Genomic DNA, 144179 nt, shown 5'->3' with positions numbered 1-144179 from the left:
AGTGCTATGATGTGGTCGCGTTGACTGTGTTACAGCCTGATTTTTTACATATGCTAGACATCTCACACATACACTTTCACTATGTTGCAAAGGTGAGCGTGTGGCACTAGGCAGCCTAATTATGTGCTAGCACTAGGACAAGAGCGGAAGAGTGCTTTATCTTAGTAGAAAAGGCACTTTTGTTCCCTCTCCCTCTCATGCAATGCAGCGCAGCAAGTTTTGTTGCTAGCCTGAGTTGCATGAGTTTTTAGTTAATGTATACCTCACTTTTTAAGTCTTACCACCCTTGGTACAGGTGGCATGTTTGAGTCCTCATTTGCCTCTGGATGATCCTGCTTATCTCCTGTGGGGGCCGTAGCGACCAGTAAGTCCTCTGGGCTGCAGAAGAAGCTGCACACGGCCCATGTCAGTCAACCCATCACCTGCTGAGCCTTTATGCCTTATTAGGAGTTTGGTGGTCCGACCACCGTAGGACTGCGTCTGCCCCCGCCAGCAGCCCAAGGGCACTGGCGTTCCATAGACCGTCATATCACGAGTTCACAACTGTTAATGTTCACAAATATATCAATGCCTGTGTGTGCATTTCGTCTGCAGATGTGTCAGATGCACACATATGCATGATATATGTGGAAAAGTACCATATACCCATTACCGGGTTTCAGCCCATATGTGGGCAGTCCTGGCAATGGGTATATGGTACGAAAAGCACTCACGTGTAGATCGCCACACACTAGGTTGTAATCCTTGGCGTGTTAAGGAAGGCCTGGAGAAAGGGACCCAGGTCGTAATCTGCCTGGAAGAAGAAGAACGGGATGAGTAAGCACCCCAAATCCTTTGTCACAGCCCCCTTGAAGCAGGTGGTCGAAATATCGTGGTCCGCTGGTGGAACTGGCAACTTGTATTATGGATGGTGGTGCAGCTCCTCTGTACTGCCCTATGGCGGCTGCTTTTCACCGACTGTGAACCCAGCAGTTGCCAATCTACTGGCAGTCTCAGCGGTCCAGCAGCGGTCTTTGCAAAGCCGATCTACACGACTCGTAATACGGTGGTCGGACAGCCAAGCTCACCATGCTAGGACCACCACTGCCAATACAGGGATCCATGGGACCACCAAACTCGTAATAAGGCCCTTAGAGTGTGGAGCTCATGGTGCAAGCTTTCCTTCTTTAAAATCTTTATTTTGGCATTTTTTGCCATAAAAGAGTACAGATAAAACATATATTTCCGCAACACATATAAAATAGAATAGTTCATACAGTCATAAAAGAGAATTAAATCACCCCTTGCATTCATTAGCAATTAAAAATCATCGCTTGGACCACATAGCTGACAAGTACTTTGAAAGTGCAAATACAATATGTCCAGACGTATCTGTCTTAAGGATTCTCAAAGCATGCAAACATTGGACGAAACCCATGTTTTTACATAACGGTAATAGCCAATACTTCCTGGCTTTGCTGTACGCGGTGTACAGACAAAATATCGACTCCAACATATCGACTGGACATAATATCGAGTTTTAAATATAGACTGGACAAAATATCGACTGGACATAATATCGACTACAAAAATATCGTTTTTCAGGTAAGTGAAGTAATATCGACTGTATAAAATATAGATAGAAAAAATATCGAATTTTTAATAATATATAATATTTTATAGTGTATTTTTATGTAATAATATGTGTGAAAAGTGTGTCTTAATGTTATAAAATATTTTATTAAATGAATTTTGTTTTTATAATAATTGCGTAATGTAATTCTGTAGCGGGTTGTGGGTTTATAGGGGAATAGGGTGGGAAGTAATTTGATAATAATTAATTAATAATATATGTTTGTTAATATTTTTAATTAATAATTAATTGATAATTAATTAATATTAATTAGTTAATTAATTAATATAATTGTGAACATATTTTGTATTAGTAATTAATTGGTAATTAATTAATTGTAATTAGTTAATTACATTAATTAGAGTAAATTTTTAATATATCTAATTTTGTGTTATTTTTAAGTAATTAATTGGGGAAAAATAATATTAATTATTAAAATAATTACAGCTAATGTGCTAATATATTTACTTTATAGTTATTGTTAATTAATAATTAATTGGTAATTAAATAATATTGATACATTTTGGGTAAAGGAGCATTTTTAGGGTTCAGGGTCAGTTTTCAGTTTTAGGGTAAGAGGTATTTTTGGGGTTCAGGGTCAGTTTTCAGTTTTTGGGTAAAGGGGCATTTTTAGGGTTCAGGGTCAGTTTTCAGTTTTAGGGTAAAGGGGTATTTTTAGGGTTCAGGGTCAGTTTTCAGTTCATGGGTAAAGGGGTATTTTTAGGGTTCAGGGTCAGTTTTCAGTTCATGGGTAAAGGGCTATTTTTAGGGTTCAGGGTCAGTTTTCAGTTCTTGGGTAAAGGGGTATTTTTAGGGTTCAGGGTCAGTTTTCAGTTTTTGGGTAAAGGGGCATTTTTAGGGTTCAGGGTCAGTTTTCAGTTTTTGGGTAAAGGGGTATTTTTAGGGTTCAGGGTCAGTTTGGGTTTTTGGGTAAAGGGGTATTTTTAGGGTTCAGGGTCAACAAATAAGATTGTAAATTTTTTTTTTTATTATTTTCATTTATTATTTAATTATTATAATTTAATTTAAGTATTTTTAAGTATATTTTAGTAATTAAAATTTAATATTAATTTAATTTAACACTGTTTTTAATAAAGTCGATATTTTTTACATCTATATTATTGTTAACGATATTTTGTACTCGATATTTTTGTACTTACCTGTTTGTAGATACAAACTCGATATTTTGACTGTCGATATTTTGTCCACGATATTTTGGCAAGTCGATATTTTGTCCCTCGATATTATTTCAGTGATCCGCTGTACGCTGGGCAGAAAAAAAGTATGTGCAGTTCATCTTCTAAGCTACAGCTACACCCAGGACAGGATTTGTTCGTGGAGGCAGACCATTTACTCGTAAAAGCCCTTAAAAGTAATGTACCATAGCTCCATTGTATATAAAGTTTCCTTGATCCAATGGGATAGATATTGTCCATGAAATCCTCAAAGCAGTATGATATTTTAATGTTAAAAACAGTTTAGTCAGAGTGCCAGCTTGGGAATCATACAGTATTGTATTAAGTTTGTTATCCATAAAAGACCTCGTAAGGGTCTTGCCTGAAACCTCACGGCACGCCCTTTCAGGATCATGCCACAGGGCGGGCAGACCCATTTTACCAAATTCCTGTTTAACAAAAACAAGCCAGGAAATTTTTGCTGCACTATTACAATTTAATATTTCCTTCAGTAGTTCAACAGTTCTGGCGTTATCCAGAGCCTGTGGCAGAACCTAAGGGGTTTTGTGCTAGCTCGTCCTGGATAAAACTGAATCCCAGATCTAACCTTAGCGGAAGAAGCGGTGTGCTTTGGAGAAGCGCCAATAACTGGTGCATTAATTTATTTTCCGTATTGGGAATTTCGGGCCTGCAGGAGTGCCCCCAGAGCTCCCCACCATAGAGAGCTGCTGCCCTTCCCTGAGTTTTATAAATCTCCAGAGCAGGACTCACTGGTTTGAATGACGATGTATTAGACATTTTGAGAATTCCCCCCGCCAATTGAGACAAATTCAGTTTAGATTTAACCTGTTGGGGGCCCCAAGACAGGTTTTCATTTATCATGACCCCTAGGTACTGAAAAGTCTGTACCCTCTCCAGTCTAACTGATCCCAGAATAGGCGTCGGGCGGGTGGATGCCGAAGGATTAAAAATCATAAATTGTGTTTTGTCCGCGTTAATCTCCAGTCCGTGGCAATAACAGAAATCCGCAAAGCCGTCCAAAACACGTTGGATCCCTATGGGAGACTTGGAAAGTAGGAGGGTGTCGTCAGCGAACATGATCGCTGTCACCCTCCTGCCAACCAGCCTCGGTGCATCATTATTGGGGACCGCATCCAGATGCGATATTACACCATTCACATAGAGGCAAAACAGGGTTGGTGCCAAAACGCACCCCTGCCTCACCCCCATGTCAACTGGGAATCTGGATGACAGCACCCCGTTCCTCCCACATCTGACCTGTGTGAAGTTCCCTGTGTGCAGCCTCATCAGAACCCTCAATATTTCATACGGAACGCCCAGCTCCAGAAGCACCGCCCAAAATATTTCATACGGAACGCCCAGCTAGGTGCAAGTAGGTGCAGCCCGAAAAGGCATATGATGATTTGGCAGGCCCCCTGCATGACTCCTTCAGGGTCTGCAGCAAGTTATAAGTCTGCTGGGCCACGGAAGAAGTTAAGCACCATTTGTGGTAGTAAGCGCTCCCATCCGGCCTCAGTCTGTGGAGCCCAACACACTGGCACTGGGAATGTCTGACAAAATATCGAATACAAAAATATCGAGGTACAAAAATATCGGAGCAAAAATATCGACAGCAAAAATATCGGAATCCTATCTTCATTAAGGTAAGTACAAAAATATTGAAAAAATAATATCGAAGTACAAAAATATCGGAATCAAAAATATCGTTTTTTTAAATTTATTAATAATAATGTAAAAATAATATTTAAATACATATAATTTTACAAGTATTAAATAAAAATATTAAAACAAAATTAAAACTAATACATATACATTTAAAATAAATAAAATACTTAAAAAATTAAAGGAAATTTAATTTTTTTCATCTAATTTATTTGATGTAAAGTAATATTTTTTTGTTTTTACCCTGTACGCCTGTACCCCAAAAACCCAAAACTGACCCTAAACCCTAAAAATATTCCTGTACCCCAAAAACCCAAAACTGACCCTAAACCCTAAAAATACCCCTTTACCCAAAAACTTAAAACTGACCCTGAACCCTAAAAATACCCCTTTACCCATGAACTGAAAACTGACCCTGAACCCTAAAAATACCCCTTTACCCAAAAACTGAAAACTGACCCTGAACCCTAAAAATACCCCTGTACCCATGAACTGAAAACTGACCCTGAACCCTAAAAATACCCCTTTACCCAAAAACTGAAAACTGACCCTGAACCCTAAAAATACCCCTTTACCCATGAACTGAAAACTGACCCTGAACCCTAAAAATACCCCTTTACCCAAAAACTGACAACTGACCCTGAACCCTAAAAATACCCCTTTACCCATGAACTGAAAACTGACCCTGAACCCTAAAAATACCCCTTTACCCAAAAACTGAAAACTGACCCTGAACCCTAAAAATACCCCTGTACCCATGAACTGAAAACTGACCCTGAACCCTAAAAATACCCCTGTACCCAAAATTAATTAATATAATAAAATTACCAATTAATTATTAATTAACAATAACAATAAAGTCAATATATTAGCACATTTGCTGTAATTAATTTAATTTAATAATTAATATTATTGTGCCCAATTAATTAATTGAGAATAACAATAAATTATATATTAAAAAAATTACTATAATTAATGTAATAACATAATTAATAATAATTAATTACCAACTAATTATTAATTAAAAATATGTAAAAAATTATAATAATTAATTAACTAATTAATAGAAAGTAATTACCAATTAATTATTAATTATAATATGTACAAACATATATCACTTAATTAATTATTATTAAATTACTTCCCACCCTATTCCCCTATAAACCCATAACCCGCTACAGAACATATTTATCAATTAATCAATTAATAAAAAATAATTAAAAATTAATTCTCAATTAATTAATTAATAATTCCTACTAATTAATAATTAATTTAACATAATTAAATTACTTCCCACCCTATTCCCCTATAAACCCACAACCCGCTACAGTAGTAAAAGACAATATTTAATTAAATTACATTAAAAATAAATAATAAAACATAATAAATACAATATAATATACACTAAATGTATTTAAAAATTGATATTAGTAACATCAAAGTTATTAATTTCGATATTGTTAACATCGATATTTACAACTTCGATATTACTGATAACATACCAATATCGATATTTAGACTGTCGATATTACTTACCTTCGATATTTTTGTATATCGATATTTAAAACTCGATATTTTGGTATATCGATATTTAAAACTCGATATTTTGTCTGTGTACCGGCACTGGTGAGGAAACGGTTGTAGGGGTCTCAAAGGTTTCTGGTAATCTTCCCCAGTCAGGCCAATGGTAGTCACAGCAGTGTGGTTTCGGTCAGAATAGCTGGATGTGCAGTCCCCATAGGGCCACGATGATCACAATAGTTGCAACCCCCGTTCGGGCCTATGATGGTCATGGTACCTGTAGCCTCTGTCCGGGCCTATAATGAGCACAGGAGTTGCAGACCCTGTCCAGCCCACAATGGCCACACCATTTGCAGTCCTCAACAGAACCTATGATAATCATAGCAGTTGCACCCCAGACCAGGCTGATGAAGATCACAACTGCTGCAGTTCCCGCAAGAATATGTGCATCTTTGGTAAAAAATAGGTACAAAATTCGTTTGGGAAAGCATATCAGGTTTGGTTTGTGTCTCTTCTTCTTCAGTAGTTACAGCTCCAGATGACGGCTGTTTATACATAGAGGTCTGAGGTAGTATGGATGTTAGAATTTCAATTACATAGTACAATTGCCTTTAACATCCTTGCATTCATATGTCAACATCTCGATAACTTCTGTGATGATCTCTGCATAAGCTTTCAAAATTGTAGGTCCTCAGTCCTAGAGTTACCTGGCGGTATAAGGTGCTACTGGATGACAAGTTTCCACCTTATTTTAAGGGTTGACCCACAGCTGACTGTCCAACTACCCCAGGAGTCACTTCACAGCACCAGCAAATCCTAACCAAAGACAGACAAAATGAGTGTGATTTCACCAAAATACAAATTACCCTTTATTTTCCAAGTAGCAATTTGTTCGCCCATTAGTGAATTTTAGTAGTTTTCTAATCTGTTACTTAAGTCTAAGTACATAGGTTTCAAAGGTAATTGGATAGTGAATCGGTAAAAATTTCCTATTTTGGCATATTCGTAAAGCTATGGGTTCATCAGGCCCACCATCTTCAGCTATATGACATTGATGTCCTTGAGCCAAGAAAACACAGTTCCACTTGAAAGAATCAGGCTTTCTGCCTCCCATGCTTGTCAAAAGATGAAGCAACAATCACTAGGTGTCGGCTAATTGTTGCCCTCTGGGCAATTTCTTGCATACTGTAAGTAGCGGATGTATGACGGTGCAATGCGTGCTTTTACAACGCGTACCGTTATGACGCAGGTTTTACAACGCAAGTCGTTACAACGACTTGCATTGGGGGCGCTGGATAGTGAATAGTTTAATTTACTATTCCAACTCCAGTCCCCGTGGATAGTAGTGAAGGTGTTGGATAGTAAATTAAACTATTCCCTATCCTAGAGCGCTGTCCAGCAAAAGTCGTTGTAACGACTTTCGTTGTAAAACCTGCGTGGTAATGGTACCGCGTTGTAAAAGTTTCATGGTAAAGGATGTTCCCGTAAGTAGCGAGGTAAGTGTTCCCAGGGATATTAACTGTGACCTGAGTGTCACATGATGGAGTCCTAAGACAATCCACTCACCCTTCGGAGATGGCTAATTACCATATCACACACCTATTAATTAGAAAGTCTAGAAAAATATATTTGCCTGTAGTGATATAAAAACAAACATTTAATTTGTATAAAGAGGCTCTATGAAATAAGTTCTCAATATGGACATGTATTAATAGAAGCTCTATGTTTCTTCTTAGGCTTTGTTATTGCTATCTCTATTACAAACACCTTAGATTTACTTCTAACTTCAGAAACAAGGTGAGCATAAATGTAGATAAAATGTGCTGAAATTGATTCATGAACATTGCAGATTCATTCATTTGTAGTTATTTTTACGTTGTGAAAACTTATTTAGGAAGACATTTGTGGGAAGTGCATTTGTTAATGGAAAGTAGAAAAAGTGTACAGGCAGATATTGCAAACTGCTCGTCTGCATGCGTAATCCATAGAAAAGTAGAACATGTGTAGGTGTGGATCATGGTCCTCATTATGAGAAATTGGCGTAGGACAGCACTGCAAATCTTCTTGAAGCACTGCCACATGCCAATGTGAAAGGGCAGGAATGCACCGTATTTCTGAAATACAGTGTATTCCTGTCCCTTTCCCCTGTGCTGGTGTACAATTTGCTGCTTAGCGCCAATATAGGCATCCTTGCACCATGGTGCACGGGTGCCTCTGTTGAAAGCAGGATTGTTTTTGTATAGGAATGTGAAAAAATCCAGAGAGCCGTTTTCCTCTAAGTCTGCTGCAGAGTGCTGCACACAGGGAAAGAGGAAAAAACAATAGACATTTAAATATTTCTCCTCGTTATGCCTGCTCTGGGAAGGAGAGAGGTTTTGGCATTGCCCCTGGTTTACTTGACCAAGTGAATGTGGGGCAGCGTCAAAATCCATGGATGCTGAGTGGGAAAATCCACTGCAATGCCCAAGAAATGTCTCCTTGCCGCAGAGTAAGGCAAGGCAGCAGCTTGCGCTGCTTTGTCTCGGCTTTGCATGAGTTCATGCAAAGCCACGCAGAGTGGCTTTGTGTCGTCTCATACATATGACTGAGAGGCCTGCGCCGCTGAAGCATCAAAAAAAGTGACGCTCCAGCGGGGTAAACCTCTCATAAATAACCCACCATGTTTCTTTCCCAAAGAAGGGGAATCTTGCTCTACAGATGGGTATGCCCATGTGTGGGTCCCATGCTTAATGTGCCACTGGAATGAAGATATACCTTGCTAATGAGCCCATAATAAGGGAAAAACCAGCTCTGGATTGCTTGTATTCCAGTTCAGTAAGGACCCGGCTTTGCAGTTCAGGCTGGACTGTTCCCATGAGGAGCAGGGTCAAGGTTGATTTTCACATGGCTGTGTCCATACTGAGGTGACATGGTGGGCAAAAAACAAGGGATTGGGATGCAGCCTCAAGAAATCATCAGGGGCTGAGATTTATTCAAGCATTCCACCCTACTTTGGGGTTTTTGATGCATGTTGGATGGCTGCTTGTATATCGGTTTGATCTGTTATTCATGTTGCATGTTTGTGCATATGTTGATATGTGCTCACTTATTAAACAAGGGGCAGAGTTTTTAGATTTGCCAATGCTTATTGTTTGGGATTGAAAAGTGTCTTCAATGGTGATGGACGTGCACCCCTGCCCTGAGCACCCCAACTGAAATAATTTGTAGATCCCTGATGTTTATTTATTGTTGTCATGGATAATCACTGGCCATGCATTTGCGCCATATTTATCGGGCTGTCTCGCAAACTGTGGTCCTTTTTGAATGGGAAGGGTGCCTTAAGAGCTATCCTCATAGTGGTGAAATGCTACTGCCTTTACCAGTAGTTAAGAAGCACAAGCTCGGTGGTGGCATCATACTGTGTAGTGATCAGTAGAAGTAAACAGGGCCTTCTTACATGTGTCACTGGAGTAAAACCTACAGGCTGAATCAAATAATGTCCTGCTGCTGTGAGCTGCCCTGGAGTAGCCCTTTAGTACACATATCACTGTCTGACATCCAGATGTAAACCTCTAGTCACTTCCCAGCCCTGTGTTTTGGGCTGTACATAGGGATGAGGGGAGATCGCGGAGTTTCAATCCACGGTATTTCGCGGCGTTATCGATAAACTCCACGAGATTCCACAGACTTCTGCGAGAGAGCAGAGTATTTTTTCCACCACATGATACGTTTTGTCAATGATGAGGAGGCTGAGGGATCAGTTTTAGGATGCTTGTTTGGATACTTTGCTATGAATTTTGTAATGAATAGCAGTTTATTTTTAAAGACGTTCTTATATTTAATGTCACTTTCTTTTGATGAGTTGTGCAGATTTATCCATGCTCTCAACAGAATTTTGCGTTTCAAAAAAATTACAAAAAGTTAAGCAGTGAATAGACTTCCTAGCCTGATACTGTCTGTCAAAAGGGGGATTAAGCCACCCTAGCCATTTTCTCTTTGGAGCTACATAAATTTTTACCAGTCGCATGTATGGCTGTTTATATAACGCTTTCCTTATTTTATTTATGAGGCCAAAAGAGCACATTAAAAGCATGAATCTTTGTGTACGGGGGAAGTCCCTTCAGCCTGGAAACAGGCTCAGGTCAGACCTCTCCGTAAAAATAATTCAATCCCCTGGTCGGATTTGTCAAATCTGAGACCGATCTCTCTTCTCCCTTTTATAGGGAAGCTTGCTGAGAGATATGTGAATCAGTATTTGTCAAAATTTATTGAACAAACGGGTGGACTCGACCCCTCTCAGTCGGGTTTCAGGCCAAGGCACAGTACGGAGACCGCCTTGCTGTCCGTCGCTGACAATCTCCAGATGTTACAGGACAAGGGTTACTCCGTTGTCCTGGTGCTTCTGGATTTGTCAGCGGCGTTTGACACTGTGTCACATGAAACCATGACCTCCAGACTAGTGGACATCGGTCTGGAAGGCAAGGCTCTGGCCTGGCTAAGGAGTTTCTTCAGTGAACGCACCCAGAGAGTCATTTTGGGACCATACCAATCAGAGGAGGTGGTGATCTCAAAGGGGGTGCCACAGGGCTCGTGTTTGAGCCCTACGTTATTTAATATCTACGTGGCACCCCTAGCTAACATCATGAGATCCCACGGGTTCATTCCAGTATCATACGCAGATGATACACAACTCCTCTTCCCTTTTAAAATCATGACTCCCGAGGTGCGTGACTCCTTTGCCCGGGGGATGAAGGAGGTAGCACGCTGGATGGCAGCCAACTTTTTGCAGTGCAACGTCTCCAAGACCGAGGTGATGCTCTTCGGAGAGGCCAAACGTCTATGGACTCCTGACTGGTGGCCTCAAGATCTTGGCCCCGTCCCTGAGCCCAAAACGGTGGTTAAAGATCTAGGAGTGAAACTGGATCATGAGCTCACCCTAACACAACAAACCAATCAAGTAGTGGGTTCATGTTTTCATGTAATTGGTCTTCTCAGGAAAGTATTCCCTCTGCTACCAGATTTCACCAGGAGAACGTTGGTCCAGTCACTAGTGTTAAGTAGGCTGGACTACTGCAATGCTCTGTTGCTGGGTGCTAATGAGGGTATTTTGGATAGATTACAAGTTGTGCAAAACACTGCTGCACGACTAGTTTTAAACGCCCCGCCTCGTACTCCCTCAAAACCATTGTTGGCCAAACTGCATTGGCTTCCGGTAAGGCAGAGGGTGATGTTTAAGATCTGCTGTGTCATCCATAAATGCCTTATGGGTAATGGTCCTGGCTACCTCACTGAAAAATTCATCCCTTATGTTCCATCTAGATCTCTGAGACCAGGAGATCCGGAATTGTTATGTGTTCCTAGGGCCATGAAAGCTAGAAAGGGGGGTAGGGCCCTTTCTGTAGCCGGCCCGAAGTTGTGGAACCAACTCCCTAAGGAAATCAGGGTATGCAGGGAACATCTCCCTTTTAGGAAGAAACTCAAAACTTTCCTTTTTCAATCATTAGCTGGTTTAGGGCTCTGAATTGGATCATGACGAGTTGCTGCTCTTTAGTTGCTGCCAAAGGCGCGGAGATACTCCTCCGGGAGTCGATTCGCAGTGCCATAAAAACATGCAAATAAAATAAATAAATAAATAAAATAAATGAATCATACAGACCAACAGCAAGACCAATACCCATCTGTTCCTTTTCAGAATCAAGGTGTAAGGCAAGATTACACCACTAGGAGGCGCCATTCCATCATAAATGCAGGCTGGTCATTGTGAATAATATAAATGTTAAGGATTGATAACATTGCTTATCTGGAAAACTGCTTTCACAATTAACTTGAATGGCACAGAAAGAACACAGCCAAGCGCACTTCTTGCGTCTACATCGGGCGAACTTCCATTCAGCAGTGTCTGTCATGGCGATCACAAAAATAGCATTTATTCGTTTGAACCGAAATAAAATGACAAATAGCACAGTTATTGTAATTTGATTTATTTTGTCTGTGCCCCGCAATAGAATAACATATACTGTGGACCGGGCATGTCAGGGAGGAGGAGCAAAGTGCACTCATAAGTGAGCATGAGTGTTTGGCCGGCCATCCTATGCACCATCTGAGTGGCAAATTAGGACGCTTAGACCAATCCTGGCGCTGCTCTCATGTGAGACCAGTGTCCGGATTGGGTGTGGACCCTGTGCTCTGCGGGTTCATCTCTTTCCGACCGACGGCGACGAGCAGTGTTGCCTGATTGGGCTAGATCACACACAATTGGGCTATATTTTTCCAGTTGTGTGGTAAAATTTTGGTTTGTGCTAGTTGCCAGATTATAAAAAAACATACACAGTGCTCCAGCAAAGTAGTATGTCAAAGTGCTTTATTAGGCAAATATTTACTTGGCATACTGCTGCAACATCAATTCCAATGCATTCACGGCCTGCTTGACGCTGTCCCTGCCCCTCCTTCCCTAAACTAGGAACATTGAGCTAATTTGGGCTTCTTTTTGGTTGGCTTTGGGCTATGGAAATATTTAAAAATCTGACAGCACTGGCGACGAGTGGAGCAGGGAGGCAGCCGTCAGAAGGGAGTGGAGTGGTAGGTGAGTTTTCTTTTATTTTATATAATTTCAACCTTCACTCCCCCTGCGGCTACCCTACCACCCAAGATAGGCAGCAGACACTACTGGTTGTAACCAAAAGATAATGCTTTTGCACATCATAAATGCCTACTGTATGTTACTGATGCACAAGTATATGCCTACCCTCTTGGCGCATTCTATGCTCACCCTCACTGAGCCTCATATGCCCCCCCAATCGGTAAACAGACAAAATATCGACTACAAAATATCGAATGGACATAATATAGAGTACAAAATATAGGCTGGACAGAATATCGAATGGACAGAATATAGACATCAAAAATATCGTTTTGAAGGTAAGTAATGGAATATCGAATTTTAAAATATAGATAGTCAAAATATCGAAGTACATAATGTAGGTTAGTAAAAATATCGAACATTTAATAATATCGAATTTTTTATAGTGTATTTTATGTGTTAAAAGTGTTTATTTATGTTATAATGTTATTTAATTAATACATTTTATTTTATTTAAATTTTGCGTAATTTAATTCTGTAGCTGGTTGTGGGTTTATAGGGGAATAGGGTGGGAAGTAGTAATTTAATTATAATTAATTAAATATGTACATTTATTTATTGGTATTTGTTTATAATTAATTGTTAATTCATTTTTATTTTGTAATTAATTACATTTTAATTGCCAATGAATTTTATTTAATTGATTAATTGATAATTATGTTAATTTAACTAATCTAATTTCTGTAGCGGGTTGTGGGTTTATAGGGGAATAGGGTGGGAAGTAATTTAATTATAATTAATTAAATATGTTAATTTATGCAGTGTTATTTATTTATATTTAATTGTTAAATAATTGTTATTTGGTAATTAATTAAATTTTAATTGCCAATAAATGTTATTTAATTGATTAATTGATAATCATGTTAATTTAACTAATTTAATTTCTGTAGCTGGTTGTGGGTTCATAGGGGAATAGGGTGGGAAGTAATTTAATTATAATAAATAAATATGTTAATTTATGTAGTTTTATTTATTTATAATTAATTGTTAAATAATTGTTATTTGGTAATTAATTACATTTTAATTGAGAATTAATTTTATTAAATTGATTAATTGATAAATATGTTAATTTTACTAACTTATTTTCTGTAGTGGGTTGTGGGTTTATAGGGGAATAGGGTGGGAAGTAATTTAATTATAACTAATTACATATGTTAATTTTTGGGGGGTATTTATTGGATTTTACTTGTTAAGTAAATTTGTAATTACTAATTAATTGTTAATTTGTGATTAATTAATATTAATAGATAACTAATTGTAATGATTAATTTAAATTAGTATTTGTAATTAATAAATTATTATTATATTACATTAAATTGGTAATTACTTTTAATTAATTTATTTATAGATATTAATATATATATATATATTTTAATAATATATGAAGTATCTACTTTCCCTACTGTTGCACTCACTGGAGTGGGAATAGTCATTTTTACCCCTATGCTATCCAACCCTTTCCCTACTGTTGCACTCTCTGGAGTGGGAATAGTAAGTTTTACCTCTACGCTATTCAACGCCTTACCCACTGTTGCACTTCCTGGAGTGGGAAAAGTAATTTTTACCCCTACGCTATCCAACGCTTTCCCTACTGTTGCACTCTTTGGAGTGGGAATAGTAATTTTTACCCCTACGCTATCCAACGCTTTCCCTACTGTTTCACTGTCTGGAGTGGGAATAGTAATTTTTACCCCTACGCTATCCAACGCTTTCCCTACTGTTGCACTCTCTGGAGTGGAAATAGTAATTTTTACCCCTACGCTATCCAACCCTTTCTCTACTGTTGCACTCTCTGGAGTGGGAATAGTGATTTTTACCCCTACGCTATCCAGCCCTTTCTCTACTGTTGCACTCTCTGGAGTGGGAATATTAATTTGTACCCCTACGCTATCCAATGCTTTCCCTACTATTGCACTCTCTGGAGTGGGAATAGTAATTTTTACACCCTACGCTATCCAACGCTTTCCCTTCTGTTGCACTCTTTGGAGTGGGAATAGTAATTTTTACCCCTACGCTATCCAAATCTTTCCCTACTGTTGCACTCTCTGGAGTGGGAATTATAATTTTTACCCCTACGCTATCCAACCCTTTCTCTACTGATGCACTCTCTGGAGTGTGAATTGTAATTTTCACCCCTACGCTATCCAACCCTTTCTCTACTGTTGCACTCTCTGGAGTGGGAATATTAATTTGTATCCATACGCTATCCAACGCTTTCCCTACTGTTGCACTCTCTGGAGTGTGAATAGTAATTTTTACCTCTACGCTATCCAACGCCTTATCTACTGTGTCACTCTCTGGAGTGGGAATAGTAATTTTTACACTTCCGCTATCCTACGGTAATAATATTGGATATTTTTTAATTATATTATGTTACTATATATATATGTTTTAACAAATATGATTCTAACATTTTTTTTTCATAACTTTCATTAATTATTTAATTATTATAAGGCCATTCAAGTATTTTAAAGTATATTTTAGTAATTAATTTTTAATATTAATTTAATTTAGCATTGTTTTTAATAAAGTCGATATTTTTACAAACTATATTGTTGTAAACGATATTTTTTACTCAATATTTTTGTACTTACCTGTTTGTAGATACAAAGTCGATATTCTGTCTGTCGATATTTTTTCGCCAATATTTTTGCTAGTCGATATTATGTCCCTCGATATTATGTCAGTGATCCGCCTCAATCATGGCACCCTGGGAGTGAGAGCAAGGCTTCCTCCTTTAATGGTGCAGTGTCCGCCTCAGTGGTTCTGCCCCATAATGCACCCTGCCCATTTCATGACTGATTATTTTTTAATGATGTGTGCACCTTGCACTGCCCGTCCTGTGAGACTTGAGCTTTCCAGTGTCCATTCTTTGCTTAAAAAAACACAAAAATCTCGAATTTAAAATGAAGCGCCTGTGTGTTTGTTTCAGTCTGAGTACAAACTTTCAGGTTTTCTAGGGGTCTGACTGACCCGACGCTTCCCGACTTTGTGGCTGCTGCGATGGCTGAAGACAGCCTAGCTGGAAGTGCCATGTTACCTCGTTTGTGTTTTATGTTTGCCATTTTATACATCCTTCTTCACAGGCGGACCCACCTGTTGGTCTCTTTTAAGGTGTGTGGTGCATTGTGTGCGCATATTTGTCCCTCCCGAGAGGAACTTTGGGCCTCATTTAGGAGAAATGACGCATCCCTGTTTTCATACGTCATTTCTCAGTGCGCAATCCTTGCGACATACCTGATGCATTATTTTAATGTATGACGCAATATGTCGCAAGGAGTTACAGATACGTCAGTATTTCTGACGTATCTGTAAGCGCAAAAGTGATGCATTGCTGGAGTGTTTCACAAAAGTGACGCAACTCCAGCAATGCGTCCTTTCACATGGGGCAAGCCCAATGTGAAAGGCCTGCGTCAGTCATACGCCTGCTGTGAGGCAGGCAAAAGATTTTTACTCACCAGCATCCTAGAAGTGACGCAGTGGAATCTCATAGATTTCACTGCGTCACTTCTACGAGGCTTTTTGCGGGGGAATGCCCCCCTGTATACACTATACTTGACGCAGGTATAATTTAGCACAGGGGTTTACAAAGTGACGCCTCTGCTTAGATGCCTCACTTTGTAAATAGTGCACAACAGGAGGCATGTTTTACGCAAAACCGATGCAATGCCTCATAAATGAGGCCCTTTATTTCTTATGTGGAGAACATGCTCTTCTTTCAGCATGTTGCCTATTACAAGAGGCAGTCAGTTGGAGTATTAAGAGGTGAGCACCGGTAAACTCCACCATGCAGTTTAGGTGGAGATTTTGCCAAACTCTGCGCTCCACACAGAGTGGCAAAAACTCTGTGAACTCCGCCCACAAAGCGGAGTCACCACCCAGGCCTAATTTGTAGCTGTCACACACTGCTTTCTGGAGGAAGGGCAGGGAAGAGAGCATTTCAAAGGGAAGCAGACCCCAATATAAACTTCAAAGACTCATCTGTCTACGGAGAGATTCCTAGAAGGGGGTAGGGTTCAGTCCCTTTGAGCTTCTGCATGAACACCCGGTGTGGCACCCACTCATAATCAGAGATGGGTGGGGAGAAACTCATAGTCCCCATTGAAGAATGTGGGGACTGTATGGTTGGCCTCAAGGATTTGTTGGCGCAAATCCTGAGCCACGTAGAGGAAAACCTTCAGGCCAGCTGCTGAAGGAGAGGTATGGCCAGAAAGTTAGGCTAACTGAGTATCAGTAAGATCAGGAGATATTAGTGGTAAGGATCATTAGTCCGAGGACTTTGGAGGACAAAGGTAGAGGGGGGCTGAATTTTTCATTCAACCAGCAGAAATGGCGTCATTTTGGTCACTCCGCCTTGTTCTTTAAAGCAGAGTTCCGGACCAAATCTGCCAATCACTGCATGGCAGAAATTCTCTCCAGAAATTGTGAAATTTGGCGATATCCTAGAGTGATTGTCTACCGCGTGCGGTTGCAAGAGGTTGCAGGCCAATGGCTGCCGCTCTAGTAGATTTGCTGCCTTGCGGGGTGGGGGGGATTTTAATCTGCCTTTTGATCCCCTAGATAGAGACGGCATCCACAAAGTTACTGAGGAAGATAAATTGTGGTTGGTTCCATCTCTTGACCTGCCTCCTCTTAAGAAATAGCCTTAACCAGCCATACAATTAAATGTATTGACTTTAACATACAGGTTGAAATATGCTTTTCAAATGTATGTGCAGTACTGGTTTCACCCAGAAATGCTTGTACAGGATTCATCTGCCCAGCCCTGTTCTCACTCAGCATGCTATCTTTCCCAGGCAGTGAACACAGCAACTGAAAACAATTTCAACTTGCCTCCCTCACCCAGCCAGCATGGACCACGAAAGCAGCAATAGTCAAATTAAACTAAAGTGCATCTGTTTATTTTTTCCCAGGCAGTGATGATTGGTGATGATTACAGCAAGGAAGTGATGACCAGATAGGCAGGGAAGCAGGAGGAGGAGATGGCAGAGAGAGAGAGGATGTAGGGATGATCAGAAAGCGTAGGAGCGGTTAATGAGCAACAGGGGAGGGAGAGCAGGAGAGGCATATAGAAAGAGGTAAGGTATGATGGCGGCCGAGTGAGTAAAGCATATAAAGGGCAAAAGAGGAGGGGGAAGTTCTTAATTGTTAAAAGACAAACACAAGAAAAAATGAAAAATAGCTCCCCGATACCTGATGTGGAAGGATACAGGTCAACCAATTTGACCATGGCAAGAATAAACTGCACCGGGCAGGGCAGACACAAGAATGCTCTGGAAAGGCTTTGAATCAGGAGCAGGATTGTGAGACAACCAAGCCATCCAATTTGGTAGAGAATGTGATTAAGGTACCAAAATAAATAATATTCAAGTGTGACTAATAGTGTGAAGAGTTAAAATACATCAACTACTCTATTTAAATGTGTTTAATTTTTTTTTTAATGTAATGTATACATCCTCGTTTCTAAACAATAATTTACAAATACCATTTTTATTTTTGTTGAATTTGCGTTAAGGTTGGTGAAAATTTAAGTATTTAATTAATTGAAATATGTGCCATGTTTTAAAACTAAGTTATACGTTTACTTTTCCTGAATAAATATCTTACATTTTAAAAAACAAAAATGATTAAAAAATATTAGTTTCATTCCATACCTCTACTGCTTTCTTTGCAAATGTGTTGCAGTACCAGTAGTTGGCCATGTCTGATTCTAGACCTACTTGGCTGGAGTACATTTAAGCTCGTTTTGACACTATTACAGCTGTTGTAAATTTAAAAGTGTTTTGTGAATTGTAATGTTCTCACTCTTGTGTGTATATGTTTTTAGCATGTCCCTAAATGAACCCCCTCCATAATTTCCTCTTAACCTCACCCATTTTGAAGTATTGCTACCCCATTTTCCCATCATTTCCACTGACACCCCCACATATACTACAAAATCTTATACCTATGTGTTTGGAGATCTCAGCCTCTAGGGTGGACATCACTGCACAGTAAAGCTCGGGGAGGCCGAGATTTCAGCCGTAGGTTAGTGAATTGCATTTGGAGTACAAAAAGTAGTAATACTGGAGTATACTTTACTCCAAAATGTAGTTATAGACTTTGATCCTAAGAGTGGAAGTGTGAGGTAGCACTAGAATTCAGAAGAAGTAAAGACTTTACCTGATGAATCCGATTACTGGTTTAAGGGTTTCCAAGACAGCTTTATCATCCCAGAGCTGTTTAATAAAAGCACAGAAAACATTCATGCATTTAGAGTTGTTGCATTATCTGTGCTGTGTTCAACTAGTATGCTTTGAAACCAACCACAACCATACATTATTTGCAAATAGAGTACACTATACACTAGAAAGTTCACACTCTAAATATTGTTTTACTTACCTAGTGCATTAATTATTAATTAACCATAGGAAGGTGATCATGATCTCTCTTACATCTAAACACCATATGATGTATTATTGATTCATAAGATTTTTATGAATTAATACCTACCCTAAATCCATTTGTATAATACTGTGTTTTGTAGAGTAATGAGTAACATGGACAAGTAGAAACTCAGGCATGGAACACCAAAGTGGAAACAAATATTTGTGTTCCTTAGGAAATGGGGACTTTTCTCAGGCAAGGCGAGCATCAGAACAACCTGAATACATACTTGTTCAGATGTACATCCCTTAAGAGATTCACCAAGTAGGAAGGTGTGATACTGTCACTGGGAGAGAAATTAAAATTAATGACTTACAGATAGGTTGTCAGTGTCAATTTTAATTACACCTAATTACCATGTACTTTTACACAGACCATGGGCCCTGGGTCTGGTTAGCAGAGGCTAGAGTAGAAGGCAGAAAACCACCATCTATCAGTCAAAATGAGGGCAATAAAATGGGGGACACTGAAAAAAGACCTGGTTTCTCACAGTGTTATTCCTGAAGGGAGGAGCAGAGCTCCATTGTACATTTAAAAGGCCACTGCCTCTAGCTGATGAAGGTTGCATATGATTTTCCAAACATGCCATTGTTGGCTCATCAATGGTTTTTAGGGTAAGAGTCACTGGTTTTTATTAATGCAGGATAGTGTTTGTATGTTCCATAGGATGTTGTTCTGTTTTACTATTGGATGTTTTGATGTATCATATTCTTCCACACCACAGTGACAGTATGATGTCTCTGTTTGGTTCATAATAGATCAACATTAGATACTCAGACATATATGTATTACCAGACAAAGAGGCATAAATCCGTATACAGAATCTCATCTACATACTATGATATACATGGTCTAATAGATTTTTGAAGGTATATGTATGTCTTCACACACCATATCATCCACTACTCAACAGACCGGAGGCAGCTCAATATTCTGGAGTTTACCAGGTCTTTGGACTTTCTAATTTAAGAAGTGTCTGCATGTCATCTGTGTAAGTACAGCAGGTCAACCCAAAAACATTATTCAGTTCTGGTAAGGATTTCATGTAGACATTGAAAAAGATGATAGAGCAATGAGGGATTCCTGTTTTTTTGCTGTAAGGTTTGGATAAGAGAGGAGAACATTTGTTCTATTAGATAGGAAGGACGAGATCCAAGTGGCAGTGATACACTCTAGGCCTGCTTTCTTGAGTCTTAGGATTCGTAAGTCACAATTGACGGTGTAGAAGCTAGCTGAAAGGTCCAGGTGAAGTAATGCAGCAACCCCATTCCATCAACTGTGTTTTTAAAGGTGTTCCAGATGGAGATTATAGTTTTGTTCAATAAATTGTGATACCTGGACAAATGCTGCTCTTCTATAACCTTGCCAAAAAATGACCCATTTGCAATAAGTCTGTAATTGCAGAGGTGTTGAGGGTCCAGGTCTGTTTTCTTTAATAATGAGCATTTGTATGCCTTTTTTAAGTCTTCTGAAAAACCTCTTGTAATGAAGGAGTTGTTGCTTAGTGTCCTGACTGAGATGGTTGCTGGAGTTGCTAGGATAATGGTTCTAAACATTTGTGATAGACAGGGGTAACAGGGGAAACCGGCTGGCCAGCTTGCTTTGACAATATCCATACTTTTAGTTAGAAATAATTCTTTGAAGGAGTGCAACAGCTGTGCGTGTCCCACCTAATGAGTACAAGGCAGCCACATGCTGACAGACTCGGTTCGCTCAGACTCCCATTGAACTCTATGGGAGTCTGAGTACTGAAGCGTACACAGGCTCCCATAGCAAGAAAGGGGTTGGGAAAAGCAAATGCACAGTTTTTTCAGTTTTTTGTGTATTGTTTTGGTGGGAGGCCCCTATTTCCAGTAGTGAGGTTCACAGATAACAAAAGAATAACAATCACTGTTTTTGTGACTCAGCACTATATGGTGATGTAGTGATATTAGTCAAAGAAATCTTCTTAAACATTAGATGCTTATAATAGAACTAGCAGCCCGTCCCGACGTTGTCCGGGGATGAAAAGTAAAGTGTGTAATGTTGTTACAGATGAAGTATGTCATTATTGTAAGATTTCGCGGTAAACTACATTTTTAGTTTCATTTGAATGAGGATGTAGAATAAATTGATTTTGCACATTCCCGGTGTGAGAGAGGACAACATATAACTGTCCATGAGTGAAGCACTCTTCTCGTAAGTCGATGCCTGTAACTTTATATGTTTGACCTTGCGATTTGTTAATGGTAGAAGCAAAGGCAATGTTAATAGGGAATTGCAAACGTTCAAATTGAAATTGGTAGATCTGTAGGTATCATGGGTATGCGTGGAATGTGAGCTAACTGGCCGGCAGCAGGGCCAGATAGAATAGTTGCTTTAATAACATAAGATAAAAGACTTTTAACTTGTAGTCGGGTTCCATTGCATAGATTTGGCGGATGTAGGTTTCGCAATAAGACGATTGGAATGACAACTTTTATTTGGAGTACATGAGGTGGAAGTCCCGAAGGGTTAAGTGAGTTTAGGAATTCTTGAGGATAATGTACTGTGTCTTCAATATCTAATAATGTGTCAATAGATTTATATACTTTTGTTTCCCCTGAGTTTTGAAGTAGTATGTGTTCATTGATGTGGTTGACACTTGTGTTTCTGGGTGCAACTATAGCTCTTTGACAAATCTATTGGTAGTCTTTGTTATTAATATTGTGAACATCTGGGTATACATGTGGTATGAGTTCCTGTAAGTTCGAGACAGCCGTCCCTAAATTTTCAATATTAATGGTATCATTTGTGTTGTGTAAATCTCCATTACCAACTTGTAGTCGAAGATCAGCAAAGAGATTATCTCCACCTCCTAAATGTGTGCTCATGTTAGTGCGTAAGGTAAGAGTTTGTACGGAGTCCCATAGGTGTGATGCTTTTAAGCATGCTTTTAGTATATCAGCACGTGTTCCTCTTGGGACAACAGGAAGAGTCTGATGGAAGTCACCTGCAAAGACAAAAGTGACCCCACCCATGATTGTAGGGCAATTTCAAATGTCTTGTAGGGTTCTGTGTACGGCGTCTATATGTGCGCGGTGTGTCATAGTACATTCGTCCCACATAATAAGAGACACTTTTTGAAGAAGGGTGCCTAAGGGTCCGTTTTTGCCTGCTGAGCTAGTGGATTCATTTTCAATGGAAACAGTTAAAGGTAGTTTAAACGTGGAGTGTGCTGTTTTACCTCCAGTTAGCAAAGTGGCAGCTATTCCAGAAGATGCAACTGCCAGAGCCAATAGTCCTAATGAGTGTATTTTTGCAAGTATTAGGTTGATTAAGTAAGTTTTCCCAGTCCCTCCTGGTGCGTCTAAGAAGAATATTTTCCATCTTTTGTTTGCACACTTTCAACAATGGTGTTGTATGCTATTGTTTGATCGGGCACTAAGTTTGGCAAATGTTGTGCAACATATTGCAGTAGGTTCTCTGTTGAGTTGTCAAAACCAGTATGGTTGTACGGTGTACGTATAGTTCTATTTGTTTGCGGCAGTTTGAAATCTTTTAACGTTTTTTCACTTAGTACATACAGCGAGTCTTCAATTAGTATGAGACCCTGGTTAAATATGTCATTACTCATTGGTATTGATTCATCATTTGTTTCTTGACGCCTATTGTGTAGTATATCTTCACACAAATCTTCTTTGTATTGGTCCCATAAAGTAAGAGGATCAGATGGGTTACAAAACAGCAGAATAGTAACAAATATTTCACGTAATTTAGATGGGGAATGTGAAAGTGCAGCTTCACCTAATTTATGTTTCCAATGTTGGGCATCTTCAATGAGTCATAGGGGCGGATTTATGTTAACTGGCGCATCCCAAGGGATGCGCCAGTTACCATGCGCCACAGCGCGCCACAGCTACGCCACCCATGGTGCGCCGCATTTATGATGCGGCGCACCATGGGGCAAAAACGGCACAGATGCGTCACGCATCTGTGCCGTAAAAGTGACGCATTGCTGGAGTTGCGTCGCAAGCGCGACGCAGCTCCAGCAATGCTCTGGGGGGGCCTATTCTTTCAATGCTGCCTCAAGCCTTACGCCTACTTCAAGCAGGCGCAGGGTTTTGACGCAGCATTGCCCTGAAAGTGACTGAGTGAAATCTCATAGATTTCACTCAGCCACTTTCAGGAGGCGTTCCTGCACAGGAACGCCCCCCCTGCGCAGGAACGCCTCCTCATGGCGCAGTGCTGTACAACGTGACGCATCTCCTAGATGCGTCACGTTGTAAATAGGGCGCAGGGATGCGCCACGTTTCCGCGCCGTTGCGTCACGCAACGGTGGCGTAAACGTGGCGCAAGCCCTTCATAAATCTGCCCCCAAGTTCTTTACACGCTGCTTGATAGGTAGGCATTAGTTGTCCGTTAACCATTAAAAGAGTGTCAAAGCCTGTGGGTCCGCGAACATGTTGTAAAAGAATGCGTAAGTGGAAACACTTTGATTGCTTTGGGTGAATAGTGTACATTCTACCAAGAGCTGAGACTTTTTTTAAACCAGGGTGTCCTAATACTTGCTGTCCACGTTTTCGCCATTTAAAACATGATTTTGACCATGTATAGTATTGTGGTACTTCTTGGTATAGCAATGTTTTTGCAAAATTGTCGGTGGCACACAATTGGAAGAAGGCAGTAAGCGTTGTGTGCGTTGGGTTCTGTGCTACATGTACAATGTTCTTGTCATTGAAATAGACTCTTTGACCATTTTCAAGATGCACAGCTAGATGTGTGACAGTGGGATGGCGTTCATGAATGTGAAACTCTAGAATGCGCCACACTGCTTCGGAAGTGCTAATATACCTTCCATTTAGATATGTGTCTATTTCATTGTGTTTGTTTTCAATAGTAGCAGTTGCTTGATTCGAGCCTTTGTTAATATATTTGCAAATATATTTGATAACTTTAACAGATTGGCAGTATTCAATATTAATGTGAGCATTGAAAGTGCGACAGAGTAGTGGGGAATATGGAACAACCCACTGATTATTGACATTGACTTCCTGTCCTCTAGCCGTCATTGTGACAGTATGTCCACCATGTTCGGTGTTCCTTCTATGATAAATAGGGTAGCCATTAACCCCAGTTTCGGTCTCATTAATGAGAGGGCGTGGGTATTTTTTGGTGCAAATCCCGTTTTTCATACATGGTGAAAGAATGTTGTGTTAACCACAAGGACCGTGTATCATGTTTTTCTTGACATTAAGAAATAGTTTTGGTTCGTTAATCGGATCAGGCAGCTCTGCGGAGATAATGAGATAAACGTCATCTGCATTATTTTTTGGTTCAATCCATAATAGTATGTGTACATGAGGTAGTCCTCTCTTTTGCCATTCAATAGTAAATACGTAAGCTTTAGCAGATCCAAAGATGCCCTGTTGTGTTAATAGTTTCATTAGTGTTTTAACTTTTAAATTGAAGACCCGTGCAACTATGTCATGTCTATCGCATGGTTTTTGTTTTGGGAAGGGTTGATCTTTAATTTCTTTCCAGTCTGTATTGCATGTGAAAGTAATGAATAAGTCTGGTCTGCCGTAGTGCCTGATGTATGTCATAGCATCTTGTGTTTTTTCGTGCATGTACCTTGGTGATCCAGTGAAGGTAGCTGGTAAAATAACGTGCTGTCCAATGTCTTGAGCTTGTATGTTGTGATTTTGATTGACAGCATCTTTTAAATTGATGTAGTTGTCTGCACGTAGTTGTTTTTGATTGTGCCTGATAAATTCTAGTCTTTCTGTGATCATTTTAGCCATCATATCTACAATGTATTGATTGAAGAGATTGCGGAGCCAATGCAAGGTATTCAAAGTTGTATTTCTAACCATAAGAGTATAGGCATAGTACTGCATGCATGTAACAGTTTTCTTTGTTGCAGAGTTTCTTTGTGGTATATAATAATAACCATATTCACCTTTTGGGAATAGGATGGGGTATTGTAAAGGATCATAGGATCTATGTAATTCAGATACTTTGTGTAATACTCCCTCGCGGGTATGTAATACAATGTTGCGTGGTCCCTTGTCCTCGTTGACTAAAAGAACTGCAACTTCATCGGTAGTTGGTGCATTATATCTTCCTGCACGTGTATTTGTTGGCCGTTTATCAGCATGTATAATAATGCACAAATCTTCCTCTTGTGAATTCATTTCATAGGTGTACTTTAGTGAACAAATGTATGTGTTATGATGGTGCAATGTGTCTTGTAGTAGTTGTATAAGGTCTGTGTTCAAATTTGGCACCATGTGTGAGCGTGTGTTTATTTGTTGCTTTTGAGATAGGAATATATATTTGTAGGAACTGTGGTGCTTTCCCTTCCATTGGCAGCACACTTCCAATCAAGTGGTATAACTGTCCCTGTATTTTAAATGTCGGCATGAAATTTCCTTCCCTAACTTCATTTGCACCAAAGGATAAGTATTATATAGAGTATTATAACGGCGTGTGTTTGTTAAGAAATGATTAGAAAGTGTGTGAGTGCCATCCAGTAGTTGCTAATGAGTGGCGGTGGATCTTCAATGTTGTTAAGAATTACTTTTCCTGATGAGCAGCAAAGGCCTTTAGGCTCTGCCTTCCATTTAAGTGCATTGCAGTGAGTACAGATATTGTTCATGAGTCCAATTTGTACATGTGGATTGTTGCTGTAGTCATGAAGTGGGTTATAGTTGAATGCTGATCTGAGAGTGTGTGGGTGTTGTACTGTATGTTCTTCTTGCTGTGATTGCATAGTTTGAGTTGTGAAACTTTGGTGTTTTTGTATGTTGTGTGTCTGCAGTGTTTGATTGCGAATGAATGTGTCAGTGTTGTCTTTGTTGGTGTTGTTATTATTGTTAGTGTGTGTGATCTTAGAGGTTGTTGGCTGTGGAGTACTGTTATGATGCTGTTGTGAATGTGTTGTATTTGTTGTTTGTGAAAGATAGGAGGTTGATGGTGCATCGATGTTATGTAATGTTTCCTCATTATTTGTTTGTGTAAGTCCTATGCGCTTGTTTGTGTTTGCACGTTTTTTGTATGTAGTCCGTGAAAGATGTGTTTTCCTCTTCACCATATTGAAATGTATGTGTTTTAAATATTTACAAAAGAGAGAGTAATGTAGTTACGTTGATGTTCACTGTAGCTTTCCCTAAATGTTTTGGCGTAGTAATGTCATAATTGTCATTTTTCCCTCATGTATCTTAACGTCTGCTGTTGTAATGTGTTCACGTCTAATGTGCTCCTTATGTTTCTTGTAACCTGCACAATTGTCACTTTTTCTTTCTGGCAGTTTATCCTACCTCATGTATTTTTTTGGTCACAATTGTCACTTTTCCCTCATGTATCTTAACGTGTTCTTTTGTAATCTGTTCACGTGTAATGTGCTCCTTATGTTTCTTGTAATCTGCACACTTGTTACTGTTTACTCCTGGCAGTTTTTGCTACCTCATGTATATTTTTTGTTCACAATTGTCACTTTTCCCTCATGTATCTTAACGTCTGCTTTTATAATTTGTTCACGTGTAATGTGCTCCTTATGTTTGTTGTAACCTGCACACTTGTCACTGTTTCCTCCTGGCACTTTTTGCTACCTCATGTATATTTTTTGTTCACATTTGTCACTTTTCCCTCTTGTATCTTAACGTCTGCTTTTGTAATCTGTTCACGTGTAATGTGCTCCTTATGTTTATTGTAACCTGCACACTTGTCACGGTTTACTCCTGGCAGTTTTTGCTACCTCATGTATTTTTTTTGGTCTCAATTTTCACTTTCCCCTCTTGTCTCGTAAGGTCTGCTTTTGTAATCTGTTCACATGTAATGTGGTCCTTATGTTTCTTGTAACCTGCACACTTGTCACTGTTTCTTCCTGGCAGTTTTTGCGACATCATGTATTTTTTTTGGTCACAGTTGTCACTTTTTCCTCATGTAGCTTAACGTCTTCCTTTGTAATCTGTTCATGTGTAATGTGCTCCTTATGTTTATTGTAACCTGCACACTTGTCACGGTTTACTCCTGGCAGTTTTTGCTACCTCATGTATTCTTTTGGGTCACAATTGTCACTTTTTCCTCATGTATCTTAACGTGTGCTTTTGTAATCTGTTCACGTGTAATGTGCTCCTTATGTTTTTTGTAACCTGCACACTTTTCACGGTTTACTCCTGGCAGTTTTTGCTACCTAATATATTTTTGGTGCTCACAATTGTCACTTTTGCCTCATGTATCGTAAGGTGTGCTTTTGTAATCTGTTCACATGTAATGTGCTTCTTATGTTTTAATTATCCTTGTACTTGTGTGTAGTACCTGTTTGTAATTTGCCCACACCACTTTTCCCTTGTAACAAACAGTATTGTTTTTTGTTGTTGTTGTGCCTGAGTGTGCCTTTTGAATTATCCACAACACTTTTCCCTTAGAATACATATTATGCTACCTCTCACATTTTGTTTGTTGTTGCTTCCACAAGTGCCACCATGCCCGAGTATCGTTTCTTGTTGTGCCTGAGTGTGCCTTTTGTGATGCGGTCTGACGGCCTCATGTAATGTCGGCGCTTTATAAAGACGCCTTTGGCTTTAATTGGCAGCTATTGAAGTACGGGTCTGTGCTACATAAACACTGATTACACAGCTTTTTTACATTGGCGCGCTATGTGAAAGACGCATATGGTGTTGAAATATGGTTCCGCGGCATGTTCAAACAAATGCTCTTTAAATACGGGTCCGCGCTATGTCAAAACGGCTTTGTGCAGTATCGACGCTCTGTAAACACGCATAAATCAGTGCTCGCGCTGAAGAAATGGAGCCTTGTTTACTTCCTGCCCCCTTTATGACGTGTTTGGCCAATGGTTTCAGAGAACGCATTTATTTTATCCTAAGTCGTGTGTGCAGTGCTGTGATTGGTGTACAATGTTATGAACCCTGCCCCCTGTGTGACGTAATTATGTAAGGCACTCCCGCTTTTGACTTCAAGTGTAATTCACTGGAATTAAAATATGGGTTCGCGCTACATGAAGACAGCAATTTAAATATGGGTCATCGGTACATGAAGACGTCTTTAGGTAATTTCTGCGCTACTTTCAAAATGCATAATTCAATCCTTAATGTGTTAGCAAATCCTTAAAGTGTTAGCAAATTTTTGTTTCAAATTGTATAAAATCCGGTGAAAGGGCATTTCCGATCTCGTTCTCAGTATTGTTTGTAAATTCAGTGAAAGCGCATTTGCGCTCTAAGGGTGCAATGTAAGGGGCGCTCTATGTGTGCAATGTAAGCTTGCCCTCTTTGCAGTCGCCATGTCCCTGTGAGCGGCCACATATTTTGTTTGAGACGGCCACGGCCACTTTCTTACACACGACCACGCCCCCAAGGGACTAGCTTTACACTTTTGGGTTTTTTGCTTTTTTAATATATATGGTGTACACATTTATAGCCTATGTCCTTCTGCTATGTCTCCCCTTTCAAATGGTGCATTGGGTGTAGTGATTGGTGCATTACTTTTGTAGTTTACCTGGCTCAAAGGTTTGTGTTCTCTCTTTATAATAGTAGTATAGATTAAGGAAAGTTTTCCAAAGCCAGACTCTAGACTAACCCGAATTATATTGGTGCAAAATAGTTATCAACTAGTGCAATTTAAGGAATCTGTCACATCACTTAAGTGGCTGCAAATTTCGCCTACTAATCACCAGCACTTCTGGTTGGAAAATCGTCAAGTATTGAAAGTTGTTTATCACAAGTAGAACAATAATCAACATTGAAGCAATCTTTCATTATTTACATTTTATTGTTTTCTGTGAAGAAAAGTAGAAAAAGCGACTTCAAAAATAAGCGTCAAGGTACATAAGCAAGTTAAGAATATTTACAGTGTTTCTCAAAATAAATTAATCTTGTATGGGTCCTTCTCTTGCATAAAAAGCTCAGTTTGACCAACTGTTTATTCCTACTCTTGCAGCTACTATGAAGTTTAAGTGCCTTTTTACACATTATTCACAGTGCAGAAATAATACAAGCCAACATTATAGAACAGAAAAATGGGAGATCCTAAAAACATTCAAGGGGACATATTATCCTGGTTGACTTCTATTGAAGCAGAGGCAAATTCAGCCAGGAGACAGTTAAAATAAAGTTTTTTTTGCTTAAAAAATCAGGAGTTTCCAACCTGAATCGAGTCTATTGGCATGTATGGAAATGTGTGTTTTTTTCTGGAAGGACCATTAGTAGAGAAAGTAACCACGAATTTGCTGCTACTTTGAATCCTGCGGCTGGCAGTGAAAGTTTAGGAGGAAAATTATTAATCTGATGGGATCATGCTTTTCAAATTTTTTGAAGCCTGTGATTCATCTCCCTTCCGCTTCCAGAACCGACCAGTGACCGCTGACAGCCAGGTCTGGTGGCTCAGTGGACTAATGCGCCTATTTCAGGGGCCTGTGCTCGACCTCATGGTCACAGGTTCAAAACCTGGTGGATCCACTCAGCCTTTTATCCATCTGAGGTCAATAAAATGAGTACCATTGAGTTGGGTAACAATAAGCATCTGTTATTCAGCGCCAAGATACCCTTCTGGGTGAACGTGCACTTTACAAATAAACATGTTATGTTATAAACGGACCAGGGCCTTCTGTTGGTCGTTTTCTTTTATCATTTCCAATGATCGCTACAAATAATAATAATAACAATTTGATTTGTAAAGCGCTTGGTGTCCCCATAATAAGATTGCCCTTCCAGCCTACACCCAAACGCAAGCCATGTAATTTTAGGGCAACTGAAATAAGCAGGATTTAAGCTTCTTGCGGAAGGTTACTTCAGAGGATTCCATCCTAAGGTGGAGAGGTAAGGTGTTCCAAGCTTTTGAAGCTCGAAACCCTAAGAACAGCCACCCATCCAGGTACTTTTCACAAGAGGGACTGTATGTTTCAATATGATTTTCTATTTTAGAAACTGGGGATGCTTTTTGAAAGCAGTCTGCCTTTCTTTTGTGATTGAATCACTTCAGTGGGCAAGAGCAGTGATTGAAGGCAATGTGTGTGTCTACAGAGTAATGGAACCTGTCTAAAGGTAGATCTAAGTTGTGTCAAAGTTTTGACAATATGCGGAGGCATTGAAGTTGGTAGCTATAGTTTCACATTTTTAGGTCTCGCTAGGGAATCGCATGCGCTGCCTCTCCGAGGCATCAAGTAATCTGTATGTTACCTCCACCTCTGCCTATTGACGGTAATTTCTCCTGCAGCTTGCCATTTGTTTAATATTGGCAGAGCTCCTGTTAGCTGGCTTTTTACTGGCTGTTGGTCGGATACGGACTTCCATTTAGTCCTGAAGCAGCGGCGTCTAAGTACTGTTTTGTCCGATTTTGTGTTGTGTGTGTGTTTGAGGGGAACTTTCTTTTACATGCATATTGAGCATGGAGCTCATCAGGAGGGCTGCGCTGTAAATTATACATATTCAGCATGACGCTCGTCATGAGCGCCACGCTGGTAATTGTTTCTTTGTTTTCTTAACCCCCTTCCCCGGGCTGAAAGAGGAGTGTTGATAATGTAGATTTCAACACTGGCACCGTCTCACGCTTGACACCCGGGCTACGACTACAAGCCTCACCCTCCTTGATTACTCACTCCAGAGCGTAAGCTCCTGAGCACTGTCAAGGCAATGTGGCGGCATGCCAGTCAAATATTCAGGCTTCCCGACCCCCTCCATATGAGCAGTGCGCAAACTAGCAGAGTCAGCTTACACAGTGTTACTTTCATTGCAACTCCAAGGTTTGGTTGGTAACAAAGCCATTTCAAATATTTTTTTAAAACTTGGTGGCAAAGTCCTGCTTTGCGGAGCACTAACATGGCGTGCACTCTTAAACCTCAACAATGCTTACTTCCCCTTTCATGATCTTTGCGAGGAGCGTTAATAAACTCGCCAGCGCCACTGCATGCTCCTGAGCAGTGTCAAGGCACTGCGGCGGCATGCCAGTCAAATGTGCATGCTCCAGACTCCCTCCAAATGAGCAGTGTGCAAACTAGCAAAGGCGAAGAGTCAGCTTTCACAGTGTTACTTTCATCTCAAATCCAGGGTCCGGTTGGTAACAAAGCCATTTCAAAAGTTTTTAAAAAATCCTGTGTCAAAGGCCTGCTTTGCCGAGCACTGACATGGCGTGCACCCAGAAGCCCCAGCAATGCTTACCTCCCCTTCTATGATCATTGTTTTTTGCGATAAATCCAAACGTACCTGTCTCCATCATACTACGCCTTAATCCAACACGTAAATGTCGGCCATTCACCCCCACCCGAGTGCATCACTCTTCTTTCTGTAGAAACGAAATGGCGTAATAGTGACTTGTTGCCAATACATCTGCGCACTATCTACCCTTAACGGATGGATCCGATGGGCAGTACATGTCAGGATCGGAAGCTGAAAGTCATTCCCAGTCCTCCTTCTCTTTCTTTTTCAACAAAGGAATTAATCATCCCACAGTTCTGGTAGTTTTGACTTTAGTGTGCCCTGGCTGGGCTGTGTCTTTTCTGGGTGCCTCCTCCTCCTTCAGACTATTTTAGACAACTTCGATTGAAAGCCAAGGGCACACTGGCTAGCTTCCAGTACAGGGCAGTTGCACCAATCAGGCAAGGCTAGCAAACACAACAAAGTAAATACCACCCTTTGATTTGCTCAAGAAAGATATCTAGAATGGGAAATCACTCCTTGTGGAATACATCACAGGGGGGCCGTTTTTGTTACAGGGCCGTTTTTGCAGCATAGATGCAAAATCGTCCCTGTAACAAAATCAGCAGAAAACCGGCCCTGGCAAAGAGCTCCACGGCACCCCCAACCCCCCGCATTTGGAGCACTTTGCCAGGGCCGGTTATTGGTTCCCAGTCTGGCCCTGACGCCACACCCTTCTTTTGATGTCCAGCTCATCTGTGCCTCCTCCCTAGCCACTCACGTGAAAGAGTTGTCACCTGACCAGTGAAAAAGAGACGCTACCAAGTGGCTTAATTCCCTGACCTTTGTAGATATGTGTCTCTGAAAATGCCAATTATTTCCCACTTGCTGCAGTATTAACATACTGAATGGAAGCAAAAATAGCAATACAGGTTGGTAAAGAACAGACCTCTGCGCGTGGTCATACAGTACTCGAGGTTCATAGTAGCCTCAGTACTTCTTCCATTACACGCATGTGTGCATGCACCTATACGTGTCAGCCATCGAACTGCCATTCACCTGCCATGGCTTGCTTTTCACCCCTACCAGGATCTCGCACGACAAGGCTCCATGGAACACAGCCTTGAAGAGGCACAACGGTATGCTGCAACAGATCACAAGTGATGTCTTAGGTATGCTGGGAATGTGCTTAACATTCAGGTGGACTTTTCTTCTGCGTGTCCTATTATCAGTATGCCTGTACTTTTTTTAACACCCACCAACCCCCCACCCACCCCGACACACACACACACTACTCTTCTCTCGGGGCAAACTTCCAACAACTTTTGGGCAGACCACCTGTACGTCTATAAGAGAGAATGAAAACTAATATTCCAAGGAAAAGTCTACTTTTCCCGGCATTTCCATGTGAAGACCACAGTGTTGTGAAAAAAAGAAGTACTGTGCAAATAGCTGCACTAATCTTCACAGCAATGAAAGAGGTAAGCTTCCGGGGCGTTATCAGCAGGTGAATGCTACGAGAGAGTCCCAGGCAGCAGTAAGCATTCCACCTCCGGATGCTGCAGACAACAGTGTATTATCTCTCCATGTACAGTTGCATTTGAGCTTGTGGAGAAGTGTGGCTCACTGGTTAAAAGCGGCAGACCCTGAAGCAGAGGTCGGCCCGGGACTAGGGTTCAATTCCCGATGCGGCAGGGTCTTGGGTCAATGTCCGCGGACTCGATAATTCTCGCCTAGGTGCCTATGCTAACCATGGGTCCCACTCTGCAACTCTGGGCAATAGCTTGCTTAATCTCCACAACGGCCCTAGCAGCGCCGGGGATGCCTGGCTTCACCTTGGGGGTGCCCTCTCACAGGGAAAGCCAGGACGGGTTCCCCAGCGGTATACAGCGCCAGGATGCCACGTGATGGGGTAACAGTGCGCTTTACAAGTATACACACATTTACATTTACATTTGAGCACCTGTGTGTTATCTCGTGCTGGGCCTTTTCTGCTAATCATAATTTTCCATTAATAAATAGATTTTTTTTCCTACCGCTCTCACTTTTTTCTCACTCGCATCCTATTCTTTCTGGGACTTCCTCTCTCAAATACTTGCACAGCTTTCTTCTGCTTATTTATTGGTTTTCCATTTGTCCCACTCTCCTATTTTCTTTACCTACTTTTTCCATTCACTCCACATCGCAAAACTGCATTGACTTACAGTGCCTACGCATTAAGGTGCAGAAGTTTCTAGATTCTATATGCACTCACCACTTATAAAAAAAATCAGAAATAAGCAGTAAATGAACTGCTTAAATGTTTTCTCATTAACTTGGACAATGTGGGAATCTTCATTAATGCTTCTAGGATTCAGTATTTCACCCATAAAATAACTGGAACTTTAAATGGGAATTGTTATAATCCGCCCTCACCCACCCAAAAAATATTAATTGAAAAGGTAAACAAAGCTAAAAACTATTTCTGATTCTTTATGCATCCATAGTCATTTTTAGGTCAAGCATTTCGAGACCTCCTTGTATTTTCAGTGATATCACCACCAAAGGCCCTGATTTTATATTTAAAAAAAAGCTTAGGACTAATCCTTTTCCCACTGAAAGGCAATATTTCTCTTCATGTGTTCCCATACCTGGCGTGTCACGCAGTTTGGTGCTTACTTTCCCTCCAAGGTAAAGAACAGTAGATGTTTCAGCACCCAGGCTAATGTGCTGCATAGCTAAATAGCTAAATACATATAAAGTCCCAGAGGCGAGACCGATTGCATTGCTACTTCTTTGAATAGATCTCGCATTTAGAAAAGTTTGAGCTATTGGCAATTCCTTTTATTTATGTGTTAATTAGCAAAACAGATAAATAAATGGCATTGTCATTTACAATGCCAATAGCTTAAACTCTTGCAAATGCGAGACCTATTGCATTGCAAATGCTTGTTTTCCTTAGGTGTGTGAGAATAATATGGGAATGCATACAATTTAGTTTCAGATCCTTGTGTTAAACCCTCCCCCAACCACAAATATCTCTCCGGTCACGTAGGAGGCATCCGGTGAAAGGAGATAAGAAACCATCCCAGCACATTCATCAGGCTCTCCAACTCTGAAGAGAGAAAGAAAATAAATCAGCATTATTATATGGTGGGCAAATCCAAGTCAATTTTTATTTTTCCTGATACTGCTTGCAAATCCTTTTTAATTGTGCTCTGATCTGATGTTTATGTCAAGACAGAACTCCAAAACATTGATTCAGATTTTCAAATAATGTGGACATTGATAAGTTTCACAAAAAAAGGACATGTTTTTGTCAATGGACTGTGGACTGGTCCTGAAAATGTGTATTTATTTATCCCCATATATCTAGTGGGGTATTATAAAAGAGAATTATAATTTTTTCATTCAGGTACTGAACATATTCATGCAAAAGAAGTCAAGGGAAGGCATACAAGTAAAGATTCAGGACAAAAAAAGTAAAGGCAAGTTTTGATTCTATGAAAGATAAGTTAAAGAAAATACATTCTGTGGATGGAAGGTCGATATGTACCTGCTTTCTATCATAATGAACATGGACTACTGCACTTTAAGGCATTTCATAAGGGCTTGATAAGCTGATGGAAGTAAAATATTGGTTGAATTGGCCTTGACTGTATTACAAAGGAGCTCCCTCTGGATGTACAAGTATAGAAGTGTGAGAAATTGAGGTACTGGTGGATGGGGTGTGAGCAACAGCCACAATCCCCATCAAGATGAACCACTGATGTCAACAAATTAACTTGTTTTGAATAAATTAACTTGAGCTCAACAACCAGGAAGCTAAGGCACAGAGAAGACAGGCTTAATTTAGGCCTTTAAGTACTAAAGAAGGGATAAAGTCAAAACACAACACAATACATTTCCTGAATTGAATTAGAAATACAGAATATATGTAAATAAATAGATGACACTAAAATTAAAAAAATGAGGGGAACTAGAGAAATGAATTTGTTGATCAAAGAAGTTTTAAATCAAAATAGCACCAAACAGGCATGATTTGTGGCAGATGTTGATTGAACAGGTTTCAGATACATGAACCAGGTCTGGCCTGGTGGAAGTTTTTACCATGAAACTTAGGGGCATATTTACAAACCCCCATTGCAATAGGAAGATCACTTTTTTATGTTACCGTGGCAATACGGGCTTCGTCTTATTTACAAGGCAGTGTTAAGCCACTTAACATGGCCAAACGCTGCATTGTAAAGAAGGCACTCTTTCGTGTTATAGTTAGCGTGAAAGGGGCTGGGTATGGGTGTTGCGGTGGACATTATGCCGCAAGACCCATTGATTCTGACACTGCCCCGTATTTACAAGGGTGGCGTAAATATGGGGCGGCGCCAAAATTAAAACAAAAAAACCTGGTCTTAACATGACGCACCAAGGAGAAATACTTTATTTCTCCTCGTTTTTGCTGTTTCTATATGTGCTGCATTGTGCAGAACATATAGAATCAGCAACGCACAATGCATGATTGTTTATGTGCAGGAAGGTGCCCCTTCCTGCACATAAACAGACATTTTAAAAATGACGAGTTGCAACTTCTGTGTGTGCTGAACAAAGCAGCACACATAGAAGTTACAAATCACCATTTAAGATTGTTTATGTGCAGGAAGAGACGCCTTCCTGCACATAAAGTAAGTGAAGTAGTGTGGCTCACTGGTTAGAGGCGGCAGACCCGAGAGCAGAGGACGGCCCGGGACCAGGGTTCGATTCCCGGCGCGGCAGGTTTCTGGACCAGGGTCAGCGGACTCGATAATTCTCTCGCCTCGGTGCCCACTCTGATCAGCGATCACACTCGGCAACTCTGGGCATTAGCTTGCCTCATCTTCACTAACGGCCCCACCAGACCGCCGGGGATGCCTGGTCTCACCCTGGAGATACCCATTAAGGGACCATCTCTCAGGGAAGCCAGGAAGGGTTTCGCAGCGGTCGAAGCGCCTTGGGACCCTACGGGTAAGTAGTGCGCTATATAAATGCCAATACATACATACATACATAAACAATCATTCCCACAATGCAGTCACCCTTGCACTATAGTGCAAGGGTGTCAGCATTGGCGCTAGGCAGCTGTAATTAGTGCCGGTGCAAGTGCAGCGGGTAACGCAGAGCGGCACTGTATTGTTGTAAATATGGTGCTGCCCTGTGTTTACAAAGAGGCGGAGCTCGGTGTTAAGCTAAGAAGACTAACGCCACGCTCTGCCACTACCTTTGAAATATACTCCTTAGTCACAAAAATGGAAGTCCAAAATCTTCAGCTGAGAAAATCAACAGGCTACAGCCCAAGAGGGCTCCATAAGGGTATATAGCTGTTAGACACCATCCCAGTGAAGCCATTGGTTTTGGGAGGGAAAACTCAGAGCACGAGAAATTCAACTTTCATGGCCAGCGAAGTTCTTTTAGTGGGTGGATACTTTTGGAACCTTCACATGATTTCTACATTTTCTATGTTTGCATTTTGTCTTTTTTCAGAGATCTGAATACTTCAGTGGATCAAGCCTGCAGGATGTAGCCAAAGAGGGCTCACAAGGGTGGATACCTTCTCCACAAGGTCCAGCTGAATTGGATTTTCTTCTGTGGAAAAGCTCAGAGTGGGAGAAGCATAAATCTTCAGCCCAGCAGCAACACACCTTGGGTGCTAATTAGCTTTGCAGGTTGGTCATGGTACTCCGTAGGAAGTTAAAAAGTTTCTAACACTAAGGTTTTCTTGGGTGGTAGGAGACTTCCAGTAAGACACAGCGAAGGATTCCAGGACCTCAGAAACAAAAACGTTTGGGTAGGAAAGTCAAATAAGATTGTACAAGTAAGGAGCCCAAACATCCCCGACTAGGATAGACCACCCCATCCCTGAGTAGGAGGGCATTAGCTACAGAATATTTCCAGAAACCCGGAGGCAAGGGTGGACCTAGGCTCCCTTTTGCGACCTAGAGATGGTATGGGATTGCCTTCCATACGGAGTACGATTAACAATAATTATGTTCTAATCTCTCCCCAGATAACCCTACTTGGATAATCTGATTTAATTTTCTCATCAAGGTATTCTTGTCTGCCTGCTCATCTTTTTATCATGACCTCTCTCACACTTTCTATTTAGTAATTAAGCGGTACGATTTCCTTGGAGACCTATTCTGAAGACCTTTATTTATAAGTACCTTTTCCTTATCGGTAGGCACACTATTCAAATAACTGTTTGCATGTTTATTTCCGTGCACAACTGCCATATGTCCCGCCCTGACCAGTTCCTCCCAGAGTGGCACTGGTGTCCCAAACTGAGAATGAATTTCCAAACCATACATATTAAGTACTGTTGAGTTGAATCAATACTTATTAATTATGCTTGTCACACACAACAATTGTAGTTCCGAATGCATGTACATAAGCACACTAGCACTGTTGCTTCACTATATCATGTAGAACTTCTTTTGTCTGCTTACCAATGTGTTGTGCTCAATTGTTTAGTAACCTGCCTGCTGACACTATTGCAGTGCATGCATGAAGCCAAAAGACTTCTGTTGTACCCTGCATAGAAACACTAGTAGCCTTGTAGTGTAATTTCAAGTCTTCTTTATGAGATCCACGTCAGTGTATTAACAATCTTAGTCCAGCCAGCTCTGGTCAGGTACTAGCCATGTACCAGACATACACCAGCCCCACCAGGAGCAGCCTGCCTAGCTGCTCAGCCCATCTCCATCTGTCCCCACTCCTCGACACGGGCACCCAGGCATTCCATTCATTACAGTCACACCAACACTCTGTTACTATCTCTCACTCTGGCTGAGAAGCTATAAGGACCAAGGCTGATTACATGTAAATGTAATACTTAGGATATAACAACTTCCTTTTCGAATCATGATCAGACAAATGATATAACTATCATATTTATTTCTTTTGTTTTTCTGTTTACCCTTTTTGTTTGTCTTTTGTTATGAGTATGATTTATGCATATCATTTTACTATGCATTATTTATTGAATGTATCAAATGTGCCCTAATGATGCAACCTGTAATGAATGCTCATTCTGTTTTTCTCAACTATTATTTACATATGTGAACATCTTACTTTATTATGCAATTAACTTGTCGGATTCTTGAAAATATACACACAGCCTTGGAAAAGTCCCAGGTCTGCGTGCTACATGGGGCAAAATTCATATTGGCTGGTCACTATAGATATAATCTCACTAAGAAATTTAACAATGTTTGAAGCACATCATGGACCACAAGATTAATACATTATTTCCCTGAAATATGATGATTTATGGATTACTGCACTCATCATAACTACATTTGAACTTAACATTGAATTTACATTCTGCTTATGACTAACCTACCGCATAGGTTACTGTTCTTTATTGTATTGTGGGTTTCCAGGGGTACAGCCCACCTATAGGTTAGTCTATTAGAACACAATTCTTAGTCTTGTCTAAGTTGAAGTAGAAGTAGACCCCCTAGATTATTACCCCTACTCCTTTTGGAAACTGTATGTGAAATAATTTCTACTGAGATTGTCTTAGGCTTTTACTCAATGACGTGCGCAGACTTTTCCTTCACAGGTGGTGGGCCCAATGATAATGAGATAGCATCCTGGTTGTTTATCAAAGTACCCTCAAACACACTGTGATTGCCTGCTGAAGTTGTAGAATTAATTTAATTGACACAAGTCAAAATATAATTCCCTTTGGGCGAATTACCGTAGAAAGACAAGTTCTTACAAACAAACACATAAAATCACCAATATCAAATTATAACAAGGAAGCAATATAAACAATATTAAAAAATATTAGTGAAAACACTATAATAAAAGTAGATCTAGACAATTTATTGACATACACTATATTTTGTTAGAAATGGGAAACATATACAGGACGGAACACTATGAAATAAATAAATTCAACATTCCAATAAAAAAAGGACCTACAGGAAAAGGACTAAATTCCAACAAAACAATTTTTTCGAATTTTCCTTAATTTCTTATTCCAGTATTACTCCTTAGGCATCGACGCTTTTCGGCGGTATATTTAATGTTTGACCGCCTTCATCAGGACAATTGCAATAAATGTTTCCCAATGGTTCTCAACTGTTAAGTATCACTCAGTATATGATAAGGGGTACTCTGCCTCCTTCTCAGTCACAAAAGATATTCGTCCAGCGAATTATCTTCTCAACGTTTAAAAACAAAATCGTCCTCCTAAATAGTCGTGATAATAAATTAGAAGGGGACAGCGACGTAGTTTCTGAGCTTCATAAGTAGCAGCTTTAGTATAAGTCTGGGATAATATAAGCCAAACACGCGGTATAAGTGTGGTCATATACATACACACTCTGTGGAGTCTGAATTCAGAAGTCCATTAATGATGCACAGTCCCACGATACGGGAATCATAGATCACACGAGGTTCTAGCTGCGCGCATTCCCTTTCAGCTCTGATACAAAAGCTCAAAATGGCAAATTTAATTGCCCAAGGCCACACAATTTGCATAGCTGTCCATGTCTGAATGGATTTTCTATTAGATAAAAGCCATTCAAGGATGACAGCATGCACTTAAGCAAGTGCTTGTTTTTGTTATATCTAGGTGGCCTTTGACATTTTGGTTTACTATTCCAAAATGTCCGACAGCTGTGTTAGAATGGTAATGCATCTAGTAGTTTATTTGCGCAACCTGGAAACCAGGGACCAATCTTTGCTACCCTGTTTCACCAAATTGTGTCGTCCAGGGCAATTCAATTATTTCCCTCAGCTTCTTTTTCTTATATCACCACATTCAAGATCGCCTTGAAATACGTCATTATAGCAAGTGCATTAGACAAAAACCTCTCTTATATTATCAGCTGGATGCGGTCAATGGGCATGACTATTACTACATGGAAACTACTTTCAATTTATTTTTTATTTTTCACAAGAGGACATGTTTTCATCATTGGAGAGCAGCCCCCTATCGAATGAACAAGTCTGTACAGACCTTCTACTGCCCAAAATAGGGATTTAAATTATCAGGGGATTATAATCCGGCAAGACACATGGACATTTTCAATTTATATCTCACTAACGATGCCTAAAGACGAAAAAAATGTGTCCAATCTGACAGTCTTCTTATGGGGTGGGCGGCTGAAAAAATGGTATACCCTGATCTGGAGCTTTAACTTCTTACTAGATATCCACCAAACTCTGACTCTTCTTAAGCTTCTGGAATGCTTGAAAGACCCTGGGCTTCCTGCCCACGTAGTGCCCTTTAAATGAATCAGATGGACCACTTGCTGTATTTATGATTAGATCACCAAGCAATATAATCGGAGGTGGCCACAAAGCCAATTCGATAATCCAGTCATCAAGAACAGATGGGTCATCTACATTAGGCCCGTAAATAGAGCAGATCGTGGCTACGCTGCCAGCATCCTGGCATTCAGCTATAACTTATTGACAAACTGCTGAAGCAAATCTGTTAGGGGCATTTAACCGGATTTTAACATTAGTTTTACATTGATCACAGAAGCATTTTTGCACTAGGCACTTTATCAGTTGTTGGGGGCATTCCTGACTTGCGAGTTAGAGCGAGCAGACCCATGGTTTTGGGTAATTTGCGGTCTAGTCTTCCTAGAAGGAGTCGATTTTTTTTTTAAATAATTTTTATTTTTCTCACCTACAGCATAATACATAAGTCCATTATAAACTAGTAGTATGTTATACAACATTGCAGCACACCTAGGCACATTCAGCACTCTAGGCCCATACCCTTGCATTACATCACAGATGGTATCTAAGCCCCACTTAATGTCCACTTGGTCGTTCTTGTTATTCCGTTTCTGAATCCTCATCGTCATGGTCTAGCGGTGGATCACATATGTCCCCCCTATATATGTTCCAAGCCCCCCAGATTTTACTCCACTTTCGGGGGCACCCTCAACTGATGAACACCGCTCTCTCGTCTATCATGGCCGCATCCATGTCCCTGCACCATGAGGCAAGAGATGGTATCTCCGCCACTCCCCACTTCTGAGCAATAATCCGTTTAGCGACCATGGGGCAGATGTATCAATATCGAGATTTGAGAATCTCAAATATCCATTTTTTAGAAATCGCTTTTTGAGATTTGCAAATTGGTATGTATAGAAAATCTCATATTTTTTTCGATTTCTTAAAATTCCTTAATTGCGATTAGCAAATTGCGAATCGCAATTAAGGAATAATTTCCCATTCATTGCTATGGGCCAGGAGGCCCATAGGAATGAATGTGAAGTTATTCTCAATTTGCGATTCGCAATTTGAGAATCACAAATTGAGAATAATTTCATGGGTGCAAGGGTGTCATAAGGACACCCTGATGCACCCCTGAAATTCACATGTGTGCGCATATGCGCACATACATGCCCTAAGGGCATGTATGTGCGCAACATGGCACCTACACAAATGCAAAAAAGTGCTTTTGTGAAAGGAATCGCAAATTACCACCAACTTCAAGTTGGTGGTAATTTACGAGTTCTTAATGAGAAATCGCACAACTTGGGTGCTTCATACATTGCATTTAAGGAATCGCAAAATTTGCGATTCCTTAAATGCAATTGCAAAATAAGGAATCGCGATTCCTTATATTGCACTCCAATTTGCTACATATATACCATTTAGCGAAAATGAGTTCGCAAATGCCGAAATGCAGAAATGTTTGTTTAGGATTGAGCTGCCCAGCCCTATTCTCACTCAGCATGCAATCTTTCCCATGCAGTAAACACAGCAACTGAAAACAATTTCAACTTGCCTACCTCCCCAGCCAGCATAGACCACAAAAGTAGCAATAGTCACATTCAACTAAAGTGCATCTGTATAAATTTTCCCAGGCAGTGATGATTGGTGATGATTACAGCAAGAAAGTGATGGCCAGAAAGGCTAGGAAGCAGGAGGAGGTGATGGCAGAGAGAAAGAGGACGTAGGGATGAGCAGAAAGTGTATGAGTGGTAGAAGAGCAACAGGGGAGGGAGAGCAGGAGAGGCATATAGAAAGAGGTACGGTATAATGGCAGCTGAGTGAGTAAAGCATATAAAGGGCAAAAGAGGAGAGGAAAGTTCTTAATTGTTAAATGTCAAAAAGTAGAACAACTTAAAACTCAAAATAGCTCCCTGATACCTACTGTGGAAGGGTTCAGGTCAACCAATTTGACCATGAAAAGACTAAACTGCACAAGAGCAGGGCAGACACAAGAATATGCTGGGAAGGCTTTGAATCAGGAGCAGGATTGTGAGACAACCAAGCCATCCAATTTGGAAGAGAATGTGATTAAGGTACGAAAATAAATAAAATATATAATATTCAACTGGGACTAATAGTACGAAGAGTTAAAATACATTAACTCGTCTAATTAAATGTGTATTAAAATATAAAAGAATACAAAAAAATGTTATGTATACATTCTAGTTTCAAAACAATAATTTACAAATACTATTTTTATTTATGTTTAATTTATGTTAAGGTTGGTGGGAAATGAAATATTTAATTAATTTAAATGTGTCATTTTTTAAAACTATGTTATAAGTTTACTTTTCCTGATCAAAAATCTTACATTTCAGAAAACAAAAAATGATTCAAAAATATTCGTTTCATCCCATGCCTCTACTGATTTCTATTCATGTTTGTTGCAGTACCAGTAGTTGGTCATGCGTGATTCTTGACCTATTGGGCTGGAGTACATTTAAGCTTGTTTTGACACTATTACAGCTGTAGTAAATGTAGAAGTGTATTTTGTGAATTGCAATGTTCTCACTCGTGTGGGTATATGTTTTTAGCATGTCCCTACATGAACCCTTCCTTAATTTCCTCTTCCTCATTACCCATGTTGGAGTATTGCTATCCCATTTTCCCATAACTTCCACTGACACTCCCACATATACTACAAAATCTTATACCTATGTGTGTGGAGATCTCAGCCTCTAGGGTGGACATCACTGCACAGTAAAGATAGGGGAGGCCGAGATATCAGCCGTAGGTTAGTGAATTGTATTTGGAGTACAAAAAGTAGTAATACTGGAGTATACTTTACTCCAAAATGTAATTATAGACTTTGGCACTAAGAGTGGACATGTGAGGTAGCACTAGAGTTCAGAAGAAGTAAAAACGGTTTACCTGTTGAATCCGTACACTGGTTTAAGGGTGTCCAAGACAGCTTCATCATCCCAGAGCTGTTTAAGAAAAGCACAGAAAACATTCATGCATTTAGAGTTGTTGCACAATCTGTGTTGTGTTCAACTAGTATGCTTTGAAACCAACCACAACCATACATTATTTGCAAATAGAGTACTCTATACACTAGAAAGTTCTCACTCCAAATAATGTTTTACTTACCTAGTGCATTAATTAGTAATTAACCATAGGAAGGTGATCATGATCTCTCTTACACCTAAACACCATATGATGTATTATTGATTCATAATATTTTTATGAATTAATACATACCCTAAACCCATTTGAATAATACTGTGTTTTGTAGAGTAATGAGTAAAATTGACAAGTAGAAACTCAGGCATGGGACACTAAAGTGGCAACCAATATTTGTGTTCCTTAGTAAACGGGACTTTCCTCGGCAAGGCTAGCATCAGAATTATTTGACAACATACTTCTTCAGATGCTCATCCCTTTAAAGATGCACCAAGTAAGAAGTTGTGATACTGCCATTGAGAGAGGAATTAAAATAATGACTTACAAGGACTTACAGGTAGGTTGTCAGTACCAATTGTAATTACACCTAATTATCATGTACATTTACACAGACCACGGATCCTGGGCATAGTTATGAGAGGCATGGCACAGTCAGAGTCAGAAAGTCTGCATCTATCAGTCAAAAGGGCAATAAAATAAGGGGCACTGAAAAAAGCCCTGGTTTCTCACAGTGTTATTCCTGGAGATAGGAGCAGAGCTCCACTGTATCCTTAAAAGGCCACTTCCTCTGGCTAAAGGAGGTTTGCGATGGCATTCAAATGTGGCATTGTTTGCTCTTCACTGGTTTTTTTATAATAAAAGTAGCTGATTTTTATTAATGCAGACTGGTGTTTGCATTTTCTATGGGATGTGTTTCTATCTATTTTTCCATTGATGTTTTGATGTATCATATTTTTCCATACAACAGTACAGTACAACATCTCAGTTTGGTTCACATCATATCAAATCTAGATACATATATGTATTGCCATACAAAGAAGCACACATCATATACAGAAAATCATCTACATACAATGATATACACAGGCTAATAGATTTTTGAAGGTATATATATATATATAATCACTGAAAAAAACGTAGGTTTTACACACGGTATAGTTAGGAAGTAGCATTTACAAAACCTTTGAAATTCACTGAAAAAAACGTAGGTTTCACACATGTTATAGTTAGCTGGACATTTCATTCATATAAAACCATTGAAATTCCCCCGTTATAGTTAGTTCAGCTAACTATAACTCGCGCGCCCGCAATGCACTGCTGATGACGTCACATATTACATCACTCATGACATGGTCAGTGACATCACTCATGACATCACTGATGACATCTCAAATTACATCACTGATGACATCACTGATGAAATCATCCAGTGAATGGGTGTTTTTCTGAAAATTAAATATGTTTTATATATGTATATCTCAAGGTTGATGGAAGAAGAAATGGGTATATACGTGTATAAATGGCTGCTTTTTTGGTGAAAAATAGATTGTAAACTGACTGATTAAGTATATCTTAATGAATACATGGGTTAGTGAGCAATGTTTAAATATATACATTTCTGTATCAGTCTCTCACTTTCTGTATAAGTGGCTGCATGTGTTGGTGAGTAGCTATATGAGTGTTACATGAGTGTCTATATAGGTTATTATTTGTTTTATTATCAGTAGGTGTCTGAGTGTTTGAGTGTCTGTATGCTTCGTTGGGAGGTCTTACATAGTGCATAGATGCATGAATGAGTGACTTTCTGCTTGTATGTGTTGAAGGCAGCTTATGTGCAGGACTGTATGGGTGGACGAGTGTGTGTGGTGAGTAGTTATATAGGTTATTATTTGTTTTTTTTCTGTATGGGTGGGTGAGTGTATATATGGGTGTGTTAGTGAATGAATGACTGTCTTAATAGTGTATTTGTGAGTAAGTACATATGTTTTAAACTAGTACATATGAGTTATGTGTGAGTAACTCTATGGATGAGTGTCGGTGTGTAACAGGATGATCAGGATGTATCAGTGTATGAGTACATATGATGAATGAGTACATTTATGAGTGACTGTATATGTCTGTTGATGAATGAGTGGATGTGTGTATAGATCTTAGAATTACTAAATAGGTGTGTTGTAAGTGGCATTAGTATGTCTATTGTATCAAAAATGTTATTTTCTATTTTTGAATGTGGTTAATAAAGGTTATATTAGGGTGAGCAAAGGTCTGCCACTCTTCCACAAGGATGATGTCATCAGTGATGTCATCAGTGATGGCATTTGAGATGTCATCAGTGATGTCATGAGTGATGTCACTGACCATGTCATGAGTGATGTAATATGTGACGTTATCAGCAGTGCATTGCGGACACGCGAGTTATAGTTAGCTGAACTAACTATAACGGGGGAATTTCAATGGTTTTATATGAGTGAAATGTCCAGCTAACTATAACATGTGTGAAACCCACGTTTTTTCTAGTAAATTTCAAAGGTTTTGTAAATGCTACTTCCTAACTATAACGTGTGTGAAACCTATGGTTTTTTCAGTGAATTTGTAAGGTTTTTTAAATGCTAATTCCTAACTATAACATGTGTTAAACCTATGTTTTTTTCAGTGAATTTCAAAGGTTTTTAAAATGCAAATTCCTAACTATACCATGTGTTGTACAATTGTGGTCGAATGTGTGCATGCTTTCAGCTCTCTTGATATAAGATGGACGTCGGCTCTTTGATGTACAACCGTCCTTTAACCCCTCCCACGCTTATGACGGAACCGCTCCGTCATAGCCCTTGGGTGGGCTGCGCTGGTGACGGAGCGGTTCCGTAATGGCCCACCCGGCACGCCTGCGCGGCGCTGATTTCACGCCTGCGCTGACGTTCTGAAGAACGGGCAGGGCCATGACAGAACCAGATGCGTCACGTTGGAAATAGCCTGCCCCATGGCGCATCTTTTGCACCGCCGCTGCGTCACAAAAGTGACGCAACAGCAGCGCAAAACAGGTGTAAGGGGCTTGTAAATCTGCCCCAAGGTGTCTAAAGGTAGGGTAGTGAGTTAAGGGAAATTAAAAATTATGGAAAGAGCAGTATGGAAAAGAAAGTAAAGGAGGAGGAGTGACAGAAGGGGAGTGAGGATGGACATATGGAAGGAGAGTAAGGGACAAAGAGAGATACATAGAGTAGGGTAAGGGGAGTGAAGGTAAAAGAAATGGTAAAAAGATGGCAGCTGGGCATCAGAACTACACTTCCCTGGTTGCCTGCCTACATATTTGGGCTCGACTCGCTTAATGAGAGCAAAAATCCATCTCATGAGATTGCCGTTTGGTTTGCTGCCATTGAGAAACTATTGGTTCAGACGATGAAACGATAAAACATACAAAATGCAAAAAGCAGAAGTGACTCTGATTTGTGTGATCTGCATTTGTGAGAGCTTAATTCCACCGAGGTAATGTGGCTCCGGCCAATAATTCGAATTTTAAATATAAGATCCTGCAGGAGTGCCATCAACTGCTGCTTCAAAGGTGAATTGTGCGAGCTCTCAAGCCGCTTTGTACGATACATAAGTGCTGTGATAGCCGAACAGAACTGATTAGACATACCAAAACAGACCCAGGGGCTATAAGGAACATGATCTAAGAAACCATCCTTTGGTTGTAACTTTAAGAAGGGTACTCCCCTCCCCTCCCTACCCCCACGAGAAAAACTGATTATCTAATTTTAAAGGGGAAGAGGATGGCACTAATATGAACCGAGCAATCAATTGCTGTTGACTTACTGACCTGTTGTCACTATTTCAAAATCTCATGGGTGGTGAGGCAATGGGTAAATTATCCTTTTTACTATATTGATTTTAATTACTCAAACAGTTTAACATAAAACTAATGCATTCATTCCCACTACCCTAATTGGTTTCAAAGCATATAGTTATGATGGCACCTTCAGGGTAAAAGTATATATTCTAGGTTGTGCATGTGCCACAAGCATGGCCAGATAGATGTCACTTGTTATTAGCCCTGAAGCACAAATCATAAGTCCTACAGAAAAATCATTCATTGCCAACAAAATGTAACATAATTTAAAAATAAGACAGTAATATGTACCCTTACAAATTTTGCTTTACTAATAACCTTCTTCTTCATGCCAACCTGCATGCCCAGTCCCTGTATAGTCACTGTTCATTAGGGCGAGCGCAGCGCACATGTGCTGCTCTATGGGAGGCTTCTTGCGAGCGCTCAAAAGTGCTCAAAACTTCTCCATGTGGGTCTGACTGCTCCCACACATTCGATTGGCCTTTGCGTGTGCCTTTCAATAATGAAAGCACGCAAATTGCCAAAGGCGGGTGCATGTCCCACCTCTTCTCCCAAGGTTCACTCCCACAGCGTTTTGCTCTCAGGAGCGAGCAGCAGCACGCGGGGTGGCAGCTGCATTCCTTGTCGCGTCGTGGATCAGGTTACTAATTAAACACAGCATGGTCGCTTTCAATTTAGCGGCCGTGCTTGTATTTTTGTGTGGGCTTGTTTCTCTTGTCTCAGCTGTGACAAAATAATTGAAATATATTTGTCGTTTTCTGGAGCAACTGGGCTAAGATAATTGTTAGGTACCTTTCAGCTCAGACAAAGAAGTCCCACTTGCTCTGTAAAAATAGGTTATTTTATTTCCGGGGTTCTTTAAGCGCCGATCCACTGTTTGTAAAGGCCACGTTCCAGGGATTAAAAGGAAGCACAGGCGCGAGGCTGTGGCGCATGCCCAGTATCAGTTTCAGGCTTGCGAGAGGATTGGCTGTGTACTCTCAAGGCGAGCTTGGGGATTGCGCTGCATTAGACACATTATGAACTGCGCAAGCCTTGGTGGCAGTCATTAAAACCATAGGCGACTGAGCTCGCTGCAAGTTTTCTCAGATAATTGAAGGGAAAACTCCCTGGGTGCAAAGGCCTGCCCTGCAGAATAAATCACATTAACAATGGCTATTCAGGAAGTGGCTGGCTATGTGCAGGTGCTGAACTTGCTGGGAGCAGTGGCATGTGTGGTTCTATTTAGTGTGGTTCTATTTAGTGTGATTGTAGCACATGATACCACAATGCTGATCTTTTAAAAGCAAGATGTTCCCTACCAGGGCTTTAAGTGGGCCGTGCCCTGCCGGTACTGAGCACCGAAATGGGTCGTTATGGGGCTCTGTTTTCAAGCCCTGGCCTTTTTATGCCATACCCTGGAAACACAGACTAGTGACAGCAAGCTTAACAAAGATGGTCAATGCATCATTACGTGAGTCGCACGTAATACCTCCTTCATGAATGTGGAAACTGGGATGGGTGTTGTTTTAGAGGTATCCTGGCCCGATGTGCCTCCTTTCTCTGCTGAAATCATCTAGAGTCACTTTGGAGCCTCTTGCAACTACCCTGCAAGATTTTGTGTTGACCCGTCCTCTCCTGCTACATGCTATGAACATGCTTTCCTGCTCGATGTGATGGTGTTCGAAACTGAAAGGGAACATCTGGACTGTCACTGCATTGGCATTATGCGAGTCACAGGTGGCACTTGGCTGAAACTGGCCTTTCTATTCTTCTGCGCACCTGATATTGCCAGATCACAAATGCGGTTGCAGCACACTGGATAATGGGCTGCATGTCTAGACACTTATAAGGTCCCAAAATCGAGACCTATTGGCTATGCCAAAGCTTGTTTTTCATTTATACTTACACATTTGCTGTATTCTGTCCTGATAAGGCCAGGTGCCAGGGCGTTCAGACGAATATTCATGGGTGCTAAAGCTGGGGCCAGGACCTTGGTTAAGCCATTCAAAGCTGTTTTACTGACACTGTAGGGACCAATAGTCTGAGAAACAAAGATAAGGAACCATGAGCAAGTTGACCTCTTTATACATATACTGTAAACAGACTGCAACTACTTAGTTCCTTGCACTGGTCTGGATGTACCAAGTGCTAAGATTTCTAAACATAGTTCACCGGATAATAAACAGCAAAGCTTTATTTACATGAGCTTTCAATAGTGCACAATAGTAGAAGGGTGGGAGGCCTGCATGGTACAGCGGAATTCTACTTCTTTCACTTTGAAAGTGCCTCAATACAACAGGGCATTGTGCAAGTACCACTAGGGGTACCCGGCCCTTCCTAGGAGGCACTGCCTACTGATTTGGAATATATGACGTTACAATGCAAACATTTACAACACATGCTTTTACAACACAGTTTTTACATCTCAACTACCATTACATCGAATAATTTTACAACGCATGCCATTACAACAAATTTTTTTAAACTACTATTACAACGCATACCATTACAATGCATACCATTCCAACTCGTAATACTTTTAGGGCAAAAGTAGTGTAAGTGTTGGATAGTGTGGGGGTGAACATGACTATTCCCACTCAAGTGAGTTTAACAGTAGGGTACGTGGTGGATAGTGCAGGGGTAAAAAATACTATTCCAACTCCAGTGAGTGCAACAGTAGGGAAAGTGTTAGCTAGCGTATGGGTAAAATTACTATTCCGATCCACCCCAAAACCCATGCCCACCCTAAAACTAAAAAATCTCCGTTACTTACCTTATAGTGCATTGTAATGACATGCATTGTTATGGTATGCGTTGTAATGGCATGCGTTGTAGTGACATGTATTGTAATGGCATGCGCTATAATGGCAAGCGATGTAAAGGTAGTTGTGTTGTAAAAGCTGCGTTGTAAAAGCAGTGTGATGTAATGACTGTGTTGTAATGGATGTTTCCCCTGTTTTCATGCCGGTAGATACTCAGTGCAGGCTCTTCACCTTGGACAGCTAACAACTTTGCAAATAATGGCAATCTCTCCCACTAAAGAGACAGACAGGTTTCAATTCTATTAACCCCTTTACTGCTAAGGCATTATTTGAATTCTCCTTTAATTTCCATTGAAATCAATGGAAAGTCCATGACGAGTTACCCTTGTCATTGGCAGCCAAGAGGAGACATGGATGTGAAGCTCATTACTATTTTCTACATAAATGTGTAAAGTTAGGTTAGCGGTGTAGAATGCCAGTGACTTAAAGAAACAAACACCAATCAGTAAGAAGACTACAGTATAATCATCTCTGCAGAGCAGCAAACTCCCTCTTATTTGTGGCAAATAAACAATTTGAGCTTCATAACAGCGAAGACATGAAACAAAACATAATTGTGAACAATGTTGGAAAGCAGGATTAAAAATGGTAGAGGAATTTGTTTTAGTGTGTCTCATGACGTAGAATGTAACACCTTGAAGAGAATTTTTTTTTTTCTCTATATCTAAAGCCCGGACATCAGATCAATGTTCCTTTCTACACTTCAGCTAACCAAGACATATTTTTAATTTGATTGAGTGGAAGGAGCCCAGGATATGCCTGAATGACCTGAAATCTTCCAAACTGTGAGAAGAAGATGGCCCTAGGGAACCAACTAATGAGTTTGAGCGGGGAATCTAATAGAAGGAGACAAAAGAGGAGTCTTGGGAAGTCTAAAGTGTTCTAGCAGTTAAGAATACCATACCTGGAAGAGCAAAAGTTGTGTTATCAACACTGTGGAGGCTAAGGGGCATATTATCAAGGGGGTTTATCTCCACTTTTTTGGCTTTAAAAGCCAAGAAAGCGGAGATAAAATTATCTCCCTATTACCTAGCTGCCGCTAACACTAGTTAGCGACAGCTAGTAGGAGATAGCGACCATCTTGGGCCCCACTTTGCATGTCAGTGATATTTATCACTAATGAGATGCAAAGTGGGCGTGCCAAGATGTTAGTGACTGAAAACAGTCGCTAACATCGCTATCTCCTATTACCAACTTTTGGAGATATTCGCGCTAAGCGGGAATATCTCCAAAAGCTAACACCTGCCCCTGAGCAGTTCTTAGCTATGTTATCCAATGGGAGGTGGATAACATGGCTAAGAGCATTAGCTCGGTAATGCATGAATATCGCTGACTTTTCAGCGATATTCATGCTTTGCCGCGATTTTTACCGCATTTGCGTTAAACCTTGGTAATACCAAGGTTTATTTGCTGTAGAAATCGCCGCAGCGCTGCGGTAAATATTTGTCTCTAACCAAGCAATAGCGATAATTATCGCTATTGCTTGGTAATATGCCCCTAAGTCCCTTCTGAAATAAAGTAGGTTACTCAGAATCATGGCAGATGGATGGAAAGCATATGCTAGAATGGATTGCCATGGTTGCAGAAAAGCATCCACTGCTTCCGCTTCTATATCATGCCTCCAGCTGAAGAAGCATGGAAGCTTGAGATTGAGACATGATGCAATAAAAATCTATCTGAAGAGTTCCACATCTATGGAGAATTTTGTGGAAAACTTTGAGATGTAGAGGCCAATCACCGCTGTTGTGAGACAACCTGAGCCGAAGGTTTTTGGTAAATCTGCTAGTCTCTTTGGTCTTACTCCTGCTAATTTGCTGATCTATCGGTGTGGGAGGGATGGGTGAAAATTAAATCTAGGAGGCTTGTTGTGTTTCTCAATCTTGGAGGTTTATTAACCTCTTGGCTGCTAGGCGTTTTCCCGCTGTGTGCTGGGAATTACCATTTTGCTGTTTGCATGACGAGCTCAGCTCGTCATCAGCACACGACTCCCGTGGGTGATGACGAGCTGAGCTCGTCATCAGCGTCGAAAGGGTTAAATGAAAGGTTAGAGAGTTCTGTGTGGGTAACCGGTTGAAAATGTATTCAGCTCTTCATTCTTCTTGTCTGCCTCTCTTCTCCCCTTTTCTCTTTGGGTTCGTCTCTCTTCGGTGGTGTCCCAGTATCTCGGAGAAGAAGACAGGAAGACAGCGGTAAGTAATACTATACGAGAAGCTTGGGTGTAGGATAGGAATCTCAAAGATGATTAGGTGCTCTCTTTTCCCTCTCTTTTAGTTATGGTGGTCCTCTGAGGGAGATTAGAACAGAGGGGAAATGTGCACAGAAAAGATAACAAGTGTGGTTTATCAGAGACTATATCTCTCTCTGCTTTACTTAGTAGCCCACGCATTATAGACTTTCTATATGCCCCTGTCACTGATGCAGTCTGTTGCAGCACAGACTAGCAGAGCACAAATAGAAAATAATCCCAACCAAAACGATCAAAGAATAAAAGGAAAACAAAAGCAAACAAACAAGACGTTCTTAGGTTTCCTTCCCACACCCCTTCTCCACCCAGTTAGACTCTGCCTCGCAGAACCCCTATGGGCCTTTTGCTCACTCCCCTCCCGGTCCACATACTGAGTAAGCTGCAACTCTCCTGAGGGATGTACATTGTTACAATGCATGCTTTTACCATGCATGCTGTAACAACGCAAGTTTTAAAACGCATTCCATTACAACACATTACACTGGGGGGTGCTGGATAGTGAATATTTTAATTTACTATTCCAACACCAGTCTCCGTGGACACTAGGGAAGGTGTTGGATAGTAAATTAAAACTGTTCCCTATCCTAGAGCGCCCCCCAGTGTAATGCGTTGTAATGGTTTTCGTTTTAAAGTCTGCGTTGTAATAGCACTGCGTGCTAAAAGTTGCGTTATGAAGGTTGTTCCCCCTCCTGAGTTGCCGCAACGTCTTCACTCCCGGGGTGACCACCACTCTTCACCCCAGACCTCTGGAGCTTTGTCCCCCGTCTCCACCTTTGACAAAGGCGTCTCCTCTTCGGCACACCTTTCCCCACTCCCGCTGGGCTCTGGGTCTGTTGCGGGGAAAGGGGCTTCCTCTCTTTGGCGTTCTCCCGCTGTCCCGCTCTGTTCCTCAGCATCTCCCGGGTGTTCCTTCCAGGTTTCACCCCCAGGTCCTGTGACATTCCCCTTGTTCTCCCTCCTGTCACCTGGTTGGCCTGAGCTACGGTTCAGTCCGCCCCCTTCTGATGATGTCAGATCCAGGGCTGCCAAATTAACCCTTTTTTTTGCCTTCTTCCAGGGTAGAGATTGTCGGAGCTGGTCATTGCAGTTGTGCTGGGGTAAAAAAGGTAAGGGAGGGGAGGTTACGGGTTTCGGGTCACAGCCCTCATAAGGGGCGGGGTCCTCTTTACAATCAGACTGCAGGATATTGTTCATGTGGAGTTAAACTATGTATTTTGGTTGGAGCTAGGCCTTTTTTTAATTCTCTTTTTATTAAACAATTGTGGTAGTACAGTGAACGACCATGAGGCCACATAGTAAGGAAATACAGTGGTAGAGGGACGAATAGCCATTTCCTGCAACTTAAACATAGTCTCTGTACCACCCTAAGTTGGAGTAAGATCAATGTCCACATCAGCTCTATGCAGTTCCTCTGGTGGAGATACACATATTTCACTACGCTCTACATTCCATTTAGCCCACTTGTGATCCCATTTCTTGTGAAGTCCCTGTGTTTGAATACATCCTTCTCTGCGAACCCCACACTGTCCATGTTGTTAGCCCATTACTGATGTGTAGGCAAATACCCAGTCCCCCATACCTGAGCAATATTCCATTTAGCAAGGACGTCAGCGGGGCTTTACGATTGATTGAATAGTATTGGGTCTGATGTTGGGTTACATATATACCAAGGTAACAAAATCCCTCAGTGGCGACTGTGATGTTAGAGTCCCTGGGTATCCGCTGGCAACGGATCTTGAAGCATATACTGCACAGTTTTGTCCAATTAATAGTTTACCCTGAGTGAGCACTAAAAATTGTGAAAATGTGTTGGATCCTATGGATTGAGGCTGATGGAGCTCCAACATATGAAAGACCGTCGTCAGCATAGAGGGAAATTTTATCCTCATGCTGATCTGTCCATTTCAGCCCCTGATCATGGGGTCACGTCTAACCTATGTCGCTAAAGGCTCTAATATCAGGGCAAACAGGAGGGGCGACAGGGGGCAACCCTGACTAGTCCCCCTCTCTAGATAGAATTTTCAGGAAGTATGTTGATTGACTTCTACCTGGGCTGTCTGTGCGATGTACAGTAACCTAACCTATCTTATAAAGTACAGGCCGAATCCCATACATTAGAGGATGTCTTCTAACCAGCTGAAGCTAAACGGTGACAAAACTGAAGTCCTCCTCTTGGGGAAAAACAAAGACCTATGGAACTCCGTTCATTGGTCCTCCGAGCTAGGCATCATCCCCACCCCTGCTACCCACATTAGAAATCTGGGGGTCACCATCGACAATGCCCTATCGATGAAACAACAAGCAAATAAAGTGGTAGGCCTGTGTTTCACCATCTTGAAATGGCTGAAAAAATCCTATGGATGCTGCCCCTTGCAACTCAAAAGACCGTAGTCAACGCACTCATCACATCCCGTCTTGACTACGGCAACATTCTCTATTTGGGCTCAAATTAAGCTGTCATCAAACGGCTACAATTGGTCCAAAACTCGGCCGCAAGATTACTTTGCAAGATTCCAAAAACTGCCAGTGTGTCGAAACATCTGAATGACCTACATTGGCTCAGGGTAGAAAACCGCATCAGGTTCAAAGCCCTGAGCTACATGTTTAGGATCAAATCCGGCACCGCTCCAAAGTATCTGCAATCCCTAGCAACCCCATACATCCCGGGAAGAGAACTGCGTTCCCAGACCACAGCATAATTTGCGATCCCGAGATTCAAACTAGCAAGAATGGGAGGTAGATCCTTCTCTGTCCTAGGGCCCTCTCTTTGGAACAAACTTCCCCCCCATATTCGCAAGGAAGAAAATTATGCTAGATTCAGAAAGAACATAAAGACCTGGCTCTTCCAGAAATAAAATATAATGCCCCTTTTTCCCCTACTTCTGTGCATCGATAATTCATCGGCGCCGGGAAACCCTTTTTGGGTAGCTGTGCGCCATACAAATGCAAAAAATAAATAAATAAATAGAGCAAATAGGGACAGCCACTCAATAGTATTGAAAGACATTTTGGCGTCTAGTGACAGCAATGCTGCATCCTCTTGGATGGTGTGAATTCTTCCCACCACCTCATGCAGTCTTCTAAGATTGAGGGCCGTGTTGCAGCCAGGCATAAAGCCTGATTGGTCTGGGTGCACAAGTTTACAGATGACAGGGATCAAGCAGTTGGCCGATACTTTGGCAAGAATTTTTGCTTTGGTGGTGAACTGGGAGATTTGGCGATAGGAGTCACATCTCGTCGTTAGTTTACCTTGCTTTCTGGATGACGACCACTGAGGCCAACATCAGGTCTGTAGGCAGGGACCCAACCTGGTAGCTCTTCTTATACATGGCTCGTGGAGTTAGGCTTTTGACTGTGAAGACATTTTAAGCACTTTATGTGATATTGTTATTCCTCTAGACTCGATTTTCCTCCTGTTACTATCACTAGCACCCAAACTTGTTCTGCAGCATCTGACTCTAACATGATATCTGAGGCCCAGCCAAAAATGGATTTTCCATTCCCAGTTTTCAGCTGAGAGAGCCACAACTCCAACTACTGCTTAGCCTCTAGGAAAGGGGAAATTAATGCTGAACAATGGGGTGCTTTGCATAGATGAAGGGCTTTTAGACATTGAAGTATCTGATAATGAATGGAAGTAGAGATGCTGATAAATAATCTATTACCCTTGCTAATCATCAAAGGGAAACCTTGCCTAGATTGAGAATGTTCCAAATCTCTTTTTGTTATTAGCTCGGTTTTCTTTTGTGGGCAAAAGGGCTGATTTCCTGGGGTCTATAATCAAACTAGGAAGTTCAATCATTTGGGATGAAATCAAAATTGATTTCTTCTGATTTATCACAAAGCCCTAGCTCTAGAGAAGTGAGAATTTCCATTTAATTGAAGAGAAAAAAAGGCTTTTGGAATTGGTAATGAGTCTTTATGGTAAATTATTAGTCTCATCCAGTTCAATCTCAAAAGTTCAACCACTGGTTTCAGGATCTTGGTGAAACACCAAAGGGCTGGATACAGACTGAAAGGAAGTGATTATAGCTGGAATGTCCTTCATTGTTCACATAAACTGAAGATAATACGTGTATAACTTATGAATTGGAATTGATGGATCAGCATCCTTTAGATCTATCTTCACCATCCAGACCCCTATTTGGAGAAAATCTCTAAAGAATGTATCCCTTTTTTTTAAGATGCCAGTAAAGCTCCAATTTGTATAAATGTTTTACATTTATGGCTGACAGATAGCCTTCATCCACCTTTCTGATCAAGAAAAGATTGCTTTGGAAACCTTTGGGAGTAGATTTCTTGAATTGCCTCTTTTGATGCAACTTGCAAATCTTTTTCCAGAACACTAAGACCATGGGGCAGGGATGATTTAATTGTACTGAGAGAAAGTAAAATTCTAATTTATACCCTTGAATAGTGTGTGGAAAGCATAGGTCTGATGTGATGAGCCTCCCATTGTGGCAAATGAGAGGGAGACTTCTGCCCAACTTTCATGTGGAAAGAAGATTTCAAATGATAAGACCTGGATTGGCACAAGCTCTTCCTCTGCCCATTGAAACCTTCCCTTGTATTGACTTCCAGGTAGAGGAAAGAACCATGAATACCCTGGCCTGTCACTAAAATCTGCATTATGACCTGCCCTGGGGCATCAAATGAAGGGGATCATAATCTCTGCTGATCTAGGATGGAAGAGCAATATCTACCTCAACTGGCTCTTTGAAAAACATGAGGGAAAAATGTTTTTCAGGTTCTGCCGTGCCTTTTCCAATGAAGTAAATGCTTGCGCATAAGCAGAAATGTCTTTAACAAAATGATGCTCGAACGGATGGCCATCTGCTTTTGGTACCAACCTTTTTCCCTGCATTTCTGACAATTTGGGATCAATCCCCAAGATGATGATTTTGCATCTTTCAGCCGAGATGGCTGCATTCACTTTGTCTAAAAGACACAGCTCGCTGACTCCAAACTCCATTCTTGGAGAATTGGTTGATTTACTGGACAACTGTAAGCACTGTGCCTTCAGTTGTGTTCATTGGGTAAACAGCAATTACTGCGCATGCGAGACAACGCATGCCATTACAATGCAGTCTTTACAACGACCACATTGTTACATCGCATGCCATTACAACGCAAGTCAGAACAATGACTGGCCCTGGTAATTCTCATCAGAATGGTTGCTCTTACGATATCTTTGTGTGTTATCTTTAAGGTTAGGCTCTGACACTGTAGAGGGCCTCTTTGCAGGCTCATGATGTAAAGGCTAGGGAATATGGGCTAATATTGCGATATTTGCATGGGAGAACAGCCCCATGATATGGGTCTCATTTTTATGGAAAGGGTGGCAAATAAAATATTTGTGTGTGTAAGTGGGAAGACAATGGTTAAAATTATGTTTTATGTGAAATTACAAGGGAAATCATAAACCACTGCAATTATTTTGTGAATGGAATAATGGAAGTAGACTGACGGTGTCATAGTGTATATTGCATGTTATATGATATGAGAATTCCAACATTTAGGATAAAAGTGGCAGTGGCAGTCGAGGAATCAGGATTAACTATTTTGAAAGGTTTTCTTATCTTTAAACATCTGGCATGTACCTCTAGCATACATTTTCTGGATAGAGAGGTGTGTCGGCAACCTTTAGTGTGTTATGTGAATTGAGTGTACAAGGGGGCTGAGCTTTAGATTCCTTGCCCTTTGGAGGTAAACAAACTTATCATTGTCTTTTACATTATTTGGAGATAGCTTTTGACAATATTCAGCAAGGAAATATGATGCAATGGCACTGAAACTCCAATATTTATTATGGTTATTGTATGGAGATGGGTAGACTGGGGATCAAAAGGATGATGCAGAGACAAGTGCTGTTGTGCATGATTTACCCTCAAGTCAGGTAGTCCGGTTCGAGGAAAATCAATGAAAAAACGGTGAAATAGTTGAACATCCCTATTGTAACACTTACAAACTTTACTTACAGGAATACTTGCAAAGCCAACTACGGATGACGTCAGGACTATGGATCCACCCCTGAAAGAGAAATGGACACAGGATCTTTGTGAGGAGATGGCAAAACAAATAGACATTCAATTGTTGAGTTAAAAGGAAACATTTATTTCCCTTCTCTTTATCAAAATGTTTCTTGGGTAGCCCTTATGACTAACACTGACCTCTAAAGGTGCTTTGAATAGTCTATATATTTATTTGGTAAATATGTACTGAGTCCTTTTTGGAATTTCTTTTCCTCTCTCTTTGTTTATTGCTTTGCTCTCTCAATGCCATGCTTGATCTCTCCGTCACATATATTGATTTGTTCCACATCATCTCATTGACATTTCAATTCCTCTCAATTATTTTTCACTCTCCATCTCACTTTCTCTTTCCCATATCTCTTTCCTGATCATTTACCATATACTTCTGCATCCTCCTTTTAACTCCCCTCTTTCCTGATCCTCCTTATTTCCACTCAACCACCTAAGGGCACCAGCTCCAAAGGTCCGTTTCCAGCTATGCCAACTCTATAACACTCACAGTTCATTTTAATATGCCTCTCTAGCATTAGCACACCCAGTTCATTTTAATATGCCTCTCTAGCATTAGTACTCCCAGTTCATTTTAATATGCCCCTCTATAATTTTTGAAGATATTAGTTCCCACTTTCACTCTTGGCCCCAGCAGCACTTTTACTCCTAGATGTATTCACCCCATCATTTCTCAGGCTTAGTGATACTTACCCACGCTTCTGCATGTGAGGATAGACTTCCTTCACCAAGAGGAACATTGACTTCACATTCAAGTGTAAAATCTGAAATATATGACAATAAGAATGCATTGTTGGTGCTTATCTGTTGTCTTATTGTATAAATGGTGAACTCTTTCATATTCTTAGCATTTGTTGGATGTAGGCATAAGCTCCATTGTTTGTTAAGTCGAATACAGATATATTGAGAGTTCAATGGGACGGATCACTACACAGTTTTTTTACAACATTATCAATGATATGTTTTTTATTTAGATATTGTAGTATTCAATATTATTTTTGTTAAACTCTTAGCAATCGATTTATCTTTTCTTCTGCATCTTATTGGAAAGGAGTAATCCAGATTTATAAAAGGTAGATTAGCACTAGATTATTCCTTAATGTACTTAGTAAATCTCCTCTCCTCAAAACCCTCTTGATGCAATCACAATAGACGCAGAGAAAGCATTTGATAGGATCAATCAGTTCTGGCCCTAGAATTATTGCTCTAATCCCTCTTCTGTGTCAAGCCCCAAGCACATCTGTCCTTCTTAATGGTGTAGTTTCTTCATATTTTCTCCAACAGTGAGGTGTTTGACAAGGTCGTCTTCTTTCCCCTTTATTTTTCAGCCGTGCTCTCAAACCTTTCCTTTCTTGTATACACCTTAATTCATCCATATCTGTTTGTCGATAAGACGATCACCATTTAAATCTATCATCTTATGATCTCCTCTCCTCTTACTTCCTTCCCCAGAAACATCCTTACCTGCACTACTTAACGAAATAGCCCTCTTGTCTGACATTTCAGGTTATAAAATCAACAAAGATAAAACTGCAATTCTTCCCCTCAACAAATACACCTACAAGTATCGTTTTCAGTGGAAGTCATTTTCTAAAATTAAATATCTTGGTATGGGATTTACAAAATCAATTCATAAGTCCATTTCAATTAACTTTAAAGTTCTGGTTAATAAAATTGAGAAGATACCTTCTGCTTAGAATCCTTTATTTTTGTCTTGGTGTGGCCATCTTGATTCCGTGAAAATTGTGTTTTACCTCTGATACTTGTGGCATGATAAGAAAGCAAGAGTCTCTCTCAATATTTCAAAAATGAAAACTTGAAGAAGGGTTCAATTTCCCAAATTTTAATCGCTACCATAAAGCTTTTCATCTACGTTAGGCCTCCTTTTGGATTTCTAAATTCACCTCATCCTTTCTCCTTCATGGTTTGATGTGGAGAAAGCTCTCCTTCATCCCTTGACTCCAAAAAAGGTTCTCTCTTTTTCTTCTAAAACCTCTATTATTATATCCACTCTTTAAACATAAAACCTAATTGGTAAAGTTACTGTTAAGTTAACACGTTCTATTTTCTTCAATGAGTCCATATGGCATATTACATTTATTCAAATTAATAATAGACCAATTTTGTGGCATTCTTGGAGGTCTTAAGGTATGACAAGGGTTGCACAATTATTAAAAAAGGATGCCCCTATATCCTTTTTCCAATATCAACATACTTTCCAGTGCCCGCTTTCTTTCCATACCAGTTTGTAGCTTCTTATTAATTCTGTCTTGGAAGCGGTTTTCTGTTTTACTTTACAAGACACCACACTTTCCATATGACCTTACCAAACTTCTCTCTGCTTCCCCTAATGCATCTGTGATTTAGAAAACTATTTCATCCTCAACTTTTTCTCAAACCAAGTTCAAACCTGAACTCCTTTGGGAAAAAGACCTTGGGTTTACCGGGAATATTTCCTTCTGAAAACGAATTTGGTCACATATTTATAAAATCTCTAGAACAGCTAGTGTTACTCAGACTCAGGTTTTTCTTTACCAAAGACTTGACTTTACCCCCACACAATGGGACTGATTTTGATGACAGTCGGACCACCACCCATATGCTGTAGGTGATGGTCCAACTGACCGACAGCCCTTTCCAAAAGCCCTTGCATGTTGGATAGACTGCCATGATAAGGCTGTCGAAAACGGGTTTTGGGGGCCCACAACAGGATTCTTTCTCCTCGTGGTCCACAGTGAAGTGCTCCTTGGGGCACATGTGGTGCTCCCACACACCTCAATGCATAGTGTACCATGCAACACATGGAATATAACACACAGTGCACGGAGGTACCGGAGGTACTCCATACCACAGGGGCTTGTGCTGCAGCTCTTTTCAACGGCCGCAGCACAAACCATTGTGTTATGCAGCAGTTTCCAGCCACTGTCATGGAGGTCACATCATAATGCTGCTGTCAGAGCACCGACTGCCTAATGGGTGGTCTCTTGACCACCGCAATAGTGGTCTGCAGTCTGACCACGCGGCATCATAAAGATGCCCTATGTTTCAAATGTGCTACTTGTACGGCGTCTCAATGCTGGTCTTGTTAGTTTCTCAACAGCATATTCTGTTTAGATGTCCTAACACCCTTTCATTTTAACATAAAGTTCGGTCTCAAATGAAAAAAATATTTAATATACCATATACTTTTAACATTTTCCCTCTCTTTTTAGGAACTTTAACTGCTGAGTTTTAGCCCTCCTTCCCTAACTGTAAATTACTTGATATTTGTTTAGAACTATCGTTTCAACACATTTCTTTTAAATAGAAATGTTAATCTAACCTATCATACAATGCTTGGTGGATGCAACTTCTCTCATCATAAATTAGATACCATTTACCTTTCTCAATGCTCTGCATCTCATAATACTAAATTATCATGCTTACCATTGTCATCTTTTTCAATAATACTAACAATAATGTTTCACCTACCAACTGTACTTTGTCTGAAAATTTCAAAGCACAATGAAATGAGTCTGACATGAAATACCAGTATTTGTAAAGTGCACAGCTACCTCCGAAGTGGTGTCTCGGCGAGGGGGGGCCTTCGGAAGATTAAGCAAGCTATTGCCCAGAGTCACATGGTGCTCGGCTAAACTGCCGCCGGCACTGCGGATCGAACTGTGAACCCCATAGTCCGGAGTCAGGCACCATGGCCGCTGGGCTACACCTCTTCCTAAATGAATGTGTTACCTCCCTGCTGTTTCTAATTTTTAGCTAATTATATCAATGTATTATCTATGAGGACATGTTTTCTTCTATTGCAATAAGTGTCATTTTCTCCCTGCCCGCCCTCCCCCTTTTCCCTCCTTGAAATCAGAAAGACTTTTGTTGTTTCATTGGATTTTTTATATATTGTAATAGATGTTTGCTATATTTATTTTGTTCAATCCTATTTTTTATCCTTATATTTAAAAAAACATTTCCAAACATTAAAAAAATGCCAATGAAGTTACAATGTTACTTTTCACCTACCAGTTATATAGGAGAGCCCCCAGTGTTTGTTGTATTTGAGTGAGAATAGTACATCCGCCCCCCCCACATAATATATGCACCTTCTTCAATGTTAGTAGGACTGGAGTTAAAAAATGGAATGATAAAACATACACCCCACCCCAAATGTTTTGTCTTTACCCATTATTAGTTGTACTGGATTTATAACAGTAATTCTCACCCCGCCAAATGTATGACCTTTCCCCAACATTAAAAGACTTGAGTAAAAATTGTAACTCTATCAGGGCATGGTCAACAAGATGGCCGAGCGGCAGCCCTGAGAGCTCGCTCGGGCCCCACAAAATAAACTCCTGCAGCATCCTACCCCTCCCTTGCTTTGAATACCCCTTGGTCACTGCACTTGAGTGGGGACACCTGCAGGAAGGCAACATCGGAGTCCATTTGAAGAGCTGCAGCAGTGGAGCTGCAATAAATGGAGCGAGAGATTGGATGCCCAAAGAGAGAGTCGAGGTGTTCCCTTTGACCTGGGAGGAGTCTGAAGGGGGGCAATCCCTGCCGCAGAGGCAGAAGACCGATGCAGGGCATGAGCACCCTGGGGAGTAAGCACAGAGTGCCTTGCAGGCTGCGAGACGTGCCATTGGTGTTTTCCTATGGTGATGGAAGTGACCTGGCTGCAGCCCTGACTAAATTACATTTGTATGCAGTTGATGGCTGGCAGGGCCTACTGACAATAGGACCTCCGTCGGCTTCAATTACCACCAGTTGGTGAGAATCTGGTGTGGCGCCAAACAAATTGTTGCACCTGTGTTGTCCCACTCAGGGTAAATGACCCACGTGGACTGCGTTGCCCTGAGAAATGAGACATCATGGTTCTGGTTCCCCCCCTGCTTTGAGTTGGGACAACTTTGTGCTGTCTGCAGTTTGGGGGTGCTGCAGACTCCACCCCCCCGGCCTGTAGAAGGCAGGGTGCTGTATGTGTGCAGTGGCTGTGGAGCCTTGAGTTGCCTCAGAGGAGACCCCAGGAGACTCGAAGTGTAGGCTGCTACTGTACTTGAGTTAAGGGGATGGTCCACCCCCGCGGGATCGTCTATGTGGCAGTGTGTGTGGCCTAGCTGTGTCTCCTGGAGGTTTGATGGCCTGGCCAAGACAGGAAACACTGTGGATGCTGCTGTTCGAGTGGACCCAATATCCTAAGCCTGCACAATTTTAAGGTACAGTTCTGGGTCGTTTTGAAAACAGCACCAGTTGGTGTGTTTAAGGCTTTCCCCCATTGCAGTGCCTGCAGTGGTGCATTGCCTTTTTGCGGATAGATCCTACACCATTCCAAAGCGGACATGATGGAGACCCCCCAGGCATAGCCTGCCACTGAAAGATTTGGAGACCCGAGTTACAACCACTTATGACACATGGACCTCTACCGTTTGGATGGCCAAGGAACTGAGATCGGCAATAGTTGTACTCCTTGTGAGACAGGCCTATAAATGCGTTGCATAACAACATAGGCAAAGATAAGGCAGCATGATCCATGCAGCAAAGGCAGATATATCAATACACTGGCCCTCAAATGGGCTGTGAGCAACAGTCAGCGGAGGAGGTGATACCCCAGATACTAAGCCAGAACCAACGGGAGCTCAGATATTGGCTGCCATTGAGGCTTCCAGCCTGGCAGTTCAGGTGAAAGTTTAAGCAATAGCAGTTAACATGAACTTACTGAGAGAAGACCTGCATAAAGTGGCGGAGCGGTCTACGAAAACGGAGGGACAGGTGGCCGAACTCAGGGAAGTAGTCTCCCAGCTAAAGCAGACAGTGGATACGCTTGAAGCCCTATCAATCAGGCTGGAGGCCAAGATTGAGGATGCAGAGGGGAGAACGCATAGATGCAATCTCCGATTTGTGGGGTTCCGGAGGGTGCAGAAAAAGGGCCACCCAAAGTATTTTTGGAAGAATCAATAAAATCAACGCTCCCCAATACCTGGCTTTCCAACTTTTTTAACAGTCAAAATAACATTTAGGTCCTTGGCCCCACCGCTGCCACCTGGAGCTCCACCTCGAACAATAATGAGCACATTTTTAACTACAGCGACTGGGACAAACCTCTAAAGATGGTCCGCAAACGGCGGGACCCAAAATGTAGAAATATCAGCATCTGTTTTTTCCCAGAATACACCAGGGCTGTGCAGCTACAGAGGCAATTGTTCTGTGGTATAAAACAGAAGCTGGCAGCCAAAGGTTTGCAATATATGTTGCTCTATCCCACCAGGTTGAAGGTGATCCTTGATGGGTGGTCCTTCTTCAGCACAAATGCAAGCTATGTCTGCAGAGCAGAGCTGTGTTTCGTCTAGGAAATAGGCAATAAAAGGAATGCAGCTGCGGAAATGTAGCAGACGCAGGAGGAGGACACAATCCGGTGCAAGGGTGATAGTTTGGACAGATGGCACTATCTGCTTGGAGTCTCAACGGTTGGAGAGGGCGGAGGCCAGAGTGCTGGACAATACTGTTTCATCAATTGCGTCCTCCAGTGCCTGCTAAGAGATGCAGGAGGAGATGGGTGGCTCACCATTGAACACTGCAGAGGTTTGAAGTGAGTGACGGAATGGTTTCTGGGGAAGTGGGTGGGAGCCGTGGCCACACCAGCTGGTAAGAGACATGAATCTGCCTCACATGGGGGTAACTGTACATGGCAATGATTGGATATGCCTATCAGTTACATGCACACTGGCAATATGAGATTCTAGATGTGTTTAATTACAGGCCCACTATCTTTGGGTACTCTTGGAATATGGGGTGTGAGGACGTCATCCTGAAATTCCTTCATGGAGGTTCCAACCTGAATCTCTGGGGGACGTGAATATGCCATAGATATGCAGAATACACTTCAGGGATTTTTTTAACTCCAATTGGGGTACAGCGGTTTTGTGCAGGGTGGAATGGAGGACATTGAAGCTGGTCATCAGAGAGGCGAGCCTGGGTAAAATATATGGTATCAGGAAAAGCTGGAGAGGGAACTGGGTGAGAAAGAGTCCCATCTCACAGGGCTGCAGAGACAGAAGCAGGGGCGCTTGGGAGATGAGATGGCGTGGACAATGGCACATAGAGCAATGGCAATGGTCTGGGACAGGCTAAATTGCCATATCCGAAAGGATTATCAGCAACGTCTCCACAGAGAGGGTGATAGGTCGGGAAATATGCTGGCATGGTTGCTTAAGAAGGAATATCCTCCTCTCACAGTTTTCACTCTCCGTGCACCCGATGGTACTCTGGTCATGGGCCAGGTGGCTGTCAGGCTGCTATTGTGTATGCACCTTGCCAGGATATACTCTGCACAGCCATTGGTAGAAGATGCAGGAGATATAGACTTCCTGGCATGAGTGGCTCTTCCTCGATTGATGCTGGCACAGGCAGAAATTGGGTGAGGTCATAACTTTGGAGGAACTGAAGGAGTTGCTCCAAACTATGGCTGGAGGGAAATGCCCTGGACCCGAGGGTCTACCGGTTGAGTATTATTAGGCACATGCTGCCACACTGCTCCTCCACAGGAACCTTAGGAGACTGTCTTACATGATGCATGAGATGCAGGAGTTGGTATTCCGAGCTGCTTTGGTATCACTTGATATAGAGAAAACCTTCAACACTCTGTCTTAACCGTATTTGTGGGAGGCCCTGACTCAAATGGGTTTTGGACCCGGATTCCTGGTGTGGGTCCGACTGCTTTCTAAATTGCCCACAGCGTGGGTGCACTTGGGGAATGAGGTGTCTGAGGCTTTTGATAAAGGAAGTGGTACATAGCAGGGTTGCCCACTTTCACCGCTATTGTTCACCCTGGTGATGGAGCCACTTGCGATATACCTCAGAGACGAGTCACAGGTTTGGAGTATACCGGTCGGGGACAATTGCCATGTGGTGTCTCTATATGCAGATGACATGTTGGTATATGTGAAAGACCTGAAACGTTCAGCCCTGCTCCTTATGCAGCTGTTGGGACACTTTGACATAGAGTCAGGGCTACTTATCAATTGTCATAAAACCGTGCTGTACCCCCTGGCTGCCATATAGAGTAAAGAGGTGGCAGATCTTCCAGATGTGGGAATGCCATAGTAAAAGCTTAGATACCGGTACCTTGGGCTCCAGATCACGCATGATAGCCACCTCCAACATGTGCTGAACATGGGGAAAATACCGGATGGGCTTGAGCACTCAATTTGGTTCTTGATCACATTGTCCCTGTTGGGAATGGGTAGAATGGCCTTGAGTAAGATGGTCCTGTTGCCGCGTTGCCTCTACTCGATGCAGAATGCTTATTGTACTCTGCTAAAAAGATAAGTTATTGGTGGATTTGAGATGGGTGGGTAAGAGATGCAGGATACAACTTGAAATATCGAAACTGGACCTGGGTGAGGGTGGACTGGGACTCCCCGATCTGCAGTCGTATTACCTGGCTGGTCTCTTACAGTATGCAACAATGTGATACAATGTTGAATCCAACTGGGAAAAGAGCTTGATGTTGGGATCTGTTGGTACTGCTCAGCTTCCCCATTTGCTGATTTGTGGTAGGGGATTGTCCCGGACACAGTGGCTAGAGCTTGGCACTTGACAGTCAGAAAAGTCATTAAGAGCTCCGTACGCACCACTTCTCCTGCTTTGGTGATCGCGCCCTTTTCTTCATATTCGCTAATTCATGAATGTTGAGGGTTGGATAACCGGGGATTGTCTGAGGTAGGGAGACCTCTGCTTGCACTGTACTTTTTTGACTTTGGTGGACATGGGGATACACTACGCAGTGGATGACTGACAGTTTTTGCAATACGCACGTATTTCACGTACTGACCGAGGGATATGTCCCACCTTTCCAAAGGAACCAAAACAGTCTTGTGTACTCGGGGTAATTCTGGATCCAGGCTGCTTTAAAGGTATTATTTCATGACTGACCGCATCCTTTAAGGCTGAAAGGATGACGAAGATTACAGTGCGTAGGGAGGCATGGGATAGAGAATAGGTAACGCCACTGACTGACAATAAATGGCACAGGCTGAGAGCAGAGGTGCGGGAGGTGGCCAGTAATGCCCACTTCAAATTGGTACATTTTTATTTTCTCTATCATGCCTACCTGGTCCCAACCTGACTACACAGGGCGTACCCAGCAAGGGCATCAGGTTCCATTAGATGTAGGACTATGCTTGCCGACTTCTGTCATGTAGACTGGAATTGCGCACAACTCACCTCATAGTGGAGGGATGTGCGCAGGACATTGCATGGAGTGACTGAGGTAGATGTGGAAAACAGGATTAGGCATTGCTTTCTGGGGCTAATGCGGCTGAGATGATAGAGGAGTGTAGGCTTAGGAGAGTGCGCACGGACGAGCATGCGGAAAGGGATATTGAGATGTGGTTGAGTATGTTAGATGCACTTGGAGAAGGGAGTGGGGAATGCAGCGGAAGGGAGGACCAGGAAGGGGGTGACGAGGTGGGAGCTACTGATATGAACGCAGAGCATGAAATAGAGGGAGACACCGGACTAGCAGGTGTCACACAACAGTGACCATTTGGTGGATCGCACTGGATTTGACGGAGGTGCCTCTGCGTGGTTGCATCCTTGGATCTCTGGTTGTGAGAGTGTCTCCCTTCTCTCGCCCTGCTACTAATCACACTTATGTGCCCTACATGGTGAGGACAGGTACATGTGTGGAGGGAGGGTTTTTTTGTTCTTTCTTACTGTTCCTGTGGACAGAGTGTTTACACTGAGACCCCCAGTCTGGGAATAACACATGAACCCCCCCCCCCCCCCCCCCAAGTGAACTGTATGTACACACTGTAATATTTCAATTGTTGAAAATCTGAATAAACAAATTTTGGAGAAAAAAAAATATTTTATCTACCTGAAAGCCTTCCCAGTTATTAGCTCTTTTTCCCACTACGTGTGGGACTGGAGTAAGAGTAGTGAATCTGCCAACCAAATACATATGCTTTCCTGAATGTTACTAGTACTGGGTTTCGAATAGCAAATCACCCCCTCCACTAATTGTATGCACTTTTCCCACAGCTGTCCTTGAAACTTCATTGCTCCATGACTGTGATGACCACCATGCAAACAATTGATAGAACTTAAATCTTGTCAGTGTCCCACTGGTTATTCTGTACATTTTCTCCCAACTAATAAGCTGTGGGTCCTCCTGGAGATCTCCCTACACTCAGAACCTAAATGGTGTGACAATTCCTGGAGGCATTCAGGGGTACCCAGAGAGTCCCAGATTGGAGCCTGCGATATATAATATGATATTCCCAATATATTCACAATTTCCTCTTGCCGGCTTAATAAATTATTCTCTTCCAGTTAAAGCTACAGGTGGAGATAGAGAATGGAGCTGCTGCAACCAGACATTCTAATGTCAAACGTTAGCAGTCAGCAATTATATTTGATGACATTGGGGATACAACTGACCTAGGACCCTGATCATGAGTTCAGCTGTAAGGGAACAGCCGTTGAAGTGGCATCGGATTCCCCGCCGCACAGTTGGTGGTCCACTTGCCGAATTCCGATGTTGGTAGTCTGTTGAAGGGAAGATTGCCAGAGTACCGCTGATGCTGCCAGCCATTCACAGACAGCCGCAGTGGCGATGGGGGGCAGCAGCTGTAAGAGGATGGTGCAGACAAGTTCACTGCCGTAGGAATTAAAAGTTTGAGTCGGCGGAATCAAAGGAACTTGTGTTCAAACTCTCCCATTTCCTTTTCTCCCCTTCAGTATTTCACGTTGATCCCTTCTTCAAGTGCCCCCTTCACAGTAGCATCTTGACCCCAAAGAAAACATCCCTGTTGGCGCCAAATCCCGGTTACTCCGTTTTGTACTGTTTACCCATTGACTGGAGTGGTCACATATGTTCCAGCATCCAGCAATGGCAAAGTACTGGTAGTAGGTATTTTTTTACATATGTCAAGCATATGTACACATTTAGCACGTGTGTAGTCAAAATATACACACCTGCACCGACATATGCGAAAAAATATTACCCTGCATCTGAAACACTGCCGCAAGCCAGGGGTGACATCGTAATACGGCGGGAGGAAGACAACTGCCACGGCGGTATGGCAGTAAGACCACCAAACTCGTAATCAGGCCACTAGTTTCGGTCAGCGGTGAGTCAGCTCATGTTCAGGAGCATCTGGCTTTCAGAAAATAGAATTCTTTTATTTTTCCTTTTCCATATTTTATGGGACAACTTGGTGGGCCTGAAGAGGGTTAGGTATAGGTAGGTGTAGATTTTAGAGAATTAGACAATCCTTTTTTTGCCTTTTTCTTTACAACAGGTCTTTCAACCTTTTCCTTTTTACCTACTTTCACAGTGTTAGGGAGGTGCTTGCATAATCATTCATGTCCGCTTCTGCCTTAGTTCTGGCTTATGGTTGCAGACTTGGATCAAGTCATCTCCCGCAAATATTCCCATCTGCAGAGGAAGCTTAGAGCCACTTTTAGGGTTTCTGGTAGATGCTGCATGAGCAGCTTGCAGTCTTGACTTAGAGTTTTGCCTAGTAGCTCTCATTACTGTAGATAGGAATGCTAAAGATATTCCTTAAAGTGTTCTTCTCTCCCCTTCAGCATTCTCTGCCCAACTAGAAATGTAATGCAGTTTCTATGTACCTATGTGAAGCATTGCACCTGGCTAGTTAGAACATGTGGAGCAAGGTAATCCCACTGCTTGGTAACAATCTTGAAGCCATGTTGCCAGATTCCTGAAGATGATCAGACCTACTGCCAAAAGGCACTTTGCTACAAGTCACACCTGGGCCGCCATCTTGAAATGTTTGCCTCTATCTTATCCAACTGGGCAGCTGTCATACCCTTCTTAGCTCAATACTACACAAGACTGGCTACCAAGAATTATTGAAATGCAGGTAAACTGGCAGGATATGGCAGGCCGTACAGGGCGGGGACAAATACCACCTCCTGAGAGCACTAGCAAACCTTGCCACTTCTGTAGTGGTGCATGTCCAAAATGGAAGAGACTGAATCAGGTCTGTAGAATCCTTTTAAAATTGATTTTAGATTAATTGTAGGTTCCTTTCAACTTTAGGTTCCTTTAAGTTTCTTACAGGCTTCTGCATGTGGCTGTGTGGCTGGCCCTCTTAGATTTCCTCTCCACACTCTACACTACAAGACGGCCACTGGTTTCTGGTGAAGGCTGTTAGCTCAGGAACCTTAGTAGCAGTAACAAGTCCCTGCTTTAGTTTGGCTTGGCTTTGCTTGGTATTTGTTAGCTGAAGGTGTCTCTTTTCTTCGTCAGACCTCACTTTAACCCACTCTTTAGTCTCTGCTTCCTCTCCTGTGCACTGTGCCTTCGCTCCATCTCCTCCTAGCTGGTTTATCCTTGCACCATCGGTACCCCCATTTTTCCTCTGCTGCACTTTATACACAAACCCAGGCACAAAACCAGACAGCTTACCAAATGTCTTTTGCTGCAGGAGCTGTGAGAGGGTTTGAAAGTCAAGACGCCAACAGTCCAGTTGCCCAGTCACGGAAGGAACTCAGTCCACCTGAGGCAGCCACTCAAACTTCCAGGCAAAGTTCGGGCCACTGAAGTGGCAGAGCAGAACAGAGGCAGAGCAGAGTAGAATTTAAGAGGGGAGGGCCAAAGCCACACACCGCCAGAGTAGAAGGAGGAAGATGCTGCCTTGCGTTGGAGTGGCAGGGATGGAAGTTGATAGGGATAGATAGCACCTTGCGGCTCCTTAGCCTCGCATACCCAAGCTCGAGCTGTCCCTAGCCCCTGAAGCAATGAGGTGGGAACACGAGGAGGAAAGCAAAGGTAGTGAGGGAGCAGCAGATAGGTGGTCCGCGATAGGTCTGGGGAAGGTCCGCCTTAAGACCTGTAAATCCATAAACTGGGAACCGGAGCTAGGCAATGCCAGCCAAATTGCAGAGGGCATGGCAAAGCATCAAGCATATGGAGCATTAGCAGCATCAAGCAATCACAGGCACAGGGGAGTAACACAGGCCTTTGCGGTGCAGGAAGCCTTACATTCTTCGTGTGGGACGCCGTTTTTCTGACACAAGATCCACGGTATCGGATACGGTTACCTGGAACTACACGGAGCCCCGACATTTTATATCTGAGTGGTTACATACTTTGCCACTCTTTATTTGATTGGACTTTTAAGCGCTTGACAATAGCAATCGTCCTGACCTCGTGGATGATTAACCTACAGATATTTATTAGTTGACGTAACTACATATGGTGCATCTTTTGGATTTAATATTGTGAAGACTTGTGAATATACATCTTTCTAGCCTCCTTGTAATCGTCCTGATCTTATGGATGATTATCTTACAGACATCAATTATTTGACGCAACTACATTTGAGGCACCTTTGGATTTCATGTTGTGAAGATTTGTGAATTTACATCTTTTTAGCCTTCTTGGAATTACCCGATTTTTTCCTCTCCTTCGTCAGCTTGTCTTCACAGCAGATATTATCTATCTTCAGCCTTGAGAAAGTTATGGTACCTATCTAGTACCTACGAAACACGTGACAGCTGTTTTCATTATGATGATTTGAAGAATAAAAAGAAACGAAGATTCTCAGATTCTGAAGGATTTTGACTGATTTTTTCTGTCCTGTATTATTCATTGTTACAAAATATATTGCTTGATGGTGATTACTAGATTCCCAATTTTTTTTACTGCTATTTAGGATGGTGCACGCTTAACCCAGTTCTCTTTCGGTGTAGGAAGCCCCAACTCCGAAGGGAACCTCCAAACCTTCAAGGGGGCCCTTTTCAGCCAAAAGTCAATGAATATTTGTGGGATATGAGAGACTTAAGGGACCCTCAATAGATTCTACAGGGGGGGGGGGCATTGTTTTGCGTTATGCTACTGCACAGGAGGTAATTGGAAGATAATCAATCGTCTGTCTGTCTGTGCTGATATAGGATAGCTGTAATAAAGTAATCAGGAACCCACTTATGGTAGTAATGTTTTTTAAGGTAGGTATTGTATGAAATGCTTTTATACCTTCTTGGTTGAGCTGAGCTCTGCATAAATGAGAAAATAATAAATAAATGCAATCTTTGAATGTGGCATTGTGAGCTAATGTTCCACTGTCTATCAGTCACTTCTTTGCCGCTCTGTTTTTAGGCATAAACATTTTGTTTGCAATAGAAGATCATTCAGCCAGGTACAATTTTGTTAGGAAGCATGTTATCAGTTAATTTTAGTAGTTTGAAGTAATCTTTATGAGAAGATTAAGGTTACTGGCTGTATTTTTTTAATTCTTGAGGTGCAGTATCTACAGATTTTCTGCTAGTATTTTCCTATTTATTTAGTATTTTAGTAGCTTACTGTACACATATGTACTCTCTTTCCGGGTCTTCTTATCTAATGCATATATTTAGGAACTAGATGGGACTGAAAATGCTCCATGGAATGGTGCCATCCAAGAATTGGGGATGTGGGGACCCTTGCATTGTAGAGACTGTTCTCAATGTAGCTGGCCAGTGTGGCTTTCCAGATGATTATTGGGCGTTCTTCATTAGCCTCACACTTCCATACCTTTCCATGTATCACCTGGAAAGTGCTGAATTAGTGAGCACACATATCCTTTGAGGGAAACATCCTTTACAACGCAACTCTTACCACGCAGTGCTGTTACAACGCAAGTATTACAACGAAAACCATTACAACACATTACACTGGGCGGCGCTCTAGGATAAGGAATAAGTTTAATTTACTATCCAACACCTTCCCTAGTGTCCACGGGGACTGGAGTTTGAATAGTAAATTAAACTATTCACTATCCAGCACCCCTAAGTGTAATGCGTTGTAATGGTATGCGTAGTAAAACCTGCGTTGTAACAGCATGCGTGGTAAAAGCATGCGTTGTAACGTCATACATCCATCCTGTGAAGGTTTCAGGTTTCTGAGGTTTGCTTGCGCTAACCAGCCAATTTCCAATAAAATACTTTAGCAAGTGTTACTCTATAGTATCCTTGAAACACCTTCAACTCTCAGGCTCTCATTTACTAGTCCTTTCAGTCATTTTGCAATATCTATTTCCTTCTCTTTCTTTGAGAACTAGTCATCTATGGGCTTACCCCTGGTTTTAATATAACAATCTTGCAAATCCTACTACTGGGGATATGCTTTTTAAAGAACTCATAGCATTTACTTTAGGAACACCTGTGTGACTTGTAATAGCTGTGGAGTATTCAAAGTGGGCAAAAGATTATCATGTAATAAAAATAAGCCTCCCTGCTTTTTCTCTTGGATTTCTTATTTCATAAAAGACCGAGCAACAGAAACTACATCAACATTGCGTATCCTATTAGACAAAGTGGATTCCATCCAGAATCTCCCCATGAGTTAACAAGATAATGAGTTAAACTGTTCTGAATGGGAACAACCTCCAGGTCCCAGACCCCAGGATGCTCCAAGGGTTTACCATAGTGTGCTAGTAAATTTCTCTGGGGTCCTGCTAGTGCTGGGCTATACAGATTCTGACCTATCAGGGTGAGCATTGCATGCTGTTTCTGTATTTCTGAAACGGATGGGCATGGGCTGTTCTGTGCCTCTGCTCAGAGTCCCTGCCCCTCTCCACCTTTGCTTTTTCCTCTACAGATCCACATCTGGAAAAATGGGTTTGGTGTCATCCCTCTGTTACACACTTACTTATTTAAGCTCTCTCTTGAGCTTATTCGCAATAATTGACTGCAGGATGCTATGGGGGGCCAGCCCCCCTGGAAAAGAGTGTGCTGGAAGCTTTTTAGTGCTTTAAATAGTACCTGGAACCTTTTTAGTGCATTAAATAGTACCTGGAACCTTTTTAGTGAATTAAATAGTACCTGGAACCTTTTTAGTGCATTAAATAGTACCATTTTGGAGGATCAGAATAAAAGAGTTATTTTGGAATGACAAAAATGGGAAAGTGAGCCAAAATCGTTCAAAATGAGACTATCACAATCTTACCTGGTCCCACTCTTCTTCGGTTGAGTCCAAAACATTCTTGGGATCTAGGTCATACGCTGCATTAGAGAAAAGACAGTCGATTCCTCCATATTTGTCAAGAGCCTCATTAAAAATCAAGATAAGAGAATTAATTGAGGATGTTGCAGACATTAAATGACACACATTTTATAAATACACTTAAGGTAGGCTTGTGACTACACTTAATACTGGCATGACAGTAGATACTGAAGAACATATACACAAAGGTTTCTTCTCTCCATTACCTTTATATAGGTGATTTGTATTGGAATTTTGCACTTTCTGTTCAGAAGGAATTTCTACAACATTCAACAATGGTTTCAGTTTTTAAAAATGGTTATCTCTCATTTTGATGAATTTATAAAGTGAGGAAATTCAGCTTGATTAAACATGCTGACCAAACTTCATTTTTTAGAAAAGTTAAAATGGCGAGATACCTTTTTTACGAAAATATAATGATTTAGTGGAAAGGGTAAATGATTATTGTAAAGAAGTGAAGAAGTGTGGCTCACTGGTTAGAGGCGGCAGACCCATAAGCAGAGGACAGCCCGGGACCAGGGTTCGATTCCCGACGCGGCAGGGTCGTAGACCAGGGTCAGCGGACTCGATAATTCTCGCCTCGGTGCCTACTCTAGTCAGGAACCACACTCGGCAACTCTGGGCATTAGCTTGCCTCATCTTCACAACGGCCCCCCAGACCGCCGGGGATGCTTGGTCGCACCTTAGAGATACCCATTAGGGACCATCTCTCAGGGTGAGACAGGACGGGTTCCCCAGCGGTCGAAGCGTGGAGATACTCCTCCGGGAGTCGATCCTAGCGCTATATAAACCCGCAATTAAATTAAATTAAATTAAAGGATAGCAGGTATGGGGGTAAGAAGGAGAAAGAGGGTTGAAGATACAGGATGAGGGGCAGGATGAGGGGCGTACATCCAGAAGGGGAAATACGCAAGAGGTTTGTTAAATGGGAGAACGGCAGGAAGAAGAGCAAATGTTTAAAAAAATGGAGTGGGGATGGGAGTAAAGGGTTTTCTTTAAAAAATGGGAATAAATCAGGAGGTCTAGGGGCTAAAAATAGAAGTAAACCGGGAGTGTGACTATGTGGTTTGTACAAAAAAATTTATCTAAAGCTGGAGAGGGAGTAAATAAGGAGGAGGGGTAATGGGTTTGCACAAAATAGGAGTAAACTGGAAAAGGGAGTAAGGGATTTATAAAAGAAGCTGGAATAAAGTAGGGAGGAAAGTATCAACATTGGCATGGAATGCAAGGAAGTCTGTCTCAAAAAAACAGAAGAGGGAGCTAAGTTAGCCCCCCTCCTCCCCATAAACAAAATGAAAATCAAACATGAAGAAACAAACGTTTCTACAAAAATGGCTTTAGTAGCTGGGTTTTGTCAACCTTGTGAACGACAGCCTAAAAGGAAAATGTGCCAACAATGGTTCGAATAAATACATCTGTTAGACCCATGTTCTTCATGTTATATTTTCATCAAACTCACATGCAACCAGTACTAATTGTTGGTATTCATTCAAAGTGCTCAAAACATGCTTTTTCTGTCTTTTGTCCACTTGCCTATCAGTAAAGATTATTGTGAACCAAATGAAAGACACTTAAAATAGTACTATGTGCAGAAAACAAAGTCAGATGTACGCAGAGTTTGCTCAGAGAAGCAGGGTTTGACATGAGCCTGAACTAATAAGAAAGATCTTTTCGAGGACAAACACCATGCTCATATTTAAATAAAAAGTAATGCAATGTGTTGCACGCAGGACTGTTTTTGTGCAGAAAGGGGCACCTTCTTGCACAAAAACAATCCCCTGCAGAAGGCAGCACACATAGAAAGAGGATGTAATGAGGTGAAATAAGGATATTTTTCCTCGTCATGCCTCACCTGGGAAGGCGTAGTGCTTTGGCGTATTCCCAGGTCTACCAGCAATGTTAAATCTGGGAATGCATCAAAATCCATTGGAGTTGAGCGGGAACACATATGCGATGTACATTGAACTCCTCCCGATGGCAGAGTGAACGCAATGCATCGGTTTGCCCCGCGTTGCATTACTCCTATTTATCAAGCCACTCAAGGCCACACAAAGAGGCCTAGAGTGTCTTCGTAAATTGCATTTAGGGTTTGCATGGTGCATGGACCGTGTTTCATGGGTCAAAAGCGACGCAACCCCCATCATAAATAGGGCCCCAAGAGTACATCCATGCACAGTTTGCACTGCATATATTGTTCACACAATTTGCTACAAAATATGTGAAGTCACAGGCCAATTGTAGGCCGAATGCTCCCAGGCTTATGCTGTGTACTTGCTGTCCTCAGACTAACTTTGTGCAGTTCTGCTGAATTCAAGGATGTTCATTAAGCCCTTTTTTCTATAGCAATATTAACTCTTCACTTACAGTGGGGCTGATTTTGACGTCAGTGGGACTGCACCGCCAGGTTGTCGGTGGTAATCCCACTGAAAGACAGCTCTTCGGTCTGACTGCCGCATTATGATGCAGGCGGTCAGACCAAAACCATTAGAGTGGGGAGACTGCCACCACCAACAGGATCTATGATCCTGTCAGGGCAGTGGTCGGAATCGTGATCCCGAATGGAGGCGGTACTAAGGCAGGCACTGCCGCCAGGATCACGATGTCCCTTTCAACAGCCTTTTCATGGTGGTCCAACAGCAATGAAAAGACTGTAGGAAAGAGATTTTAGGGGCTCCCAACAGGGCACCGTCCCTTGTGGGCCACTGCAAAGTGATCCTGGGGGCACATGTAGTGCCCCCACACACATCCATGCACCGTGTGCCATGCACCATGTGGTGCATGGCACACGGTGCATGGATGTGCACAAAGTACTTTTTTACACTATGGCTTGTACTGCAACCTTTTTCCTGGGCCGCAGCGCAAGCCGCAGTGTAAGAAAGCACTTTCTGACCGCCACCACGGTGGTAAAATTGTAAGTGGGCCGTCGGACCGCTGACTGCTTGTCGGGCAGTCTCCTGACCACCGCAACAGCGGATGGTGGTCTGACCGCGAGATATCATAATCGGGATCAGTGTTTGGTATATACTGTGTCAATATAGGTCTAATCACACCAGACATCTGTCTGGGTGACTGATGCTTTAAGAGTCTTTAGTGTGTGTTTTGTGCTACAGACTGTCCTCATTAAATATCAAGGAGTCTTCTGCAGGTCTACTATAAAGCACAATTATTCAATATCTCACAAAGGCTTAAGAGGCCTGAATCCCTTTACTGTCACAAGATAGGCCTATTTTCATTTCCCGCATCAGCTTTGCAATGACCTTTTAGCAATCTAATATATCTTTGTTGGTGCACTTGTGAATAAACCTACTTTAACAGATGGTATAGATAAAATAATTAACAAACCCTTTGTACTGTATATATATAGCGGTAGCTACCCACACTGTAGTTATAGTTAGGGTTACCAGAGATAGTAAATCCTCAGGCTTTTGACAATTAATAGCTTTGTCCCAGTTTGACAAATCTCTACCGAACTTTGGAGACCTGTTTCTCTTTCTACATTGGCAGAGTATGCAAAGTTTTTGCGGAGATTTGTCAAGGGAGTGTAAATCAAAAAGGTAGGTGCTAAAACTCATTTGGGCACCAGTACACTTCCTGTATGTAACTCCACTGTATCCCACTCCACTTACGTCACTCCAGAATACACTATTCCACTGTATGCATACACACTATGCCACTCAACTCCTCTCTATGCCTATTTTACTCTATGCCACTACGCTCTACAATACTCCACTATACGCCACACCACAGTATGCTATTGTACGGTAAGCAGCTACACTCTACCCTGCTTCATTCTACAACACTCCAGTCTACAGTATTCCACTGTACAACGCTCCACTGTATGCCACTCCAGGCTATGTTATTCCACTGTATGTCACTAAAGTGTACCGCACACCACTCTAAGCCACTTCACTCTACAACACTCCAGTATAAGCCACTCCACTCTACGCTATTCCACACTATGCCACACAATTCTACCCCACTCCAGTGTGACCTATTATGCTGTATTCCACTTGGCTGTATGCTACTCAGCTCTATGCCACTGTGGTGTATGCTATTCCACTGTAGAAACGGAGTCCTGTGCACACGCTTTGAAGTAAGAGGTTCTGATGTCAGAACCGAGTATATAAAACAAAATCCTTGGATAAATGATGGAATCAACAATCAATTTTCATGTGAAAAAAAGTTTGTATTTCAATCTGGTCAGTACAAGCCAAAAAACCAGCTGACACGTGTTTTGTCACACTGTGTTAAAGATGTGACTCTTCAGGGCTGTCGGTTTGTGGAAAAATCAAGCCTGCTGCTATATGTAAAAATATAAATTTGGAAAGCCCGGTGGGCGGCAAAAGTATTAAGTGCGGACAGTGGTAAAAGGGGTGCTCTCCTGGTGTCCAAACGTGGACACGGTTGCAGACTTGTATCAGATAAATCCAAGCGTGGGGAGACCTGTTCTCCCGGTGTGCTCAATGGCAAAACGTTGATGTGTTTCCGGATGTGCTATTCCACTGTACACCACTACACTGTACCTCACTCCACTCAACACCAGTCCACAATACACAGCTACACTGTACGCCACTCCAGTCTATGCTATTGTACTGTATGTCAGTCTATTCTTCCACACTTCACTCTACGCCACTGCACTGTACACCTCTCCAATGTACGCTATTCCACTGTATGCTGCTCCACTGTACGACACTACCGTTGTCACTGCTACGCTGTACTCTCCTACACTGAATGCCAATCCACTGTACACCACTCCACTCTATGCTATCCAACTCCACTGTCCGCCACTCTATTATACACTATTCCTTTGCATGCCACTCAACTCTACACCACTCTTCCCAACTCTTCGCCACTCAAATCTATACCACTCCACTGTACGCTACCCCACTCCACATTCCTCAACTCTGCGCTATTCCACTATACACAACTCCACTAATGCCACTCCACTCTTAACCAATGCAATGTACGCCACTCTACTATATGCTTTTCCACTCTACGCCACCCCAGTTTAGACACTCAACTGTATGGTACTCCACGGTACACCACTCCACTCTATGCCAACCCATTGTACGCTTTTCTACTGTATGCCACTATAATATACCTGATCCATTGCACGGGGATCTACTCTATTATACTGCACTCTACGCTACTCCAATGTATGCTATTACACTCTACCACATTCCATTCTGCACCACTCCACTGTACGTGACTGTATGCCACTCCAATCTATGCCACTCCTTTCTACAAAACCCCACTGTACGCTATTCCACTCTACATCACTCAACTCTATGCCACTTCTCTGTACCACACTCCACTTACATCACTCCAGTATACACTATTCCACTGTACACAACTACACTCTGTACCACTCAACTCTACACTATCCGCCTCTATGCCATTCCAATCTACCTCACTCCACTGTACGTCACTCCACTGTACGTTATTCCACTGTACCGAATTGTGCTGTAACCCACTTCACCGTAAGCCACTCCAGTGTATGCCACACCCCTCCAAAGTACTTGAATGTATGCTATTTCAGTGTATGCTACTCAACCGAACACTATTCTATTGTATGCCACTCAAGTTTATGCCATTCCACTCTTCAACACTCTAGTGTACGCCACTCCACTATAATATATTCCACTCTACGGAACTCAACTCTACGCTATTCTATTGTATGCCACTGCACTGTACGTCCCTCCACTCTACGCCAATGCACTCTAGGCTATTCTATTGTATGCCACTGCACTGTACGTCCCTCCACTCTATGCCACTGCACTCTACGCTACTTCATTGTATGCTCATACAGTGTACCAGTCCATTCTATGCCACTACCCTCTTTGACACTTCACTGTACGCTATTCTACATAAGCCACTCCACTCTACACCACTGCACTCTACAATACTCTACTGTATGCTGTTCAACTCCACGCCACTACACTCTATGACAATCCACTCAACACTCCACTGAACGACTCTCCACTTTACGCAACTCCACTGTACAGTATTTCACTATACACAACTACACTCCTTACCACTCAACTCTATGCTATTTGGCATTATGACACTTCACTCTACCCAACAACACTGGACACCACTTCACTGTACGCTATTTCATTGTACCACACTCTGCCATACGCCACTGCACTCTACATCACTATACTGTATGCTATTCTAATCTATGCCACTCTAGTGTACGCCAGTAAGAGGAGACCACTCCACTGTATAGTTCTCCATTTTATTCTATTTCTGTGTATACTACTTTACTGTACGCTATTCCACTCCCTGTACGACACTCCATCTAATGCTATTCCACTGTACGCCACTTCAGTTTACGACACTCCACTGTACACTACTCCACTCAACGCCAATGTACTCCTCACTATTCTGCTGTATGCAAATCTGCTCTGCACCACTCCACTCTATACTATTTCATTCTAACCTACTATACTATAGGCCACTCCTGTGTATGCCACTCAACTGTACTCTTCTCCACTGTACACAACTACAATGTATGCTTTTCCAATCTATGGCAGTGCACTGTAAGCGACTCCAATCTTTGCTATTCCAGTGTATGCCACTCCACACTATGCCATTTCACAATACGCTATATGACTTTATTGCACTCCACTGTACACTGGTCCGCTATACCCCACTCCACAGTATACTATTCCACTCTACCCTACTCCACTGTACGCCAAACCAGTCTATCACACTCTACTATACACATCTTCACTGTACTCTACTTCACTCTAACCACTCCAGGATATGCTATTCCATTGTATGCCACTCCACGACAATCCCCTCTACACTTTTCCACTCTATGCCACTCCACTGTATGATGCATAACTCAATGGCACCTTATGCCACTACACTCTACTACACTATGTAGCACACTGTACCACATTCTAGTCTACTCTACATCACTCCACTGTACAAAACTGTTCTCCACTCTGTGCCACTTCACTGCACTCTACTTTAAAAGTTTTACACACTCTAAACCACAGCATACAACTCCACTCTATGACATGCTACTCCAATCTAGAACACTTTACTCCACTGTATGCTACTCCACTTCAGTGGACTACACTCCAGTGCCCTGTACAATACAAGCCGGAACTCCACTGTATCACACTTTAGTCTAATCTTTGCTACGCCACTTCACTCCACTCAATTACATTTACGACTGTATGACACTTCAACGTAAGCTGCTGCCACTCTAAAACACTATACTGTACTCTATTAAACTGCACACTACAACACTCTACTACACTGTATGACCCTAGACTACAGTCTACAACACTCTACTCCATTCTACAGCACTTTATAACACTCTACTCAAATCAATGTTGCTCGCCGACACTCCAAGACACTCCACTCCAGGACACTACTGTTGACCATATTACACTGTACGACACTCACCTGTAATGTATGACACACCACTTCACTGTACAAAATGCTACTAAACTTTACAACACTCCATTGAACTATTTTGCATGCCATGCCACTCCACTATATAACACTTTACCCACTATACTCAATAACACTGCACTGTATTCCACTCCCCACGCTAGACTCTATGACAATACCCTTTATACACTGTCCTTTACTATAGTCTACAGCACTATACTTAACTGAATGAAATTAAATGATACTCAAAACTATGATTTGAAACACATTTTTATCAAAAAATAAAACAATTTAAATGTAATGAAAAAAAACAAAGGTTAAAGTTAAGTTATGGTTAGGAAACATTTCTGTGTACATTTATAATGAAAACTCAACACTACGGGCCCAATTCTGATGCGGTTTGGAAAAGTTCCTGATCGAATCGGTTTGAAAATGGTTTGCAAACCACTTGGATCTGGAGAATCCGACCGACTGAGTATTATGCATCCAGATGCTTCCAGATACGATTTGGTTGGACTCCCCAAATACTTCAATGGGAGCCTATGTTCCTAACCACATGGTAATTGGGCCATCAGTCGGAATGACATGTTCCCGAGCCGATTCAGAAGGAGCACATGCCATTATGAGGCCTTCCTAACCGCATCGTAATCGGGCCCTAGTTGGGAATGCTTTCCTAACCGCATCAGAATGAGGCCCAAAGTATTATGCTGAGATTTACTATCCAGTGCAAATCAAGATGTGCACTGGATATTTTACCAAAGTAATGTAAAGTTGTGCTATATCATGCTTTGTGTGACTTAACTCAAGACCGTGTTTCAAGGGTAGTATATGGGTGTTCTTGTGCAACCACATATGGGTTTTGAAGCAAATCCCTGTGTACACAAATTTATAGACAGGGATTTCTGCCAAAATCTTGAGTCTCCTCAGGGCAGGCATACTGCTTAGAAATATTTTCATTTATCCTTGTTTTACCTACTTTGCTGCATTGTACAGCACGCTTACAAAGCAGAAAAATTATAGATTTTGTACTTGAACTTCCAGTACAAAAGCTATTTCATACAGAACACACACACACTCTTACACTATAGGGAAAGCCTGTGTGCGTTGGCGCATGTCTGCATAAAGTGCATCAGTGCTGGGTCAGAGAAGCAAAGCACCATATCTTAGTAGATATGTGCTCTTCTACTCTCTCTTTCATGCAGCACAGAACAGAATCTGCAGTTGCGGTGCTGCCTGCACAAATTTGTTTGTAAATCTAAGCCTTTTTGTGATGATGCTTGAAATAATGGTTGAGCCTTTTATTGGAGGCTGTGCAGACGAACATAAGGCTGTTTTTGGGGACGGGATGGTACGTTTGGGCCTTGGCAGGGCCTGGTCTTTTGTATCATGGTAAGTGGGCCTGCACATGTGCATGTGGGAATGTGTCAATGCTGGCAGTACCTGCTACAAACCAAATGTATCAAGGTAGCACTCCTGGTATAAAATGGCTTACCTCACAGTATCATGGCACTATGTGAATTAATATATATGTGTGATGTAAAAAAAGTATTTATAACTGCTTTAGAAACTTTTTGCATTATTTTGTACAACATTGTCCTTTACTATACTCTAAGACACTACACTTAGCAGCGCTCAATTAAATGGCACTTGACACTATGATTTGAAAGACATTTTTATTAAACAATAAAAACCCTTTAACTTTAATGAAAAATCCAAAGATTAAAACTAAGTTATAGTTAGGAAAACATTATCTATTCTTTATATACAAACCCAACTTAAACTATAGAAATAGGAGAAATTATAAAGTTATACTTATAACATAAATATCTACTTTACGCACCACTAGTTAGCAGTTACATTTATAATTAACCACCACTTTCAATTTACTTTATGCTTTGCACCTCCATACACATTCTTCTCACATCGATCGCAACACTACATTACCTATAACTCTCCCTTTCACCATGCACTGTTTATTCCCTTGCATGTTACATAACTTATATCATATGAAATGATAGTTGTTATAATAAGACTTATGACATTTGAAATGATATTACTTCTTAGAACACAGTGCATGGTAGAGGGACAACATGGCATATTGTTCAGTGCCTTCTTAGGCACCAACATGTATGGCTTATCCTCCAGGCAGCCAAGAGGAGAGGTGGCCAGTGGTGTATGAGAGTAACACGATCTCCTTCTCTGTAGATTACTCACCTGACACCAATCTGAATTATCTGGCACTGATACCTAGGCTACGACAGTGGGAATTCCCCGGGACTAGCCAGTATGATCATTACTATAAATGGGAAGAGAAGGTAAAACATGCATCAGAAGTAGCTACGGGACTTTGTAGACTCTAGACAGTACAACAGTGGACACCTCAGTGGAACAACCAATGAGACCGTCAAGACAGGAGCAATCTGGGACCAGACTCCTCACGCACCCCAGGCAAAACAAGGCCTCGTGGAAAATTAGACATATCAAGCTAAGAGGGGATTGGACAGAGAAGATCTCCATCAGATTGTAGATTTTTTTTTAAAGTAATAAATCCTAACATTCCTTCAAGGCTGGTCAGCATGTTCGAAATAAGTGCTTAGTTGTTTTTTTATTGTCCCTTAGTTTGTAACTCTTCCACCATATATTATTAATTTCAAAGTTACTCTGATAATCACTTGTTGCTTTCAGAACCTGTCTTTTATTAGAATATATCTGCATAATGTGGTATATGCCAGAGAGCTGTTGAGGCACTTGGGGGAGATTACATCAATGAGGACAGATTTGGTCATTTTGTAGACGCATTCCTGATTGGTTTATTGCTTCTTTTTTCACTCAAAATCACATTACCCTCCTCCCCTTCCCACAGAAGCTAATTTATTGGGACTTTATAGTTCCCTAGCATGGGCTTTGGTGGGTGGGGCAGGTGGAGGAACTGTGCCCAAGACATTCCATCCACTGAGAGGACTATTTGTCATCTGACATACACATACTATATAGTAATCTGTTGCTCTTACAAACTGTGCCTAGAGGACCAGGAGTCACATAAGAAGGCACCATTTAATGTAAACCTCAATAGAACACTGGAATGTTGAGAGCCCCCTTTAAGACAATGGAGTGGCTCCAGGCTTATAATGGCTGGTATAAACCTTCTGCTCTGACATTCCAATGTTTATTTTTCTGTTTCTCCCTTTTTAATTTAGAACATTCTACCCTTAGTAGTTGGAAGGTTATAATAGCCTCATATCAGGTATAGCTCAAGGCTCTTCTGCTTTGAGCTACACCTTTTGGTAAAGACCCTCATCGAACTTGGGTGGAGAGCCTTGAATAATAATAATAATAATAATAATAATAATAATAATAATAATAATAGTAATAATAATAATAGTTCATTTGTAGAGTGCCTGGCTACCCCAAAGGTGTGTCCCCACGCTAGAAGCACATCACCAGGAGTGGGAAGAAAAGATACCGGACTAGAGTTGGTATAGACAGGTTTTAAGACCTCTACGAAAGGTGGGTTCAGATTTCACTGCACGTAGCAAAAGTGGGAGTGTGTTCCAGTTTTTGGTCGCTAGGTAGCCAAATGAGCGAGCTCCCATCCTTAACAACAGGTATAGCCCTCAGGGTTATAAGGCTATATCAGCCATGCCCTCATCATTGAAGAAAAGAATAGATATCTCCTGCAATGTTAATGACATGCTGCAGTATTGTAAAAGGGAAAACGCTGTACAGGAGCACACCTCAAATTCTGAATTGAATCTCAAAAATGTAAATGCAATTAGGTGGGTAAAGTAGTTAGTAGTAGCAGATCTAGGCTCCAATCAAATTCACATAGCTGTTCTAGCTGTGCACTAGCTTATGGAGATACTACAAGGTACACATATTCTTCAGTTGCACATTCATACATATAGAGGGGAAAATGTCAGAAAGCCTTTCATACTCTCAAGGAGGCCATGTGTACAGCACCTGTACTCAAGGCTATTTCTACGAAAACAGAGGATAGAGAAGATTTTACTGTAGTCTAGGCACTGAGGAAGTTGAGACTATACCTTTTGGGACTCACTTCCTGATTCAGACAGACCATAGTCCCCTCAGATGGTCAATGCAGATGAGGGGTGGAAATTTCAAACTGTTGCAGTGGTGCATCTCCTTAAAAGGAATAGACTTTACAGTGGAGCACCGTCTGGGGCAGAACAAACCAATGCTGATATCCTCTTCAAGTTCCTCTGCCTCAGTGAAGAGAACTCCAGAGGAATTGGATAGCTTTCCCCACTTTCAGCCTGGGGAGACACGTGTTAGACCTGACAGCCTCAGGGTGGTCTTCCTTCCAACTTTGTGCCTTCTCCGTTCACATTTCTGACCTAGTTTTTGCTGGTATTAGGACTCTGCATACTTTACAACTGCTAACCATCACAAACTGTGTTTGCTCTCTTCCCTAAACATGGGAATATCCGTTCATCCCAAATTGCAATATTTTATTTACTTATATGTCCCTAGTAAAGTGGTACTCCCTATACCCATGCCCTATGAATTAATGCTACTAGTGGGCCTGTGCGACTGCTTGTGCCACCCACATAAGTAGCCCCTTTAACCATGTTTCAGGCTTGCAATTGCATAGCATGTGTGTGCAGTTTACAATGCCATTCATACCTGGCAAAATAAACCTTTGCCAGGCTCAATCCATCCCATTTTATACATACAGGTCACCCCTACGCTAGGCAATGTACAACCCAGAGTGCAGGATGCACTGTATTTAAGGCAGAACATGTACTTATAAGTTATACATGTCCAGGTAGTGAACAACTCTGAAAGCCCCTTTTCACTAGTGAAATGCCTATATCTCCCATATGATAACATTGGGATCACCTTATTACATTTTATAAGAGTAATTTCGAAATGGGAAGATATACTGATTCAAGTTTGGTGTCCCTGGAATCATAATTTAAAATCCAAACGTATGGTGATGTCAGATTTTTAATTGCAATTCTGAGAAACTTTTCGATAGTTGCCATAGTTGGTATTTTGCAATTGGTACCTGTTGCCTGTCTCTGATCACATGTCTGGGCGGGCAACAATTGAGCTTTTTGTATTCCCCCTAGATAGTCACACACAATGGAAGCCTGGTATGACTTGATGGGCCATCCTGGCAGGATGAGGGTTAGGAGCTGGACCCAGCCTCACTTAAACCTGAATAGGCTGTGTCCTGTAACCACACAAAGGGCTGTATTCCCCCAGTAGTGAGCCTGGAGACACTGCAGGGAGGCCAGGGCCTCTGTGCACTTAAAAGGCCCCACTTCAAAGGGGCACCACTGGGTATAAGTGCTGGACATCAGACACTACCATTTCTGTACACTTCTGCATCTGAGGATACTCGGCCAGGAAGAACGACTGCTGTGCTGCTAAGGGACTGCCATGCTGCTGGGATGCACTCTGCTCGACTCCTGAATTGCTGCAATGATTTGCTGCCTGCCGCCCTCTTGCCTGGGTGGGAAAGACTTGACCTGTATCACTTGACCTCAGAGTGACTCCAAGGACTAGCTGACTGGCCCCCTTGTCTGAAGCCTCAGGGACATAACAGGCTTCCAAAACCTGCATCTGGACTCTGCCATATGTGAGTCTACCTTTCCAAGTAGTGTCACCCCAGTCGCAGACCCTTGGAAGTGGGTCTAAGGTGACCAAGCTGAACCGATGCATCAATGCTGCTGCATGGATTGGAAACGTTGCAAAGACTTACCTCCCGCATCACATTTCGAACCACCAATGTGAAATGCTTTTCCTGGTGCAAGCTCCTCACATCTCTAATTGATGGCAACCTCTACGATGATGCCGGGTCTCACCATCACACCTTCACTGCTCGTCGTAAATGACATATCGCCTCTGCTGCACCTCACATCCTCTAAATCAGAGTTCAGATCCCAAGCCAAGTCATAAGGATCCTCGACATCGATGCAACAGGACCTTCTACCTCACCCTTATTACATCTCGGAACCAATGTATTGCCTCTGCTGCGGGATGCATCTGCGATGCGAATCCACACAATGCTCTGCAAACCAGAAATTTAAGGTACTTTGTTCAGTGGGCCGAGCTGGATTCCTGTAGCTGGCTCATGCTCCATTGTGGTGAGCCTGAAGTTGTGACTCCATTCCAGTCTGATGAAACCAGATATCTCCAATAACACTTTTGCTTCTTGGTGCTATTTTACATAAAAGGTTTGAAATTCAGTATCTCAATTTCAACTAAATACATTTTTGACGTTTTGGTCTTGTTTTATTTATTAGATTCTGCTATATGTTTCTAACCTGGTGTGGAATCTTTTTGTGTGGTGATTTCACCATTTACTGTTTGAAGTTTTGCACAAATACTTTACACACAGCCTCTAAAGTTAAGCGTTACTGCTCTGTGCAAATCTACCTGAGGTTGAGCACAGGTTAATTTATGGTTTGCCTCCCTCTTACGTTGACTAGGATTGTAGTTGCTGCTTGACCAGGGCTCATACCACAGTTAACAACCCAATTTCTAACAGGTGGATAAATATACTGGGTACACCTCAGGGGTGTGCCCATTGGTATAACCCAGAAAAGAAGAGTCTTGATATCTTGTATTTGGGCAGAGAGATGCATTATGGTATTGTTTGGTGCCAATCCCACAGGAAATTACGTAAGAGTGGGTGAAGTTGTCCCATGGCCCTTGTAGCCCATTTGTCTAGCATTTGAGTCAAGTCAAGTCAAAAACCACTTTATTCGATTAATTAAAATCATAAAAGTATTCTAAGTCATATATCATACAATTCAGACATCTTAAAATCAATTAATACAGTATTAAACATTATGTAGATTTAAAAAACAGGTTAAAAAAGCAATATTTACACAAAATTCATTACAGTTTGCGCTCAACAGTACGGTAGACATGGATTTAAGTATCTATCCTCAATTGTAATTCCAATCTTGACCTTGATCTCTTACATCTAACAGATGCAGCCAAAAAACTGGCAGTGCAATACATAATTACAGGAGAATTCATCATCTGTAAATATAACAGTGCGGGCTTGTACTGCATGAAACCCATCTCCTTCAGGATTGGTTTTAAATATCGAATACGAGGTTCACAATAAAAAGAACAAAAGAACAAAAAATGCGCATTATCCTGGGTGGAAAAACCATCACATTTGCATGGGGACGACTCCTCAAGCTTACACCAATCTTTCTCATCCCACAGAACCGTATAAATTTAATTGAAGCGGAGCTTGGTCAGTAACCACCTATGAAAAAAATTAGTGACCACAGCCAGATAAGGAGCCAACTCCAATGATGAGGTTATCATTACATGTGCCCTCACAGAGGGTTTGCATAGCTCATCCGCTTCGCGCTCGGCAGCACGTATCCTGATAAAGTTAGTCTTCACCCACAATAAATCAGCTTTACACAGGGATTCTGGACTATCGAAGATCTCAGGGCGTCCCAGCTTCACGGCCAGGGACTCAACATATGACAACCACTGAATATCCCTCCTGTGGTCTAAATTAAGACAGTCTTTAATGATCCTGTGGTTCAGGCTAAGGTTCGGATTTAGCCAGAGCTTGATCCACATCAGGAGCGGAGCTAGATTTATTGTGTCTAAAATATAACCCAGGCCTAGTTCAAGGTGTAAGGAATGAGTAGCAGTTGACTGGGGTAGTCCCAGCAAAGATCGAAGAAATTTATTTTCCTCTGTCTGGATACATTTAGAATTAGCATATCCCCAGACTGCAGCCCCGTATCTAGCAATCGCGGCAGTCTTGGCTTTGTAGATGGCCAAGATAGCCTCGATTGGTTTTCCCCCTAATCTCTTTGCAAACCCCAGGATTGCAGAGGATGAGCTTCTCACCGCATTTGCTTTTGATGTTAACTGCGGTGTCCAAGATCCCCTTTGATCGAAAATAACCCCCAAATAGGTAAAAACTTTAACACTTGTGATAACCTCACCTTCGCAGAAGAAGGTTTTTTCTTTACATTTGCTGCATCCTGCTGACATAGTGTGAGATTTACTCTTATTAACCACCAAGTCAAGACTAGACATAAAATTTCCAAATGAGTCAAGTAACTTTTGCAGGGCAATTGGGGTCCTGGCTATTAGCACCGCATCATCGGCATAGAGGAGCACCGGAATTGGTGCACCCCCCATGCTCGGAATATCCTGCGTGGCTGCCATTAAGTCATCCTCCAAAGAATTCACGTATAACGTGAATAACATTGGCGCCAGTATACAGCCCTGACAGACCCCTCTAGTTGATCTAAAGCTTGCCGTACATTTTCCGTCAGTTGTCATTCTAATGCGGGCTCTCAGATCTTTATGGAGCTCCGCCAGAAAGTGTACCAAGGAGCTATCGAGGCCCATCTTCAGGAGCATTGCCCACAGTCTAGATCTATTAACAAGATCAAAGGCTGTGGACAAGCCAAGGAATATACTTCCCCCTTTTGCACTAGTATATTTAGAAATTATAAGGTGGAGATTGAGGCATTGATCCTCTGTACTCCTCCCTGACCTGAATCCGTATTGTGCCTCAGACAGAATATTATTCCCCTTGGCCCAAGAGGCTATTCTCGCCAGGACAACCTTCCCTAGAATTTTAACCGAGGAGTCCAGCAGAGATATTGGTCTATAGCATCTTGGGTCTCCTCTCTGCCCTTTTTTAAATATTGGTACTATCGTAGCTAAAGACCAGGTATGAGGGAATCCCACTGCAGCAGAAGCATTAAAAACTTTTGTTAAAATATTGGCCCAAAACAGCGAATTTGCCTTAAACATGTCCGCTGGTACTCCATCGGGACCCGGGGCCTTACGTCCTGCAGTGTCCTCTATTGCTCTGAGCACCTCAATTATATCAAAACTCACAGGCTCCAGGGGGGTATCAGTAGTAGGGACTACAAAGGGTTCCAGCTCCCTGTTACTATCATAAATTTTTTCGAAATGGCTAAGCCAATCTGCCTCCGATATATTAAGTTCCAGTACAGAGTTTTGGTCACCTGAGAGTAAAGGAGTGTTAATAATTGACCAAAACTTTGCACTGTTTTTTAAGGTGGCTTTGTCCATTAGTTCTTCCCAGGCATTGCTCTTTAGTTCGTTTTTACGCGATTTAGTGGCCATAGTAAAATCCTTTCTTAATTGCGTAACTAGGGCTTTGTCCCTTGGGCGAGTATTGAGTGCTTTCTTAAGGCGGTTATGTGCTTTACTGCAATTGTTATTGAACCAGCCTTTCACCGGTTTCTGTTTACCCCCCTGGCCTTTAGCTGTGAGGCTTGTAGCCACGAACCGACAAACACCTTCAAAGGAGGATATAACCTCCTTGCACCCAGCGAGGGGGTTGGCACACACATTAAGCTCTTCAGCAACAGAAGAGGATAGGTTTAAGAAAAAATCGTCTGGTACAACCTTTTCCCATTTGATTCTTCTCCCCTGATCCTTAACCTTTAGTGGCAATATAGACTGGGGGGTAACAGATGATTTTAACAACAAAGAGCTATTTACTAGCTCCAACCCCACAGGATTATGATCACTCATTGGCATAGCGATTGCATTATATGAAATCACATATTTAAGGAAACCTAAAGAAACAAAAATGAAATCAATTATCGAATCACTAGCCCTTCCCGTATAAGTGGCAACCCGTGTGCTATTATCATAGAACTCTGGTTCATACAACTCATTGTCCCGTAATAAATTTTCGAGCACCAAACCCTTCTGGGTATGTTCTAAATGAGGGGGGGAAACACTATCAGGCCCATCTTCATCCGTTAGAGCACAGTATGAACACAAATGTACATTAAAATCGCCCATTAAAATGAATCGACAAAAAGTGGTTTGTTTTTCCTTGTAAAGAGTTAAAAAATCTGCTAACCATGCAAGGTGCACAGATTCTGGGTGTCCGTTCGGTGCATCGTAACAGTTTACAAGAAGCAGTTTACAGCCATCATCAAAATTTATCTCTAAGACAAGAAAATTGTGAGAGGCACAGTCAATCAAAGTAATTTTGCCCTTGATGTTCACCGATACCAGCGTCAAAAGACCTCCTTTATTCCGGCCTGCAGGGGAAGGCAAGGCAGGTACAAAATAGGAAGTAAAACCATCCAACCAATAGTCACACTCCATATCCCATGTCTCTTGGAAAGCAATAATGTCATAAAGCTTTACAAAGTTCACCCAATTTGGGTCTCCCTTCTTCGACCGTAAGCCAGCAATATTCCAGGATAGCAGCCTGACCGTATCCCCTTTGACAGTTGTGATCTCAGTTGAACTATTACCATCCACAACGGAAGAAGGTACAGGAGCGGTGGGGATAGATTCCACTACAACATCGTCCACTGTACCCTCTCCGGCACCCCGTCAATCGCAAAGATGGAGTCCTGAAAGAGCATCGAATCTGTTGTGAGTTGCAATAGGGGGTCCAAAAGTAAAGAGATTATCGCTTCCCTGAATCAGTCTTTGACTTGCCGATCTGGGCCCCACCGGAGTAAATGGACTTAGTCTTTGTCTAGAGGAAGAGGCTATAGTGAGATGATTATAGAAATACCCTAACGGGCGCACTTGAATACCATTGCTGTCCTCCGTCAATGATGCTGCCCGTAGGAGAACTGTGGCTACATGTTGTGGGTATTTAAAATTCACTACCACACAATCCCCTCTACATGTTTTCCTCGGGGGACCAATCCAATTTACCCTCCTGGTCGTGATAATTTCTCCGGCAAATTTAGTGGGAAAACCACATTTAGAACTTAGCCAAGCCACCACTTGTTTTTGAGGGAATCGTGAGATTCCTCGTGTGGCTCGGTTGTAGCTGGGTTATAGACCGGGACATTTGCCATCACAACTACATAGGGGGTGCAATCCGGGGTAGATTAATAAAATTGTTGCGCCTACATTGTATGGCATTTGTGTTATGTGCGAGACCTGGCTTCGGATGTATCACAGCAGTGTCTACTGGCGAAGGACAAGTAGCTGAAGGGGCGATAAGATTGTTGTCAGCTCTGTTAACCTGAAGGGTTATATGAGATGGTTTAGAGACTTTTACAGCATTTTTCCCTACAGCCTCTGAGCTCACTGTACTAGTTGAAGGGAGTGGGGGATTAGCCTTAACTGGATTGGCCAGCTGCTGTTCTAACAGGCCTCCTAATCTTGTTATCTCCGCATTAGCGGTATCCAGTTTGGCCGCTAGGGAGTTGAGGGAATCCTTGAGTTTTAGATCAATTGTGGCCTCTATGGTTTTAATTAGCAGACCAAACTGCTCAGGGCTCAAGGTAATACTTGTTTCTTTTTTGCTCTCTAAGTTCGGTGTCACCTTAGGGGAGATGTGGCTATCAGGCAAGTGTGTGTCCCCCCTTCTCCTATGGGTGATCCTGCCCCCCCTCTTGCTTTGCTGCTTTCTACAGGTTCTAACAGGTCTCACACTTTTATTCTCTTCAGCTACCTCTTCCTCAGAGTCCGAAGATGATTTGTCAAGCGTTATTGTGTCGGGGGCCTGATGGATCAGAGCTACTACTGCACTAGCTACATTGGCTCCACCTAGCCCGCAATCAGTGCTATTTTCAATCTCTGGTGGCGCCTTCAACTGAGTTAATCCTACTGAAGAAAGATCATGGTCTGATGAACCACCTTTGCCCAATGAAGCCCTTCTGTCGTTGTTGATTTTGTTCACCATTTTGACTAGGAAATTGTCAATGGAACCTGCCCCCGGGACCACCTTATCTTTCTTTGTGCCCGACATGACAATAGTTCATACGGTGTTTATTTCCGCCTTTGCATAGGTGTCACCAGGAAAACTGCTACCAGTTTCTCAAGGTATATGCAAGCGAGTCCCACAGCCTTATCCGACACAGCTCGGAGTGAAAAGAGAAGCACAGTTTGATACTCATAGGGTCTCTGGCCCAGCCCAGCCTCCTCCTGCCTCTGACGGCCTCAGACGGCCCGCCCTCTGCCCGGGCTCCGCCCGGCGTCGCCCGCGCGCGTCCCGCGACGCGGAGGAAGCGTCCTGCAGAAGTACCGGCGAACCGTAAGTCGCCGCTAGGCTCCCTGGGAGCTGTAGTCTCCAGCCGCGGGCCGCCAGGTGTAGCAACGCGGCGCGGCGAGACTGCAGCGTTAGGGACCCAGGAGTCTTTCTCCGCCCGGTAGTGTGTCTCCTCAGCTCCTCTGCGCTCCTCTGCGCGATGGAATTGATCTCCCCCGCTCCACCGAGGAAGCGTCCTGCAGAAGTACCGGCGAACCGGAAGTCGCCGCTAGGCTCCCTGGGAGCTGTAGTCTCCAGCCGCGGGCCGCCAGGTGTAGCAACGCGGCGCGGCGAGACTGCAGCGTTAGGGACCCAGGAGTCTTTCTCCGCCCGGTAGTGTGTCTCCTCAGCTCCTCTGCGCTCCTCTGCGTGATTGGATTTTATCTCCCCCCTAATGAGTCCTTCCCACCCAGAAACTCAAAGTTGGCATAAAAGTAGCAGCCATAGCTACCACCCCCAGAACACTCGCCGATTCGAAAAGGACAACAGAAGGACTGCACCTGCTGAACCTGTTGACCTCAGAAATAAAGGCTGCACGCAGGAAGACTTCACCTGCTGAACCAAGATAGGACTTCAGAAAGAGAAGGGCTGCTCCTCCAAACGACTTAGTAGTGAGAAACCCCAAGGGCTGGACCAGCTCCCACTTGTGCCAAGGCCAATGAGTGGACTCTAAGGGCTAGTTGGCTAGCCTCCTGTTAAGCTTCAAGGATACAAAAGCTAAATAAGCCAGCACCGGCAAAGTGCCCAGCTGACCAGGAGCCATTGGACTTGAGCTGGACTCAACTGGTATAGCCCGTGCGATTCAGTGCTAGATCCCAGGAGGTTTCTCACATGTCCTGGACCCTTGGCTAATGTTAGAGTGTACTATTTCTACCTCAGAACTGCAACTTTCAATCCAAATGTAAAAGATAAAGTTTTTAGGGCACAGAGTCCAAGGCTCAAAGACTAGCACTACTTGCTGGTTCCTGGGTAGCCTGAAAAGTAATCGAGACCAAGAATACCCCAGACTGCTGGACTTTGCTTCTGTCAACATCAAGCCTAAAGCCAGCCTGAAGCTGTTGAGGACCCCACCATCTGACCCAGGCTGGACTTTTTCCTAGGCCCTCGGATTTGAGGTTCATAGATTACCACTATGAGTTAAAAACAGTTAGTTACAAAACAGTTTTAAACTTTCAAAACATTTTGGTGTGATTGATGAAAACCTGTAAAAATTCATAACTCTAGGTCTCCTCATATGTGTTTAGCGAGTTTGTTGTGTCATTAAAGAAAAAATATATTCTATTTTTATAAGTGGTGCTAGATCTGGGGGTCTCTAGTTGGTAGAGGTAGGTACCAATGTCCAAATAGGGACCCTTGCTTCTAGTCAGGGTAAGGAGGATACACTCTTTAGATAACCCCTACTCACCCCCTTGGTAGCTTGGCACGAGCAGTCAGGCTTATCAAAGGCAATGAGTAAAGTATTTGTACCGACACTCACAGTAACACAGTGAGAACACCACAAATGGACTCCACACCAGTTTAGAAAAATAGAAGTATTTAATCTAAAATAAAAATGACCAAAACAACAAAAATCTAACATACACAGTTCAAGTATAGGGTTTCAAAAGAGTTCTTAAGGTTGCGTTAAAATGATCCACAGTTACATCATGTTTAGCCAACAGTACCTTTAGATGCGACAAAAGTTCCAAGTGAAAGCTGCAGCGTTGAAAAACAAGCGATGCGTCACTCCTGTGACCCTAAAGAGGCGATGCGACAACCCGGTTGGACGCAGCGGGCGTGTTGCGACGAATACGGCCTGTATGGGGAGGGAGGCAATACCTTGTATGGATTCCGGTGTGCAAGTTTCATAGGAAGCTTCTCGCAAAAGGTACGATGCGACTATCTTCAGGACGGCGACGATTTCAGGTGCGGCGGCGATGCGCGGCGCAGCGTCGATCTTCTCCTCTCGCGGCTCCTTAATGCGATGGCTCTGCGACGACTCTCGCAGCGACATGATGCGGTCCGCAAGCAAGCAGTACGGTGATCTCACCCAATGGCGACAGACTCTGCGACAGTACTCGCAGCAATGGTACTTTTCCCGCACCGGAGCAATGCGTTATGCAAGCGAAGGATGCGTCGGTTCTTGCAGCGGCAATAGGCGCTGCGACAATCTCGATCTTCGCGGCAGCGGGAATTTCCTCGCACTGACTGAGATGCGCTCCGCAAGCGAGCAATGCATGAAACTTTGCAGACAGTCTTTAGTATCTTCTTTTCTATCTTCCCAAGCACAGGTACAACTTCCAGCTGCACCACATCTGGCCCAAGCACTCTCGGAAGGACAGAACTCTCTCAGTAGAGTTCAGGGAAGCTGGGGTGAAGTCCTTTTGTTCCTGGGACTTTTTAACAAGGAGCCAGCTCAACTCAGGCCCTTGAAGATCTCTTCAAGCAAGGGGACACAGCACAAAGCAAGCAAGGGGACACAGCACAAAGCAAAGTCCTTCCCCTCTCCTTGGCAGCAAAGCAACTGCAGGTCAGCCCACAAGTACACATCAGGACAGTCCTTCCTCTTCAGTCTTCTAGCTTTCTCCTTGGCAAAGGTTCCTTCTTGATTCCAGGATGATCTAATATTCTGTAGTCTGGGGTCCTATACTTATACCCCTAAAAGTATGTGTTCCCTTTGTGCAAGAGGGCTCTGAGCCTGGTCTGAACCAGTTCTTGGTGTTCCTTGAGCACTTTGTTTTCCTGGGCTCTCATTTCCTTTCAGAGAGAGGGGCAGGGTCATCAGCTGCCCAGCAGGAGGTAGAGCCAGAATTGTGGAAGGCAGGCACAGCCCTATTCAGGCCAAGGTGCTACCCCCCCACCACTCTAGATGCAGATGAAGCTATTCAGCCCAGGGATGGCCCACTCAGAATCTGGGAGCCACCCAGCCCCTGCCACTCACAAACCAGATAGTCAATTCACAAACAGACCAAGGCACACAGAAACGTCAGACAAGAGAACAGCAACTTTCTAAAAGTGCTGTTCTCAAACACAGGATTTAAAAACCACCTTTCCTAAAAGATGTGTTATTAAATTCTGAGTTCAGGGATACCAGACCTTTATGTCCTATCTTGCTCCTATGGGAAGATATGCAGGTAACCACTGTACACAGCATTCCCCATGATAGCCTATGGGCAAGATAGCCTTACAATAGTGAAAAACAAAAATGGCTGTAATTCACTACCAGAGCATGTCACCAGCACTAGTACATGCTCTACCTTTCACATACACTGCACCCTGCCCAAGGGGGTACCTTGCGCCTTCCATAGGGGTGACCAATGTGTACAGAAAAGGAAGGCTTAGGACTGGTCAATGGGGACAATGGCCAGGTTGACATGGCAGTTCACAGACTGCACAGGGGTACTGCGGTGGCAGGCCTGAGACACCATTTCAGGGCTACTCATTTGGGGGGCACAATCAGTGCTGCAGGCCAACTAGTAGCATTTATATCACCAGTCCTGGCACAATCAGTGTACTTTACTAGGGACTTCTTGGTGATACAAATATGCCAATCATGGATAACCAATTACAATAACAATTTACTCAGGGAGAACTTGCACTTTGAAACTGATCAGCAGTAGCAAAGGGCCCAAAGCATCTAAACCAGCAAAAACGAAATCCAGCACAGCATCAAAAATACAGGAGGTAGAGGCAAAAAGACAGGGGAAACCACGCCAAAGATGCCAGGTCTAACAAGTGCTATTTTTACAGTGTGTTTCTTATGTATTTACTTTTTTTGTACTGATAAATCCTTTACACTTGTTTTCCTTTCAGTTAAACATGACTGCTCTGTTTCACAGCTACCCAGGTCTAAGCTAGGGTTTGATTTAAGGAACCCTATCTGGACCTGACATGAGACAATGACATTATTACTTGACTAGATCTCTCTACCACCCCAAATAACAATCAACTTTTCTCACAGCCTTTTTCTAAATTTTGTATTAGTTAAAATACATTTCAGAGCTTTCAAGCACTATGGTTGTAATATGATTTGCTTATTGTTTGGAGGCATTCATTAATGCTCACTGGGTCTGCTGTTTCAAATGAACTTCAAGCTAGATTTACAAATGTATTACTATTGTAAGTTGTGCCTACCTCTGTTCTTAAGACGCTTGTGTATCAATATTAAATGTCCACTCACATAACTCACAGGGATTAAAAGAAACAATCCTAATTGTATCAAAACTCAGGTTCTACTGTTTTGATAGACCTAAGTGCACACATTTCCAACAGTGAGTTAGAAATGCATCATATTAGGTTTAAGGAATTTGCCACAAGTTTTAATTAACTTCAGGAAAACTTTCTACTTTCACTTAAAATTGCTTCATAAAAATGGCCTTTGTCTCTTCATGCTCTTGGTGGAATCTGTCCTTATTGGGGTTCCTACTCACATATTCAGTAGTGGCAACGTCTGGAGCCTCTATTTGTAACCTAAGTATGCAGCAAAGAGCAATGCATGTACTTTCAAATGAATGCTCATAAATACCCACACTATTACACCCTGCAGGATGTGAATTGTATTTGTGTCATATCTCTTTGACCCCTCCCCTGTCACACCTCTGACAACTGATGTCTGACGTGGAGTGTTCCTTTTCGGTGGTAGACTAAGAGCTCCATGTAGAGATACTCTTTTGGGTTCTTTTTGATCTGATGAATAAACAAGTTGTCAAACCTGTTCTGGGTTATTATTTCAGATTCTCTAAGCCTGGCTTTTTAAGGCGTGCCTTCTTTTTCCATTTCTAGATTTGTAGTATGATACTATTAAGGCTTTGAGTCCTGAATTGCTCCTCTGAAATTTTAAGCCTTATGTCTGCTAGGTTGGTGGACTGATTGACTGTGGCTGGTGCAGGAGGACTATAGCTTAATGCAGCCATGAGGGAAGGGCAGTGCAGATCTATCTTCGCATGACCGATGTGATTAGCTCTCTTTAATCCTTTGTTGATTTGTGTAGTGACTTGCCCAGGAGCCCCAGAAAGTCAGGGATGAAGGCTTGTTGTCAGTGACTTAGATTCATTGTTTTACAGGCCAGTGTTAGATAGGCCCTGAACATGCATTAAGATGTGGGTCAGCTGCAATTTAGGTAGATTGATGTACTCCATATTGACCTAGTAGTGCATCTTGATTCTGTGATTGAGCTGAATGGCTCCAAATGTTGATATGCATAGCATGAAAACAACAAAAGAGGAGAGGCATACTTGACGTGGTCTGTGCAACCATGGTAGTTGATGCCCAGTATTTACCCATCTGAAAGGATGCTCCAATTTCCCCTTATGTTGGTTAGTAGCACTTTAAAAAACCTGCAAATAAATAAATAAATAAGTACAAGAGGGTAGGTAGAATTTTGTAAATCTACTTACCATTTTCAGCAATCTGCTTCTGTCTTCCTTCTTCCCAACATCGCAAACTATTCCTGAAACTGACAGGTTCTCTGCAGTAAGCTGTTCCACTGCCCTGTTTACATTTTCTTGACTTCGGCTGCTCAGTACCACCTTAGCCCCAAGCTGTGCAAGGCGCTTAGCACTGGCAAGTCCGATCCTATAAAAAAAGGGCAAGGGAAATTAAATGTCATCAGGGCAATGAGGGCTGCTATATGCATGTCTTTGGCAGACAAGTGTTGCCTCCAAGGTGTAATAATGTGCATTGGCTAAAAAGCGGATATACTGCGTGAAGGCAATGTACACCTGTAGCTAATATAGTTTTTGGTAGTCCAACATGGCGCCATGAAAATTATAACAGGATAGACTGCACGATGGCAACCAGTTTAATATGGCGTCACTAGCTCATAATGACATCGCGAGACTGAATATAACAAGATGTCAATTTGAGGAAAACAGCAAACAAGGCTAAAAAATTATGGTTAGAGTAATATGGTGTTGGCTGATTAAAAATTGACATCCTGATATTTAACACAGCTTAAAAAGCGGGGGACTCACATAAGACCATACCGATGTGAAAAATAAGAATAGAGGGGCAGGTCACATCAAAAAATCTTTAATTGTAAAAGAAACATGAACTTTGAAAATTATATGTGTTTGCAGATAGTGACTAATATGAATTAGGAATTTTGTAATGTCCTTTTTGAGGATATTTACTATTCCCCCTCCTTTGCTTACAACCTGCATTAGGGACTTCATGATAGGATCGGACACTGGACATAGAGGCGCCCTTGATACAGGAGCACCTTTTTTCTGGAGTCTCACTGAGAATTTAAACAAATTAAAAGAAGATGAGATACAAATTCGTAAGTTATAAATTATGACTGTTTATATGGCTACTGTCTGAAATTAATGACATCGGTTCAAGTGGTTAAATAACTGATCCCTATTTCTATACATTAGGCAATCTGAATTCAAGTTGGACGCCGTTTGGGAGATATTGATAACACTTGTAAAAGTTCTAATTCCATCATTATAATTTTTTCTGGTAAGAAATACTAACTTTCTGATTAAAAAGTACCCACCGGGGTTCTGTTACAATGGCTTTCCTTTAGCTAACCCACCATATATAAAGAAAGGATATGAGAAGTTCTGAAATTTCTCCTTTTTATTAAATTTGCTGTGCAGTGTGAACTGTAATGGACATAATAACAATAGTAACAGTGGAGGAATGTGTACATCTTCATCTCTTAATAACTGTACTCTACTTTGTAGAATGATTTGTAAATAATGTATAAATTGTATTTGTGTAGAAATTATGAAATTACTGCTGGAAAAAGGCTTTTGTAAGAAACTAGTTTTTAATTGTATATAGTGAATAGAAAAAGCTTTTTGTATGGTAATTGATATGTATATATGTTATTTGTAGCCCTGAAGAAGTCTGTGAAAGACGAAACGCGTTGGCTATGGCTACGGTTTTAATGAAGATAAATAAAGAGTGAACTACAAACAACTCCACTGAACTGCTGTCTTCATTTACCAGAATAATAACAAGTTGTTTTGTCGAATTTTGTTGAAATACTGAATGTACTTACAAAAAATATTGTGCTGGACCATGGTGTATTATAAATTGTGAGGAAGACTTTTCGTCTTAGGAGATTTAGGGGCAAGTGAATCTCCAGTCTGTGGCACCTAAGAAATCTCTCACTTGAACAGTACTAAGGATAGGTGCAATAGTGTGTGACCCCAATCCCTGTTCTCTCTTTTGTCAGACAACAAGATGAGTGTTCGACTTGGCTTTTTCAGCTGGTTTTCCCCAGACTTTTTGACCTGTTTCTGTTGGTTTTAGGACTCTGGGCACAATACCACTGCTAGTCAGTGCTAAAATGCATATGCTCTCCATGTAAATTGTGTTTATGGATTGGTGTTTCTATTATTGGCTTATTTGATTTACTACCAATTCCCTACTATAGTGCACTGTGTGTGCCCTGGGCCAGTAAATCAAATGGTACTAGTGGGCCTGCAGCACTGGTTGTGCCACCCACACAAGTAGCTTTTTAAAGGTGTCTGAGACCTGCCCCTGCAGTGATTACATGTCGTTTTTTTTTAATACATGCAGTTTTTAACTTCCATGTCAATCTGGCAAGTGCACACACTTGCCAGGCCCTTTCCTTTTCTTCCATCTAAGTCATCCCTAAGGTAGGCCCAGGATAGCCCTATGGGCAGGATACAGTGTATTTAAAAGGTAGGGCATGAAGTGGTATATTTTTGCGTGTCCTAATAGTGAAATACAGTGTATTTAGTTTTCTCTATTGAAAGGTTATCTCTCCCAAATGTTAACATGGGAACTACTTGGTAACACTTTACCAAGGTAGCTTGCCAGAAAAATAGAAAAATTGAGCTTAGTATGCCTGAACTCAGGATTTAAAATACATCTTTTAGTAAAGATGATTTTTATATTATGTGTTTGAAAATTCCACTTTTAGAAAGTGAGTCTTTTCTTGTCTAATCATCCTGTGTGCCACTGCCTTTTGTGTATTCCCTGTCTGGGTTTAGGGTGACAGGAGTAGGGGATGTGCATTCACACTAGACAGACACAAGGGGGAGTTCAGGGTGTTCTGCTTTCCTGGGTGTCTCATAGGCAGGCCGAAAAGACCTGGCTGCATTTAGAGTAGTCGGAGAAGGTGTTGCTTGCACCTGAATGGACTGTGTCTGCCTTCCACAATGCCGTCTCCACCCCTTGGAGTGACCTTGGCCTAAGCCAGGCAGAACTGGATTACGTATGCCAATGGAACTTTGTTTGTGCCAACTTCAAAGGGAAATGTTGGAGCTCTGACCCCAGAACTTTAGATTACTGCTGGACTAAGGTATCTGCCAGGAAGAAGAGCTGGAAGAGCTGTGAGGAAAGACTACCACTTTTCCGTGTGATTCACTGCGCTGGCCTGCTTTGGGTGCTTCTGTACTCTGTATCCTAAGTATCTCCAAGGGCTTGATGTAGAGCTTGCCTCCTGTTGAATGTCTCAGAGACATCAAAGACTTCAACATCTTCTGGGTACCCGATTCAGGAACTGGATGTTTCAGCTGCCACAGAAGAAAAAGTTAACCTGATGCCATCAACGATGCCGCTGCCGGCTCCGTGACCTGAAGGCACAGCAGAGGGCACGGCTGCACTTCACACAGCAACTCTGGTCTCACTGATGATGCCGTCCTACGCCCCCACTTAGCCGCTGCTTGCACCGTGACCTGTGGGCACCGCACTCCACACCACCTTGCTTCATAACGCTGCTTTGGTATCCCCGGCAATGCCGTCACCGACGCCACTGCTTGCCCTGTGACCTGTAGACACTGCTTGTGGAGAACACGGCGCACCGTCCCTCTTCACAACGCAGGCTCAGTCTCACTGATGCCGCTGCTCCAAGCTGACACCGCTGCTGCAGCCTGAACCGCGGTTTGGGGGCACCACTCGTAGGTCACTCAACGCACCGCCCCATCCGGCACTACAGCCCTGACCCACCGACGCCAGCGCCATTGACTCCAGATCATCAACCGATGCTGCTGCCTGCACCATGACCTGTGGGCCCCACACCCTGCATTGCCCCATCTCACACTGCAGTCTTGGGTCTACAGATGACAGCACTTCAGAAACAATGACACCGCAACGAGCACCGCCCGCTACACACTGCAGCCCTGGCCTCACCAACGCCACTGGAAGACTGTCACCGAGCCGCTGCCTGCACCGCGAACTAAGGGCACCGCACATCTCTCTGCTTCACACAGCAGCCCCGACACCAGCCGACACTGGCACTCCTGACTTCAAACTCACAGAGTTCAATCTGCAACCAGTGTGACTTCAAGGATCGACGACTCCTGCACCGACCTCCGGGACTGACGCCTGGCGATGCCGCTCCTCTGGAGCGCATCGCAAGGTCCGAAGTTCTGCATGCTAAAGGTACTGTTGTGTGTATTCCCGACACCGTAGCTGGCCCACAACACCCTGATCAGCCAGAACTGTTTGGATTTGTTGTTCACGATATTGTGATAGCCCCAGATGGACCTATCGACATCAAGGAACTGTATTTTACATTTATTTCTGCTCATTGATATTTCTAAGAACTGTATGGTCGATTTCTATCATTTTTGGTCTTGTTGGCATATATAACATATTGGATATTTTTCTAAAATGGTGTGGTGTACTTTGTGGTGTATTTACTGTATTACTGCTGGTTATGTGCAAATTCTTTACACACTGCCTCTGAGATAAGCCTGACTGCTTGTGCCAAGCTACCAAGGGGGGTGAGCAGGGGTTATTTTAGAAGTGTATCCGCCTTACCCTTACTAGGAAGAAGGGTCCTTACTTGGATGGGATAACAACCTGCCAACTAGAGACCCCCATTTCTAACAACGAACCAACAGGCCTCTCTGGGGTTAGAACCCCCACACCGCACCCTGGAATCTTGCCCTAGAAGGGTCCATGGGCACATAATCTGCACAGATTTTACGGAGTTACATGAAAACTCAGCAAGATTCCGCAGAGTTTTTTGAAAATGCAAATTGCGTTGCTTGTGCTGATTGTTAGCCCGGGGAGCTTTGTCAGTGCAAACGGCACCAAGCAATAGATTTTTTACTCAAGCACAGCTTTCTCACCGCGAACAGTCCCGACCGCCTACCTTGACAAAATCTCACACCGTGCCCTCCTAGCTCCCAAAAATCATGTTAAGGGATGTCAATTCTCGCTCATGCTCGCCAACTTGTCGTTGGCGAGCCTCACGTGAGAAAAATCTCTGCCACACAGAGGTGGCAGAATTTGGCCAAAACTCTACGTTACATGAGTAATGATGAGTAGCCACAACTCACATACTTCCACCAGTGGAGTGGAATTTATCACCCACCCCTTCTCCGCACCCTCCTCCAAACCTGTGTAAAGAAGACATTTTGCTGGGACACAAATGGAAGGTGTTAAAAGTGGTCCATCTAGGGTAGGACAATCAAATGTGCATCATTCTTAAAACAGCAATGCAGGGCAAATAGGTACCATGTGTCTTCTCATCTCAGCATGGCTGACCAGTGCCCCATTAATAAACAGTTGTGGGGGCTTGACCTCTGTAAATTAAACCATATCTCCAGGTATCTCATTTGTGGGCACCCAGTTTTGCATGTCTACACACAAACAGCTGCACCTTTAAAAAAGGAAAAATGTTTTTTATTACCCTTGAGTGGAGGCGGTCATGACAGCCACCTTCCCAGCATACATGGCGTTCCCGTTTACTGCACTACAGTTCCTCCTCTGGTAGCAGCAAGCTCTTGCAGGCCGTGATGATCGAAAAATCACCTGAGGTCTGATGAATGACTGCATCATGTTGATCCCTCGAATTTCCAGAACTGCTTGTATTTTCCAACATAAAATGAAAAAGAAATGCAAATAGTTTACAAAATTCCGTAATCATAGATAGCTGCGGTCGCCCGCCAGGTGAGGGAGGATTTCGAGAGACAACCACGAGGGAAAATCAAATAAATAATTATTTTTCCCTCATGGTCGTCTCTCGAAATCCCCCCTCACCTGGCCCCACCGCTCTTACCTACTTCAGCCGCAGCTGTTTATAGCTATAGGACAACAGTGTGGAAATTTGCTCTATCAGGGGGAAACTTGGCCAGATATACAAAGAAGTTGAAAATTAGCACCTTCAGTCTTATTACCTCGTTTTCAGCTACAGCTTTCCCAGTGTATCTCAAGTCAGGTTTGTGAATTGTTTGATATGCCTATGTACTAGTATTTTATGGTATGCAGTCAAAATATTGAGTTGGAAATGTCAACTTACACTAATATCAAGTTTTAAAAATGAAATATCGACAGCAAGAATATCATGGTCAAGAAAATCGACTTTAAGGGAAGAAATATTGATTTAAAAAATATAAAAGTAATTTATATCGTTCGCATGAATATAGTTGATTTTTAATTAGTTTTATGTACTTTAGTATATATTTTAAATGTGTGCGATGTATTTTTTGTACAAGTATTGTTTGTTTTTTAAGATATGTTTTTAATTTTTAGTTGTTATTAAATTTATTTTAATTGATTTTTTTTGCATTTTTTAGTTCCGTAGCGGGTTGTGGGTTTATAGGGGAATAGGGTGGGAAGTAATGAAGTAATTTAATTATAATAAATTAATGAATATATTTATTTATTAATATTTTTTTATTGAGATTTTATAAAGTTGTGTTTTTAAATGTTTAGGGTAAATTTTAGGTGAGGGTTGTGGGGTTTATAGGGGTAAAGGGTGGGGAGAAATGTATTTTTAATTGATTGATAATTAGTAAATTAATATTAATTAACTAATTGGAAATTAAATATGCAAATTGTGTAATTAATTTTAGGTGGGATTTGCCGGGTTTATAGGTGTAAACGGTGGGAATTAATGTATGTTTAATTAATTAATAATTAGTTGTTAATTAATATTAATTAATTATTTGAAAAATAAATATGGGAATTGTGTAATTAATTGTAGGTGTGGGTTGTGGGGTTTATAGGGGTAAAGGGTGGGAAGTAAATTATGTTTAATTAATTGATTGTTAGTAGATCATTAATATGAATTAATTGATAATTAAATAAGGTATTGTTTAATTTGTGTGTGTGTGTGTGTGCGTGTTTGGGTTTTATAGAGGTAAAGGGTGGGGAGTAAATTAATTTTTCTCACTTTATGATTAGTTGTTAAATACTATTCATTTTTTAATTGGAAATATATTTTAATGGTGTAATAATTTTGTTACAGTTTAATTTTAGCTTGTTGTGGGAATTATAGGGGTAAAGGATGGGAAGTTAATTAATTTATATGTGTTCTAGTTTTTTTTAATTAATAATATTTCTTTAATTGATAATTAATTATGTGAATTATAGAAGTACATTTGTTTTAAATTTAGTTTGGTTTGTGAATTCTGCAGTGTTTTTAAATAACTTCTAACAAAAAATATTTTTTGTTTGAAAATTATTTTTTATTTTATAGAATATAATATTTGTAGGTATTTGTCATATGTATTTAACATTATAGTAAGTTTGTATTGTTTTTGATTTTTAATATTACCTGTATTTGTATTTAAATTTTTAACATATTTATATTTTTGTATTTATTTTCTTTTTTAAATATTTTTCTTGTTGTTGATATTTTGTTTTTTGTTTAATTTTGAACTGACTGGAGTGGGAATAGTACATTTGATCCCTCCACCATCCAACACTTTCCCTACTGTTGCACTTATTGTAGTGGGAATAGTACATTTTACCCCTCTGCAATCCAACATTTCTCTACTATTACACTCACTGGAGTGGCAATAGTAATTTTTACCCCTCCGCTATCCAACACTTTCCCTACTGTTACATTTACTAGAGTCTGAATAGTAAATGTTATCCCTCCGCTATTCAACACTTTCCCAACTGTTACATTCACTGGAGTGGGAACAGTAGTTTTTACTACTCCACTTTCCAACACCTCCCCTACTGTTGCAATGACTTGAGTGGGAAATGTAAGCTTAAAGATTGTTAAATAGTTTAATCTTTAAATTTATAACAGAATGTTTTTTAATAGATTTTATGTTATTGGTATATATTTATATATATATAACACACAAAAGTCCCAGCAAGGCGACCAACTACCACAGCGGCACTAAACCAGGAAACAGACTCCACAGGCAAGACTTAGTGCTTAAGGATGTTTTAATCACATCATCAGATGTCCAAATGACATGTTTCGACCGCCAGACATGCAGCCTTGATCACATAGCGCTTGAAATGGTGAGAAGGTGAATTTATATACATTGTGAAGGAGAGGCAGTATTTTCACTATGTTCATCACAGTGATCATGCAGTTTTACAACACACTGGAAGGCAAATCTGTGACATCACAATTTTACTACATCAAACATGTTGTAAGGCAGTATAGACATAGAGAGAGGCCTATAAAATCTGAGCATGATGCTTTAGACCAGTGATTGCCATGCACAAGCCGGGAAAGATGGAGAGGTGAGTGGTATGGAGTTCATGTGAACAAATGTATCTGAATGCCCAGTTACGGGGTGGGGACACGGATTAAATGATGTAATATTGGGGCCAGAAAGCGCAGTGGCATGTGTGTATTACGCGAATATTGACCAAACTATCAGCATAGTGCTTGAATACGGGTCAATCAGTGTAAGCCGTCAGCGCCTATGAGCACGCGTGGCAGAAACTGCGGATGCCCTTTGAGCGTACTATTTGCAATCCCATGCGCGTCAGTAGCTAATATCTCCCATCTAACTGCAATTATTGATATAGCATTGATGCAGAGACTCCCACAGTGGTTTATGTATCATGAGAAAATATATATACACCTGTGTAGGCCGAAAAATCGTGTTTGTCAACTGTACTAGCGTTTGTAAATAGCAAGTAGGTAGCTTGCCAACCTTCAAAGAAATTAGTGAAGTGAAGGATTAAGGGGGAAGATGAAGATTGGTGCAGTGCGAGTGTATATACAAAGTGAGACTGGCGTGTGTGTGCTTAATGCAATAATGTACACATTAATTGGTGTGGAAGTGAAGCCTGTCTCGCAGGTAGTGGAGTGGGTTCAGCCTACCTAGGAGGGTGGGTTAAAAAATACAAATGCTGCAAGAAGCAACAGTGGGTTCGGACAACTACCAAATGGTGTACGGCATCCATAAATCATAAATATCACAAATCCAGCGAAAAGAAAAGCAAGCCACTATTCAATTCATAGCGGCTATCATGCCTGTTATGTTATGTTATTTTTATACTTCTATAGCGCACGGCCACTCCACGGAGTATCCCGGTGCTTTATCGAAGGAAACCCAACCGAAGAAGGGAGAACATAACACTGAGAGGACGTACAGACACAGGAAGCAAAATCAAATTAAGGGAAAAGCCATGTCTTAAGGGCCTTTCGGAAGGACAGAAGGCTAGAGGTCTGTCTCAAAGAGATTGGGAGGTCATTCCAAGCATGAGGAGCTAAGTAGCGAAAAGACCGTCCTCCAGCTCTAGCACGCTTGATAATGGGAACACTCACTTTTGATAGGGACGAAGATCTGAGAGATCTGGGGGGGTTATACCAGGACAATCGTTTGGAAATATATTTGGGGCCTATGCCATGTAGGGCCTTGAAAGTCGTGGTCAAAGTTTTAAACAGAATCCTTTTAGCAATAGGAAGCCAATGTAGTGTTGAGAGAAGATCAGTGGCTCTGGCTTTTCTTGGAAGACCAAAGATGGCTCGGGCTGCAGAATTCTGGGCGATTTGCAGACGCCTGACCAGATATTTGGGAAGTCCCAGAAACAAAACATTTGCATAATCCAGCCTAGAGCCAATCAGTGCCTGGACAATGATTTTTCTGTGCTGGATGGAAACTAGAGGGAGGAATTTACGAAGCATCCGAAGGATGCCGAAACATTTCCCAGTAAGAGATGAAATATGCGGTCCGAAAGATAACTCATTGTCAATCATAACTCCCAAATTTTTGGCTTTCAAAGTCGAACTAGTGGGAGGAAACATATCTTGCGGCCACCAGGGTTTCCAATCAGGCTCAGAGGTACAACCAAAGAAGAGCAACTCCGACTTGTCGGAGTTGCACTTCAGCCCATGACGTCCAAACCACTCAAAAACAGCGCTCAAACAGCCCCTGACCTGGGCAGCGTCAAACAGGCCATCCTTGTTGCTTACAAAGAGGAGCTGGGTGTCGTCAGCATAGGTGACAATCCGGGCGCCAAAAGACTCCGCCTGAGGTGGCATATCTGAATAACGGGGAAATACTGATTGTGATTCCTTGGGACTAGCATGAATAAATGCTAGCTAGAAAAGGGCCAACCTATCAGGTATTGAACTCAATCAAAAAGCGCAAATCACGGTATAAATACCAAACTCTTACTTAGGCGCTGTGGCTAAGTGTGTGCGGGGCGCTGGAAAAGTGTAGGTAACTAAAGGTGTATTATACAACAGTGTGTGGAAGCCACAAATAAAAAGTAACCTAACTAAGGAACAGGGTCATAGATACGTAGACAAACTAAGTATAGTGACAGGATAATGCATCATACGCTCATTGGATACCTGTATCATAGATTGAGAACTGAAATATACAAACATTACAGCATATGTGGACATGTGTGAATGTTATATACAGTGGAGGACAGCGCGAGATAACAAATTATGTAGGCATTGGTAAAAAACATCCACATAACAAAACAGTTAGAGAGTGCTAGCATGGTGGAAAAAGTCATTTATAAAAAATTATGTAAGTCCTCCGTGGTGTTAAGGCCAGCCGGAGCCTTCGTGTTGAATTGCAATATATATCTGCTTTCCAACTGCCGGAAGAGTTTGTCCCTGTTCCCTCCCCATTTGAGTGGCGGCACGCAGTCGATTACAGAGTACTGTAAGTGCTCAAGATTGTTGTTGTGTACCTCTTTGCAATGCCTCGCCACGGGGTAGGCTGGATCATTGTTGACTATGGCTCTGAGTGGTAGTATGCGGAGGTTGACTTGGAGCTTAGTGCTTCCTATGTAACGAAGCCCCCATTTACATTTGAGCATATAAACTGCGAATTTGGTCCTGCAAGTGAGTTTGTGTTTGATTTTGAGAGCAGTGTGTCTAAATGCTGACTCAACCATGGTTATGTTCTTGCCGAACTTACAAGCTCTGCAACTCTGACATTTTACAAACCCATTAGGCATGGGCGAAATTTGCGAATTCGCGTTCCGCGAATTTGTGAGAAATCGAATTCGCAATCCGCAAAATCCACGAATTCGTGCGAAATTGCAGATTTTTGTTTTTTGGAGTGTTCCCTGGGTTTTTTGCGTGTTCACGGGGCTTTTTGCGTGTTCGGGGGCCTCTTGCATGGCGAAGTTACCCATGCGGTCGTGTATGGGCACAGCACCCTCTGGTTCACCACTGCCACCCTCTGGTTCATCACTGCCACCCTCTGGTTCAACACTGCCACCCTCTGGTTAACCCCTGCCACCCTTTGGTTCACCACTGCCACCCTCTGGTTCAGCACTGCCACTCTCTGGTTCACCCCTGCCACCCTCTGGTTCAGCACTGTCACCCTCTGGTTTACCACTGCCACCCTCTGGTTCAAGACTGCCACCCTCTGGTTCATCACAGCACCTCTGGTTCACCACTGCCACCCTCTGGTTAACCACTGTCACCCTTTGGTTCACCACTGCCACCCTCTGGTTCACCACTGCCACCCTCTGGTTCACCCCTGCCACCCTCTGGTTCACCACTGCCACCCTCTGGTTAACCACTGTCACCCTTTGGTTCACCACTGCCACCCTCTGGTTCACCACTGCCACCCTCTGGTTCACCCATGCCACCCTCTGGTTCACCACTGCCACCCTCTGGTTCACCCCTGCCCCATCAGGTTCATCACTGCCACCCTCTGGTTCAACCCTGCCACCCTCTGGTTCACCCTTGCCACCCTCTGGTTCAGCACTGCCACCCTCTGGTTCAGCGCTGTCACCCTCTGGTTCACCCATGCCACCCACTGGTTCATCACTGTCACCCTCTGGTTCATCACTGCCACCCTCTGGTTCACCACTGCCACCCTCTACCGAGACCTTTTGTGACGCAGCGGCAGCACAAAAGATGCGCCATGGTGCTGGGTATTAACAATGTGGCGATTGTGTGAGATGCGTCACGTTGTAAAGCCCTGCGCCATCAGTAGGGGTTCCGGCACAGGGGAGGGCGTTCCTGCACAGGAACGCCTCCTAAAAGTGGCTGAGTGAAATCTACAGGATTTCACTCAGTCACTTTTAGGCCAATGCTGCGTCAAAACCCTGCGGCTGCTTGAAGCAGGTGCAAGGCTTGATGCAGCATTGGGGAGATAGGGTCCCCCAGAGCATTGCTGGAGCTGCGTCGCAAGCGCGACGCAGCTCCAGCAATCCCGCATCCGTGCCGTTTTTGCCACAGGGTGCGTCGCATTGTAAATGCATTCAATAGAAACAGGACAACCCACTAGTCCCCAAGGAACTGGGTAATTTAAGTTAAATAGAAGAAGGCTCCTTGAGGAATTATTTCCAATATCTCAATAATTTCTATTAAGTCTTATACAAGTACTTTACTTCAAAAGAAAACATAAGAAACATGGTATCTCCCAATTTTTTTTATATATTGTTTAGAAAATGATCCTTTAAATTTTTTTACAAGATTCTAGGAGTTCAGATGATAGGCAACAAACAACACTACAATTTAATTTCTGTTATTGCCTTTGAGGACCTAAAGCCTTGTATTAATTGTTCAACTAAGTGTGTCATCTGGTGGTTATCGCACTGTTTAGGGTGATCGCATCCCCTTTTAATATGGTTTTTTAAGTTATTACACTCCTTTCTAAGATGGCCGCCACTCGCGGTGATTCGAACGCTACCATATGCGCATGCGCTCAAACTCGAGAGTGTGTATTGACGCTCACGAGCGAAGCATACAGACGCCGACGGAGACCTGATTGATACGGTCGCGTCTGTGGAGCTTTCCAAGTAAGTCCCTTGCCCAGATAAAATCACGGACATGTTAGTTGGCTTCCTAATAGGTGATTGTCTAAGTGAGAATCACGGACATGTTAGTTGGCTTCCTAATAGATGATCGTTTAAGTGACTCGATATTTTCGTTTGTTCCCCCCGCAGTTTATATGGTTGGCAGGCTAATTGAAAGCCGAGGTGTGCCCTGGTGCACGTGATTATAAACAAGACATAAAAGAGTGTCAAGTGGAATCAAGGTGGAGGTAAGCTCCATACCTGTTACTGTACTATACGATTGCCTATGGGTTAGAACTACATACTGAATCTGTGCAATGTTTACCTAGGAGTGGTGTCAATTACCCTGAGAAGTAGTGGTGGATTGAGGCTTTGGAAGACATCCTGTCTAGTGAGTATAGAGAAACCTGACATGAGGTGTTAAGGAGTTAAGGGTTGTATATGTGTATATATATTGAGTAAGGTTTTTGGACACACTGGGTGTGGTGATGGTATTTTATTGTAAGCAGACGATCAAATATTGGACATAAGTAGCTGGATCCTTTATACTGACTGTGTATATATTGTATATGTTTTTGTAGATTCCATGTGCAACGTTTAGTCCTGAGGATGGTCTCGGTGAAAAGCATATAATAGAGACCGAAACGTCGACGCATATACACCGTTTGGTTCATAATTATCCAAACAAGGATTTGTATATATTATATTGATGGATTAGCTGACTGCATGTACAGAAGCACCCTATGTATATATTTGTATATTACATACTGTACCAACGGTGTAACACACTACAGGAAATGTACAGGAAATTGTAGCATTGTAAATGCGGCGCACCATGGGTGGCGGAGCTGCTGCGCACAATAACTGGTGCATCCCTGGGGATGCACCAGTTATTGTAAATCTGCCCCTATACATTTAGACAATGAGGGAGCCCTTACTGATTAGACAGTAGAAAGTACTCCAGTTGAGTAGAGGTATTGCACAAAAAGGTGGCATCTTCGTGGACAAACACGCAGGGCGGGATTCATTCTGCCCCCTGTTAGACTCGTTTTTTGTGCCCTTCGGCCTTCTGTTAGACTCGTTCTTCCCTTGTTTTTCTGCCCTTCTGCCCTCTTTTAGACTCGTTTTTCCCTTGTTTTTCTGCCCTTCTGCCCCGTTAGACTTGTTTTTTGTGCCCTTCTGCCCCGTTAGACTCGTTTTTTGTGCCCTTCTGCCCTCTGTTAGACTCGTTTTCCCCTTGTTTTTCTGCCCTTCTGTCCTCTGTTAGACTGATTTTTTGTGCCCTTCTGCCCTCTGTTAGACTCGTTTTTCCCTTGTTTTTCTGCCCTTCTGCCCTTTGTTAGACTGCTTTTTGTGCCTTTCTGCCCTCTGCATCACCACATCATCACTCAGCGGTACCCCAGCATCGCTCAGCACCACCACATTATCACTCAGCACCACCACATTATCACTCAGCACCACTGAACACCACCACAACATCACTCAGCACCACCACAGCATCACTCGGCACCACCACAGCACCACCACAGCACCACTCAGTGCCACCACAGCATCACTCAGCACTGCCACATTATCACTCAGCACCACCACAGCACCACTCAGCACCACCACAGCATCACTCAGCGCCACCACAGCATCACTCAGCACCACCACATTATCACTCAGCACCACCTCAGCACCACTCAGCACCACCAGAGCACCACTCAGCACCACCACAGCATCACTCAGCACCACTACAGCACCACTGAGCACCTCCACAGCACCACTCAGCGCCACCACAGCATCACTCAGCGCCACCACATTATCACTCAGCACCACCACAGCACCACCACAGCATCACTCAGCACCACCAAGGCATCACTCAGCACCACCACAGCACCAATCAGCACCACCACAGCACCACTCAGTGCCACCACAGCATCACTCAGCACCACCACAGCATCACTCAGCACCACCACATTATCACTCAGCACCACCTTAGCACCACTCAACACCACCACAGCATCACTCAGCACCACCACAGCATCACTCAGCACCACCACAGCACCACTCAGCACCACCCCAGCATCACTCAGCACCATCCTAGTATCACTCAGCACCACCACAGCACCACTCAGCATCACCACAGCACCACTCAGCACTACCACAGCACCACTCAGCGCCACACCAGCATCAATCTGCACAACCATTCAACAACAACTGGTTTAAATATGTTCTCTCAATGTTTCAAACGTTATTACAAATGTCACAAAAAGATGTTAATATTTCACTTCTGATCTTGGATTTTCGTCACAATAAAATACACTGAACAAAATCTTCACAAAAGTTATTTACAAAAGTTTAAGCTATTGCCATTATAAATTAAAATCACTTTTATTTACGTATTAATTATTTAAAAAAATTAAAAGCCATTGTAATTTGTAATATCAATACAGCTAAGTCACGTAAGTAGAAAACATGTTGCATTACAAATGCTATAGGTGTCACATTTGCGAAAGTTATAACTACTGGCATTGTAAATGACAAAGCTATTAATTTAGCTATTTTCAAAACCAACACATAAATAAAAAAAATTGTCATTTACAAGACCAATAGCTCAAACTTTCCTAATGCGAGACCTATTGCATTGCAAATGCTTGTTTTTAAATCTGTCAGTGCTTCCTGTTGAGGTTTAATCTTCGTGACAGGCGCCTCATTGCCTACTTGTAACTATTCTCTGACCCTGCTTCAAGGGTCAGAGCAGGGTCAGAGAATAGTTGCAAGTAGGCAACGAGGCGCCAGGAAGCACTTACAGGCTTACAGCAGCAGGTGCCCAAGTTGAAGTTAATTTCTTTGTAACCCTTTTGTAAAAGGTTACAAAAAATTAGCTTCAACTTTTGCACCTGCTGCTGTAACCCTGTAAGTGCTTGATTCTAAATTCGTCCCCGCTGATTCGCGGATATTTCCGCGATTTTGCGAGATTCGCGGATCGCAAAATCTCGGAAAATCCGCAAATTCCGCGAGCGGAACGAATTTTCAGCCCATGCTTAAAACCCATTCACCTCAGATAATCAGTTGGACTTGGTAGAGACTTCTGGGCTGTTCCTCACCGAGGCATCTCTCATGGAGAATGCTCTCCTGTATGTAATGTCAGGTGTATGTGCTATAAGGTTGCCCAATATAGGGTCAGATTGTATGATACCCGAGTGTTTGTGGACTGTGGCTCGTATAGCTCTCTCCTCTGTGTTGTGTGTAATGATCAATCTAGGAGTGACCATGCTTTGGGTTCAGAGAGGATGGCAGCTGCACTTGGAACCTCAACAACGGTTGGGCCTTCAAGGAGTTCATCTCTCGGTGTCGTGTTGGCTCTTTCTATGGCTTTGCGTAGGATGCTATGGGAATAACCACATGCCCTGAATCTTTCTGCCGCTTCTTTTTGACACATCTGTAGATCCTCTTTGTTGCTACAGATTCTGGCTATTCTTAACATCTCCCCATAGGGGATGCTTCTGATGAGGTGCCTGGGGTGGAAACTGGAAGCATGTAGTGTAGAGTTCCCTGCAGTGGACTTGCGGTGTAGATTGGTGTGCATGGTACAGTTTGTAATGTAAAGATTAACAACAAGAAATTCTATGGATGATGCACTAATAGCTCTCCTGGGACTCTTCTCATTTCTGTGGGACCAGACAATCAGAATGCTTCATTTGCCATTTTTGTTGGTACCCTCCGGTGATCTTGGTAGTACTACATTGCTGAAGCTTAATTTCTCTCAAACAGCCAAATCACAAAAAACACGCTTGCTGAGTGAAGATCTCCCTTTGTCCTGGACTCTGCTTGGGGAATCAGCCCAACACTTTCCAGGCAGGAGCTGTGGTAGATGAACCATTTATTTGGACAGCTTCATGCAGATTCCTCAAACAGCCCCAAAGTTATGAGCGAAACAAGAAATCAATTTCCGATAGCGGTAGAAAGCTTACTTATAAACGTGGGCAAAGACTGAAGGCTTGGTGCCACAAAGGAAGTGTGTGGAATTTTAAGAACTGAAAAAGTTTTTTAAATGAAATGTGTTTTATATGCTTTATGGTTTGTGAAAACCAAATAAAGTTACTTTTGACTGACTGACTGACAATTTCCTATGGAAACTCAGACTTTACGATAACTAAACAACATATATGTTCACTGAAAGAAAACCAAAGTGAAAGTGGAGTTAAACATAAGTAAGCTAGTAAAACCTCTGAAATACACCAGTTATACATAATTAACATATGTATAACTTGCACCACCATAGATTTCAGATATCAACAGTGATATAATATGCGAGTCATACTTATGGAAATTACCTCCGGCAGGAGCTCCTTTCTTTGGGATTTTAGGAATGAGGGAAATACTCTAGGTAGGACTATGGCCCATCTTGGGCATTCCTCTGAGACTATACCATATGGGAACGGCTCAAGGACTAAGACTGCTGACAACTGGGTCCTGGCTGATGGCCTGATATAGATCTTGGTAACACGGTCACAATGGTGACGGATATTCCATCCGTCGAAATATAAATCCCATAGATTTAGATTTAGATTTATTTTATTGTACAGGAAATAAAAAAAAACCTTATTTACATTTATAGTATAAAGAGAAGAAAGTGATAGGGAATAAGAGGATTTAAATTTTGGCGGACAGGGTATCCGTCACTATTGTGGAGAGGATTGGGGAGAGGATGTGGTATAATGGCTAGAGCGGTCGACCTCCAAGCTGGGGAATCAGGTTCAAATATCGGCAGCGACGCTCAACTTCCTGTGATTCTGGGCAAATCACTTCATCTCCCAATGCCTAGCAAAAATGAATGTGTCCATCTGTAACAAAACTGGTGCTCATGTAAAGTACTCCGATACCTTTGGGCCAGTTCACGCTATATAAAACTCCCCAAAAAATAAAAGAAAAAAATGTTTTATCCAGTCACCCCATAACAACTGCCACGTCTGCATCCTGCCCACCTGCCTTCTTTTTCACGTTTTTGGCAGCATTCTCCCAGTGAAACTACCCTCACCGCCCCAACCCATACAAACGTGTCAACAATAAATTGTAGTACATGGCTGAGCATATGCCAATACTTGTTATTCACTGAAACTCTGTTGTAGACAAGCAACGTGGTTTCAAACATTGTCATTCACTGTAACCCTTGTTATTGACCAGAAAAAACATGACCACTGAGAAAATGTGAATTCCAAGTCCTAATTCACAGAGCAAGTCGAACGCTTAACTGTAGGGCCATAATGTCTAACTTCCAGCAACTACTCTGAAATCAAACTATTCCCTGGATGGCCTCTTGTTTAATCAAAATTTAAAATCATACAAAAACAACACACACCAAAATACACATCAAAATACTGTGAAACAACACACCAACCTGCCACCCACCACAAACAAATCTACCACAACATAATTAATCAACAACATACGACACTAATACACACCACAAATTGTAACACAACACACATGCCAACGCACAAGACAACTTTTTAAAGCTAAGACACATAACACAACACACAGCTTACCAGAAAAGCGAACAAAACAGAAAACGACACACAAAATAAAACATGCAGCACCCACAACATACCAGACAACATACCAGCACAACACACTAGCACATAATAGTAGAGCGTATACAACACACAACAAAGACAACAATACACAAACCCACACAACAAACCAACACACCACAGCACAACACCTACCACAACACACACATCACCATATTAGAACACTTAAAGTACACACGTGCAAAATACAAATGGCAAGAACACCCTCAAGAGAACACCAATACGTGACATGTTATACAACACAAAACACACCATGCTGTGCAACTTACCAAACTATATTGCAACAATAGACCCTAATTCAACCACCAGACCAATACCATACTATGCACTATATATGCATCCAAGACAAACCCCAACACTCCCAACTCATCTACATACAACACTACAGACAACAGATTCAACAACACTTAAGGCAAAACATAGTACAGCCCATAATACTAAAATGCATCACACAATTCACAAGTCACTAGACAACACACAACGAAGGAAACAAACATACAAAACACAAGTAAACACAAAATATATAAAACAAACAACATAAGACTATCATAAAGCACACAACAGTTTTCAACCAACACCACGAAGAATACACACAGTGTAAATCATCTATACAAATGAAACTGCAGAACAGATTACACTGCATTTCAAAGAAGACTAACTCACGTCAGAATATACCAAGAAAAAAAGAAAAGCTCAACCCCAACATACTAACAAAAAAACAAACAATAGTTCTCAAAACATAAACATATCAGAGCTCCTAACACCAGTCACTACACTAAAAATAACACAAGCCACTCAAAACACTACAAAAAACATAAGAAACCAATATGCAACACAACAAAAACCACACAATATAAGACCATAACATTACATAAAATATCACATTATCAAATAACACACAACATACCACACCAGACCATGGGATCACAATATTACACGTCTTCATCACACATTAAATAGCACAACATAACGATAACATGACACAATGTAACGATGCAACACAGTTTAACAATACATGAATTAGCAGTCACAACAAAAAAAACCTCAGCACAGTGCAACACAAATGAACAGAGGCTTCGAAGAAGCAGTATATACATATGGAAAATTGATCTACAATACAGGTTTTATACCTACATACCGTTCATCCTTTGCATTTTTGCATTAAGTAAGTGCCGAGTATCAGCTGTGCAGAGTATATCAAGACAATTGAAAGAACGTTTCAAATTACCTCCAAGAAAACAAATTCCTTCCAAGAAAAGTGCTAAAATTACTAAATGTATTAACAATAAGCTGAAACACAAAAGTCCAATCAATTCGTCAATAATATTTTATAAGGGGGAGGAATATTGAGAACGCTGGCTAAATATCTGAGCTTCCCCGTATGTGTGCAGTTTGAACGATGTCCAACAAATAAAACAACAAGGAATGCACGTTAGTTCACCTTGGACTATGTCGCACACCCTGCTGAGTGTCAACCATCGCGGGTTACTTACTATAGGGTATTTTAGATAAATTCTCGCGTCAATAGTCATGTTACTTACTGAGTTGTCAGCGTGTTCTAAATGTGCTCTGCTCCCTGGTCACATGTGCATCACAGATTGTCATAGGCTCTGGGTGACCCTCTAAGCGACTGAAAAAAATGTTTTTTTGTAGCACAGCTGGGTAGCCAGTTTGTTATGGGAAAGTGTGAATGGGAGGAAATGGCGCCGCAGCTGGCTACGAGAGGTGCTTGCATGTCTCAATGTGCAAAGCTGGTCTGGACCCACCCCGCCAGTCTCACCTAGCAGCGCGTGTGGGCAGCAAGATATCACCGAGCCGTCAGCACCACAGATATATATATGTATGTATTCGGGCCCCGCCCCTCTTAACTCTCTGGCAACGTGGGGCGAACCATGGGCGCTCCGAACGTCTGCAAAACAACTGCAGACAATTAGCCTGACGTGTTATTCAAGTAATACCGGAGGGTAAACAAAGCTAAGTGTGTTCTAAGTCAAGCTCAGGGTCTTATGTACAAGCCCATTAGCCCCTTGCGCCGCACCTACGTCACCTTTTCCCATATTAAAAGTGACGCACCTGCTGCGCACGGGGCTTCTTGTGTGTGTAGATCAGAGAGGAGCGCAAGACGGGTCCCGCAGCTCCAGCAGGGGGAAGGGGGCCCCAAGGGTGTCCTGCTCGGTGGGCCCCTCAGCATAGGGTGACCGCCCCTTAGTACATTTCACGGACAGCCCGTTAATTGGATCTCACGTCCGTTGTGCATGAAGATCCCTCTAAGACGCCTTTTGTCCGTAATTTCGGGGGGTTGCAGTCAGGGCACAAGCCCTAAACAAGCATTGGCATAGCCAATAGGTCTCGCTTTTTAGAATGTAAGTGATTTTTCCTAAGAATTTGATTTGTGGTGAGTTGTATTATGTGTAGTGTCTGTGGTGTTTATTGTTTTATTAGTATGTGTTAGGTAATGATATGGATGTGGTAGAGGGGTAGAGGAAAGAAGAGGGTAGAAGGGTAGAGGGTTATAGCGTTAGTAGAGGGGTAGAAGAGGGATAGTAGAGGGCTATAGGGTTAGTAGAGGGGTAGAGGGATATTAGAGGGCTAGAGGGGTAGTAAAGAGGTAGATGGTTATTAGATGGGCATAGGGTAAAAAGTGTAGATGAGGGTATAAGATGGTTAGAGCGATAGTAGAGTGTTTGAGGAGGGGTAGTAGAGTGTTAGAGTGGTAGAGGGGTAGTAAATGAGTAGAATTGTAGATGTGTAGAAGTGTAGAAGTGGTGTAGTATAGGAGTAGAAGAGGGTTAGTGTAGGTTTTGAAGAGTGGTAGTAGAGGGGTAGTTGAATGTAGGTGATAGGTTCTATACAACCTTTATTGAAAGGTGCCGTATTGGTAGCTATGGAGATCTGCCTTCTGTTTAATTTGCAAAGCAATGCAATGCATTACAATTTTAATAGTATGTAATCTTATGAGTTACCAATTAAAAGGAGACTTGTATAATGTTTTTTGTACAAAAATATGTACTTATTTTAAACATACCCTACTAGTCTTTTTATTAGGCTAAAGGTTAAAACATATAACTCAACACTTAATGGTGTCATGTCGTCTCGCCTGACCCTGGTGCTCGGACAGGGCAGGTGGACGCGGAAGGGGCGGAGTTAGGAGGGAGGAAGAAGGCGGGCAGTTAGGGCGCACTGTAGAGAGAATAAAGAACTACTGCCCTGAGCTCCCGTCTCCGTGTTTCCTTGGGGGGGCCCGATTCGATAAATAGCATATAGTATATTACCATAATCTATATTCATCTCTAGGGGTGAACAAAAGTAAACAAACCCAATATTATTAAAGAGTATATGTTTATAGTGTTAGAGGGTTAGTACAAAGGTAGAGTTGTAGTGGAGTGTTAGCTGGGAAGAAGAGGGGTATTAAAGGCTTACTAGTGTAAAAGGTTAGAGGGGTACCAGAGTGTTATTAGAGGGATGATAGAGGGGTATCTGTTTATATGGGTGGGTACACAGTGCTATCTGTAATTAAATGGTTGTGGTAGAAGGGTAGAGGAGTAGATTAGGGGTAGAAGAGGGTATAAGGGTAGAGGGTTATAGTGTTAGTAGAGGGGTAGAAGAGGGATAGTAGAGGGCTATAGGGTTAGTAGAGGGGTAGAGGGGTATTAGAGGGCTAAAAGTTAGTAAAGAGGTAGAGGGGTATTAGATGTTTATAGGGTTAGAAGGGTAAATGAAGGGTATAATAGGGGTAGAGCGATAGTAGAGTGTTTGAGGAGGGGTAGTGGAGAGGTGGAGTGGTAGAGGGGTAGTAAAGGAGTAAATTTGTAGAAGATGTGTAGAAGTGGGGTAGTAGAGGTGTAGAAGAGGGTTAGTATAGGTGACGGGGTATTATCAAATTAAGGCTACATAGCCCATCAATGAGGAATAAACAGGAGGGGTGTCTTGAAAATAGATTTACAGATTAAACCACAGAGTAGTTACATTACCTTTTTGTACATGGCAAACTCCGTGTTTTTCAGTGATATAATGTAGTTTGGTCAAATTTCAGTAAATATTTAACAGCAAATGTATGGCAATTGGAACACGCGAATGTGCAACCATTTAAAAAATCGCACATATGTAACGTATTGAGGCAATCTAAATGAAGGGTTAACTATTAGGGAAGTGTATGATTTTCAAGCCTTCAGAGCACAAATGTAAATGTAAATGTGTTTGTATTTATATAGCGCACTTCTACCCTCAGGTCTCGTGGCGCTGTATTCATACAGCTGTGGAACCCTTCCTGGCTTTCCTGTGAAAAGTCCACTCTTGGGCACCCCCAAGGTGAAGCCAGGCATCCAAGAGCTGCTGGGGCAGTTGTGGAGATTAAGCAAGCTATTGCCTAGAGTCACAGAGTGGGACCCATGATTAGACTAGGCACCGAGGCAAGAATTATCAGGTCCGGGGAGATTGAGTCCAAGAGCCGCGGATTGAACCCTGGTCCCGGGCCAGACCTCTGCATCAGGGTTTGCCGCTCTAACCATTGAGCCACGCTTCTCCACAAAACACCACACACACTTACTTTTGTCAGAAATACATTCTTTAAATTCTTTTTAAAGTTTTATACAGCTCAGATTTCCTCCAAGGGAGTTGCAGCACTTTACACGAGCACCACATTACATTGCACAAGGGCAGATTGCTATGTTTTCTTTAGGGAGAGGGAAATTAGGTGATTTGCCGCATATCATAGGACATTGAGAAGATGCTGGTACTTGAACCTTGTTCCCCAGTTCAAAGGGTAACTTTGGTTGTTATACAACTTGATCTACCTTTCACCTAATAACAAACAATGGGTGGTTGTTTGCATTGTATATGTGCAGGATATCAAATACAGTTACTGAGATATGATTAGCTAAACGAAAAAAGGAAGGACTAACTTAAAGATCTCACTGCCCCCTTTCATAATTTTCACAATGTGGGGCCCAGGGTAAAGGACAGGGCATGTTTGGCCAAGTCATCCCCATCAGCCCAGTGAGTTTTCCAGATCAGAAAAGTAACTACATTTACAACTGCATTGAGAAGAAAAAATGACTAGTCGAAACAAAGCGGAGGATGAAGACTTCAAAGGAAAATAGCCACAACTATTTTCCATGTTTTGTAACCTAACCTATTATTCATTGCCCCTCCGCATCCTTCAGTGTGTCAGTGCAATTCACTCCTGTAATAATTCATTATTGTCTCATCCTGCTACAATCGCTGCCTATCATCTACCATAGATAATTAATTAATGTTGTATCCTGCAACAATTGCTACATTTGATAAAAACCCAATAAACATTGTTTAACAATCAAAAGGCTCACCATCCCATCTTTGGTCACTCAAAATGCAACACCAAAAGGTAAATCCTGGTCATAGAGGAGCGCAAGGTAAACCTGGTGGTATAACTTGTAAGTCTGGTCTTCAAACACCTTGTGAGCAATCCACCATACATTAAACCAAATGTAAGCTATGATACCAAATCAGAGAAGTATGTGTAGAAAAGGAGTTCCCTGAAATCCTTTGTGAGCCGCCATACAATTTGAGCTGCAGAGTTCTATAGCACCTGAGGGACCAATAGAGGCCCTTATCTAAGCCATGGTACACCCCAATATTGTACTCCATCCGCAAGCCAATAATGACAGTGCCTGCAGAATGCCATTCCTCAAAAGTGAGGACCAACAAAATTATGCTAACACCTACAGAAGAAATAGTTTGAGGAGATGGCATAGATCTAAGATGTCAATTTTCGAACAGTGTCAGTTTTAAAGTCCAGGTTCTTCACTCAATTTACAAGCTTATGACAGATGCTCCATATTTTTGGACCGGAATTTGAGCCCAGAGGTCCGCACGAGTTCCAACTTTCACTCAGCCCATACAAATCCACCCTTCTCCAAATATTGTCTAAAGAGAGATTCTGTGAAACAAATTTAGGAGGTCACAAATCAAAAGAAAAATGATAAGCCTAATCAGAGAACAAGCAAGCCAGCTATGGCACAGCGGTGAATCTAATCCATTTCGAGATTAAAAGGGCATTCTTGACTGATCTCTGGTATGAACATTTGTATTTTACTGCACGCTTATAGTATTGAAGGACAAGGTGCTGTAATTGCTTGGTACTGACGGCTGGATGGAAGAGGAGTGGGCATTCGTTGGGTGAGTGGTTTTGTTATGTATGCTATTGTTACTACCAGTTCTTATTATCGCAAGGCAAGCCACTTTTGGCTTCCACTATGAGATTTGTTGTCGCTACACCCCAACGAGATCTGGGTGAGGAACCTTTAAATAATGCCCTGATATGGAGTAATCCTGAGTCTATGATACCCACATAGCAGCTGAATATTGTAATTTGCGTTCAATATGACAAACCCAATAAAGCACAAGTGGAAAATAAGCAGGACAGCCAAACCAATTAGATAAAATCCAAGAAAGTTGGTAGTGGATAGGCATTTTTTAAAGAAAAAGGAGGATGATTTTTGCTCAGAATAGTATTTCCAATCTAAATTTAGAAAGGCTTCTTATTCAGGGTACCTTTAAAAGAATTTACATTTGTTATAGAAACTGAGGGGCATATTACCAACGATTAGCGATATTTATCGCTAACTAGGCTTAGCAACGATTTTCTTATCGCTAAGCATTGACGGAAATTATCGCTGAGATAACGTGCTATTAGCTACGTTTATCTCCAAAGCGATAATTTTTCCGGCGATAGCGTGAATATCGCTGAGAATACAGCAATATTCACGCATTTACGACTAAATGTTCTTAGCCATGTTATCCACCTCCCATTGGATAACATGGCTAAGAACTGGTCTGGGCAGGTGTTAGTTTTGCCGATATCCGCGCTTAGCGCGAATATTGCCATCGCTAAGCCTGCCTTCCTAATAGGCGTTAGAGACGTTAGCGACTGCTTTCAGTCGCTAACGGGTTGGGAACGACCACTTTGCATGTCATTAGCGATAATTATCGCTAACATGCAAAGCGGGCCCCTAACCGCTCGCTATCGCCTACAAGCTGTCGTTAACTGCTGTTGGCGACAGCTTGCTAATAGGGCGATAGAATTTTTTTTCGCCCCCCCTTGATAATATGCCCCTAAGTTTATCTCATAGAAAATCTGCTCTTAAATGCTCCACCCTGCAAACACATAATCTGCTTGATGCTCAGCTTGCAAACCTTCTTTTGCTATTGTTTACATTTTAAAACTGCAACTTCAAGCGAGTGGCCTTAAGAGGCCCTATTATCATGGCTGACAGTCACTTTCAGTATAATGGTTTATACAGAAGCCCCTGTCCATGCAAATGGCCTACAACTTGCTATAGGAAATGTCCAAACTGGAGTTCTTGAAGTCAATTATTCAAGAACTTTTATGGTTTATCAGTCATTTTGGGTGAATCACGATAATGGTACTTTTCACAGTAAAAAATATATTTTATTTTAGAATTGTTGAAAAGCAATTTTTGTCGGTTTCTGTAAATGAAATAAGAATCTAATAATGTTTCTGTGCTCGTACACATAATTTGGAAAGTAGATTAGACAAGTTACGTTCTCTACATGACATGTAGATTTTTGTTGCATTTTGGCCTTTTGACAAGTAGAATATTTAAAACATCCCACGCTCCTGATGTGGTCTGTGCACGAGTACAAACATGTTTATGAGATACATATTCATATATCAAACATGTAGAAGGTGATGAAAATAATGTTTGCAATTTGTCTTCCCGCTGGCAGTCGCTCAGTAGCAATGCAATCCCTCGTGCCACCTCAGTTTGGGTCCAGCCTTATGCAACTCAGTCTTGACTCTGCTCCAGGAGTAATAGCTGAGCCCAAACTGCCAGGCCAGGTCTTCCCTGAAGCAAAACAAAAGCAACACAAAACCGGTTTCTCCCTCCTAGGGGCTTATCTGTCGGGTGTGCTTGGTTCCAACAGCCCTGGCAAAGTGCTCCCCCCCCCATCCTCCGGGGGGGTTGGGGGTGCTGCCGAGCTCTTTGCCAGGGCCGTTTTTCTGCCGATTTTGTTACAAGGACAAAACTGGCCCCCACCCGTTCGGCTCAACGGGGGATTGCCCAGTGCCCACTACGGCCAGTCTGGTCCTGATCTGGACATACCCTTGCCACTTAGGGCAGTACATCAAAAAAACAGAAAAGGTTATGCAAGGAACGCTTACAGTTTGTCAAACCCTAGTTTTGTGTATTATTAAAGAGTTTAAGAAATAACTAAAAATGTATCTAGGCCAAATCTGAGAAAAAACACAATTTAAAATGTACTACATCAAATGTGTATGTGACCCACCCCCTTAGAATGCAACGGAAAAAACACAAAGTACATTTTTTCTCTGAGCAGAAAACCACATACATCAGCTGATGGCCCTGGGGCTGGAGCTCAGGGCATGGAAGCTGCAAGGTAAGCAGCACATTTGAATTGCAAACACTAAACAAACACTAGGGACTTTCTAGGCCCAACTGATTAATGCTAATCCAGACCACCGCACCCAACCCAAGTCTATTACCATCACTCTATTCCCACGCTAAAGTCAACTAAACACACAAGAAATCAGGAGCACAAACTTAACACAACTACTGCACAAAGGAGAAAAAAAATACTAATCCACTATTAACCTCTATTCTTGGGTTCCGGAGTAGGGTGCTACTCGCCACAAAGAGCTTCAACACCTCATCAGGGGCAGTAAATTCTATACAAATACAATTTCAGCTTAACTTGTGCTGTGCCAGGATCTGCAGGCATAGCCATCTGTATGTTGGTTAGTCGTCTGCCCGGGTAACTGTATGCATATATCTGCATGCGAGCAAGCAGTGTACAAATGCTTCATCTATTTGGGATGGGCAATGCTTACTTCGCCGCTCCATAGAGGAGGACGACATTGGTGGGGGCAGCATATTCCTTTAAACCCAGCCCCACAAACAATCAGGCGTCTTGCTGCAAATGGATATCTTCATGACAGTGGTCTGCCCCTGCACACTCTGCAGCCCCTTTGTGGCAAAAGGGCATTTAAGGTGGCAGGGAACGTGTCTCTGTGCAGTGCCCTGGCGGATCTGTGTGCAGTGCCCTGGCGGATCTGTGTGCAGTGCCCTGGCGGATCTGTGTGCAGTGCCCTGATGCATATGTTTTCAGTGCCCTGGCGCATATGTGGTCAGTTCCCTGGCGCATATGTGTTCAGTGCCCTGGCAGATCTGTGTTCAATGCCTTGGTGGATATGTGTTCAGTGCCCTGCTGGGTCTGTGTGCAGTGCCCTGGCAGGTCTATGTTCAGTGCCCTGCTGGGTCTGTGTGCAGTGCCCTGGCAGATCTGTGTTCACTGCCCTGTTGGGTCTGTGTGCAGTGCCCGGGCAGATCTGTGTTCAATGCCCTGGCGGGTCTGTGTTGAATGCCCTGGCGGGTCTGTATACAGTGCCCTGGCGGGTCTGTGTGCAGTGCCCCGGCGGGTCTGAGTGCAGTGCCCTGGCGGGTCTGTATACAGTGCCCTGGCAGGTCTGTATACAGTGCCCTGGCGGATCTGTGTTCAGTGCCCTGGCGGGTCTGTATACAGTGCCCTGGCGGGTCTGTATACAGTGCCCTGGTGGGTCTGTGTTCAGTGCCCCGGCGGATCTGAGTGCAATGCCCTGGCGGGTCTGTATACAGTGCCCTGGCGGGTCTGTTTTCAATGCCCTGACGGGTCTGTATACAGTGCCCTGGTGGATCTGTGTTCAGTGCCCTGGCAGGTCTGTGTGCAGTGCCCTGCGGGTCTATATACAGTGCCCTGGTGGATCTGTGTTCAGTGCCCTGGCGGGTCTGTGTGCAGTGCCCCGGCGGGTCTGAGTGCAGTGCCCAGGCGGGTCTGTATACAGTGCCCTGGTGGGTCTGTGCTCAGTGCCCCGGCGGGTCTGAGTGCAGTGCCCTGGCGGGTCTGTGTACAGTGCCCTGGCGGATATGTGTGCAGTGCCCTGGTGGGTCTGTTTGCAGAGCCCTCATGGGTGTGTATACAGTGCCCTGGCACATATGTGTTCAGTTCCCTGGCGGGTCTGTTTGCAGTGCCCTGGCGAGTCTGTATACAGTGCCCTGGCGGGTCTGTGTTCAGTGCCATGGCGGGTCTGTATACAGTGCCCTGGTGTATCTGTGTTCAGTGCCCCGGCGTGTCTGTGTTCAATGCCCTGGCGGGTCTGTATACAGTACCCTGGTGATTCTATGTGCAGTGCCCTGGTGGGTGTGTAGTCAGTGATGTGGACCATACACTGCTCAGGATGGCTCTCCGTAGTGTCCCTAGCTGGCCTGCTGTCATCTTGCGGTGGTCACATTCAGGGTCATCTTGGGGTGAGGGCTCTCGCTGTCAGCGGGGCAGCTGTCCAGTTGTGCAAGCAAGACTTCACTCATGAGGGGAAGTCGCTCGGTTTCAAGCAAAACAATACCAGGACTAGCAGGGAGTGTCCCTTGGGAGCATGGGCCACAACACCAAGACTGACCTACCACCCTCTGCACTTACACCCTCTCCTTGCAAGGGAAGGCAGACCTCATCAAGGGAGGGGGGTGTCCTGGGGCACAGAGAGCAACATGAAGAGATGTCATTTTACACACCCTGCACTTACACCCTCTCCCTGCAAGGGAGGGCAGAGCTCATCAAGGGGAGTTGTCCTGGGGCACAGAGAGCAACATGAAGAGGTCGGAAGCAAGATGGCGGCTGCGTAGTTGTGACCGTTGCAGTGGAGCAGTGAGGGCAATAAAGAGTAAGAGTGGGCGGCCAGCTACGCTCCGTGCACGGAGTTTGCGTAGTGCCGCCTACTCCGCATTTTGCGTAGCGGGCGTAGCCAGGCGGCACTACGCAAGCTCCGCAGACGGAGCGTAGCTGGCCGCCACCCGCCTCCCTCCCGCCCTCCCTAAATACGTTAAATTAAAAGTATTAAATAATTAAAAAGGCACTTACCTTGCCCGCCGCTGCCCGCCGCGTCCCCGGGGCTCGATATCTTCTTTGTTGCCGTCTTGTTTAATAATGCGCATGCGCGGGCGGCCGCGCATGCGCATTTCTCACGAGAAAATGCGCATGCGCGGCCGCCCGCGCATGCGCATTAGTAAACAAGACGGCAACAAAGAAGATAGCGAGCCCTGGGGACGCGGCGGGCAGCGGCGGGCAAGGTAAGTGCCTTTTCAATTATTTAATACTTTTAATTTAACGTATTTAGGGAGTGCGGGAGGGAGGCCTGTGGTGCGTAGTGGGGCTACGCGGAGTGCGGAGGTGGGCGTAGTTTCTCGCCCACTTCGCGTAGCTCCGCGAAGCCCTACTACGCCCACTCCGCCCAGGGTTAATAAAGAGCCCAATGGAGAAGTAGCAAGCACAGCCAAGAATTTCCCGACACCGCGAACAGGGAGGAATTAATATCGGGAACGAGAACGGGATGCTGACTGCACTTACCTGCTGCGGGTCTGCCAAACAACTCTTGCGGGCGTTGGTGCTTGCGGTAGCTGCTTTCTCCCCTAGCCGTAACCATCTCGGGAGCACAGGAGGGCGGAGCCAGGTGCTAAGGCGGCAGAGCGGAGCGGAGTTCAGAGCGGAGCTCAGAAGAGGAAGCGGACGCAGAGGAGCTCCGAGCCTGCCTTGTCAGAGGAGCGAGGCACGGAAGGAAGCGATGGCTCCTAAAGTTAATGTGGGATCGAAAGCGGCGTCCCTGAGGAAAAAAGCCGCACGTGAAGGAGCCGAGGTGGAGGGAAATGAGGACTCACTGAGAGCCCAAACGCCCCCGGTGGAGCAATTAAAAAAGAGGCAACAGGTTGCTGCAAGGACCCGTCTGGCTGCAGCTTCAATCGCTGATCTATTCTCCAAAGCTGGTAAGGGGAAGGAGGCCAAGGAAGCGGGGGCAGCATACCTGCTGAGGTGGAGATACGAGATGAGGTGCCAATTGACGATAGCATGGTGGTGGAAGCCCCCCCAACCCGGCCCTACCTCCGGCTAAGGACACCCCGCTGATGGGAGGGAAACCTCAGGGTTTAGCCGATGGGGTGATCTTAGAAAAAGCAGCCCTAAGTATGGAAAAAAAGGATGAAAATTCCTCAGTGCTTTTGGAAACTGAATTAATGGCAGGCGGTGTTCAAACGTCCTCGCAGGTTTCCATTATTGTTAATACGGTGGAGCTGTCGGAGATGGGGGTCACGGCTAATATTGATAAACCGAGTATAGAGACTGGTCTGGCTGCTGGTGGAGCTTGCAACGAAAAGGAGAAAGCTCCAAGTGAATCCTTCTTCTCGGTTTCAGATGGGTTCGGGTGGTCTGAGGAGGACGAGGAACATAGTTCCTATCTGGACTCTGTGAGTGACCCCGAGCTTGATCAGCCAGCAACTGCGCTAAGGCCTCTGGCGGTAGCGAAGGGTCAGGTTCATCCCCAACGTGAACTGAGTTGGGATCATTCCTCTGCCATGCCTCTGCAGGGAAGCCCCTGTGTGGAACTTACCCATATGTCGCTTTTGGAGACAATCCATCAAGAGATAATCATGCATAGGGAGGAAACACGCCAGGACAATCGTAAATCCCATGCTGCAATGAGGAAGATTCAGGGCGTGGTTAGGATGCTATCTAGAGCCTGTACCAATACCGGGGACAGAGTCTCAAATCTGGAGGAGAGATTGGTATCAACTGAGGCTGAGGTGGCCGCGGCCACTAGTAAGGTCAATGCTCACTGTTCTCAGGTGGTGGATCTACAATGGAAGCTGGAGGAGATGGCGAACAGGCTCTGTCGGAACAACCGGAGGGTCCTGGGAATTCCGGAGGGGGTTAGAGGGCTCCGACATCAGGGCATATATCATCAAGCTCTTCGAGCAAGCATTTCCCGAGCTTTCCAGCTGGAATTGGTCCATCGAATTACAGCGGGTGCACCGCACCCCCTTCAAAATACGAAGGAATGCTAAGGAAGGGGACAAACCCAGGGCAGTTTTAATATTTCTTGGCAATTTTATCCTGAGGCAGTCTATCGCAGAAATGGCTAGACCAGACGCTAGGAGAAGCAGCGATGGGGTTTCAGTCTTCGTTCGCCCGGACTACTGCCATACGACCGCAGAGCGACTTTAGCGATTGAGGGAAATGATTAAGCCTTTTCAGGATAAAAAGATACAAGCCTTCCAGATAAATCCGGCTAAGCTAAAAATAATTAATGAAGGGAGGACATTATGTTTCTCATCAGAAATCAAAGCGAAGGAGTGCCTTGACTCTTTAGGCAAATAGGTCTTAATATGTAATTGCAGGTAGTAGGTTTCCTCCAAGAACTGAAAGGTCTGATGTGTTGTATAAAAATCGGTGAGGATAATGTTTGGTTGTGAATTTTGGTATTAAGTTTATTGGTGCAAAGGGCTTTATTGGAACTTTAGGTTTTGTTCTTAGTATTAGCCCTCACTGCTAACACCGTAAGACCATCACGTGCACAGACTAGGTCTGAGTGCTTCACAGAGTGTGGTTCGGGGGCGGTTTCAGGGGGGCTTGGGGTCGAGGCGGGTGGGGTGGGGGGTCAGAGGGGTGGGAGAGGGGGACGGGGGGGTTGGGGGAAAGCAAGAAAAGGGGAAAAAGTGGTGCATTTTGGAATATTTTGGCTCTCTTTCTGGACAATTTATAGGCCCAGCGAAGGACAGGTGGTATAAGGCTCAGGTCAATGTAGTTGGTCAATTAGACCGTCAGGATGGCGAACATTAGAATATGCACAATTAATATAGGTGGGATGAATGACTGGAGGAAACATCAAAGACTGGGTCATTTTGTGAAATATAATAGAATCGACGTTCTCTGTCTCCAAGAGACCCATCTCCCTTGGGCTAAGAGGAATTTTTTGTTACTTAGTGGTTTTGAGCTGGTTGCATGTTCAACGCAATCTTCGATAATTAGGGGGGTTGCAATTTTAGCAAGAACGTCCCTGGGAGGGGTTAAACGGGTTAAAGCGGATAGCTATGGAAGATGGGTAATAGCTGAGCTGGAAATGGGCTATACATTGTGTGTAGTTTACGGGTCTAATAAAGATGACCCAGAAATGTATGACCTCCTAGAAGTAGAGCTAGCCAGTTGGTCAACCCCCACAATATTCTGTGGAGATCTAAACATCTCAGCGGACTGGGATAACAAAGCAACATATGCAGGACGGAAACCGAGAGTTTTTAGGGCAGTAAAGGCTCTCATCAGATCACATGGGCTGAAGGATGTTTGGGGGGTTAAAGAGCCACAAAACCCAGGCTTTACATACTTCTCAAACCCCTTCCAGAAATACACCAAGTTAGACTATTTCTTTATCTCTTCTCCTGAATTAAATAGGGTAGGAATACCAAATCTTCTGAGAATAATTTCGGATCATAATCCGCTGGAACTAACCTACGAATAGGATAAGGTGGAAAGGAAAAGGAGCAGCTGGACCTTTGAAAGGAGGCTACTGGCGAACAACAGATTCGTAGAGCATCTTACGAAATGGTCTGGTGAATTTTTTGCAGCTAATAGATACAGTACTTCACGAAATGGTGTTTGGGAGGCATTTAAAGCGGCCTTAAGGGGCGAATATATAAGCTGCTCGGCCAGGCTGAGAAGAGAGGATAGGAGTGAGGTGGAGAGATTAATGGGGAAATTAGTTGTCGCAGAAGAACAGCACATTACTGATATTGCCCATGGTAGCGAGAGCCAAAGGAAACTGTTGACTGTTAAAGCAGAGTTGCAGAAGTTGGTAACGCAGAAGGCGATTGGCGAATATCAAACACCCAGGGCCAAGCTCTACAAAATGGGCGAACAGGCAGGTAGAGCTTTAGTGTTACGACTAAGACAGGAAAAAGCTAAGAATATAATCTCCAGTATAGAAGAAAATGGTAATGAATATACTGAGGCTAAGGAGAAACTACAGGTTTTTAAGAATTTCTATCAAAGCTTGTATGACGAGGAAGATCGCGATGGAGACCAGTGGGAGGAGTGCGGGGACAACGGTCCCCGACTAGATGATCTAGCGAGAGAAGAGCTGGATTGGGATATTACCAGGAGTGAGATCACAGCCGCATTACAGGAGTTAGCCTCGGGTAAGGTGGCGGGCCCAGAAAGGATTCCACTGGAGGTATACAAATGTATTGAATCTGAGATCACCCCGCTGTTTGTAGACCTATTCAATGGTGTATTGGGCTCAGGAGTGATCCCAGATTCTTGGAGGGAAACCAACATAGTAATCTTCCACAATAAAGGGAAACCCAGGGAGAAACCGGGGTCCTACCGCCCTATTTCGCTGATCAATGCGGATACCAAATTGTACTCTAAAATCTGGGCTAAAAGGTTGGGCAGGACCATTGGCGGTTTCGTCTCCCCGTGGCAGCATGGGTTTGTCCCTGGGCGTGGCACGACGGATCATACAAGGAGAGCAATAGCCTTCTCTGGGTTCTTTTGTCAATCTTCTATAAAACAGTTCAACACTACTTTTATCATATCCCCATACCCGCTGCTGGAATTCCCCTCCAGTTATTGCAAAAAGTTCAGGTCTATATTATTTTGAAGGTCGGCAAGTGCCTGTATACAGGGCACTTATTCATGCTGTGAGAAGCCTTGGGAAGTCTATTTCCAATGGCAAGACTATGTCTCCTTGAATCATTGCCAGTGGGAATCTGCAAAATTCGCAGATTCCTCACAACTGAGGCTCTCATACTGGTCATCATGGCGCTTGTCACCTCCCGGATTGACTACGCCAACTCTCTCTATGTTGGGATTCCTGCGTACCATCTCCATCGACTTCAGCTGGTCCAAAATCAGGCGGCGTCGCTGGTCTTTCAACAGTCCAAACATCAACATATCTCGCCCCTGTTGAAGAAATTGCACTGGCTCCCGGTAGCTTCCCACTGTATGTTTAAGTTAGGCTGTACTATCTTCAAAGCCCTTCTTGCTTCTGCCCCAGTTTTTACCTCCTCCAGTCTCAAACGTCATATCCCCTTAAGAAATCTCCGATCTACTGCCCATAACCTTCTAATCACCCCCAGGTACAAACGTAAAAAGCATGGTGGCTCGTGCTTTTCGTTTCTTGCCCCTACATTGTGGAACTCTTTTCCTATCTCACTTCGACTCTGCCCCAACTATCTTTGTTTTCGTACACTACTTAAAACCTACCTGTTTCAATTAGCTTTTGAGTGATTAGGCTGTCTACCTCCGCTGTTGTCTATTGAGCACCATGAAACCATTTGGTGACCGTGCGCGGTAAAAAGTGATTTTAACATAACATAACATAACATTAGACCCTTGAAGGAAAATGGTCGCTCTCTTTTAGGCCAAGGATGCGAACGTCCTTGAATAACTAAAAATGCCAGGATAGAGCATAGATGTAATATATTTGGCCAAGGGAATTCCCTTGACTAAACCTCTTGCTTGTGTGGAATGTGACTAGAAACAACCACTTAGGAAGGACAGTTTCCAATTCACCAAAAATCTTAGCACTTTCCAAACTAACTTAAAACTATGAGAAAGAGGGATCCCAGTAAACCAAAGAAAATTATTTACAACAAGATAAGGTCAATTATAGAGACAACCAGGTCATTCTGCTAGCATTCTTTATTATTTACAATGTAGCTAAGCCACTTATTCAGGCAACCATTATAGGCAAAGCATTTACAATGATACATACAGTGCCCTGAAAAAAGGGGAAGGGGAAGTGCGGAGTGTGTGTAGGAAGGGGTAAAGTGACATAAAAACAAAGCCAAAAAGGCTACAATCAATCGAGGATTCTTGTACTGAATTAAACTAACAAAGAACAAAGTTCGATATTATTACTACAAAATACCATGCTTCATGAATATATTTAATAACATGATTGTGAGAATGAAGCTGAAGAACAAGAAAAAAACAGTCGACGTTTCGACCCCTAGTATGAAGGCAGGCTGAAATTGATCCCTTGCATTGGGGTCTTCATCAGGACATAGGACAGGGACACAGACCGGGGATGTTTGTTAAACTCGGTGGAGAGGGAACCAGTACTCCCACAAAGCAAGATAGATAGGGCCAAGGCTAGAGAACCACGCTCAATTATCAGATGCAATCGAAGATAAATGGCAGAATCCTTCTAGTGGGCTCCACTGTGATTCAGAGCGGATGCAGTGGCGTCAGTGACATTGACGACTAAGTAGTTATGAAGAATTCATATGTTGGTATCAAAAGGGAATGTCTAATTGTACATCCCAGCTTATTACGTAAGACCAGGACAGTGGTCTCCAAATATTTAAGATTCGTGAGACGTTGCAGGAGGAAAAAACCAAGCCCGGATAGGGTCTCTTGGTTGGAGATCTCAGGCGGCATATTAATTAGGAGTGAATCCATGCCGCCTGAGATCTCCAACCAATAGACCCTTTCCGGGCTCGGTTTTTTCCTCCTGCAACGTCTCACGAATCTTCCCTTCACCGATTGATTGATCCTTACACAGCCCTGCGTCTCACCATATTAAATATTTGGAGACCACTGTCCTGGTCTTACGTAATAAGCTGGGATGTACAATTAGACATTCCCTTTTGATACCAACATATGAATTCTTCATAACTACTTAGTCGTCAATGTCACTTTTTGGCTTTGTTTTTATGTCACTTTACCCCTTCCTACACACACTCCGCACTTCCCCTTCCCCTTTTTTAATGGCACTGTACGTATCATTGTAAATGCTTTGTCTATAATGGTTGCCTGAATAAGTGGCTTAGCTACATTGTAAATAATAAACAATGTTAGCAGAAAGACCTGGTTGTCTCTATAATTGACCTTATCTTGTTGTAAATAATTTTCTTTGGTTTACTGGGACCCCTCTTTCTCAGCAATCTATATACCCAGGTCCCAGTGACTACATTGGGTCAACCCCCCTTTTTGCAACTAACTTAAAACTATGACAGTGGGGGAAATTGCTGGGAGTATCTTGTTAACTCTCATCAGTTCTCCAAGTAGCACTTCCTCTTGGGATGGTTTCAAATGGGTGTTGAACTCCCCCAATATTAATTTCATACAATTAGGGAACAATACACAAAGATAACCTATGACACCTTCTAAAAGCTTAATGTGAACCACATTATAAATGTTTTCCAACAGGTTTATACACAAAGTGACAATTATCCTGCTCCGAACATCTTCTCAATCTTTATGCAGACCAATCTTAGCTGCATGTAACCACTCGCTTTTTAAAGGAACCTGCAAGGCCATTTCTGCGATTTCCATGGATATTAAGGTAATTAGGCCTCCTGGGTTACTCCTAGAGCTATTTGGTGTTGCTTCTGAATATATGTGACTGAAACCTGGGATGTCAAATTGTTTCCACATAATAAGTGATGGATTCTAGGAAAAACAAGAGAGGGCAAGTAAGTAAATACATGGCAGTTTGCATATTTCCTTTAATAACAAGCACTGACAAAAACATCAAGGTGTGGCTTGTAATTGAAGTTAATCAAGTATAAAAAATGCTTGCTGCATTGAAATAAACAAAACAGAAAATGTTTGCTTTCTGCATACAAGTCAGTTATGAGACGTAGAATGAAACGAGTTGCGAAACAGGGTACTATAGATATATAAAATAGTGCTGTATGCATTGCTACAACACACCAAATATCCAATGAGAGATATAGTTCACTGGGTGCTGCCGAATCCCACTCTATGCATATTTTAGAGAATTAATAACAATAGCTTTTGTAGTCAGTTGTTCCGTCAAGGCAGACCTAAAAAGGGGGGATAAAGGAGAATTCACCTGATTCAGTCATAGAAACTCATGTCCTGACTTGAACATTCCTCCAATTTCAATATGCGGCTGGATTTATTATGTTTTCTTAAATGGTACACTGCCACTGAAACAGTATGCACTTCTTTAATAAGGATCAACATAACCCCCTTCTTTTAATAAAGCTCAGTGGTTTACTTTTGCACAGCGAAGCTCAGATGCTCACCTGTAATCTCTGATTTTATGGCAAGGTACTAAGGCCATTATTATGCATAGTCCCTTTATTGCTTTGATACACAGCCACAACAAATGACCTTAGAATCAGAATTAGAACATATAGCTTTCTGAAAATACTTAGAACATTAATATAAGCCCAAACACAGCAGCCACTTTCTTCTTTGTTGCTGCTCATACACAGATAAGTACAATCCTATGGGTACTGTTTTTTTTATTACTATGGGTACTGTATTATTAATTGTGTATGAGAGTGGTATCCAGTTGGGAATAATTGAGTAAGATGTTTGACAAGTACACTGTATGATCTGTAAGAATCAAAAACAACATATAGGAAGGTTTACAAGGCAGCCATACGGAACTGGGTTTTCAATGCGGATGTTCAATGTTTTATAACTTCTGACTTTGGGAAGTTTAAGCCTACGATAATTCTGAGAAGCGCTTTTGAAATTGCTTATCTGTAGGAGCTGAGCGACTGTTTTATTGATTAGAGCGTATCAGCCTCAGCAGGGGATGCGGCGGTGGTGATGACGTGCCAGGAGGAGCCACCATCACTGAGAGGAGGTATATCAGGTCGGGCTAGGGCATGGGGGCGAAGAGAAGGGAAAGCGCGGGGACGGTGTAAGAGCATTCCCCCGTGTGTGCAAAGCATTGCGGCTGCCACCTGGGAAGTTTCCGGCTCAGGGGTGGAGGGGTGGGTGCACGCCCCTGCAGCAGCGTGGAGCGGAGGCCGCCGCCTCTGCTACTACATAGTGCATTTTGCATCCCCAGGAGTGGCAGAATTTGGGCACAGACGTGGGGATAGACGCGCTGGATGTAGAGGGAGGGGGGATGAAGGTTCAGTGATGGAGGAGATTTCAGCTGAAGACTTCCAGCTCCTTCTCTCAGGGGAGGAGTCCGAGGGGGAGGTTGAGTGTTTTGGGGAGGTGGTGCCCATGGATCTTTCCGGGGGGTGGGATGGGGCCTGCTCTCCAGGGGGAGGCAGCCAGGGACAGCGTGCTGGGCCCTTTCGGGACTGGGACCAGGGTGTTTGATGAACAGCAGTTTCTGCCTGTGCTGCCCAGGTGGGAGGACATGTCACTTAAAGAGCGGATACGCGACCAACGTCGCATCACCCAGGAGACAGAGTTGAGGTGGCAGGTGTTGTGCGCAGTGGGGATGTGAGGTCAGGGGGTTGTACCGGGGGGCTGGACCCCCAGCCCCCTACGCGGTGGGGGCCACGGATCCCGGTCATTTTCGGGGGAGCGAGGGGCCCTGAGGCAAAATGGGTCTGGGTGGATGAGGTGGGGCCACAATAGGAGTCGGGACGGCTGTGACAGCTTTGAGGTCCAGTGGCACTGAGGTCCCCTCAGGTTCCAACGGCCTGGGGGGGCCCAAGCCAGCAGTAGCAGATGGTAGAGGCATGGGTGGGCCGGCGGGGCGCAAGACGGCTCCAGGACGCCGGGCAGAAGTTGCAGGGGGTTCGCAGTGGCCTGCCCTCCACCGAGGGAGCAGGCATCAATGGCACCAGAGTATGATTTTGTGCCTGGTGTGAAAGGAAAGGGTGGAAAAAGAGTGGTGCAAGAGGTGTTGGGAGTGGCTGATGCGGTGGAGCAAGAGGAGCAGCTTGACTATGAGGACGAGAGTGAGGAATTGGAAGAGGGCGAGGTACGTGAAAGTGGGGATTTGTGGAGGCCGAAGGCAGCCAAGGAAAGGCTTGGTGTCTTGCAGGCTACCCAGGCCAGCACCATCAGGATCAAGAAGGTGACCCAAAAGACCGTTGGCGCCCGAGGAGCAGAGCGGGAGGTGCTTACACAGTTGTCAGGTGAGGGCGATTGGTGGGGCGCATGGGAGGATGGTGTTAAAAGGGGGCGGAAGAAGGCCTGCCGGTCGGTGGGTGTGGGGGAGGGGTCTGTGAGGGACCCAGGAGCACCTGCTACAGTAGCAGCGGAAGCGGGGGTAGTGGTAAGCTCTCTGTCGGGGCAAGCGTACAGACTGATAAGACTGACAATCAGAGCAGTAAGTATGACAAGTACGAAGACAAACAAAGGAAGAAACTACCGTTCATGGGGTTGCCGATGGCACTGGGGTCACACTTGTCAGAAAAAAATGAAGTCCAGGATTTGGAAGCATGAGTATGTGGATGTGTTCAAGCTCTTGCATAGGGAGATTCAGACCAAGGAGGGCTCTAAAGAAGAGGAGTGGGAATTGACTAGGTTGCTGAGGGAGCCGGCAAATATGGAGAATTGGATGTCGGCATTTCTGATCTACACTGGTATATATTGCTAGAAGCATTTAGACAGGGCTATAGCGTTGTTTAAGTATATGGATCTTACCCGGAAAGCCCAGATGCATTTCTGTGCTTTCGCGTGGCTCAGCTATGATGAGTTTAGGGCTAGGATTACTTTCAATCCGGATAAGCCATGGGGGAGATAGACCAAGAACTCTGGATGCAGTGGATGGCCTCTTCTCAGTCATCGGCATCTACACACACGTCCAGTGGCCTGCCAGTCACATACCGGACTTTTCAGTCACGTCCCGCCCAGTCTTGGGCGGGAGGGCAGGGTGCTTCCACTGGAACGGGAGGACAGAGCACTTACACTGGGTCAATGGGTCAGTCGTCCAAGCCCACAAGGGCTAACACAGGTGCCTGCTGGAACTTTAACAAGGGTTTCTGCACATGACACCCCAGCAAATTCAAGCACGAGTGCTCCAAGTGTGGCGGATGCCACCCGGTTACGCAATGTTACACTCTGGCCATGCCCTCTGAGCAGTGGCGGATTACCAAGGGAAGAGGCCATGCTGGGCCAAAGGGCTCCTACATCGGTTAGGCCGTATGAGCCAAACAATATGCTTACAAAATTTCCATAGGATATATAGTTTTGGTAATGCTGCTTGTGACATCACATCCTTTGAAAGAGTTGTTCATCATGATGTAAGCAGCATGTTGTCACTCTTTTAGATTGGCTGCAGTATACACAAAAATCAAAGGATCAAGGAGGATGTATTGAAAATAGATACTCCACAAGATTTCGATATCATTGTTCTGGTAATAAAGACATCAGGTAAACAAGGAAAATTGCCTATTAACAGCCCATACAGTAAGAAAGTAAGAAAAGAGTATTGTAGATTAATATGTGTATTTGGTTTTTAGAGCAGGGCCAGGAACACCAGTGTGTGTCTTTGGAGTCCATACAATACTGCTAAGGTCTAATAGATTGATCGGTTATTTGAAAGTAAGCACACTTAAATCAATTTGTCTGCCTATGAATAATGGAAAGAATGTAAATAATTGCTACATTGTTTTCTTTAAATAAATAAAATGGTACTTCCGGATATGAATAAAGTACAATACTTAAAGGGAAGAACAATGATCCCCTAGTAGAAAAGTTCTGCTACATTTTTTGTCACACAGGTTATCTTTAATTTTAACAATATTTTGAAAAGTAATGATACAAGTGTAATGATATGCATTGTGTTCTCTTAGGGGTCATTGCTAAATGCAGATTCTGTTGTGCTGAAGATGGTCTGAGGGATTCACACGATAGAAGACCGAAACGTCGACTCTATTGTCCATTTCCTCACATATTGATGTAGTTCAAGTGACTGTTTTATTTATGAAGATATATGTCACTTTCTTGATTTTATTAGGAATGGATCTTTTTACTTATGAACTATAGGTTAACTTGTATTGTACCTATTTCATTTGTATGCATTGAAATCAACTTCAGTGTTTACTGTACCCTATGAATTTTGAATTATAAATGAGAAATATATTCATCAAAAGATATTCCAGTGTTTGTTGTTACTGATTTGATTCTCTACGCATTGACTGCTTAAGTTGTTGAATTTATTTATACTGCAATTGCGAACTTACTTGTCGGCTCGCAACGGTCGCGACTATGTTGTTTCTATGTCTGGTTCATCATCACAGCCTCCCAGCACCCTCTGTTTCACCACTGCCACCCTCTCTTTGACCCATGCCACCCTCTGTTACATCAATGCCACCCTCTGGTTCATCATCACTGTAGAAGATGGGGGGGAAAAGCAAGCCCACCTGCCCACCTTGAACTGACATGAATTAATTTGGGGTTAGTTTATTAACAACACCTGCCCTGCCCCAACTGACAATAATGAATTAGGGGCTAATTAATGTGTCACTGAATTTGAAGTTCCAGCCTGGCACCTGCTTGTCTGCTCCCTTAGCTGTAAATCAGGACCTTTGTGGCATACAGTTAAGGTCAGAGCAGGGTCACACAATAGTTGCAAGCAGACAACCGAATTCTGGAGGGCCCCCTCAGGAAGCACTACAGGGAATCGTTACAAATCATGAGGTTGACCTTTTGCACCTGCTCATTGCTTTTGCTTTTGCAAAAATCATTTTTCGGTTTTTTCGCGCTATTCGCGGGGCGCGGCGTCGTGCGAAACCGACCGCGGAAGCCGCCAATTCGTGCGAATGAGCTTTATATTTTTTGCGGCTTGTTGTTTCGCGAGTTTTTTTGCAGTATTCGCGAGCCGCTTGCAGCGCAACACGTGAATTTACCCCAAGGTCAAGTACGGGCGCGGCCATTTTGTTTGTGTGACGTATTTCCGTTTCCGCCCGCTATGTATAATCTCGCGCAGTAAGCGCATTGCGAGTACAAGTTCGCACGAGATCGCGAGGAAAATCTCGTGCGAACTTACTTTCGCGCTCGTGAACCGGCGCCGACCATCTTGTTTTTCATTCATTTCCTGTGTCTGGGCATGGTGTTTAATCCTCTTGCTATCTTTGCCATCCTTTGCTTGTTTTCAGTTTTTTTTTAATGATTTTGCTTCTTATCTATCCCTCTCTTTTCCTAGCTGTATATTTTTGTCTTTTCTGCAATTTTTCTTTACTTTTAAACTACTTTTTTAAACTCTTTTCTTTTCTTCTTCCCTATCCTATTCCTTCTTAATTTTCTACTTCCTACCTTACCTGCCCAGACCATGGTGAAGCCAGGCGCCGTGAAGCTGCCCAGGCACTTGAGGGCGGCAGCGGCGGCGGGGTGGAGGAGTCCTGGACCCAGTGCCAGGACACCATGCGGTCGATTGAGGGGGGAGCAGGTGATGCGACGGGAGATCTTCAGCCCGGAGGAAGTGGGCGCGCTGGTCTACTTCGTCCAGCGCCGCCTGCCCAGGACCATCGCGGGAGGCGGCAGGATCGCGGCCGGCGGCTACAACATCCGGGAGCGCCGGAAGCGGTGGGAGAAGGTGTGCTGGGCCATATCCCACCTCTACGGGGTCCAGCGCACCTACAGCCAGGTCACCCATCGCTGGACGGACCTCCTGGACCGGGAGCGCGACCTGCTGGACCAGCTCGGCTTGGAGATCCCCGGGCTTGGTGAGTAGTAGTAGTAGCTATTTCATCACTCACTACTATGATGTTTTCTCCTGCTCTGTGTTGTTGTATTGCAAATATTTGTTTTTTACATGGAGCAAGCCAATAATGCCGCTGATGACGATTACATTGTAGTTAAATTATATTTCAAAATCTTCTGTGCATTTCAGGTGCACTGCTCTCCTTCTCAGTGGCGTTGCTACTATGCTTATTTGTTTTCTATTTTGTGGTCTCATTGGCCTGAGTAACTATTATGTATGAGTCTACTTTACAGAACTGCGTAATGCTAGACACTAGGGGGCAGATTACATTTACAAGCCCCTTGCGCCACGTTTACGTTGCCTTGCGTGACGCAACTTGATCTAAGAGGGGGGTTCAACCCGAGGAATCCACATGGGACCTGGGTACTGTATGGTGTAGGAAAGAAGGGTCCCAGTAGAGGTGTTAAACATTTGCTTGCATTTATTATAGAAAATTCAAATATAATGACATACAATGTCAGTTAATCACAATGCATGATCCATATCATTTGGTCAAATAAAAGTGCCCCAAGAAAGGAAAGGGGAGTGGGATAGCGTGATGCTGTGCAGGAAATAGGACAGTGAGGGAATAAAGTTCGTGACAACTTATATATTGCAATATTACTTTTGAATGCAATACAGTTTAAAGGCTTCAGATCCCTGAGCCAAAGAAGTTGGGGGATTATAACATATCCCAAAGGTTTAGACTATTTCTGTTGACACCGAAAAGTTCAGAATTATAGGGGAGTGTCAACCGAACAGAACATAAAAGTAGCCGTCGACGTTTCGACCCCACGCTACACCTGTAGGCGTATGTCTAGCCTTACATCGGGGTCTTCATCAGGACAGGGTAGTCAACAAAGGAGCACTACAGTATCTAGAAATATAAAACAATAAGGTATAAAAAACCGACTATCAATGTCAAAGTTACCGGAGTGAACGGTAAACACATTACTCACACAATTACCATGGGCATTTGTGGGCAAACACTTGCAAATATTGTGAACAATGTTTTAAGAAATAACACACATGAGGAAAGAATCACAACCTAAGGTATACATTTCTAAACAATTCCGTATAACCCGTGAAGGGTAACAAGTTAATTGAAATATTATCTGGCGTATACAGGATAACACACAGAAACACAACATCCTGACTCGACCAGGGGAGACCAATTAATCCCATACTAAATAGTGACCTCTAAGGGTCACATCGACCATCTTCTTTTGGGTACCATGTCAGAGGTAACGTACGGACAATGTTAGATCCGGCCCAGAATGTAGGAACTGGGGTTGCTAGCACAATTCAAATAGACCACCAAGAAACATACCTGCTCAGTCCGAGCAAGTGGCAAGATTATATTCTCATTTGTCATTGGGTGATTAAGCTGAATCTATGGACAAGATGACGAGTATTAGTTGACTGGGTCACATTACTCGGATGGAATCAGCATGTTGTGGGGATCGGGGCTTACCTCTATTATCACTCAAGGTTAGAAATGATGACGGTGCGTCACTGAGGGTCGCCTTAGATGTGCTGCGTCTCTAAACAGAGAAACAGGGAAGGGAAAATTTTGAGACCCCCTTAAAGGTATATTGACAATTACCAGTCCGAGAGAAATAAATCTCACCTTTGTATCTCAATACACGGAGTTACAGAAGGCGACCTCTGGCAGTTTTTTACGAATGGACGTGGCTCGCTGGAGAGATACGGACCCGCGTTAATCTATGGGCGAATTAATGGGTTTCAATAGATAGACCATCAATGTATACATAAAGTCACATCATATAACGGGATAATTGCTCACCTAGATGGTCCACAAGGGTTAAAGTGTCCTTAACACAGAACTCGGCGGGGCGTCATAGTGATCGTTTCAAAACCGCCGCATCTATGAAGCGGGGGAAAGGAGATAGGTTCAAAATACGCCCGTTGGAGTCGGTAGCGAACATTTAGGAGAGAAGGGGATAATCGTACCTTGATATCACGGTCACGGAGCTCACAGTCCCAGCCTTCCCGCGTTTGCTGAATGCAAGCAAGTGGGCGTGGTCTGCGGGAAGGGTCTTTAAAGAAAAGGAAGGACATTGGCTCTGGAGCGTTGTTAGTAGCAACCCAAAGCGTAGTTGGTGAAAATAGAGGAAGGACACTAAGTCATAAGCGTTATGATTGCCAGCCTAACGTTGTTAATGGCAACCGAAGACTAACAGGACTGTTTGTGAGAGACAAAATTCAGTACGTTGTAAAATGCCCGGCCGCAGCCGCGATGTTTCAAAATACTTAGTGAATGGCCGAGATGGATTTTGGAATAGCGAGCTCGACCAAATCATAAAAGAATAATAAAAGAATAATAAAAGAATGAAAGGGTCACATTATTACACGGGATCGCAGTGCCATAAGGATATAGTTGTCAGATGGCATCCTTTTAATTGCGCACTTTACGGGTAATAGAATTGGGGTACCCCTCAACCCCGAAAGAGAGGGTCGCTTGCCATATTGAGTTGTGACCATTTCTACAATCCTTACAGTGTCAATGAATACTCTAGTATCCATTCACCAATCTAAGTTCAATGGATTACAAGTACCATATTCGCGAAGAGATGCACCTCTCAGGCACGAGGGTGAAAATCTCTTATTGTATATCTAGCACAGGATACCATTTGGTTCAGCACTATTTGGCTTAGCGGATGAAGATCTCTACTATGTTGGATTATAAAATAGTGAGATACCATACTCATTCCTGTGCAAACAATATGTGTTAGAGGTTCAATGGAGTACAAATTACACACTCATGGAGAGATGCACCTCTCAGGCAGGAGGGTG

General features: G+C 42.8%; 1 protein-coding gene across 3 annotated transcripts; it reads right to left on the bottom strand.

Annotated features, from left to right (window-relative positions):
- Positions 1-28755: 28755 nt before the first annotated feature.
- On the bottom strand, positions 28756-118940 carry LOC147684078 (dehydrogenase/reductase SDR family member 4-like). Of its 3 annotated transcripts, none has more exons than XM_086944435.1 (9): positions 118905-118940; positions 104263-104434; positions 99038-99215; positions 74186-74287; positions 58936-59006; positions 58180-58231; positions 49041-49175; positions 43276-43331; positions 28756-34240 (listed from the first exon to the last, which is right to left on the bottom strand). In XM_086944435.1, the coding sequence occupies exons 2-9, from the start codon at positions 104409-104411 to the stop codon at positions 34126-34128; spliced, it is 858 nt and encodes a 285-aa protein (XP_086800561.1). In that variant the 5' UTR covers positions 104412-104434; positions 118905-118940; the 3' UTR covers positions 28756-34125. The 3 variants fall into 3 exon arrangements, with proteins under 3 accessions (XP_086800561.1, XP_086800559.1, XP_086800560.1); XM_086944433.1 differs by lacking the exon at positions 118905-118940 and adding an exon at positions 118666-118898 and having other exon boundaries at positions 104263-104437; XM_086944434.1 differs by lacking the exon at positions 118905-118940 and adding an exon at positions 118666-118898.
- Positions 118941-144179: the final 25239 nt, after the last annotated feature.

This window comes from Lissotriton vulgaris, chromosome 11 (assembly GCF_964263255.1).
Source record: "Lissotriton vulgaris chromosome 11, aLisVul1.2, whole genome shotgun sequence".
Classification (NCBI taxonomy): domain Eukaryota; kingdom Metazoa; phylum Chordata; class Amphibia; order Caudata; family Salamandridae; genus Lissotriton; species Lissotriton vulgaris.
The sequence above is the reverse complement of the archived record's forward strand: the minus strand, read 5'-3'. Positions and strand labels throughout refer to the sequence as shown.

Excerpts from the sequence above, each read along its gene's own strand:
- LOC147684078 (XM_086944435.1), bottom strand. The coding sequence starts at position 104,411 with ATGATGCAGTCATTCATCAGACCTCAGGTGATTTTTCGATCATCACGG. Across the intron at positions 74,288-99,037 it reads GAAGCAGATTGCTGAAAATG|GCTCTTGACAAATATGGAGG; the intron begins GTAAGTAGATTT and ends ATTTTTAATGAG. Across the intron at positions 58,232-58,935 it reads CCTCACATGCAGAAGCGTGG|GGGTGGATCCATAGTCCTGA; the intron begins GTAAGTATCACT and ends TTTCTCTTTCAG.